Source organism: Zingiber officinale, chromosome 7A (assembly GCF_018446385.1).
Source record: "Zingiber officinale cultivar Zhangliang chromosome 7A, Zo_v1.1, whole genome shotgun sequence".
NCBI classification, from domain to species: domain Eukaryota; kingdom Viridiplantae; phylum Streptophyta; class Magnoliopsida; order Zingiberales; family Zingiberaceae; genus Zingiber; species Zingiber officinale.
Genome location: NC_055998.1, coordinates 130,332,468 through 130,476,646, shown reverse-complemented (window position 1 = coordinate 130,476,646; position 144,179 = coordinate 130,332,468). Strand labels below are relative to the sequence as shown.

The 144,179-nt window shown below is 40.4% G+C and overlaps 8 protein-coding genes and 1 long non-coding RNA gene across 15 annotated transcripts; 5 read left to right on the top strand and 4 right to left on the bottom strand.

The window, feature by feature from the left end:
* Positions 1–29,952: 29,952 nt before the first annotated feature.
* LOC122002570 lies at positions 29,953–37,391 on the bottom strand. The gene is made up of 6 exons (XR_006117675.1): positions 37,291–37,391; positions 36,334–36,437; positions 34,247–34,398; positions 31,041–31,076; positions 30,854–30,958; positions 29,953–30,264 (listed from the first exon to the last, which is right to left on the bottom strand). It is a non-coding gene; the product is annotated as an uncharacterized LOC122002570 (long non-coding RNA).
* A 16,935-nt stretch (positions 37,392–54,326) lies between these two features.
* On the top strand, positions 54,327–57,460 carry LOC122002569 (protein ABIL1-like). Its single transcript, XM_042557784.1, has 9 exons — positions 54,327–54,496; positions 54,939–55,021; positions 55,465–55,615; positions 55,700–55,799; positions 55,883–55,975; positions 56,075–56,159; positions 56,233–56,285; positions 56,379–56,485; positions 57,172–57,460. The coding sequence occupies exons 1-9, from the start codon at positions 54,410–54,412 to the stop codon at positions 57,331–57,333; spliced, it is 921 nt and encodes a 306-aa protein (XP_042413718.1). The 5' UTR covers positions 54,327–54,409; the 3' UTR covers positions 57,334–57,460.
* A 1,582-nt stretch (positions 57,461–59,042) lies between these two features.
* On the bottom strand, positions 59,043–69,731 carry LOC122002568 (protein SCO1 homolog 1, mitochondrial-like). 2 transcript variants are annotated; one of them, XM_042557783.1, is made up of 9 exons: positions 69,447–69,731; positions 68,984–69,061; positions 68,060–68,245; positions 66,017–66,107; positions 61,511–61,723; positions 60,802–60,891; positions 60,561–60,693; positions 60,299–60,371; positions 59,215–59,350 (listed from the first exon to the last, which is right to left on the bottom strand). In XM_042557783.1, exons 2-8 carry the CDS (start codon positions 69,044–69,046, stop codon positions 60,362–60,364), a joined length of 786 nt encoding a protein of 261 aa, XP_042413717.1. In that variant the 5' UTR covers positions 69,047–69,061; positions 69,447–69,731; the 3' UTR covers positions 59,215–59,350; positions 60,299–60,361. The 2 variants fall into 2 exon arrangements, with proteins under 2 accessions (XP_042413716.1, XP_042413717.1); XM_042557782.1 differs by lacking the exon at positions 60,299–60,371 and having other exon boundaries at positions 59,043–59,350.
* A 13,187-nt stretch (positions 69,732–82,918) lies between these two features.
* On the top strand, positions 82,919–86,270 carry LOC122002567 (ubiquitin-conjugating enzyme E2-17 kDa-like). Its single transcript, XM_042557781.1, has 5 exons — positions 82,919–83,050; positions 83,157–83,236; positions 83,757–83,884; positions 85,644–85,748; positions 85,955–86,270. Exons 2-5 carry the CDS (start codon positions 83,167–83,169, stop codon positions 86,096–86,098), a joined length of 447 nt encoding a protein of 148 aa, XP_042413715.1. The 5' UTR covers positions 82,919–83,050; positions 83,157–83,166; the 3' UTR covers positions 86,099–86,270.
* A 2,090-nt stretch (positions 86,271–88,360) lies between these two features.
* LOC122002566 (UDP-rhamnose/UDP-galactose transporter 6-like) lies at positions 88,361–91,945 on the top strand. Of its 5 annotated transcripts, none has more exons than XM_042557776.1 (6): positions 88,361–88,640; positions 89,832–90,040; positions 90,350–90,534; positions 90,605–90,805; positions 91,037–91,198; positions 91,303–91,945. In XM_042557776.1, the coding sequence occupies exons 2-6, from the start codon at positions 89,911–89,913 to the stop codon at positions 91,633–91,635; spliced, it is 1,011 nt and encodes a 336-aa protein (XP_042413710.1). In that variant the 5' UTR covers positions 88,361–88,640; positions 89,832–89,910; the 3' UTR covers positions 91,636–91,945. The 5 variants fall into 5 exon arrangements, with proteins under 5 accessions (XP_042413710.1, XP_042413714.1, XP_042413713.1 ...); XM_042557780.1 differs by having other exon boundaries at positions 88,361–88,782; XM_042557779.1 differs by having other exon boundaries at positions 88,361–88,820.
* A 12,828-nt stretch (positions 91,946–104,773) lies between these two features.
* Positions 104,774–105,268, bottom strand: LOC121999724 (calmodulin-binding protein 25-like). The gene has a single exon (XM_042554366.1). It carries the CDS (start codon positions 105,266–105,268, stop codon positions 104,774–104,776), a length of 495 nt encoding a protein of 164 aa, XP_042410300.1.
* Positions 105,269–108,591: 3,323 nt separating this feature from the next.
* LOC122002565 (protein ROLLING AND ERECT LEAF 2-like) lies at positions 108,592–116,397 on the bottom strand. The gene is made up of 6 exons (XM_042557774.1): positions 116,153–116,397; positions 111,167–112,315; positions 110,790–110,861; positions 110,427–110,641; positions 109,610–109,833; positions 108,592–109,486 (listed from the first exon to the last, which is right to left on the bottom strand). Exons 2-6 carry the CDS (start codon positions 112,287–112,289, stop codon positions 108,805–108,807), a joined length of 2,316 nt encoding a protein of 771 aa, XP_042413708.1. The 5' UTR covers positions 112,290–112,315; positions 116,153–116,397; the 3' UTR covers positions 108,592–108,804.
* A 10,927-nt stretch (positions 116,398–127,324) lies between these two features.
* Positions 127,325–130,508, top strand: LOC122002563 (GDP-mannose transporter GONST3-like). Of its 2 annotated transcripts, none has more exons than XM_042557773.1 (2): positions 127,325–127,492; positions 129,093–130,508. In XM_042557773.1, exon 2 carries the CDS (start codon positions 129,093–129,095, stop codon positions 130,209–130,211), a length of 1,119 nt encoding a protein of 372 aa, XP_042413707.1. In that variant the 5' UTR covers positions 127,325–127,492; the 3' UTR covers positions 130,212–130,508. The 2 variants fall into 2 exon arrangements, with proteins under 2 accessions (XP_042413707.1, XP_042413706.1); XM_042557772.1 differs by having other exon boundaries at positions 129,079–130,508.
* A 911-nt stretch (positions 130,509–131,419) lies between these two features.
* LOC122002562 (protein ETHYLENE-INSENSITIVE 3-like 1a) lies at positions 131,420–135,259 on the top strand. Its single transcript, XM_042557771.1, has 2 exons — positions 131,420–131,679; positions 133,052–135,259. Exon 2 carries the CDS (start codon positions 133,116–133,118, stop codon positions 135,012–135,014), a length of 1,899 nt encoding a protein of 632 aa, XP_042413705.1. The 5' UTR covers positions 131,420–131,679; positions 133,052–133,115; the 3' UTR covers positions 135,015–135,259.
* The last annotated feature ends 8,920 nt before the right edge of the window (positions 135,260–144,179 follow it).

The following is a 144,179-nucleotide window of genomic DNA, read 5'->3' as shown; positions in this document are numbered from 1 at the left end:
GATTATTTTTTAGAGATTCATGGCTTTTAACATCACACAATTCTTTGGAAATGCTATGAAATTTCATGCCTTCACAATCACATCTACTCATACACATCGCTTTCCGTAACAAAATCAATGTTTATATAGTTGCTCCCAACATGATCTTAACTTGGAATCAATTCATCATGTATCTCTGTAGAACTAATCTTAAAGCTTCTACATTAATATTTTAATTAAGTTAAAAATTTACACTTCTTGGTTGGTTCTTCAATCAACTGTTGTATTTGGAGACTTAAACATATTTGATCCTGTCCGAACGCTGAATCAATGGACGCTGGGCACGTGGCGATCTCCGAACTGATGACGTGGATCTCCGGCCGGTCGTAGGGATCTCCGGCGAACCTGCAAGGAAGTCGGGCCGGGAAGGGGTTCCCGGCGACGACCCTCCAACGCTCAAGTCAGGCAAGAGGAAACTAGGAAGTGGCTTCGAATATCAGAGAATGCGTACCTCCGGCGAAGTGTGAGGACCCTTATATAGAGCTGTGAAGAGGCTTATGCACACATACCGAGGCAAATACGTGTCCTCTTACCATACCTCAGTATGGGCTTGTCAGAGGAGCTTGCCTGACACCATACTGCTACAGTCTAAGCACCTCTCTGATGGGACGGCAGAACCTTCTGTCGTAAGGTCCAGCGTATGACTTGGTCGTTGGACATGCCTGTTGTCAGAAGATGTTTCCCGATGTTTTCCTTGTCCTTTTGTCTCTTCTCTTCCTGCGCCGAGCATCCGGCTGCTCGGCGGGCACGTCATCACCGACAGGACGTAGGTGATGGTTTGACCGGGAAGATTCCCGGTCATGTGCTCGGCTAACTGTTCACAGCATTGTCGCTCTAGGCCTTGGTCCGAGCAGGCTGCCCACTCGGCCTAGCTACCTTGTTCCCTATGAGCGTCGGAAACCCGAGTCCCCGTCGGGTTGTCTTTGATTCCGCTTAGACCCCGTTCAGCCAGTCGGTCTCTCTTTTCCGGTCGGTCGTTTGACCTTTGACCTCCACGTGGCGTTGACTTCCCTCAAAGGGGGTCCCGCGTCCGTACCGCCGGATCACTTGCCTCCCCTTCAAGTCTAGTCGAAGGAGGCGATTAGTCCGACTGACTAGACCATCAGTCTCGCCGAGCGGCGTCTATATGCAACTATCCTCCACTCGGCCCCCACGGGGGTAGCTATAACGCCAGTCAACGCCAACATTCCTCGGATCTCTTCGAAGTTTGCACCAATCTCCATCATTAAGGCCGAGCACGCGCTCATTAAATGCGCTCCAGTAGCTGCATGCCACGTGGCGATGCTGCCATCATCGTACGGCGGCGGCGTGGTGTCCGATGGGATCGAGGTGGTTTGAAATGGATGGCCCGATGCGTGCTTCGGTTCCCGTGACCTGCATCCGACGGTGGAGGCCGCTCGGGCCCAACCCTATAAAGCCTTCGCTTTCTCCCCCAGCCGCATCTTTGCTTTCGCGTGCTCCCCAGTTTTTCTATCGAAGCTCTCCGGCGATCCTGCTCTTCTGTTTTCAGACGATCTCCGGCGTTCTTCCCTCGATCTTCCGTTTCATTGTAAGGTTCTCCTACTTTCTCTCTTTGTTAGCCTTGTGTTTCTTGTCGAGTTCTCGTCCTTTGCGCACTGTTTCGTCTATCATCTTCTTCCTTCTACCATCTACTTTTCTTCGCCTTTTGTGATTTCGTCCGCTCGGACAATGGCTAGCTCCTCTCAGCCTCAAGACCAAGCCCTCGACCCATGGTATACTACCATGGAGTCGCGCTTCGATCGGCGCGACGCCGACATTCTGATGGACTCTTTTGAAATCCCTTCTGATTTTGAACTTATCTTACCCTCCCCCTCCGCTCGGCCGCACAAACCGCCGCGCAGAGCTTTCTGTGTCTTCCGCGACCAGTTCGTTGCCGGTCTGCACTTTCCAATCCATCACTTCATCATAGAAGTTTGTAATTTTTTCGGCATTCCGCTCCGAAGCCTAGTCCCTAACACTTTCCGCCTTCTATGCGGCGTCGTCGTCTTGTTCAAAATCCACAACATCTCCCTCTGACTGGAGGTTTTCTATTATTTTTATTACCCTAAACAGTCTGAGCTAGGCACATACATGTTCCAGGCTCGGCCTGGTTTAGTTTTCTTCAATAAACTGTCCTCTTCCAATAAACATTGGAAAGAGTTCTACTTCTACCTTCGTCTCCCCCGAGCGGGCCGCTTTCCGAACCCAGTGGCAGATCGGACCGCCAATCTCCCCAGAGCTCAAAAGGTTCAAGACCCGACCGGACTATCTGCACGCTGCCAACATGCTAGCCGGTTTGAAGTTTGACATCAATAAGTTCCTGCCTGAAGGGGTGATGTACATTTTTGGCCTGAGTCCGATCAGGACCCCCCTTCCGAGCGGCTTCGGTAAGAATTTTACTTGTGCATTTGCTTTGATTGCTAACTGATTTTCTCCTTTTTCCTTTGCAGCGGACATCGTCATGGAGTCCGTGATGGCTGACATTTTGAAAAGGAAAGCAGCGGCGCTCGAGGCCGCGGCTGCCAAAGAGATGGAGTTGCTTGGCATTCAGTCGGTCGGCTCTAATGAAGGGGAGAGCGACAAGAACGCGGGGGAGTCGGCCGCTCAGGCTTCTCTCCCGGAACAGACGGTTGGCATAACTTCCAGCCGAGGGCCTTCCGCCCGGGAGGAAGGCTCCGCTCAGGAGGAGGAGCGCCCTCTTCGACAAAAGAGGCGCCGAGCGGAGACACCCCTTCGATCGGCCACTTCCGTCGTCCAGCCACCGGAGCGGACCACCGCCGATTCTCGCAGCAAAGCCCCAGCGGTAGAGGCGATCTCATCCGATCGGACCCCCTCGCAATTGGACGCGCCCGCGGACCCTCTAGAGGCCATTCCAGTCAGCACTCTTCCGCCTTCTCCCCGCCGAGTCCAACGCTCGGCCATTTTGTCCCAGATGTCTGCACCGGCCTCCGATCCTTCCCCGGCCTCCGCCCAGACGACCCCCGGTCGGCACCGTACCATCAGGGTATCCCTGCATCTTCCTACTGAAGAGCTGATGCCCGAGTCCGCTCGGCCAACCGCGCCCGAGCACATGATCACAATGAAGGGGCCCTTAGCCGAGATGTGGGCCGACGCTCGGGCGCGCGTCGCTATGATCCCTCTCAGCAATTTGGCCAATAGCCACATGCAGCAGGCCACAGGGGTAAGAGTATTTTCTCAAGTCCTTTACGCATTCTTTCCGATCGGCCATTAACAATCTTTTTTATGCCAGAGATGGGTGGAGGAGATAGTCGTCTGCAACCGCCTAGCCATGGTGGACGAGGAGCTAAAGCGGCTAAGGAGTTCGGGCGGTCCGCCCGGCTCCCAAGGCCCCTCCTACGTCGAGCTGCAGAAAGAGCTCAAAAAGACCCAAGCTTTGCTGGCGGCGGAGCAAAAGAAAACGGCCGACCAGGCGCATACTCTGTCCGAGCTCGATCGACAGGTCAAATCACTTGACCTAAAAATAAGCCTGGCGACCGAGCGGAAGAAAACAGCTATCTCCGATCTGGAGAAGAAGAATGTCGAGACTCGGGGCCTGGAGCAACGGGTTAAGGAGCTGATGGATCAGCTGGACGGCGAGAAGGTGAGCCGCTCGGCCGAGGCAATTAAGCATAAGGATGAACTGAAAACTCTGCAGGAGTCCCTCGCAGCCTCCCAAGCGGCCTTCAAGGAATATCAAGAGGTTGAGCCTGGCCGAGTCGCAGCCCTGAGGCTAAATTACATCCGTTCGGACGAATTCTCGGAGATAAGTCTGCGAACGGATGTACACTGCCTTCGAGCTTGCTATGACTGCCACCACAACTTATTTGAAGTCCAAGGGTCATCTTGCCAACTCCGTCCTCATCCCGGCCCAAGACCAAGCAACGCTCCTCGGCACCATCCCCCAGGACATTTATGATTTCCTTGAGTATAAGTTTTCATGTAATTCGGCCGCTCGGCCAAAAACTATCCTTGTTTTGTAATTCGGCCGCTCGGCCTTATTTTCTCTAATGATATGCTATCCTTTCGCCTGCTTTTTCTTTTGCTAATCAATACGCGTGTTGTCCGCTCGGCTGTCCAACCACCATTGTTCATGTTCCCGTACTTCTCCTCGTTATTTGCCTCTCATCCCACTTCTCTTGTGTTCGAAAGGGATTTTTGACGAAGTATCTTGCATAGCTAGTCCGCTCGGCTGAATATATCCTGTTTCGCAAATGGACTTTTCGCTATATGTTCATGAAGTACTTTTGGTTACTTGGCCGATTGGCCAAACGACTCACAAGTCGACTTCTTTATTGTCTTCTTCCGACCGGAGGGTTTATAGTCGCCGGCGCGACTCTCGATTTTTAACGTCGGAGCTCGACGGTATTCGAGGACGTGGTGCTCCGGTCCAATTTTTAACGTCGGCGCGACTTTCAATAGTTGTAATACTATCACTGATCCTGTCCGATAGTTGAGGTGACGAAAGTTGGGGACGTGGTGCTCCGGTTGACCGTGTGTTGACTCCTTGCGACCCTGCAACCACAACCGCGTCAATGTCGAACCAGGAAAGGGGTCTCCGACGATGACCCTCCGATGCTCAAGTCAGTCACCAGCAATGTGTGGGAGCAAAGCAAAATAGCGAATAGTAGCAGAATAGTAAATTATCGCATACCTCCGCTGAAACTTGGACCCCCTTATATAGGGCTCTTGTAGCACGCGTGCACGCTTCCCAAGATGTGCATGCTTCTCGAAGCTTTTCCTGAAAAGATGTATCAGTAAAGTGTCTTTGGCACAATACCTTAACGAACCGAGCATATCTCGGAAGTGACAGTGGAAGCCTCTACCGTACGATCTTCTGTCTGAACCAGCCGTCGACCATACCACCTGTCAATAGCGCATGCTCCCAAAAAGATAATATCCAGTTAGCGGTCTCTTTTACTGGGCGGAGCGGGATAGCCGCTCAGCTCGGGTTCTTACTTTCTGCTCGGATGAGTGTATTATCTGGCCGAGCAGGGAAGGTTGCTCGACGTACCCTTGCAGATACCTAACAGTCTTTCTGAGCGTCGGAAGCTCGTAACCCCGCCGAGCTGTTATGATGTCGGATCGGGTCTTCATTATCTCGATCGGGCGAGCGTGCTCCCCGATCGGGTAGTGGTATAGGGGCGTTTGACCACCTTGACTCTGACCTCCACCATGGCCCTGACCTCAACCATGGCAGCGGGGTGGGGCCTCCCCCCTTATCACCGCATCACAAGCCTCCCCTTCAAGTCTAGTCGAAGGAGGCTGTAGTCCGACTAAATGGACCAATGTGCGCCGATTTCCTGTCCGATCGACCCTCATCATTGTATGGACTCCGGTCATGATGTACCTGATCCTCGTCGATCGGCCTTCTAAAAGTAGTTGCTCAGTTAAGTATACTCCTTTGATCTGATCGGGAAAGCAAAGGCTTACACTTAGAAGACTTCTTCCTCCATATATCCTGGGCGAACACAGATAGGACTGACATCACCTTGATTTCTCGGGAAGCATGCAAATCCTTTTTCATTAAGGCATAGTGGGTTCCCATGCCAATCTTAATCTCTGACCAGTAATAGCGCACCACGTGTCATGCCCGCAGCCGTCACATGCCTGACGTGACAGGCATTGATGGTGACGTTTGGCAGTTTGAATTCAAAGGTTGGATCGTCGCCTAGGTTTTCATGACCTGGATCGGATGGCTCCGGTCAGCCAAGCTCGGGGTATATGAGCTCGCTGCCTCGCCGCATTCTCCACTCCTGCTGCTGCGTTCCCGACTCTCATGCTCTCCGGCGACCTCTCGTTCACCTCCTCCGGCGGCCTTCTGCGCGTCTCTTTCGACCATTTCTCTCCCGACGATCTACATCTTCATAAGATTCCTTCCTCACTTGCTTTCGATCTCCGGCTTCTTCCTGTTCTCGGTGACCTTCTAGCGGTCTTTTCGCTCTTTCGGTCGTGTTTTCTTCCACCGTTTTTGCTTCTTTTGCAATGGCTAGCTCTTCTCAGCCGTCGGACCCCCCTCCTGGACTCTGGTACACCACTATACAGACCAGTTTCGATGAGGACGACGCTGAGAGCCTCAAGAACGCTTTTGATATTCCCCCTGAACACGAGATCATTTTAGCTTCCTCATCCGATCGGCCAAATACATCGCCGACCGGCACCATCTATCTGTTCAGGGACCAATTTGTGACCGGTCTCCGCTTCCCTATCCATCCCTTCATTATTGAAGTCTGTAATTATTTCCGTGTTCTTCTTCCACAACTTGTACCGAATTCCTTTCGTCTTCTGTGCGTCGTCATTGTGTTGTTTCGGCTGCACGGCATCCCTCTGACTCCTCGAGCTTTCCACTACTTCTATTACCCCAAACAGTCCGAACTGGGTACCTTTCTGTTTCAGTCTCAGATCAGGCTGGTATTTTTTTGACAAAATACCGACTTCCAATAAACATTGGAAGGAATACTTCTTTTTTATATGCCTCCTCGAACGGTCGAGCTTCCGGACCCGCTGGCAGGTCGGCTTACCACCTCAACCCGATCTGAAGAAATACAAGAGCTACTCGGACTACCTTCATGCTGCATCCATGTTGGCCGGCTAGAAGTATGACATCCATAAGTTGCTTCTTGAGGGTGTGTTGTACATCTTTGGCCTAAGTCCAATCTGCACTATGTTGGTCAGCTAGAAGTATGACATCCATAAATTGCTGCTTGAGGGTGTGTTGTACATCTTTGGCCTAAGTCCAATTTGCACTGGGCTCCCGACCAGCTTAGGTAAGAGGTTCCATGTACATTTTTCCTTTGATTCTAACTAATTTTTCTGCTTCTTTTGCAACTGAAGTCATGCTGCATGCTCGGATATCTGCCCTTGCAAAGCTTCAGAACACCGAGATCGAGGCGGTTGCTATCGAAGAATTGGCAAACCGTGGCCCATAGTCGGTCGGCTCTCAGGATGAGAGCGCAGCGACTCTCGCCTGGCGAGTGGAGGGGCAGCTAGCCGAGCCCCCAGAATTGAGGTTGCTAGTGGCTCGAAGCAACCATCTGAGCAAGTGCCTGTCATCTGGGCGGAGAGTTCAAGCTCCTCTGGCGAGCCGTTGTTAAGGCACAAGAGGCGTCAAATAGAGCCTTCGCGCTCTATTGCTTCGGTGGTGGGATATGCCGAAAGGGTCGAGGTCAGCACCTCGAATCCCTCCGCAGTTCCTGAGACCACGCCCGAGATATCCTTCGACCAGACACCTTCTGTGGTCGAGCTGTCGTAGGAGCCTATTGCGGCAATGCCCCAGGCCTCCATGCCGCCATCCTCGCAGCCGAGGGTTCTGCGATCAGTCATCCTCGCGGCGTCTGCATCCTGTCCGACCGACCCAACAACCTCGTCCCACTCGGCTCCGAGCGGATGATTATCAGTCACGACGATCCTTCATTTGCCAACGGAGGAGTACAGAGAGCCGAGGACCCAGTCGCTCACTCCTAAGCATCAAATCATCATCCGGGGCCCGCTCGCCCAAGTCTGGGAAGAAGCCCGAGCCCGAGCGGCGGTGATGCCCCCAGGCGCGCTCGTCAACAGTCATACCCAAATGACCACTGCGGTAAGCTCCTTGTAATTATTTTTTCTCCGACCGGCTCTAATCCGTTTACCTGTTTGTAGTATTGGGTGGAGAGTCTGGCCATGTGCCATAGGTTGGCTTATCTGGAGGATGAGTTCAAGAAGCTTAGAGTCTCAGGCAGCCAACCCGCCACTGATCCGAAGGAGATGGCCAAGTTGAAAGTCGACCTGGAGAAGGCGACAAGCTTCTTGAGGCCGAATAGGCTAAAACCTCTAGCCAGGAGGAGATGATGGGGCGACTCAAGAAGCAGGTCAGCACCTTTGACAAAAAGATCGGGTCGACCATTGCTAGGAAGAACCGGGCCATCGAGGACTTGGAGCTGAAGAACAAGGAGGCTCGAGATCTTGCCAACAAGCTCAAGGAGACTGAAGACTTCCTAGTGATCGAGCGAGCTAGCCGGTCAGTGCGGGAAACCGAGCTCCAGGGACAGCTCTGCGATAAGGAGACAACACTGAAGTTGGCCCAGGATGAGCTAGGGAGGGTGGAAGACCGAGCTAGAGGGCTCCCGAGCGATGATGAAGATTTATCAGGACGCCGAGCCGAGTTGATTTGCAGCAATGAAACAAAACTAAATCCACTAGGACGCCTTCAATGATAAAGTCGTCGCCCGTTATCTTCGACTCTGCGACATCGCAATAGACGAGATGATCAACCAGCTCAAGGCGGGCGACCACCTTCCCGAGACCTTGAAGGACAGCGTTATCAACCGGGATAAGATGACCGAGTCACTACCTAACGACGCTCTGGATTACCTTGAGTGAGGTTGAGCGCTGAGAAATTTTGAAGTCTTAATGTAAGTTCGTCCATTCAGCGAAGCGCTTATCTTTATCTTGCAACTGTAATCTTGAAATGTAATCCTAAAAATTTTGGTTTTAATATATGTGCGCCTATTCAGCGAAGCATTTCCTTTCACAACGTTTCTTGTCTTTGACTGTAAATGCCCATGATCTCGTATCTACGATTAACCGCTTGACCGTAAGTGCAGGCTCGGGTTTAAGGTCACCGCTTGACCGTTAGTGAGGACACGCGTTTAACGTACTGCTTGACGATTCGGTGAAGACTCGGGTTTAAGGTCGCCGCTCGATCGTTGGTGGAGACACGCGTTTAACGTTGTCGCTTGATGATTTGCAGTGAAGATGAGAGTTTAAGATCGCCGCTCGACCGTTGGTGGAGGCACGCGTTTAATGTCGCCGCTCGACGATTTGATGAACATGAGAGTTTAAGGTCGTCGCTCGACCGTTGACGGAGACTAGAGTATAAGGTCACCGCTCGACCATTGACGAAGACTAGAGTTTAAGGTTGCCGCTCGACCATTGGTGTAGATGAGAGTTTAAAGTCGTCGCTCGACCGTTGGTATAGACAAGAGTTTAAGGTCGCCGCTCGACCGTTGGTGTAGACGAGAGTTTAAGGTCGCCGCTCGACCGTTGGTGTAGACTAGGGTTTAAAGTCGTCTCTCGATCATTGATGGAGACACGCGTTTAATGTCGACGCTCGATGATTTGATGTGTCATTCGGCATATAGCTTAGAAATCTTTTATTTTGACCCTTCATTCAGAGAGGACGTGCAAATATGTATAAATACACTTCTACACTTGCGCACCTCTCATCCGGCCCGATAGGGTTGGAGATGGTTTGCGCTCCATGGTCGTTTGAGCCGCCTTCCCGTCTCGTCCTCTAGATAATAAGTACCCGAGTGGAGCTCTTCCACGACCTTGAAAGGCCCTACCCATGTAGCTTCGAGCTTGGTGGCATCCCCGGCTGGCTTGACTTTCTTCCAAACGAGGTTGCCGACCTGGAAGGACCTCGGGATCACCCTCCGATTATAGGTTTGCTTCATCCCCTGCCGATACACTATCAGTCAGACGGCTGCTTTGGCGCGCGCTTCGTCCACCAAGTCCAGCTCCAAAAGCCTCCGCTCGGCGTTGCCCTCATCATAATGCCTCACCCGATCGGACTCTAATCCGACCTTGAAAGGGACGACCGCTTCTCCGCCATACACCAGGTGGTATGGGGTCAGACCGGTCCCTTCCTTCGGCGTCGTGCGGACGGTCCACACCACACTCGGGAGCTCATCGACCCAACTACCTCCCATATGGTCGAGCCGAGCGCGCAAGACTCGGAGGATTTCTCGATTGGTGACTTCTGCTTGCCCATTGCTCTGCGGATAGCCCACAAAAGTGAAGGACTGCTGGATGTCATATCCTTCGCACCACTCCCTGAGCCTCTGACCGGCGAATTGTCTTCCATTATCCGAGACAAGTCGGCGAGGGATGCCGAATCGGCAGATGATGTTCTACCATACGAAATTCATGACCATCTGCTCGGTTATCTTGGCTAGGGGCTTGGCTTCGACCCATTTGGAGAAGTAGCTCACCGCGACGAGCAGGAACTTCCGCTGACCGGTTGCCATAGGGAAAGGCCCCATGATATCCATGTCCCATTGGTCGAACGGGCATGCTACCGTGGACGCTTTCATTTCCTCCATCGGTTAGTGTGGCATGTTGTGGTACTTCTGACAAGATAAGCAGGTGGCCACCATCCGAGCGGCGCTCTCCTAGAGGGTCGACCAGAAGTATCCAGCCAGAAGTATTTTCCAAGCCAACGCGCGGTCGCACGGGTGACCCCCGCAAGGGCCTTAGTGTACCTCATTCAGGATGTAATTGATGTCTTCTGGTTCAACGCATTTGAGTGGGAGTCAGGCGAAAGCCTTCTTATAAAGCTGGTCGCCGATCAGGGTGAACCGACCGACTCTCTTCTTTATCTGGCGAGCATCCTCCCGATCGGTAGGCATACTTCCCGAACGCAAGAATTCTGTTAAGCTCGTCCTCCAGTCGTTTGAAAAGGTGATTCCCTCCATACTATCGATGTGGGCCACAAGCGATACTTGCTCGATCGGCTGACCTATGACGGTCGACGACGGCGAACTAGCTAACTTGGCCAATTCATCTGCAACTTGATTTTTCGCTTGGGGGATCTTTTGTATCACAACCTCTTGAAAGTTGGACTTCAATTTTTCAAAGGCCTCTGCGTAGAGCTTGAGTCGGATGTTGCTTATCTCGAACGCTTTGGACAGCTGCTGAGCGGCCAACTGAGAATCCGAGTGGATCAAGACTTTGACTGCTCCGACGTGCTGAGCGGCTTGTAAGCTAGCTATTAGCGCCTTGTACTCGACTTCGTTGTTGGTGGCCCTGTAGTCTAGCCGAACGACCAACTGCATCCGATCTTCTTGCGGAGAGATGAGTAGTATGCCGATGCTGCTCCCCTGTCGAGTGGACGAACCATCCACATATATCCTCCACACGACATCTGGCTCCGAGCTCTGTACCTCAGTGACAAAATCCGCCAAGGATTGTGCTTTGATGGTAGTTCGGGATTGATACTGGATGTCGAACACGCTGAGCTCCGTCGTCCATTTGATCATATGTCCAGATGCCTCGGGATTGAGAAGTACTCTCCCCAAGGGATTGTTGGTCACCACGATTATAGAGTGGGTGAGGAAGTACGGGCGAAGCCTCCAAGCGATGAGCACTAAAGCATAAGCCAATTCCTCAAGACCGGTGTAGCGAGACTCAGCATCTTTTAATATGTGACTTAAAAATTACACTGGTTGTTCCTAGCCACTCTGCCTAACTAATGTCGAACCGATCGCATGATCTATAGACGACAAGTAGATCCGGAGCGGCTCGCCAACACATGGCTTGGCGAGGACAGGCAGGGAGTTGAGGTATTCTTTGAGCTCCTTGAATGCCTTGTCGCACTCCTCATCCTATTGAAATTTTGTCGCCCGACGCAGTATTTTGAAGAATGGCAAGCTCCAATCGAATGACTTGGAGATGAATCTGGATAGCGCTGTGATCCGATCGATCAATCGCTGAGCCTCCTTCAGGTTACGAGGCGGAGGCATATTTTGCAATGCTTTTACTTTGACTGGGTTTAGGGATGTAAATGAACCAAACAGTTCGCGAGTTATTCGGAGCTCGGTTCGATAAGAAGCTCGTTCGAGTTCGTTCGTTTATCTTATCGAACCGAGCTCGAGCTCGACAGTTTATCGAGCCAAGCTCGAGCTTAAGGATATTCGGCTCGTGAGCTCGCGAACATGTTCATTTGTAGGCTCATGAGCCAAAAAACGAGCCTTAAATCGAGCCAAAAAACAAGTTCTAAACGAGCCAAAAAATGAGTTCTAAAACGAACCTTAAAACGAGCTTTAAAACAAGCCAAAAAAATGAGCTCTAAAATGAACCCGAAAATGAGCCCGAGCTCGCTTAACGAATTAGGCTCGTTAACTATGATAATCGAGCTAATAACGAGCCGAGCTCGAACTGTTCGCGAGCTAGATAATTCCAAAACAAGTCGAGCTCGAGCTCGAGCCTTGTAATAAAAGTTCGATTCGAGCTCAAGCCCGAATATAACTTAAATGAGCTGAGTTCGAACCTAATACTATTCGGCTCGATTCGGCTCATTTACATCCCTAACTAGGTTCACCTCGATGCCCCGCTCGATTATGATGTAGCCGAGGAAGTGCCCACCCTTTGCGCCGAATAGACACTTACTTGGGTTCAGCTTTATCCCATAAGTCCTGAGTGTTTGGCAGGTCTCCTCAATATCTGCACATAAGTCAGCCGCTCGGAGGGATTTTATCAAGATATCATCTACGTATACCTCCATATTACGGCCAATCTGCCGTCAGAAAACTTTATTCATCAATCTTTGATAAGTAGCTCCGACATTCTTGAGTCTGAACGGCATGACGTTGTAGTAGTACGTTCCGTCGACCGTAATGAAACTGACCTTTTCTTGATCTTCGCGGGCAAGCGACACCTGATGATAACACTGGTAGGCATCTAGTATGCAGATCAGCTCGCATCAGGCAGTGGAGTCCACCATCTGGTCAATCCGAGGTAACGGGTAGAAGTCCTTCGGGCATGCCTTGTTCAAGTCACGGAAGTCGATGCAGACTCGCCACTTGTTGCTCGAGTTGGAGACGAGGACAACATTGGCGAGCCAGCTCGGAAATTGAACTTCCCTCACGTGTCCTGCTTGCAACAGCTTTTCTACCTCCGCCCGTATGATCAGGTTCTACTAGGCGTTGAAATCCCTTTTGCGCTGCTTTACCGAGCGAGCGTTCGATCGGACATGTACCTCATGTTGAGCTATGTTTGGAGAGATGTCGGGCAGCTCATGTGTTGACCATGCAAACACATCATGATTTTGTTGGAGACAAACGATCAACTCCTCCTTCTGCTTGGCTCCCAGATCCGCAGTTGTGAAAGTAGTTGCCTCCACTTAGCAAGGATGGATTTGGACTTCCTCTTTCTCTTCATAGACTAGGGCAGGAGGATTTTTAGTAACAGTATTTACCTCTAGCCGTGGAGTCTTCCGGACGGACCTAGCCTCGGTTTTGACTATCTCAACGTAGCAGCACCGAGCGGCTAGTTGATCGCCCTTGACCTCCCATACCCAGTCGTCTACCGGGAACTTGATCTTTTGGTAGTAGGTAGAGGCTACTGCCCGTAACTCATTGAGGGTCAGTCGGCCCAAAATGGCGTTGTAGGCTGAGGGGGCATCTACCACGATAAAGTTCGTGGTCCTGGTCCTCCTGAGCGGCTCCTCTCCGAGCAAAATGGCCAATCTTGTTTGGTCGATCGGCAAAACTTCATTGTCGATGAATCCGTACAGCGAGGTCGTCATAGGTAGCAACTCGCCCCGGTCGATCTACAGCTGATCGAAGGCCTTCTTAAAAATTATATTCACCGAGCTTCCTGTGTCAACAAAGATACAATGAATAGTATAATTAGCAATCACCACTCGGATGATCATGGCGTCATCTTGAGGAATCTCGATTCCCTCCAAGTCTTGGGGTCCGAAGCTGATCTCGAGCCCGCTTGACTTCTCCCGGCTACATCCTACTGCATGGATCTCCAGTCATCGCGCGTACGACTTCCGGGCTCGATTAGAGTCGCCGTTGGTCGGGCCTTCGACGATGATGTTTATTTCTCCCCGGGCGGCATTACTTCGATTCTCTTCCTCCGGAGTGGAGGGCCTGCTTCGGTCGTCCAGACCCTGGGAGGGCTCAACGTGCTCTCTCCATGGGTGCTGCCGCTCGGGCGATCTTCATGCATCTCGCTGCCTAGCGGATTGATGTCCTGGCTGCCGATCGCGAGAGGGAGACCGACGACAATAGTTTCACTAAGCCGGTCGACTGATGATAGGCGTCAATCCTCGATAGTCATGTACGTTGTGCGATGCGAACTGGAGGAAAGAGCAAAACATAGACTTCCTAACCTTGCCCTTTGATGCTTTCGATCGGCTGGAAGCGACATGCTGCACAACATGCGTCCTTGTCTCCTTATGTGGTTGCCCTCCTTCGACTCTTGGCCCCCTGGGAGGTTGGTGGTTTCTCATCGGTCAGCGTTCAGTCAACGCCGAGGGCTCAGCTAGCGTCTCCTTCTTTCTAGCCACTTGGGCCTCCTCCACGTTGATGTACTCATTGGCCATTTTGAGTTTGTGATCATAATCCCTGGGCGGTTTCCTTATGAGCGATCGGAAGAAGTCTCCTTCGACGAGCCCTTGAGTGAATGCATTCATCATGGTCTCGGATGAGACCGAAGGGATATCCATGGCAACCTGATTGAAGCGCTGAATATAGGCTCGTAGAGCTTCTCTCGGTCCTTGCCTTAAGGAAAATAGGCTGACGCTCGTCTTTTGGTAGCGTCTGGTGCTCGTGAAATGGTATAAAAAGGCCATTTGAAAATCTTTGAAGTTTCGTATTGACCCGTCCGGCAACCTTCTGAACCAGCGTTAAGCTGATCCGGAGAGTGTGGTGAGGAAGACTCGGCACTTCACCCCGTCCGTGTATTGATGAAGCGTGGCCGCATTGTCGAACTTACCTATATGGTCATCTGGGTCGGTCGGCCCATTGTATTCCCCAATCATCAGCGTAGCATAGTGCCTTGGCAAGGCATCTTGCAATATTGCTTCGGAGAACTGACAGTTGATCCGTTCGAGAGACGTATCTCCTCGGGGTGCCTTGCCTTTCCGTGCATCCCGAACGAGCGCTTCGCCCGAAGAAGATCCCCGCCCTTGGTTGGCTTGGGCTATCTCTGAGGGTGTTTGGAACAATGCCCGATGAAAAGGTATGGGCGCAGGTGGTGCCTCTCCATTCGTGTCGGTTGGCAATCTATTCTGTCCCCAGATAGAGAGCTACTCCGGGCGATCCTCCTGGGCTACTCGGCCTCCTGCTGCGGACGTTGCTTACTACGCTTACCGATCAGCTAGCGCCTTCTATTGTTGCTGCTTGACTATTTTCTACGCTCGTGCTTGCACAAGCAGGCCGAGTTCTTCTTGGGTGAGCGTCACTATGTGAAGTCGTCCAGCGTCTTCCATCCTCTCGGCTCGGATGCAAGTTACGGTCCCACAGACGGCACCAAATTTGATCCTGTCCGATAGTCGAGGTGATGGAAGCTAGGGACGTGGCGCTCCAGTTGACCATGTGTTGACTCCTCGCGACCCTTCAACTATAGCCACATCAATGCCGAGCCAGGGAAGGGGTCCCCGCGATGGCCCTCCGACGCTCAAGTCAGTCACCGACGGTGTGTGAGAGCAAAGCAAAGTAGTGAACAATAGTAGAATAGTAAATTATCGCATACCTCCACTAAAGCTTGGAGCCCTCTTTATATAGGACTTCTGTAGCGCATGTGCATGCTTCCCAAGGTGTGTATGCTTCTCGAAGCTTTCCCTGAAAAGATGTATCAGTAAAGTGTTCCTGACACAAAATCTTAACGAGCGGAGCATATCTCGAAAGTGACAGTGGAAGCATTTACCGTACGATCTTCGGTCTGAACCAGCCGCCAACCATGGCTCCTATCAATGGTGCATGCTCCCAAAAAGATAATATCCATCTAGCAGTGTCTTTTACTAGGCCGAGAGGGAAAGCCGCTCGGCTCGGGTTCTTACTTTCTGCACGGATGAGTGTATTATCTAGAGCTGTCAAACGGGTCAACCCGTGACGAGACGGGCTAACCCACTAAAAACCCAATATCTGGCGGGTCGGGTCAGGGCGGGTCGACCCACCATTTCGACGGACTACGATATCACCAACCCAACTCAAGGCGGGTTGCGGGTTTGGCGGACCAACCCACGAGCTTATAAAAAATAAAACAAATAAAAAAAATACATCTAAACAGAACAAGATAGAAAATAATGATAGGATTGCTGATAATGATTCTTGTTCATTACAAAAACTTACAAAAATAAATAAATAAGATATTCCAATGAAGACTCCATTCTCCAGGTTCTACACCACTACACCAGTGCACCACCACAGTCCACAGACCACTCATTATATAGAAGGTTGAACTTGGGATGCATTGCATCCGTCTCCGCTCAGGAGCAAGTGGAGAGGAGGTGACAAAGACTGCCCACGAGTTGGTGATCAAGGGATCGCAACTTCGCAAGCTTGGTCTCTTCTCCCTCAACTTCTTTGGTGATCAAGGGTCCATTCTCCAGGTTCTACACCAATGAGTTAGTGACCAGTGTTGCAGTGCACCACCACAGACCACATATTCTGCACCAGTCACGTGTTTCCAATGAAGATTCCAGATGATCAAATTCTACACCACACAGTAATTAAGAGATTCCACAAGAAATCATAATAATCAAACACACCAAACACCACACTGTCTAGTGTCCACACAGTAATTAAAAACACACAATAATTAAGACATTCCACAACAAATCACAATAATCAAACACACCATAGTGTCCAATGTCCACACAGTAATTAAAAACACACAATAATTAAGAGATTTCACAACAAATCACAATAACCAAACACACCACAAATTCCACAACAAATCACAATAACCAAACACACCACACTGTCCTGTCCACATAGTAATTAAAAACATAAAATAGTTCATAAAACCAAAACAGAAAGTTTAATAACTCTATGAACCCAAAGTCTTAAACCGCAATAGAAAGTTCCATAATACAATGTTTTTTAAATTTCATCAATGATATCATTCACATCAAGTTCTCCTGATCCTCCTCCATCTCCTTTCTCTTCATCGATATCCTCTTCTAAAGTATTTGATTCTTTCTTAGATAATGTTGTTTTGATACTTGCATTATCTTCATTATCTTTATCTACATATAAAATACATAAAGATGAAGATAGTTAAAAATAAAATAACAACAAACTAATATATCAACTAAGTCAAGTACATAACTAAAATAAACAAATTACCAATAGCATAATTATGTAACCAATTGCAAGTACAAATAAGAGCTTGCACTTTTTCATGAAGGGTACAACTTCTATACTTGGTAAGCATACGAGCACCAATAGAAAAAGCTGATTTTGATGCAACAGTAGTTATAGGAATAGCTAAAATATCACATGTCATTAGTGCAAGGGTTGGGTACCGATGCTTTTGATTCTTCCAATGCTCCAAAATATCCAAATCTTGATCATGTCCGAACGCTGAATCAACGGACGCTGGGCACGTGGCGCTCTCTGAGCTGATGATGTAGATATCCGGCCGGTCGTAGGGGTCTCCGGCGAACCTGCAAGGAAGTCGGGCAGGGAAGGGGTTCTCGGCGACGACCCTCCGACGCTCAAGTCAGGCAAGAGGAAACTATGAAGTGGCTTCCGATATCAGAGAATGCGTACCTCCGGCGAAGTGTGAGGACCCTTATATAGGGCTGTGAAGAAGCTTATGCACACATACCGAAGCGAATACGTGTCCTCTTACCATACCTCATTATGGGCTTGTCAGAAGAGCTTGCCTGACAACATACTGCTACAATCCGAGCACCTCTCTGATGGGACAGTAGAACCTTCCGTCATAGACTTCTGCATATGGGTTAGTCGTCGAACACGCTTGTTGTCAGAAGATGTCCCCCGATGTGTCCTTTTGTCTCTTCTGTTCCCGCGCCAAGCGTCTGGCCGCTCGGCAGTCCCATCACGTCCGACCGGACGTAGGTACTGATCCGCTCGGGAGATTCCAAGTCGTGTGCTCGGATGAAACTGTTCACAGCATTACGGCTTTATGCCTCGGCCAAGCGGGCTACCCGCTCGGCCCGGCGACCCTGTTTACCATGAGCGTCGGAGACCCGACCCGTCGGGTTCTTTGCTTCCACTTAGTCCCCGTTCGGCCGGTCGGCCCCCCTTTTCCGGTCGGCCGTTTGACCTTTGACCTCCACGTGGCGTTGACTTCCCTCAAAGGGGGTCCCCCGTCCTTACTGCCGGATCACTCTTCATCGATATCCTCTTCTAAAGTATTTGATTCTTTCTTAGATAATGTTGTTTTGATACTTGCATTATCTTCATTATCTTTATCTACATATAAAATACATAAAGATGAAGATAGTTAAAAATAAAATAACAACAAACTAATATATCAACTAAGTCAAGTACATAACTAAAATAAACAAATTACCAATAGCATAATCATGTAACCAATTGCGAGTACAAATAAGAGCTTGCACTTTTTCATGAAAGGTACAACTTCTATACTTGGTATGCATACGAGCACCAATAGAAAAAGCTTATTCTGATGCAACAGTAATTATAGGAATAGCTAAAACATCACATGTCATTAGTGCAAGGGTTGGGTACCGATGCTTTTGATTCTTCCAATGCTCCAAAATATCCAAATCTTGATAATATGCAAATTCAAGTTTTGGCTCCTCTAAATAGAGATCCAATTGAGATTTTCCAGCACTTGTAATTGTTTGGCTCTCATATGCCATCATTTCCTACAATAATTAGAATATCAGTGACAAACAAAATATAAACAATTAGAGAATACAACAAAAAAATTATTAGAGTACTTACCTCAAAGATTCTTTTATTCTTTCCTTTAACTCCTCCTACACTTTGCGAAAGTGTATGTGTGGTAAAAGAAGATTGTGATTGTGAAGAACTTGTCTTGTTAGTATTAGAATACTGATCAAAAAATTTATACAATTTTGTCTTCACAAGATCCATCTTCTCTTGGCATTTAGGAGAATCAGTTTCAACCTTTGAATAAAAAAACTCCAACATCGAAAGCTTTATTCGTGGGTCAAGAATAGCTCCAAATGCAAGCACCATACTATATTGAGTCCAATACTTGTCAAACTTCTCCATCAATCTTTTACACATATAGCTTATCACCTCATCTTCATTCGATAAATTTTCCTTTAACAAAACTTCAATCTTCCATTCTTGCATAAAATATTTGATGTAGGATAAGAAAAACCATAAATCAAATTAGTAGTGTCATAAAATGGCTCAAGGAACTCACATATTTTCTCTCCTCTTTTCCACTCTTCACTTGAAGGACGATATTTATAATTCTTGTCATTGAATTGAAGAGAAGAAAAAGCTTTTTTATATTTGATGGCACTATCCAACATTAAATATGTTGAGTTCCAATGAGTAGACACATCCAATCGCAAGCCAATACTAGTATCAACGTTACCAACTACTTGTACACATTCTCCAAACTTCTTCATTCTAATCTCTAAACCTTTAACATACTTGACCGACTCTCTAATTTTATTCAAAGCTGTAATAGCCACTTTCAAACCTTCTTGGACAATGAGATTCAATATATGAGCAGAACAACGAACATGAAAAAATTCACCGTCACACAACAAGCTATCATGCAAAGAGAGTTGCTCTTTCAAATGAACTTGCATATTATCATTACTAGATGCATTATCCAATGTTAAAGAGAAAACCTTTTTCTCAATCTCCCATTCCTTCAAATATTCAAACAATTTTGCAGTTAATTCAACTCCTGAGTGTGGAGGAGGCATATGAGAAAAACTAAGGGTGCGTTTAGTACGCGCGTTTTTCATTTTCATTTTTTGAAAAATGCGCGTTTTCTAGAAAACAAAAAATGACTTTTTGTTATTCTTTGTTTTTCTAAAAAAACGCTATCTATTTTTTTAGAAAACAAACATGAAAAACGCAAATCAAACACCATTTTTCAGAAAACGTACGTTTTTCAGAAAATGAAAATGAAAAACGCGCGTACCAAACGCACCCTAAGTATTTTACTATTCAATTTCCAGTCATTATCAACAAAATGGGCGGTTAAGCAAATATAACCGTCACTAGTGCACGCCGTCCATAAATTTGAAATTAAACACACTCTATTCTGAATAGTAGCCAAAGCATACTTAAATTTCTCTTTCTCCTTCAAGTAGATTCGGTTAATATCAAAAATAAGAATATTTCTAGAAATATAAGCAACATCAGGATTTATGTACTTCATCCAAGCTCTAATACCATCATACTCAACAAATGAAAATGGTAAATCATGTCTGATGATTGCACAAGCCAGTAAGTCATGTGAAATCTTATGGTTTATTTTCTTAGACCTCATCTTACCATCTTGATCAAGAAACATTTGTCCTACATCTCCATTTCAAAATCAATTTGAAATAAAATAAATGCATAAAAAGTTTTAGTTTATGATAAAATCAATCAAACACAAAATGTCAATAACAAAATAGCATGAATTGATTTTTTGTATTAGCCCTCTAGATCTCAACAAAAAAAAAAATAAGAAACTGATCTCTTCTAAATTCATGTCTTCTTACAGTTATGTTGAGCATCAAAATTCAAAAGAGAGAAATGGTAATATGGTATTGCAGAATAAATGCTAAAATATTAGAGAGTACTGGAGTAGGGAGTGGACTGCAGTAGGACTAGGGGGAAATAGAAGGAAAATAGAAAATGAAGTAAAAAAAAATCTCACCTAAAATAGGAGCTTGAGACCGCAGAACTTTCGTACGTTAACGAACGAAAAGGAAGCATGCGACGATTCCGAGGTACGAGAAGCCGGAGCGGAAGCTTGCTCGAGGAGAAGGTCGGAAGTTGGGTTCGAGTGAGTCATATTCCGGATGACCGAAATCACCCAAGCAAACGGAACCGGAGCGGAAGACCCGGATCAAGGCGAGCAGAACGGAAGCAAAGGGCCTAGACCGAAAAAGTCAATCATGTTGACTTTGTGGGTCCGGGCGCTCGGAATCCAAATTGTATCATCATCGACGTGGACTTTGATCGACGCCTGGAACCCTTCCAGGCGCCTCGACCAAGGCTATAAATACAGCTTTAGTCCCAGAAGCTAAAAACTAACAAGAATTACTGAGCAACACTTGTACACGCTTTCCTCTTTGTTTAACTTCTTCATTTTCTATGCTTACACTACTGTAAAGAGAATTCTCCACCTGAAGGAGAAAGTAATGCGATTCTATTCCTTGGATTAACAACCTCCCCAATTGTAACCAAGTAAACCTCTGAGCCTCTGCTTTTCAGTATATTTATTTTCTTATGCAAGTGTTTGTTTAAGTTATAAGCCGACGAAGGTATTTTTTTTTTTGTTTAAATTGTGCAGAGCTATTCAACCCCCCTTCTAGTCGACCAACGGTCCTAACAAGATAGTCTTTCCTCATCACATTCAGACTGTGCGCCAAATATCACGTCACTTAAATTTTGTTCTTATAATTTGAATGTTATCATTCATCTAAATTCTAAAAACGAGCTTTATTTGTCTTCAGGAAGCAAGACAAAGAGTTTATGAGCAATGCATCCAAGCAATTATTGAAACAGCAAAAGCAAAAAAGTTATAAAACTAAATTTTAAAATAGTTCATTGAAATCCTTTTACATGTATGAGTTTTTTATTTACACCAGTTCAACTCTTTGCATAGGAAGCTACCCATCACCTTCCAAAAATTTTAGGATTTACTTCTTCCATTATAACTTCTATAGTAACAATATCCTAGCAAGTTTTTCATAGCTATATTCCAAACCCATGGAGCAAAACTGGTAACATTTTTGTATTTGTCATAGTGTTGTTGGTAATATGCTAAAAATTCCTTCAATTGTAGGTGTATAGACTACCAATATTAGACCAACTCCTCCTCGCGATGGAAGGATCTCCGAGAATTAGTGGATTATCAGAGTTAGAAAGGATGGCCGGTGGAATGCCAGACCCATCCTTTGTCAATCAACTTCTGCAAAACCTAGCCATTATGCGGATAATGCAGTCTCCTCTCCAATCCTCAGTTTATGAATCAGGCATTTTTTAGAAAAAAAAAATTAAAAACTTATTATTAGAGAGAAGGAATTGTTGTTGCCATCAATTTTTTATATTTTATCCGATTGCTTACCATCAGGCTCTGAGTCAACAACTACATAACTTATTAGGTTCCAATGCTCAGCTTAGCAGTATGTTGCAGAATCCAGAATTGATTCGGCAGCTTACTTCTTCTGAGACACTACAGGTAGATGCATTTGCAACGCTTTGATATATTACTTGTGATCTGTTATCAAATCTTTATTTGTTTGGTTTACAACAACTTCTATCATTTCAGCAGACACTTTTATCCTCAGGTGGTCAGCGGCAAATAAACCAGTGAGTTATGAGATTGTTTTCATTTGAATCAATACTAGTCCTCTCCCTGATAGCTACCATGTAATCACTTATCTAAAAATGTTGGTTCTAGGCTGATACTCGATCATTTGTCTCTTGTATCTCCATGGTCTGGCATTGCTTTCAAATAACAAAATCTGCTACAGAACTAAGATGGAATTGTTAAGTTTGATGTGTCTTTACAAACAGATAATTGTTGCTTCTTTCTCATTCAAAAACGGAATGAGAATTTTGACACAATGGTAAAGTTGTTGTCTTGTGACATTGAGATCATGAGTTCAATTTGTGGAAATAACTTCTTACAATGCAGGGTGATCTTGTTGGTTGCTACTCGGAAAACCTATAGGTTCCACTGTACAAAAATTTTGTACAAAGGTCTGAACCTTTTCCTAGCTACCATGTGTTCTTTTAAATTAAATTTTGGATCGCCTGCGGAACTTAACACGTTTGATCCAAAACTTAATCTATTTGTTCTTTTAGGTTTTGACTTGGATCTCCTGCGGAACTTAACACGTTCGACCCAAGTCTCCTTAAGTTATTAATTTCATTAAATATTAATTTCCATAAAAGATTCCCAGTACTGACGTGGCGAGGCACATGGCCTTCTTGGATATGGGAGCAACCACCACCGACTAGACAAAACCTTTAATAGAAAGCTAATATTTAATTTCCTAAAATAACTTTAGGTTAACCAAAGAGAACAATCAAATCACAAGGAAAAGAAAAACAAAAGAACACAACTTCGAAAAACATATTCGAAATTCTAGAACGTAAGCCTCTTGTATTTGGTATTATTTCCATAAATAACTAGCATGATGCGGAAATAGAAATTACTAGTTATACCTTGTAGAAAAACCTCTTGATCTTCTCCGATTCCTCTTCTAACCTCGGACGTTGTGTGGGCAACGATCTACCGAGATGAGAAACCACCAACCACCTTCTTCTCCTCCAAGCAAGGTTCGCCACAAAGGAAGAACTTCACCAAAGAAGAAAATCAAAATACTAACCAAGCTCCAAGAGATGCTAGCTTTCTCTTCTTCTTCTTCTTCTCCAAGTAGTATCCGCCACCACAAGAACTCCAAGAGAGATGAAGTATTCGCCACCACAAGAGGAAGAGAGGGAGAGGGTAATGGCCGCCACAACACCAAGGAAAAGGAGAGAAAACAATAGAGGTTGTGTCTCATGAAGGCACCCTACCCTTCTTTTATATTCCTTGGCCTAGCAAATTAGGAAATTTAATTACAATAAAATTTCCTTAATTTTTCTTGACATGAATTAATTGAGAAAAATAAAATAAAATTTCCCAATTAACTTGAGATGGTCGGCCACATCATTGGAAAACAAAAGAGGACAAGTTTTAATCAACAATTAAAACTTCCTAATTTGTTTCCGAAATTTTAAAAATAAAATTTCTCTTTAAAATCTCTTCATGGTTGATAAAAGGAAATTTCTATAATTTTAATTTTATCAACATGTGAATAATTTTAAAGAAAAATAAAACATCTCTCCAATCTACAAATAAGGAAAGAGATCTAATCTCTTTCTTTAATCTTTGTAGATCTTTTACAAGAGAGATATTTTAATTTTAATTCTCTTTAAAATATATCTTCCACATAATAATAAAATTTAAAATTAAATTTCTTTTTAATTTATTTTGGCCGGCCCTACTAGCTTGGGTTCAAGCTAGGGCCGCCACCCAATTATATACCTAGGCCGGCCCTAGCTTGTTCCCAAGCTAGCTTGGCCGGCACCTATTGGGTGGGTATAGGTGGGTATAGAACTCATAAATAAGAGGCTACGATAGGGACCGAGAGGAGGAATTGGTTTTGGTCTCCGATAAAATTAAGCATCTCGTGTTCGCCCAACACACAACTTAATTTTATCAATGATAATTCATTCCACTAGAGAACTATCATTGAACTACCGCACCAATCCCAAATTACATTTTGGGCTCCTTCTTATTATGAGTGTGTTAGTCTCCGTGTTTAAGATATCGAATGTCCACTAATTAAGTGAGTTACCGACAACTCATTTAATTAATATCTAAGTCCAAGAGTAGTACCACTCAACCTTATTGTCATGTCGGACTAAGTCCACCTCAGGGTTTAACATGACAATCTTTATGAGCTCCTCTTGAGGACATTATCAACCTAGTATCTCTAGGACACGGTTTCCTTCTATAATTAACAACACACACTATAAGTAATACCATTTCCCAACTTATCGAGTTTATTGATTCAACGAACTAAATCTCACCCATTGATAAATTAAAGAAATAAATATCAAATATATGTGCTTGTTATTATATTAGGATTAAGAGCACACACTTCCATAATAACTGAGGTCTTTGTTCCTTTATAAAGTCAGTATAAAAGAAACGACCTCAAATGGTCCTACTCAATACACTCTGAGTGTACTAGTGTAATTATATAGTCAAGATAAACTAATACCTAATTACACTACGACCTTCTAATGGTTTGTTCCTTTTCCATTTTGGTCGTGAGCTACTGTTTATAATTTATAAGGTACTGATAACATCATCTTCTGTATGTGACACCACATACTATGTTATCTACAATATAAATTAAATGAACAACTACAAACAAATGTAGACAATTAGACCAAATGTGATTCTTTATTCTTAATAAATGTTTACAAAGCTTAGGCTTTCAGTATACATTCCAACAGATCTGACCTTTCCCCATGTTACCATACCATATCATCTCGTTTGATGTCTATCAAACTGCACCACAAAAACTATTTTGCCAAATACATGGTAAGAAACCTAAATGGAAGTCATTTTTTTCTTTCTTTTTTAACACAAGTCATTCATTGTACTTCAAACTCCCATATATTTATTTTGATGGCATAGCTCGAGCAAATTTCTAAAGCTTGCTTAAGTTTCATCTTTTAGTTCAGATCTTCATTGAAAGCTCAATGTTACTGATCTGACAGTGATCAATGTAAAATACAGTTTGCATCAGATTTTATCTGATGATTGTAGTGACTGGATGTGGATGTATTGCACATTGATGCCAAAAATTGTTATAAATAAAGATTAATAATAGTTAGGGTACAGCTTAAGTTTATAATGAGTAGGATCAAATAATTCATTTGAAGGTCAATGAAATGAACAAAGAATTGCTTTAGTTCTGTTTTAAACTTTGGCATTTTATCAAGCAGAGCTCTTGCCTTATCGTTCAAGGAACAAAATCAGATTGGTGCCACTGCAACAGGTACAAGAAATTCCAATGACTCGTCCTCGATCGTCATATCTGAGAATTAGCCAGACGGTCATAAGCTTGAGTCTTGAATTTGTAGTACTTTGCATTTGAATAAGAAACTGCATTGATCATCTCCTTTCGCTGCAGGAGCAATCAACACCAATCGGTTGGAATTTTTTATGAATATATTAAGTGGACTTGGGTCAAAAACGGGAGTTCCTAACTCTGATGGTTGCATTTCTATCCTGTCTTAACAAAATACTATAATTTATAATTACATATTTCTTCATATCAAGCAATTTGTACTTTATACATTATTGTCTTTATGTTGCAGTGCCTCCAGAGGAATGATATGCAACACAGCTTTCTTAGCTATAGGAAATGGGCTTCTTTGACACTATCTCCGCTCGGATGACCAAGTTATGTTCCGTGCTGAAGTCCCTTTTCTTTTGTTCTACTAGCTGAGCGCCCAGTCGGATGTGTAGCTCATACTGAGCCACACTCGGTGAAATATCGGAAAGCTCGTGTGTCGTCTAAACGAACACATCATGATTCTGTCTGAGGCAAGCTACCAATTCCGTCTTTTTCTCGTCCTCTAGATTGGCAATAATGAAAGTAGTTGCTTTCGACGACACACGAGCTTTCCAATATTTCGTCGAGTGTGGCTCAACATGAGCTACATGTCCGATCGGACGCTCAGCCAGTAAAACAAAAGAAAAGAGACTTCAGCACGGAGCAAAACTTGGTCATCCGAGCGGAGATAGAGAAATTGCTCGGTTGCTTGTAAAGCGCGAATATTTTCTTAAGTGTCAAAGAAGCTCATTTCCTATAGCTGAGAAAGTTGTGTTGCATATCATTTCTCTAGAGGCACTGCAACAAAAAAACAATATTGTATTAAGTACAAATTACTTGATATGAAGAAATATGTAATTATACATTATAGTATTTTGTTAAGACAGGATAGAAATGCAACCATCAGAGTTAGGAACCCCCGTTTCTGACCCAAGTCCACTAAGCATATTCATCAAAAATTCCAACCGATTGGTGTTGATTGCTCCTGCAGCAAAAGGAGATGATAAATGCAGTTTCTTATTCAAATGCATAGTACTACAAACTCAGGACTCAAGTTTATGACCGGCTGGCCAATTCTCAGATATGACGATCGAGGACGGGTCATTAGAATTTCTTGTACCTGTTGTAGTGGCACTAGTCTGATTTTGTTCCCTGAATGAGAAGGCAAGAGCTCTGCTTGGTAAAATGCCAAAGTTTAAAACAGAACAAAAGCAATTCTGTGTTCATTTCATTGAACTTCAAATGAATTACTTGATCCTACTCATTATAAACTTAAGTTGTACTCTAACTATTATTAATCCTTATTTATAACAATTTTTGGCATCAATGTGCAATACATCCACATCCAGTCACTACAATCATCAGATAAAATCTGATGCAAACTGTATTTTACATCGATCACTGTCAGTTAAGTAACATTGAGCCTTCAATGAAGATCTGAACTAAAAGATGCAACTTAAGCAGGCTTTAGAAATTTGCTAGAGCTATGCCATCAGAATAAATATATGGGAGTTTGAAGTACAATGAATGACTTGTGTCAAAAAAGAAAGAAAAACTACCATGTATTTGGCAAAATAGTTTTTGTGGTGCAGTTTTATAGACATCAAACGAGACGATATGGTATGGTAAAATAAACACTGTTGCCATCACTCTAACAAAAATAGCTTACAGATTTTTGAATAAAAAAAGGACAACAAGATACATGAAGCTCCTGTCAATACAAAGTTTTGGGGAAAGGTTAGATCACCCTGCATTGTAAGAAGTTATTTCCATAAATTGAACTCATGATCTCAATGACACAAGGCAACAACTTTACCATTGCGTCAAAATTCTCATTCCATTTTTGAATGAGAAAGAAACAACAATTATCTATTTGTAAAGACACGTCAAACTTAACAATTCCATCTTAGTTCTTTAGCATATTTTGTTATTTGAAAGCAATGCAAGGCCATGGAGATACAAGAGAGAAATAATCAAGTATCAACCTAGAACCAACATTTTTAGATAAGTGATTACATGGTAATTATCAGGAGAGGACTAATATTGATTCAAATGAAAACAATCTCATAACTCACTGGTTTATTTGTCGTTGACCACCTGAGGATAAAAGTGTCTACTGAAATGATAGAAGTTGCTGCAAACCAGACAAATAAAGATTTGATAACAGATCACAAGTAATGTATCAAAGCGTTGCAAATGCATCTACCTGCAATGTCTCAGAAGAAGTAAGTTGTCGAATCAATTCTGGATTCTGCAACATACTGCTAAGCTGAGCGTTGGAATCCAATAAGTTATGTAGTTGTTGACTCAGAGCCTGATGGTAAGCAATCGGATAAAATATAAAAAATTGATGGCAACAACAATTCCTTCTCTCTAATAATAAGATTTTTTTAAAAAAAATATCTGATTCATAAACTGAGGATTGGAGAGGAGACTCTGCATTATCCGCATAATGGCTAGGTTCTGCAGAAGTTGATTGACAAAGGATGGGTCTGGCATTCCACCAGCCATCCTTTCTAACTCTGATAATCCACTAATGCTTAGAGATCTTCCATCGTGAGGAGGAGTTGGTCTGGTATTGGTAGTCTATACACCTACAATTGAAGGAATTTTTAGCATATTACCAACAACACTATGACAAATACAAAAATGTTACCAGTTCTGCTCCATGGGTTTGGAATATAGCTATGGAAGATTTGTTGGGATATTGTTACTATAGAAGTTATAATGGAAGAAGTAAATCCTAAAATTTTTGGAAGGTTCTTCCTATGCAAAGAGTTGAACTGATGTAAATAAAAAACTCATACATGTAAAAGGATTTCAATGAACTATTATAAAATTTAGTTTTATACCTCTTTTGCTTTTGCTTTTGTTGTTTCAGCAATTGCTTGAATGCATTGCTCATAAATGTTAGGATCCTTCGTACTCGGCTAGAGAGGGGGGTGTGAATAGCCGCCCCAAATCGCTCGTTTCTTCCTACAATTCGTTAGCGCAGCGGAAAAATAAACTAGAAACGAAAGGAAGAATATCAAACCTTAACACAGCGATGTACGAGGTTCGGAGATGATGCTCCTACTCCTCGGCATGTCCGTAAGGTGGACGAACCCAATCAATCCGTCGGTGGATGAGTCCCCGGAAAATCGGCTAATAAAAACTCCTTCTGGGTGGAGAAACCTCGCCACACTTGTTTGCAACAGCAAACAGGAGTACAAGTACAAAGAATAAGCAAGAAATACAATAAGAATACACAAGCACTCTACCAAACTTGCTTTCTCGTCGACTGGAGTCCGGATGAAGCAGCAGCTTCAAAAACCCTAACAGCAGCAGCTGTTCCAGTCGGGGAAGCTCACGCGAAGCTTTCGGAAGGAACTGTACGTTTTCTCAAACATCTTTAGGAAAAGAAAGAGGAAAAAGGCACCAACTTTCTCCTTAAGCGAACATGCAAATAGTGATGTGACAGGCTAGAAGATTCTAAAATATGATTTGTAGGCTGGACATGCTTTGATGTTAGTGACGATAAACTTTCAACCGAGTCCCGAAAGACATGTATGGGTCTCGCTATAGTTCGATCGGTCGTGGACCGATCGGAGGATGCCTGATCGGTCCATGGGGTCCAACACCTCATTCGGTGCTCGATCGGCCGATCGACCGATCGATTATCGATCGGTCGATCGATCGATCAGATGCCTCACAGAACCCTTCTGTTTGTTATCCGATCGGTCACCGATCGATCGATACACAACGATCACGGATCGGTCTCGCAGATCGATCCGAGCTTGGTTTTGCCCAAACCAAGTCTCAAACCTTCCAAACCAATATCCGTCAACCTTGACCTATTGGTACATCATGCTTAGCATCCGGCCACCCTTGACTGCTAAGACTCCTCACAAGTGTCCGGTCAATCCTTTGACCCACTTGGCCTTTTCTCTTCGTGTCAAGTATCCGGTCACTCCCTCGACCTACTTGACCTTCTCAACACCGGATGTCCGATCATCCTCGATCCATCTGATTTTCCTCGCCCGGCTTCACTCACCGTGACTTTCACCTAGCTTCACTCACTAGGTTTTCACACCGCCTAACATCCCGCTAGGACTTTCTCACCGCCTGACTTTACTCACCAGACTTTCCAACCGCCTAACATCCCAGCTAGGACTTTCCCACCGCCTGGCACCAGGACTTTCCACACTGCCTAACATCCCAGTTAGGACTTTCTCACTGCCTGACTTTACTCACCAGGACTTTCCAACTGCCTAACATCCCAGTTAGGACTTTCTCACTGCCTGGCTTCACTCACCAGGACTTTCCACACTGCCTAACATCCCAGTTAGGACTTTCCCCGTGCCAAGTCTCCATACTTGGACTTTCCGCGTGCCAAGCTACCTGCTTGGACTTTTCCCCGTGTCAAGTCTCCGTACTTGGACTTTTCACGAATCAGGTCAACCAGGTCAACCTTGACCTAAGGTTGCACCTACAATCTCCCAAGCACCTATTCTTCTCAAACATCAAGAATACAACTCTCTTCTCGTCAAACATCGACATGCAACTCAACTAGGTCAACCTTGACCTAAGGTTGCACCGACAATCTTCCCAAGTCAAACATCAAAATACAACTCGAGTCAAGTCACCTCGAGTCGGGTCAACCAGGTCAACCTTGACCTAAGGTTGCACCAACAATAAACTCTCTGTCTTGCTTCCTGAAGACAAATAAAGCTCGTTTTTAGAATTTAGATGAATGATAAAATTCAAATTATAAGAATAAAATTTAAGTGATGTTTGGCACAATCTGAATGTGATGAGGAAAGACCATCTTACCTCTGCACCACCTTGAGCATTGATGGTTTGTGAAACTATCTTGAGACTTTGAGTAATTGCCTTAGACCTATTAAGGATTGTTTCAGCTTCTCCTGATAAGAGGAGAATGAGGTAAATCCTTTAGAAGCTTAATAACATCAAATCTCAAATGTTATAAAAAGGAGTGAATCCTTACAGCAACAACAGTTGAATAAAATTGTGATAGTGTTACAATTATTGAAAGTGTGACACCAAAAGCTCTTTTATTATAAGTTTACGACAATAATAGAACACAAAGAATCTCTCTTTTCAGAAAAAGGTAATAAAACCATAAAACAACTGCTTACAATAATGCGTATGGCAACTTAGTTCATATGAGAAAATAGGTTAAAATTAACTTATTAAAAGTACCTTTTGCCATGTTAATCTAGTCCAACATTACTGCTTCTGATTGTAATTATAGTATCACTAAATTTTTCTTTCCATCCGCAATATTTATATGATATTGCCTTTCTCCCGTTAAGTATAAGTTTTCAGTATTTTACATGAAATTGAATAGATAGCAGACAAAATAATTCAAAGATCTAATAGAGTTGATACTTTGACAATATGAACTTTAAATGTCCATAAACCTATCTATAATGGCATGCTACGAACAACATTTTGCGATGAAGGACATTATTTAGCACAGTCCAGAAGTACCTTCAGATTCAAGAACTCGAGCATGTTTTCTTCTTTCTAGTTCAGCTTACATCTTCAGAGTGGTAGCTTGCATCTTCAGAACTTTAGGTGGTAGAGATATATTCCCTACAGAAAGAAAGAAATACATATTTACAATAGAAACTAATAGCAGCAGAAATATAAATGACAAATAAATCTTTCAACTTACGGATATTAAAACGCAGACATTCTCATTGATTGTTCTCTGTGGAAGGGAAAAGCATGGATAAAAATGAAGCAAAAAAAAAACATTGATTAAAGTTTTGCAATTGTGAGCATAGCTGCACAGCTAGTAATCCTAGGCCTATCATAAGGACTTAGTAATATAATCTTAGACCTATGGACTTATTATCAGTTTACACTGGCACAATTACTTCAGTTCAAAAAAAGATGCTACCCAAATATCTTTATAATATGTTTTAAGTCTCCAAATACAGTAGTTGATTAAAGAACCAACCAAGTGTAAATTTCTAACTTAATTAAAATATTAATGTAGAAGCTTTAAGATTAGTTCTATAGAGATACATGATGAATTAATTCAAAGTTAAGATCATGTTGGGAGCAACTATATAAACATTGATTTTGTTACGGAAAGCGATGTGTATGAGTAGATGTGATTGTGAAGGCATGAAATTGTTAGTGTATACTAAAAATCTAGCTTTTTGTATAAACAATCATTTTGAAATAAAAATCACATTGGTCAAATGTCTATATTCATACTAAATGTAGTTGTCCATTTAATTTATATTGTAGATAACATGGTGTGAGGAGACACACAGAAAATCATGTTATCAGTTCCTTATAAATTATAAATAGTTGATCACAACCAAGATGGAATGGGAGAAACCATTGGAATGGTTGTAGTATAATTTTGGTATGAGTTTATCTTGACTATAAAATTACACTAGTACACTCTGAGTGTATTGAGCAGGACCATTTGAGGTTGTTCTTTTTTTACTGACTGCTAAAAAGAACAAGACCTCTGTTATTATGAAAGTGTGTACTCTTAATCATGATATAATAACAAGCACGTATACTTAATATTTATTTCTTTAATTTATCAAAGGGTGTGATTTAGTTCGTTAAATCAATAGGCCGATAAGTTGGGAAATGATATTATTTATATGGTGTGTTGTTGATTATAGAATGAAATTGTGTCCTAGTAATCTAGATTGATAATGTCCCCTTGAGGAGCTCATAAGGATTGTCATGTAAACCTTGCAGGTGGACTTAGCCCGACATGACAATAAGATTGAGTGGTACTACTCTTGGAGCTAGATATTAATTGAGTTGTCAGTAACTCATTTAATTGGTGGGCATTCGATATCTTAAATACAGAGAGACTGACACACTCATGATAAGAAGGAACCCACATTGTAATATGGGATTGGTACGATATTGCAATAATAACTCTTTAGTAGAATGAGATATTATTGATAAACTTGAGCTGGGTGTTCGGGGCGAACATGGGAAGCTCAAGCTCATCGGGAGACCAAAATCAATTTCTCCTCTCGGTCCCTATTGTAACCTCTTATTTGTAAAGCCTTATATCCACTTAGAGTCAAGCCTCTTACCCATCTTATGGTGGTCGGTCAAGCCAAGCTTGGAGCCCAAGCTAGGGTCGGCCATGTCAAGAATTGGAGCCATGTTATATGGTCGGCCAAGCTTGGAGCCCAAGCTAGGTGGCCGGCCACATCACATTAAAAGGGTATTTTAATTTTTTAAAATCTTTCTTTTTGTGGAAGTCATGGTTTTAAAAGAGAATTTTAAATTTTAAATCTTTCATTATATAGTTTTCTACAAAGTATTAAGAGAAAGGTTTAATATCTTTCCTTATTTGTAGTTAAAAGAAAGATTTTAATTTTTGATAAAACTTTCCTTTTTGGTAATCATCCACATGTTTTAAAAGAGAAATTTTAATTTATAAAATTTTCCTTTTATAACTAACAAGGGATTTAAAAAGAGAAATTTTTTAATTAAAATTTCTTACCGGAAACAAATAAGGAAGTTTTAATTTTGTATTTAAAATTTTCCTTGTTTGAAGCACAAGGAGGTGGTCGATCATGACAAAAAGAAAAGGAAGTTTTAATTTTTTGTTTTAAAACTTTCCTTTTTAGTCATTGACAAGGAATATAAGAAAGTTTTAATTATGTTTAAAACTTTCCTTTTTTGCCAAGACCAAGGATTATAAAAGAGATGGAGGGGTGCCTCATGAAATAAGACATCTTCTATTCCTCTCTTCCAATCCTTGGTGGTCGGCCCTTGTCCTTCTCTCTTCTCCTTTTGTTTTCCCTCGTGGTGGTCGACGGCATCTTGTGTGGAGATCTCTTGGTGGTCGGTTGTTTGAAGGAGAAGAAGAAGAGAAGGAAGCTCTCGTGTCTAGCATCCCTTGGAGATTAGTTGGTGGCCGGATCTTGGAAGCCTTGGAAGAAGCTTGAGTGGATTTCATCTTGAAAGATCGTCGCCCACACGACATCCAAGAGAAGGAGAGGAATACAATAGAAGATCAAGAGGTCTATAAGCTACAAAAGGCATAACTATTTATTAGTTTCCGCATCATGACTAGTTCATCTTTTGTATAGATCTTGAAAAACCAAACACAAGATGTTATCAGTTTTAAGTTATCGTTTTTGTTATTGATTTTATTGTTCAATTTCATATTTCGATATTGTGTTTCTATTGAGGTCTCTATAGTTACTTAAACCTAGTTTACTGTAAGAAATTAAATATCCAATTTCTTTATGAGACTTTGTCTAGGAAGTGGTGGATGATCTCATACCCAAAAAGGCCTAGTGTCTCGCCATGTTTAACCTGGAAGTCGATCTTTGAAATAGATATTTGATAACTTCTGTAATATGATTTAACTTAGGAAGATCACATCAGTTAAACTTGGAGTAAAAATGTTAAGTATCGTTTTCAATTCAAGTTTAACTTCTGAAGAACAATTCGGATTAATAATGTTAAGCATCGTTTGCAATCCAAATTAACTTTAGTAGAGCACATAGGTAGCTAGAATAGTTCTATGCTTGTACAAATTTTTGTACAAGGAAACTAGGACGGTATTCCGAGTAGCAACCAACAAAAATTTCATAGCATTTCCAAAGAATAGTGTGATGTTAAAAGCCATGAATCTCCAAAAAAAAAAAAAAATAATCTTCCCTTGCTTTGGGGAGCATGCAACGAATTGTAAAATATCACAAGTACAGAGGAAGCAAAAAAACATTCATCCAAATATCCAAAGTACAACAAAGAAAAATTATAGTCTGAGTCTAGAAAGTAATGTTAGTTTCTTCTCTCCATACAAAAATTATTAAATATTTTTTTTGTCACGTGAGAGATAAAATTGCATAGGAAGAAAAAGAAACACATATATACCACAATGTTCTCATCTAGAGCCTCCTTTTCTTTGAAAGTTTCATCGAGAGTGATCTTCCCAACTCATTGTTCATCGTCGTCTCTATGAGGTGGATTATTGTAAATATTGAGTTATCCACCACCCCATAGGAAGCTAGGATGGGATCAACTGTCTACATGAATTCATTTACAAGTTATAGAATATCCAAATAGAATGCACATAATAGAAACAAAATGCATAAAAATTAAATAAAATTATAAATGACCTTAACATACAGAACCCCATTGACTTAGATGGGGACATAGTCCTTCGTGATGGCGGATTGGTAAATGAGGATGGTCTTATCCTCGAGGGAGTGCACGTCCACGATTCGGTCGACGAATGGGACAAGAATATGAATCTCAGAGTCTAGGATTCGATGGTATTTTCCGAACCTCTCCACGACATAGGCCTTCTTTTCCAGCACGATACGAACACCCCAATTGATAGGACGAGACTGTTGCTCATACCTAAGAGAAATCCAAACTATCCGTCTTAAGTAATGGTAAAACGTGCACATCAAGAGTATTTAAGAGGGAGAGAGTTTTGTCGCTTCGGTACTTGTGAATGGCAACTTCTACAACGGAAGCAACACGACGGAGCAAAAGGCTGGGGTTGGTCGAGATGGCCAACTATGGTGCCAAGGGACGGCTATCATACGACGAGAGGAAGAGACGCTCAGAAAAGGGAAAGACGCGTCAGCATGGAGATAACGAGAGAGGCGACACTGAGGAGGAAGAGGACTGCTGCTTGTGTAAGGGAAGACAGCGACGAGGTGCGTCCTGGTGATCAGATGCCATGGCAGCCGTTGGCGATGGCCGTCAAGGAGAGAGGAAGAGGAGAGCGTGGGTGTTGGCTCCGGCGACGCTGGTGGCGACCTGAGAAGGCGACATGCGCAGAGCTACAAACGGAGGCAACGGTCGAGGTGGAGAAAAGGGATGGTCGGCCTTGGAGGCAGCCGACTTTGGAGGAGAGCCGAGGCGTCGATGTCAGCAGTCTACAAGGAGAAGAAGACCTTCCCTTTCTTGCGTGCACTTTTGTGGCGACGAAGACCTTCCCTTTCTTGCGTGCACTTTTGTGGCGACGAAGACCTTCCCTTTCTTGCGTGCACTTTTGCGGCGACGACAGGAGGAAGAGAGGGAGGGAAGCGACGGCCGACGTTGGCAAGGAGAGGAGTGCAAGAGGGAGAGTCGTTGATGACTTTGGCCACGGTCACGTCTACCAACAACGAGGGAGAAAGCGAGCGGAGAAGGAGGCTCCCTTCCAGTGGCAGCGGAAAAACCCCAACAACCTCTCCCCCTTGTTCGTGGTGAACAATGCCCAAAAGGCACCCCTCAAATGATCAAAATGCCTTTGTCTCTTGTCATAATTCCTCCTCTGTCCTTTATCTATATCCGTATCAAGTGGTAAGTTAGTAGGCTCCTACTTTATATTTAGGTCGAAGAATGTGCAAAAGGACGGGACACCTTTCTAGAATCGAAAATAAAAAACAGAACTAAAGAGAGGAGGAGCTCTCTCCGTTTTGTTGATGGGGACCATTAAAAATTCAAAAAACCTATAAACGAGATGCTAAATGAAGAACCTGGTCTACTATAGGGTTCGAGCTCACCAAGGCATAAGCACCGACTGGGTCACGCATGAGTATCGCCTCAACGACAAAGAATGTGAGGACACAGTGGACCTTCAGGTGCGGAAGTAGTCATTTCTCTTTTATACCTAAATCATCAATTAATCTAGCTAGATTACATGTATTAATTAATTTTCTAGCTAGTTCCAAATTTACTAAATATTTTATTAAGAAATTTGTTTCCCCAGCTTCTAAACGACTAACTCTTCATCCCTGGCCTAAATGCCATTTGATTATCTAGGAGTGGCACATAATATTACATTATTTAATACGAAATACAAAATTGAGAGGGTACGTAGCTAGCTAGGTTATGCATGAAGTTGCATGCAAAATTAAAATAGTGGCGGTTGCTCGCTTTTTTAATGCTCAATTTAAGGTTGGTAATCTTATGATCATGTCAAAATAAAATTGTATGAAAAATAAAAGATATATTTTACTTACAAAATCTTTCCAATACCTCCCATGCCAAATGCGAAAGGCCCAAAATAATTTTTTCCTTTTTCCTGAAGTTCCATGGGTAAGCTAAATCATACTCAATTTGATACCTATCAAAAATCAACCATTCACTGTTTAGCTTCCAGTTTTCCAACAGATGTCATAGATCACCACAACATATGAGTCAAAGCGAAAGAGACAGAACAAATATCAGATTTCTTTTGGATATCTCTTAAATTTACATCGATGGTCACTCAAATTTAATATAATCAAATATCAACCTTATTTGATAATGTCTAAACTAATATCTTTTCTCTTTAATTTCCTAAATAAAAAAGAAAGAAATCCTAGTGATCATGACAAGTACCTGCATAAATTTCCTTATCAATAATGCGTTATGCTATGATCAATCGTTATCGGATTGTTTTCTCCCTTTTTTTTAATATATGCAATTAGTCAAAAGTCACGTGAGCTAAATCATATAAATAAATAAACAAGCTTTATTTATATTCATTTACTAACCTATTTCTTCATTGTTTTTCTTGAATCACTATGTTTCCAAGTATTCATTGACGATGCTTGAACAAGCAAGTTTAAAGACTAAATGTTCACAAATTTCATTTAAAAGACTACAACCAGTGACTAAGTTCAGGCTTAGAAATCTGATTAACTAAGTTCAAAGGCTATGCAAGTTCAAAGGCCAAATGTTCACAGATTACATAAAGCTTAACAACTAAAATTGGAGTCAAAGTTTTTGTTCATATTAGAAATACCCTTAGATACCCTCATCTAAGTTTAGAGACAAAAAAAAAAAATCAAGAAATCATCAACCATATAACAGACATTTCATAAAGCAAAGATGTCAAATACTACACATTTCATACAGATACAAAAACAAAAAACAAAAAAACTTGAAACAAAAGAGAAAGGATTTAACAAAACTAAAGCGGCGCAGCGCCAAACCAGAGCAGCGGCGGAGCACCAAACCAGAGCAGCGGAGACGGCAAAGACAATGGCGGCGTGAAGGTGAGAAAAGATAGATTTTTGGGAGGGTTAGGGTTAAGAGGATCCAAAGAAAAGGAGGGGGAAAGTCACGTGAACGGGTGGAAACGTTTGATTTTAAGAAAAAGTTCATCGAGTTTTAGCAATTATAATTTGGCCCTTTTTAATTTTTTTTAATATTTCATTTAGTTCAATTACTCAGCAAAACTAAGAAACCTAGCCTAGCTATTTTCTTTATGAAGGGGATGATTCCTTTCTATCAAATACCCATGATACATTGGTTAATACAATAGATCTTCAATAAAAAGCGTAACCAATCAGTAGATCAAGACCTTTTCAGTGGGAACTGAAAATTAACATATATATGGAGAACAACGAATATTTGGTTGAATTATTATATCTATGTTAGTCGCTAGAGTATTAAGAAATAATATAATTTTTATCTATAATTATTATATTCTTAGTAAAAAAATTCGGTAAAGTGGAGAAAAATCCCCAATCTCATTCTTAATTTTGCATGTAGTCCCTATATCCAAAAAACTTTGTTTCCACTTCCTACATACAAAGTTTCCTTTGCTTCAACTTCCCTCATGTAAATATCATGACTTAATTGTCCTCAGATTTTTTAGGTATAAAAAGTCCAAGAATAAGTATAAGTCTTCTTAAAGTCAACATTTTATATTAGAATTAAGTATATTTTCTATCAAAATTATCTCTCATATTTTTTAGGTATAAAAAATCTAAAAACGAGTATAATTCCTGTTAAATTCAGTATTTTACATTAGAATCAAGTATATTTTCTATTAAATTGAGCATGATTTTTTCCCTGCTTAATATAATTTCTCCTAAATTCAGTACCATTTAAACAAAATTTAGTATATTTTCATCCAATTGAGTATCATTTAAAGAAAATCGTATATATTTTCTATCAAAATTAACTCTCATATTTTTTTAGGTACAAATAGTCTAAAAACGAGTATAATTCCTATTAAATTCAGCACTTTAAACTAGAATCGAGTATATTTTCTATTAAATTGAGCACAACTTTTTTCTTAATATAATTCCTCCTAAATTCAGCACTATTTATCATTTAAAGAAAATCTAGTATATTTTTCATCCAATTGAGTATCATTTAAAGAAAATCTAATATATTTTCCATCCAATTAAGATGAAAAAAGAATCGTACTCAATTCGATAAAAAATATACTAGATTCTAAATTTAATGTACTAAATTTAAGATGAATTATACTGATTTTTGAACTTTTTATACCTAAAAATATCATGGGTAATTAGGTAAATTTGTTTGACTAGGAAGTGAAAACAAAGAATTTGAGAAGTAAGGACTGCATGCAAAGTTATGTTTGTCAATGGGGACTGCATGCAAATTTTTCCAAATTATAGACTACTCAATTTTGTTTCCCACTGACACATCCTACAAATCGTCACTTTCCGATCCATGAGACCATGCTTGATCTTTAGTCTTTTTTTTTCATTTTATAACAATTTTATATGCTTAAACGATAAGATCCATGGTCAATACATGATAAGTGAGCTAAAAAAATATTTGTCTGTACAAGGGAAACTAAGGGCATCCACGGCGGTTAGAACCCATTGAGAGCTCCTTCGTTGACATATCTGCGCCACATCAAAAGTTAAAAATCTCATACCTCTTTTCACTATCAAAAAACCTCTCAACAACTCCTTCATGGGTGTCACACTTTTTACTATATATAATTCTCATTTCTCCTTCATATTTTACATTATACACCATTAAATTTTTATAGAATTTAAATTTATAAATTGCTAACATGAAACTTCATGATCCCATATTTTTTAAACCTCCAAATCATATATATTTTTTTCCTAATTAAAAAACATCTCTAATATTATATTTAAATTTTAAAAAAACTTTTTTTATTAAAAATTTTTTAAAAAAAAGGTGAAGGAGCGGCTCCATCTGTATGGAGCCGCTCCTTGCCAAATGGGAAAGAAGCTCCCTCCCACTATGGGAGGGAGCTTCTTCCGTACTGTCACATCCGCAGTGGGAGCTCCGAAGGAGCTCCCACTCTGGATGCTCTAAGCGAAACCAATCTTGATGTCGAAAGTACAATGTTACACCAACAATTTGTGGATATTGCCACTGATAATTTCATTTCCACTCCTACAATCTATATAATGCTAAGTGTTATAAAAACATCCTTTGAATTTCCACTCCTACAATTTGTATAATGTTATAAACTCCTCCTTATTTCTAGACACTGATATTTTATTGGATCGTCTCCTTATGTACAGGATCGGAGGAGAAGCTTCTCTTGGGAGAGAAAGGTCCCTTCGTGATCAATCATTCATCATGCCTAGTACGTCATCTCCAGATGTCTCAGGGAGGATCGCCCACCATTTACTAGAAGTTGATTTTGAATAAAATTTATGTAAATTTCATTTTGCCACCAATTTTTTTTATTTTTTGTTTTGCTTCTAATTAGAGCATTCACAATGCATCGCCATTATAACACTTACTACCTCATAAAAAACATTGGGTTCACTGCAACATACTTATTATAACAATATATTTCTTTCACTCACATCCCTTTTAACATTAACACTCATTATTTATAAGTCTCACCGTCCACTCATTCATCTTAAAATTATATCATATTAAATAAATATATTTTAAAATATTTAAATTATTATTATTATTATTATTATTATTATTATTATTAATCTTACTTGTAAAAAAATAATTTTACTATTTTTAAAAATAATATTAAAAATTTTACAATTAAAAAAAAAGTAAATAAAAAAAATGAGAGAGAGAGTGTTCAAAGGTTCAAACCTTTGAACACTCTCTCTCCTCTCTCCTCTCTCCTCTCTTTTGAGTGAACATTATAATATCTATTCATAATATAGAGAGAGAGGAAGTTAAATGAAAATTATAATACTCATTTAACAGTACTCCATTAGAGATGCTTTTATAGTTTATATATATTTTCCCTCATAGTTTATAATCTTAGTGCATATATCGCAGCTCTTACTTATGCAAATCTTTACGAGAGTAGATGGAGTCAATAGTACTAACAGAGAATATAATACTCAAGATTTTCAGCTAGACAACTCTATTTTAGATTTAGAGTTTGCTTTTAAACTTTCACAGCTTCACGTATTTTTTTTCAATACGAATCCTTTCATCCTTTTGATCGCAAGATAATTTTTCAACATAGTTGATGGCAAATTTACAGATGATTTTCGAGGGTTTTAATTGTTCTGACATCAAACCACTCTAAAATCAAAGGACTTCTTTCCTTCTCTTATAAAAGTGATCAACAAATTAAATGGAAGAAAAAGCAATAGTTCCCTAGTCATTTTTTTATTATGGGCAACTCACAAATATTCAACTGACTGAAATCAGTGCTTCCTAAGCTTTCTATGAGCCTTTACACAAATCTGATATGAAACTATAGGATTAGACTAAAGAATACGTAGCCAACACTGAGAGAGAATTCTTAAAATTCACAAACAAGCAAGTCGGTTAAACCACCCTCTTATAAACTTACACTAATTTGTTGTTGATGTTTGTGTAGGCAGGTGTTAACTCATAGGGACTCAAACAATCTTCTAGGTATGGGATTGATTCTCTTGGAATAAAAAAAAACAAAGTTAACAGAAGGATGAATTAAGTAGACATATTTAATGAATCTAGAAAGTAACATCTTTTACTACAAAACCATAAGTATAGAACAAATGTTTTGTGATTAAGGTTCAGGAAAATAATTTTTCAAATATCAAAACTTTTGACTCAGAGTCAGAATTGTTTGAACTCACACACATAATTCAAAGATCTATGTTTGTTATTTGAGAATAGGTAACTATCAAATTTCAGACCCAAAAAATACCGTTTAGGTCATTTCCGAAGTTCCTGAACACTTTTTTTTTTTGCTATTTTTTAAAAAATATATTTTTATTATATTAGGATATTTTTGTTGAATATACTTAGTGATATATGTTTAGTCCTACATTGGAAAGAATGAAGATGTTTAATATGCTTATTAAAGGATGTGCATCAAATATATTATATTTGATTGGTGACCTTGGTGACCAAGTAGAACATATTTATATATATATCAAAGATGAGCACTTGGGCACAGAGATAAAAAATTAATTAAAATTCAACTTAATTCCGAATTTTTCATTATTTTTTTTTTTGGGTGAACATATGTGACAGTTAACATGCTCATTCATGAATAGGTGTCTCCACAACCTTTCCCAAAGGTTGTATTGTTCACTATATATACATCTTTTAACATCTTCTCTATTATCATCTTTTTTTTTTCTAAATTGTCTTAGGAGAATTTATAGATTTACTGTCTATAGATTCTATTTTTGTTTTGAGTATCCTAGAGGAAATTTGTCACTAAATCTAGCAGCAACATAGTGGGGACAAATTTCCTTAAGGAAAATAATTCACGCTCAAAATGAAGTGCTATCTTCCAACTACTTCTAACAATTTTTTGTCTTTCTGCTATATATGGATTTGTATTTGTCTATTTAAGTATCTTGTTTTTATAATTTTTTTTATAAATATATTGATCCGGTGATAAGGGTCCACCCCTCAGAGGATCGTTGCCACGGTGGAAGTCAAAATCTAGGTGGTCAACGCCCCTGTATCGCTGGCTGGTCAGACAACCCACTTGCCTAACCGGGGTGAAGGATAGCCAAGCCGATATCAACTCGATGTTACAACAGCTCAGTCGCATATTGAGCTTCCGACGCTCAGAAAATCGTGTGCCGACGAGGCACACGCCGAGCGGCCAGCTCGTTCGGACTTACATCGAACCTCGGAACCGGCGAAACGGGAGTGTGGCCGAGCAGTCACACTCACGACAGTGATACAACGACGGAGCTCGGACAGTGGAATGTTGGTCAAGCGTAGAGCCGTCAATTTGGGTTGGGCTCGTCGGGTTGGCCCACCTCGCCAAAAAAATTAAATGGATTGGATTGAGAATTTTTTAACCCATCATCTGGAGGGCCTAAATGGGTCAGCCCACGTGGGTTGTGGGTCTAGGCGGGCCAACCCGTGGCAGGCTCGGGTTGGCCCGCAGGCTTACAAAAAAAAAATCAATGAAAATTCTAAAATAAAAAACAACTTATAAATGAAATATTAAATTTCAATTCAACGGCTGTCGTCTGAGATAGAAGCTAACTCTCATCTATGGTAAAGTAAAATGGTAAAAGTAAAAACCCTATGTCCCTATCCTTTTCCATCCGCTTCGCCGACCTCACGCTTTTGTAGGTTCGCCGCTCAACATTGCACGCTCCTGGCTTTACGACCATCACCTACACCTCTCCCTATTTTTCCATCCGCTTTGTCGAATCGCTGCCTACCTTGCACTCTTGTAGGCTCGCACAAAGCATACTGCGTTGTGCCCATGAAGTTGTTAGAAAAACTAAAAGAACAGCAATCCACCTCACCACTTGCCTCGCGCGCGCCTACCGGCTGTCTCAGTGCCACCCCGTGGTCGTGTGAAGCCGGTTGACAAACTGAAAGAAGGTAGTCTAATAGACGTCAAGCTCGAATCCACTAGTTCGACAATCCCCAATCTCCCAACCGGATCCCATAAGTTCTGCGGTCTCAAGCTCCTATTTTAGGTAAGATTTTTTTTTACTTCCTTTCCTATTTTCCTTCTATTTCCCACTAGGCCTACTGTAGTCCACTCCCTACTCCGGTACTCCCTAATGCCTTAGCATTTATTCTGCAATACCATATTATTATTACCATTTCTCTCTTTTGAATTTTGATGCTCAACATAACTGTAAGAAGACATGGATTTAGAAGAGATCAATTTCTTCTTCTTTTTTTTTTTTTTTGTTGAGATCTAGAGGGCTAATACAAAAAAATCAATTCATGCTATTTTGTTATTGACATTTTGTGTGTTTGATTAATTTTATCATAAACTAAAACTTTTTATGTATTTATTTTATTTCAAATTGATTTTGAAATAGACTCTACTTCTAAAAAACAAACTATTATTTTAGATGGTGAATCGGAAAGTGCTAAGCATGATAAGGGGTCAACTAAAATATCTAAAGAAACTTATGATATTTGGGTATATTTTAATAAAATCAAAGGGATTGATAGTGATCCGGCAGTAAGGACGGGGGACCCCTTTTGTAGGGAGACAATGACACGTGAAGGTCAGAAGTCAAAAGGGTCAGCATGAGGCTCATCCGATCGGAGAAGGGTCAGGTCAACCGGCCGAACGGGTCCGGGCGGAATCAAAGACAACCCGACGGGGAGTCGGGTTTCTGACGCTCATGGTGAACAGGGTCGCTGGGCCGAGCGGGTAGCCCGCTCGGCCGAGGCGTAAAGCATCAATGCTGTGAAGGAACAGTCTCAGCCGAGCACCCGATCGGACCGATGCCTGCCGAGCGGATGGACGCTCGGCTCAGGGAAAAAGGAGACAAGAACAAGGGGACATTGGGGAACATCTTCTGACAACAGGCATGTTCGACGACCAAGCCATACGCAGAATCTTACGACGGAAGGTTCTGCTGTCCCATCAGAGAGGTGCTTGGACTGTAGCAGTATGGTGTCAGGCATGCTCCTCTGGTAAGCCCATACTAAGGTATAGTAAAGGACACGTGTACGCCTCGGTAGGTGTGCATAAGCCTCCCCACAGCTCTATATAAGAGCCCTCATATTTCACCGGAGGTACGCGATCTCTCATCTTTGGAGCCACTTCATCATTTTCCTCTTGCCTGACTTGAGCGTCGGAGGGTCGTCGCCGGGAACCCCTTCCCGGCTCGACTTCCTTGCAGGTTCGTCGAAGATCCATATGTCCGGTCAGAGATCCACATCATCAGCTGGGAGAGCGCCACGTGCCCAGTGTCCGTCGACTCAGCGCTCGGACAGGATCAGATAGTATAGATAAAACTAAATGTATTGGATGTAAAAAACAGTATAAGTGTGGGGGTAAACAATATGGAACTTCGACATTGTGGTGGCATCTTAAAATTTACGACAAATTAAAATTCCATGATGTAGGACAAATGGTTCTTGATCAAGATGGCAAGATGAGGTCTAAGAAAATAAATCAAAAGATTTCACGTGAGCTAGCTTGTTCAATCATCAGACATGATTTACCATTTTCATTTGTTAAGTATGATGGTATTAGAGCTTGGGTGAAGTATATAAATCTTGATGTTGCTTGTATTTCTAGAAATACTTTTATTTCTAATATTTACCGAATCTACTTGAAGGAGAAAGAGAAACTTAAGCATGTTTTGGCTACTATTCAGAATAGATTGTGTTTAACTTCAGATTTATGGACGGCGTGCACTAATGACGGTTATATTTGCTTAACCGTCCATTTTGTTGATAATGACTGGAAATTGAATAGTAAAATATTTAGTTTTTCTCATATGCCCCCTCCACACTGAAGAGTTGAATTAGCTGCAAAATTGTTTGAATATTTGAAGGAATGGGAGATTGAGAAAAAGGTTTTCTCTTTAACATTGGATAATGGACCTAGTAATGATAATATGCAAGTTCATTTGAAAGAGCAACTCTCTTTGCATGATAGCTTATTGTGTGACGGTGAATTTTTTTATGTTCATTATTCTGCTCATATATTGAATCTCATTGTCCAAGAAGGTTTGAAAGTGGCTACTACAGTTTTGAATAAAATTAGAGAGTCAACCAAGTATGTTAAAGGTTCAGAGACTAGAATGAAGAAGTTTGGAGAATGTGTGCAAGCAGTTGGTAACATTGATACTAGTATTGGCTTGCGATTGGATGTGTCTACTCGTTGGAACTCAACGTATTTAATGTTGGATGGTGCCATCAAATATAAAAAAGTTTTTGCTTCTCTTCAATTCAATGACAAGAATTATAAATATTGTCCTTCAAGTGAAGAGTGGAAAAGAGGAGCGAAAATATGTGAGTTCCTTGAGCCATTTTATGACACTACTAATTTGATTTCTGGTTCTTCTTACCCTACATCAAATTTATATTTTATACAAGTATGGAAGATTGAAGTTTTGTTAAAGGAAAATTTATCGAATGAAGATGAGGTGATAAGCTATATGTGTAAAAGAATGATGAAGAAGTTTGACAAGTATTGGACTCAATATAGTATGGTGCTTGCATTTGGAGCTATTCTTGACCCACGAATAAACCTTTCGATGTTGGAGTTTTTTTATTCAAAGGTTGAAAGTGATTCTCTTAAATGCCAAGAGAAGATGGATCTTGTGAAGACAAAATTGTATAAGCTTTTTGATCAGTATTCTAATACTAACAAGACAAGTTCTTCACAAACACAATCTTCTTTTACCACACATATACTTTCGCAAAGTGTAGGAGGAGTTAAAGGAAAGAATAAAAGAATCTTTGAGGTAAGTACTCTAATATTTTTTTTTGTTGTATTCTCTAATTGTTTATATTTTGTTTGTCACTACTATTCTAATTAATGTAAGAAATGATGGCATATAAGAGCCAAACAATTACAAGTGCTGGAAAATCTCAATTGGATCTCTATTTGGAGGAGCCAAAATTTGAATTTGGATATTATCAAGATTTGGATATTTTGGAGCATTGGAAGAATCAAAAGCATCGATACCCAACCCTTGCACTAATGACATGTAATGTTTTAGCTATTCCTATAACTACTGTTACATCAGAATCAACTTTTTCTATTGGTGCTCGTGTGCTTACCAAGTATAGAAGTTGCATCTTCATGAAAAAGTGCAAGCTCTAATTTGTACTCGTAATTGGTTACATGTTTATGCTATCGGTAATTTGTTTATTTTAGTTATGTACTTGACTTAGTTGATATATTAGTTTGTTGTTATTTTATTTTTAACTATCTTCATCTTTATGTATTTTATATGTAGATAAAGATAATGAAGATAATGCAAGTATCAAAACAACATTATCTAAGCAAAAATCAAATACTTTAGAAGAGGATATCGATGAAGAGAAAGGAGATGGAGAAGAATCAGGAGAACTTGATGTGAATGATGTCATTGATGAAATTTAAAAAACATTGTATTATGGAACTTTCTATTTCGGTTTAAGACTTTAGGTTCATAAAGTTATTAAACTTTCTATTTTGGGTTTATGAACTCTTTTATGTTTTTAATTACTGTGTGGACAGGATAGTGTGGTGTGTTTGGTTATTGTGATTTGTTGTGGAATCTGTGGTGTGTTTGGTTATTGTGATTTGTTGTGAAATCTCTTAATTATTGTGTATTTTTAATTACTGTGTGGACACTGGACAGTGTGGTGTGTTTGATTATTGTGATTTGTTGTGGAATGTCTTAATTATTGTGTGGACACTAGACAGTGTGGTGTCTGGTGTGTTTGATTATTATGATTTGTTGTGAAATCTCTTAATTATTGTGTGATGTAGAATCTGATCATCTGGAATCTTCATTGGAAACACGTGACTGGTGCAGAATATGTGGTCTGTGGTGGTGTACTGCATCACTGGTCATTGACTCACTAGTGTAGAACTTGGAGAATAGACCCTTGATCACCAAAGAAGATGAGGGAGAAGAGACTAAGTTTACGAAGTTGCGATCCCTTGATCACCAACTTGTGGGCAGTCTTTGTCACCTCCTCTCCACTTGCTCTTGAGCAGAGACGGATGCAATGCATCCTAAGTTCAACCTTTTATATAATGAGTGGTCTGTGGACTGTGATAGTACACTGGTGTAGTGGTGTAGAACCCAGTGAATGAAGTTTTCATTGAAATATCTTATTTATTTATTTTTGTAAGTTTTATAATGAACAAGAATCATTATATGTAATCCTATCATTATTTTCTATCTTGTTTTGTTTGGATGTATTTGTTTTATTTTTTATAGGCCCATGGATTGACCCGTTAAACCCGCAACCTGTTTTGAGTTGGATTGGATTGGCGATATCGTAGTCCGCCGGGATGGTGGGTCGACCCACCCCGTCCCGCCAGATGTTGGATTTTTAGTGGGTTAACCCATCCCATCACAAGTTGATCCGTTTGACCGCTCTAACTTTATTCTAATTTATCACAATTAACTAATTAATTACACAATATTCAATGTACATAGAAATGCATTAAAGGAAGCCAAATAATTGCGGTGCATGGTGGATTTCCCCTTTATTCCTCGCTGCATGCATTCTGAGAGAGCTTCCTTCCTCTTCCCATAATTAAAGCACTTCCATATATTTTAATTTCTTTAAATGTAGTAAAATTTCTCGTAAATAATTAATCGACTTAATTAGGAGATCTTTACTAATTTACTTTTAAAATATTGATTTTTTTCTCACTTATTCTTCTTAGGATTCACTTATTCTTAAGAAGGATTCATTTTAAATAAAAAAAATGTAACTAACATTTACTTTTAATTATTCTCCCTGGAACTACTAATTTTTCCCTTTATCATATCAAAAGAATAGGGGTAATTACTGAAAATAATCTGAAAAATTTTCTAAGATGAATGTGCCAGTGAACAAGTTTGAATATTTTTTAAAGAATTATTTTTTAAATATTTAAATTTTGAAAATTTAAAATTATATTTCACTTTGACGGCTATATCAATTGACTCTTTGGACTATGATTTGTCTCGGAGGACTCACCTTAACTGTCGTATCAATCATTAATGAAATGGAGCAGGGAATCTCAAAAATGAGAACAAAATTTAGAAATTAGGATACTCTGGCTTGGCTTCTGTTTGCTACAACAAAAAAATTAGCAATTTAATGACTTGATTTGTCTTCTTAAATGTCAATTTGAATTGCACATTGATACTTTCTACTACTCACTTGCATCAGTTATAATAAGTGCATCAATTTGTCGTGACTCTTGTCATAATCTTCTGGTATATTTTGCATGTCAATTTGAGAAAAAAATTCTTGATGCACTTGTTAGGATGTTCTAAATGATTGTTTCACCATCTCTGTGGTAAAGTATAATGATTCATAATTTTCTGTAATATAGTTTCTTGTTCTGGACAGATGGATAAGATCATAAAAGGATGGATAAGAATTAAAATAACATAGAAATATGAATATCTCCTTGATCTGCTTGATTTGGGTGGATAATAAATTAGCTACTGGAACCCATTTGATCTGATCAATTTTTCATCTACTTCTAGTCCATCCGCCCAAGTAAACAACAAGAGGGAGCAAATTTTTTAAGCATCTGTTCTATCATCTGTACACTCACTTATCCGTCCAAAGAATCATATTCTTAGATAAAATTACAATCTTTAGGTGATCCTGTTCGAATGAAGGAAGTTAGAAAGTCAGAGATTGGATGACCACTGGCGGGATGAAGGCTTCAATCTTGCAAAACAAAACCAAACCAAGAAAGGGGTTCCTGGCGTTGGTCCTTCGACGCTCAAGTCAAAATTAGGCAGAGAATGAATAATCGAGAAAATGATCAATCTTGCCTTTCCTCATACCTAACGTATCATTTTATACCTTTCTCCATGATCGTTCATCTTCCCTTATTTAATGATATTAATTGTCAAAAAAAAGCTTCTTTGTCTTGACTTCCGTGCATTAATGATAAATGTAATGTCCTTCTTTGTCTTGCCTTCTTCATATTTAATGATAAACGGTGTGTTCTCTTTTGTTTTCTTATCTCCTCCTATATAATGTCATTCCTTTCGTCGGACGGGCGGTCAGAGCGGCTCGTTTTCTTGCCGATCGAGACAACCGGCTACGTGTATATTCGCTCGACCGACCCATGATGCTCATTCGTCCGACAGGTCGGGTCATGTCCGCTCGACCACTCATTGTCCGATCGGGATAATCGTAAGCCCAGTGTTGACCGCCTTAACTTTGATCGACACCGTGTCAATTGACCCGTGACAGGTGGGCTCTCCCTTATCACCGCATCACAAGCCTCCCCCTCAAGTCTAGTCGTAAGAGGCTACAGGTCCAACTGACTGGACAACTGGTACTTGGCGATTTCTTCATTCGATCGGAATGTTCGGTTCCTAATATCTGATTGGTGCATCAACCAACGTCACTCGGTCATTGTCTAACCATGGCAAATGGACGATCATTCGGTAACCCATATGCAGAGCGGGCGATGAATGGTGATACTTGTCTATTCTCCAAATGCGCTTCGAGTGAGCGCGATCGTCGCCGACGTCATCCATATTTCTCGAAGCCCGTGCAATCCTTGACAATTATGTCTGAACACGCAGCTATACCTTTTTAATTAAGCTCATTAAATGCTCTCGATGACCGAATGACACATGTTGCTACTGTCGACGCATGCCCGATGTGACAGACGAATATCCACCGGTCCCGAGACATGTGCCGTTTCGAAATTAACGGTTGGATCTACTTCTAGGTTTTCGTATCGCCTGATCGAACGATTGAGGTTGATCAGTCGCGAGGTTTATAAACTCACGTGCTTCTCCAATTTCCCCACTTGTCGTCTTCATCTTCGTTAGTGAGCATCGCGGCGTCACCGTGCTCTGCGTCTTCTCCGGCAATCTTTAGCAATCTCCTAGTAAGCTTTCACTTCCCTTCAATCGAATCTATTCAGTGTTCGTAGTGTCGTTTCTCAATCGAACTTCTTGATTTCCCGTCGACTTTTATTTCTCATGGCAAGCTCCTCACAGCCTCCTACCTTTGTCCCTGGGCTCTGGTATACATCCTTTGAGTCCAAGTTTGATGGAGACGATGCTGAGAGTTTGAGAGATGCTTTTGAAATTCCTTCTAATTACCAAATTGGTCTCCCCTTTGCCTTTGACCGTCGGGACAAATCGTCGCCCAGTTTCGTAACATTTTTTAGGGACCAATTTACCGTCGGTATGTGGTTCCCGATCCACCCTTTCTTTTCTATTGTTTGTAAATATTTCCGTATTTCTCTCCACCAACTAGTGTCGAACTCCTTTCGGTTGTTGTGCGGGGTCGTCATTTTTTCTGCCTGCACGACATTTCCCTTACTCCTCGGCTCTTCCATTATTTTTATTATCCCAAATTGTCTGAGTCGGAGACCTTCTTATTCCAAGCCCGAGTGGGCTTGGTCTTTTTCGATAAGATGTCGTCCTCCAATAAACATTGAAAGGAATACTATTTTTTTTGTCAAATTCTCCGTTCGGCCTGATTTTCCGACCAAGTGGCAATTAGAGGTGCCGAACCCTCTAGAGTTCAAGAAATACAAGAGTCGATCGGACTACCTCCACCCAGCTTCACAATTGGCCGGGCAAAAATACCATATCCACAAATTGCTGCATGAGGGATTCCTCTACGTGTTCGGCTTGAGCTTGATCCGCGCGAAGCTCTCGTCCAGCCTAGGTATGCTCCTTCTTGATTGATCTTTTGAATCTAACTAATTTTTCCTTTTCTTTTGCAGCCAAAGTTATGTTGTGTGCACATCTGACCGACAAAACCAAGCTTGCGGACGTTGAGATCAATGCGACGGTCATGGCTGAGTTGGAGAGCCGCGGTTTGCGGCGATCGACTCACAAGAAGACCCGCTTGGAGAGAGCGAGGGAGCGCCAACCTTAGTGAGGAAAGGGATAGCCAGCCGGACGCCCAACGGTGGAGCGGTTGGTGAATCGAATCCTCTCTCCTCACAGCTGCCGGTGATTCCAGTTGAGGGGGCATCGGATTCAGCCTCATCTGGGGAACCACTGATAAGCCACAAGAGGCACCGAGCGAAGGCGACATCACAATCGGCTTCCTCCGTGGTGTGGACCCCCACCAGAACTAGTCCGCGCCTTCCTTTTGCTGAGCGGGTTGAAACCTCGACGCCAACTCCCGTCATGGCAACCGTTCTCCCTACATCATATGATCGAGCATCATCCCTATCTAGTCTGCTCGAGGGAACCATTTGTGCCCCGCCAGTTGCCTTCATGCCGCCACCGCCAAAGATTCAAAAATCTAGCATCCGGCCGGCGTCAGCGTCTCGACCATCCGGCAGAGCGACCTCGGCTCAATCAGCTCCGAGCGGCGACGCCACATAACGGTGGTTATCCATCTTCCGATGGAGGAATGGCGTGAGTCGGACAGCGCTGAATCTTGAGCCCCTGAGCACCAAATAATCATTCAAGGGCCGCTCACACAGATATGGGCGGGCGCCCGAGCCCATGCACCGGTCATGCCTCCGGGGGCGCTTGCGGAGAGTCACACCCAGATGTCCACTGGGGTAAGTTTTTTGTATGTTCTTTAATTTATCTCCGATCGACTCTTATATTTTTTTGGTTCTTCACGGTATTGGGTGAAGAGTCTGGCCATGTGCTAGAGGCTCGCATTTTTGGAACAGGAAGTCAAGCAACTGAAGGCGTCAAGCAGTCAATCATCTGCTTATCAGATGCAACTGGAGCAAATGAATACTGAGATGGCTCATGTAAGAGTCGATCTAGAAGAAAATGTCGACTGAACGACAGCAACTCGCGACCGGGCGACCGAAAAATATCGACCGGGTGATAATAAACCGTGACTGGGTGATCGAACAAATGTCGACCGGTTGATCAGAGCATGCAACCAAGTGACCCAAAAATACCGACCAGGCAATAGGGAGAATGTTGAGCGGATCGAAAGACGATGGGCGAGCGATGTCAAGCGTGTGACCGCGAAAATATCGACCGAGCGACAGTAACTCACGATCGGACAATAGCAATGAGCAAAACGCGAATGGTGAACGCCGAGCGAAGCAAGTATGATGAGTGTTAGACAGAGCGATCAGTGAGCAATGAGTGTCAATCGAACAACAACGGTAAGCGAAAACACATTATGAGATTATGAGGATTAAATGGTTTAATAAGGTTGTTCGGTATCAAAATCTCTTTTTATCTCTCATTGTTATGGCAATCATAATGAGAGGTGTTTGGGTAAAACGAAATAACCTTTTACTTAATGGTTTCAAACTATTGAAATTGTTTGGTGGTGAACGAAATAATCTTTTACTGGATGGCTTTCAAGCTATTGAAATTGTTTGGAACACTTGTGAGTAGATTAAACAATAAATTTCGTAGAGAATTCTTTTAAATCAAAAAGTTGAGTTTGATGTTTCTAGTCAATTGGATAAAGTGCTAGGCGTTCAAAATTTGAATGCGACTCATCGAGGAGCTATGGCCCCTTACTCTATTAAAATGTTAATTTAATACCATAATGGATCACTGATCTGGTACATTGATAAGAACAGCTAAAAAGATTAAGAAAGGTATGAATTTTTATTCATTTATATTTTTTTAGTTAATATTAAATATACTATTTTATTTTAAGTTGATTAATTTTAGAAATGATCAATCCATTTTAGGAAAGTTTTTTTCGATTATATTTCAACATTCTTAGATATCTAAAAACTGATCAGAATTAAAACTGATTCTTAAATATCTAAAAAAAATAAAATTTAAAAAAAACAGCTACCGTTATCACGGGCGACTATTCTTTGCCAAATGAAAGAATCGTCTATGACTCAATATGATTGAATATAATTTAGCTCGTGATAGAAGTAGGTCTCTATTGGACACAAGGCTTGCGACCCTAACTAAGGATCAGCGAAGACTTTGACTCATCATTTTATTTTATAAAATATTAATATTAAATATAAATTCTATATGTTTTTAATAATATTAACAAAACATTAATTTAATGATATTTTTTACTTTTATTTTAATAATTTTAATATATATATATATATATAATTGGGACAGCTTTAGACATACACACGAAACTAACAAATATTGCATGCACAAAATTTAGTTTATGAAGTAATGGACTATATTAAAAAAGATAAAGTTATTAAAAAGGTATCCCAAACTTATTAATATTATCATTATCAGGGGCATAGTCCAGATTGAAAATTACATGAGATTGATGATCGACATTGGTATTTTGATGATGGTGGTCATAGTTGAGTAGTGATGATAGAACGGAGTCGACGTGGTTTATGACAGGGAGAGCAATGATAATAAAAATATTAACGGGGATAGCAATAAATGTGATGGCACAGTAGTCAGAGAGGAAGGTAGCGATTGCAGGACTGAGAGTCGTAACTATAACTATCGCAATATCCTATAGATATAACACGATAATAGGGAGAAGGTTTATCATGGTTATGCTAGTCAAGTAGCGGCTAGACACCTGCGAGAAGGGACAAGGAAGGCGACGATGCCGACTGCTCGTACGATAGATAAAGCAGTATGCATAGGGAGGTGAAGCCGTAAATAAAAAGAAATTTAAGTTTAATTAAAATTTTTAATAATTCAATAGGAAAAAATAATGATTAAAATAAAATTACTATGAGCGATATGCACTAAAATAAAATGATGATGGAATTAAAATAAAATTTTAATTATAATTTTTAAGAAATAGGTGAAACTGTTGCCTACCGTAACCTAAGGATGGCTTCCGCTTATCATTGTGTAGAACAACTAAGAAGATGGCACAGGCTCTTTTTATATAATATTCAAAAAAAAAACTTGTTGCATTAGTTATCTTTAAATGCAAGGAATTTGAAGAGGAAAAAACAAAAGATGAATAAGAAAAGGATGGATTAAGTTGCTTGTTTGATGAGCAACATTGAATGAGGTTGGTGGTGGCCAAACTCCCATTTACTTCCTCACCTAACTCCTCATCATCCATCGTTCTTTTCTTTCCTTTTCTTTCCAATGACATCGTTTTGGAAGTATAATTCGCTAATTAGGATGCCTTGAAACTCTAATTATAATTCACCATCAAAGGGAGACTACTGCTAGATATCTAACTATTACAATAAGTTTGTTTACAATGACAAAGACCTTGAAACTCTAACATGATGGAGAGAAAGCAAGAGACTATCTCCCTTTTTTTTATTCAATTTTGGATTAGATTTATCCACCCTTTTTAGTGATTAGTGATTTTCATAAAGTTAAGGGGCAAAATATAGTTTGTCAAACTATGGAAGCCGAAATGAAAAATTACAGTCTGAAGGGGCAAAATGATGCAACTCCAGCGCCAGTGACCGAATAGAGCGTGCAAACATTAAAATCTCAACTGCTCGGTTTTTTTTCACTCTTGTCGCAAGGGAGCGCTGAGAGATTGCAAGGTCGGTGGAGGAGGAGGAAGAGGAGGAGGTGGTGGTGGTGGTGGTGGACGATGCAGCCACCGCGGCCGGAGGGCCGCGCTATGACGTTCGACGAAGTCTCCATGGAGAGGAGCAAGAGCTTTGTCAAGGCTTTACAGGTATTCTTTCCCCGTCGCCTGCCCCTTCACATCTGCCCCCGATAATCTTGACGCCTTTCCTTTTTCCTCTCTCTCGGTGTCGGTTTTCTTGAGCTTCTGTTTTGGCTGTTTTTATTAGTCCATCAAATCGATTTGTCTGCAATGTGGAATTTCACTGAGCTAGGTTTTCTGGGCTTTGAGCAAAGTGATACGTTTGTTAGATCCGGCACCCAAATTTCTCATTTTATTTGTTTTGTAAATCGTAAAAAAAACCTCCTTGTGTTGAAGTAATAGGCCAATTTTATTCTGCTTAATGCGAAATAGATCTGCAACTCGATCAATTAATGCAGATGATTCAAGGAAGTGGATCCGGCTGAAAAAATGCACCTTTAGTTCGTTTCTGCTTTTGGGTGTTGCTTTTTATTCTAGTGAATTAGATCTGCAACTCGTACAATTAATGCAGGAACTCAAGAACTTGAGACCTCAACTTTATTCTGCTGCTGAGTATTGCGAAAGGTCTTATCTTAACAGCGAGCAGAAACAGATGTAAGTTCCTTGGAATGTAGTATTCCAATATTTTAATTTTATCGACTGTTTGTAACTGTAAAAATTTAGTTCCTTTTGAGGTTTTCGATTTTGAGCTAATCTTATTTAAGGATTACTCTCAGACAATAGTTGAATATGTATTTAGACTGGTAATCTTAGTGCCATCAGTAAATCAATGGTTAAATTCGCAGGATACTCGCTTTGACTCATGTGCCACTTGTATCGTTTCATCAACCCTGAGGTGTTTCTTAGATATTGTATAATTTACACTCCTATTTGGTTTGACCTAAATTTAACCAGGAATAGAGGTAAAAGTAATATAATTAGTCATCATAGAACAATGGCGCTAAGATTAATGATTCTTGTGGAAGTTGTATATATATATCCTGTTTCGGTATGCATATATGTTGTATTTCTTGATTTAAATTTAAACTGTCATGTAGGGTATTGGATAACCTAAAAGACTATGCTGTTCGCGCCCTTGTCAATGCAGTTGATCACCTTGGCACTGTTGCATTTAAACTGACAGACCTGTTTGAACAACAAATGTTTGACGCATCAACCGTGGAGACGAGAATTTCATGTTTGAGCCAGGTGCATATTCATTGGTGAAATGGTGATAATTTTCAACGACTGTAACAGGTTGTCTGGAGTTTGTTGATGCTGTTATCCTTTCAGCAATCGTTGACGTGCCATGCTTATGTGGATAAAGAAGGTTGTAGCCAGCATCAGTTGTCTGCAAGAACTTTGAGGCATTATAAGCATTACACTTTGCCAAGTATGTTCTAGAGAAGTAATGTTTACTTGTTTACTTTGAACTTTATCATGGATATTGTTTTTTTTTTTCAATGGCCAAGTCAGGTCTTCCGGATAAAAATGTGAAAAGCAGTATGCAATTGCCACCGAAAAGCGAAGTAAATGCTTTTCAAGCAAAAACCAGTGTTCGGTCCTCAAGTATGTCATCATGCATTTGGAACCTTTGCGGTTTTCAATCATATTGGTTATTCTTTGGATGTTGTTGCCTAATGATCATTACTGAATTTGTTGATTAAGGAAAATCTGCATCCAAAACTCTTTCCTGGCATTTAGCTACAGAAGTTAATTCTACATCAAGTGGAATCTCTAGCTCATCGTCATGGCAAGTTTACAGTAAGTTTCAAGTACTATCATGCATGATATTGTCTAAACATTACGGCGTCCCATTCTTGCAGCATTGGAGATCCCAGGACTTCTAAAATAAATCCTGAAGTTTTCCATCTTTTAGGTATGCTTATTTTTTCGCATTTTGTTTTGTTGATAAGACGACTTATGTGGCTTACCGCTTATTGATTGATTGCAAATTTTATGTAAATTTTAGTCCCTGAAGAACCCACTGCATCACTCACCTTGCCAAGTACGAACCATCTCCTGGCAGCTAATGGCAGGGCAACTTCAGATAAAACCTCTAACAAATTTGGCTTGGTGGTAAGTCTCCTATCTACTATAATCTTCCATACCCTTAGAAGAACTTATGATAGATACATCAATCCATCCAAACTTGAATAGTATGAGGAAAAATAACTAATGTAGTTCAAGTCAACTAGTTGGTCTGGCGGAAATAATCCTTATTTCCACACTCTTCTCCTCCCTCTGGGGAGGAGTCAGAAGTGGAAGGGAGCTTGGCACTAAGCCTAGCAAATGAGGGGATTCATAGATCTCTACAAGGGCAAGTTAAGGACCTCCGGAGTTGGAATTCCGACTGAAGGGGATGATTTCTCTTCCACACAGGTCTCCAATCACGACCTGTTTACAGCCAGTCTACAATTAGTAGGAATGTGCGTGATGGAAGAATGATGAATGAGTCCCAAGGTGATTTGGGGGAAATAATTCTTATTCTCCACTGTGGAAAGGAATCAGGCACTAGTGCAAGGATGACACACGGTTCGAGTCGTATTCCATCAATAAAAGACTCCCATCTCCTTCGCAGCAATTCATCCCACTTACGGGGTCCTACATGCCCCTCTAGAGCGTTCAAAGTCTCGGAAACTTTGTCTTTCTGTCCTTACACAACTTGTTGATCACACAAATCAAGTTGTTCACTGAATCAGGCATGAAGCTTGATGTTATAATCTATGGTTACATCTCACAAGTGATCGACTATTTCTTTGCAGAGTTCTAATGAGGCATCGAAACCTGCCCCAGTCATGAAACCCCTTCACGGTCCTGGCACACTTCAGATTTATAGGCATCGAACAACTCGCGGCCAAAGCTTGCTCTCAGTAATTTTCTCCAAACCAAAAATATTGAAATCAAGAAACATTTCAGTCTCTTGATGTTGTTATTGCTCCAACGTTATCTTTTGTTCAAGCTCTTTATCTTGATGAAGCACTCAGTAAATTACTAATTGATGTGTCCGTTATTGTTGTTTATCTCAAGTCGATTGTATAATCTTTCCTTCTCCTTTGTATCTGGTTCAATAAGAATAAAGCATGTGTTCCATAATAAATTTTTAATTCTCAAAAATAACTTCATAGCTAGTAATATTGAGAACAAAAAAAAATACAAATCTTTATTTATGTCTGTACAAAATATTAAATATATTATATTTTTTAATATTAGATATTTACATATTACAACCTGACTCCACTTATTCTAGGATAGACGGTTGACTAAACACCTTAGGTCCTTAGAGCTTGTTATTGTGGTAAGAAGTAAAGTACATTTTTCAAATAATTAGGGTTTAATTTCTATACAGGGCACCCAATTGATGTGTCTATTATTATTGTTGACGACCTCATGTTTTTAAAAAGAGGTAAATCATAAGGAGATATTTATATTAGTACAATAACTTTTAACATGAAAGAAGTCAGATATCTAATAAAATATTTTATATCCATGAAAGAAGTCAGATATCTAATAAAATATTTTATATCTGTCAGAAATGAAGGATGCTACAATGGTTATACAAACTCAAGCAATTGATTCGATTGTAATATAAAAAATGGTTTTCTACCTGAGATTTTGAATCCAATAGATCTAGTCCAATCCCAACTTGTCCTTAACTTGTCTGTTCAATAAGCATCTATATATCATATAATATTCACTAATGAGTTAACTTTTCCCAAATTCATATAATTAACCCGGAAAGTGAAAAGACAAAGCAGAGCCTGTTGGTTGACGGTCCATCAAATAATTTGAATGAAATGGATATAAATTTTATTAACTCATTTTAAAATGATGCCGATGATGCCGATCTACTCGAGCCGCCCATCAAACAAGAATTAGATATAAATTTTATCAACTCATTTTTATTTTAAAATGATACCGATCCACTTAGGCCGTGACCTACTTGGACCGGCTTGTGATGATGGACTTAAAAAAGTTAGGGGACGTTTGGTTTGTGTTTTCTATACTGTTTTCTATTTTCATTTTCTGAGAAAATAAAAAACACGTTTGGTTTACGTTTTCCATATTCATTTTTAAGAAAATGAGAAAGTGTTTTCTAAGAAAACGAAAAATACGAAAAAATCATTTTCTGAAAAACGAAAAATATACATTTTTCAAAAAATAAAAATGAGACAAACCAAACACACCCTTAAAATTCAAATGAATTTGATCTACTTAACTCATAATTGTCTTAGATTGAGTTGAAAAATTTCCAACCCCTTAAAATTCAAATGGACTTGATCTACTTAACTCATAATTGTCTTAGATTGAGTTGAAAAATTCCCAACCGACACCATATAATGAATTTTGGAAGGATCCCCTTTGACTGCATAAAGACAAGTATAAAGTTCTAATCGCCCCCAAAACTACGATGCAACAGTTATATCCTCCAAACGATTAACTAAACAACTAAAATTCTAGTATACGGCGCACTATAAGAATTTTCTTTCAATGGAATGACACTCAACAAACACTCCAATGAAAATTTTCTATAGAATCAAATTGATTATGTTCAGAATTAATCCGTTCGAATAACTAAATATCTGAATTACTTCAAAAAAAAAAGTTCTAATCAACTATTCCATGTTTTCCAAGATCATGTATGACGAAATTGATTTTTGGGGGACAATAATAAATATTACATCAAAACTGCAAGAATTTGTCCACAGGCAGGCCAGGTTCCTTCTCCGAGCATCAGCTTGGTGTTATGCAGATAAATTAAAGTAAATTAAATTTGTAGTTGCAAAACTGTTATTTGTTCGAGAAGACATGTAGAGAAAAGGTGGTCAGATTTCCGACTGCTTGTGTTCTTTGATAGCGTTGATTACGCCTTCTGAAAGGGTATCTTCGTTATAATTCTTGCCGAAAAATTTCACAAACTCCATCTTTGGGTTCATCAAATACCTGCAAGCAACATGTTAGCTTAGATTCGTGCGGTGAGATTTCAGAAACAAGAGGAAGAAGAGACTCGTTTGCATACATTTACCAAAATATACAAACTTTTACCAACAGAAAGAGCTCAAAGATGCATATTACTTCTAGCTGATAACTAATGGATTAAATACTTTTGTCACACTGAGATAAGGCCACTAACTTCCATTAAGAATATCAGATAAGATCTAATTTCAAATTAATATCCAGATCTGTGGTATAACAGTTTGTTGCATGACTGATCAATATACTAAAAACTTCATGCCACATGCAGGGGAAAGGTTTACAAACTAGGTGGTGAATCTTGATTCCAGCAAGACCCGTGAAAAAAGCCACTAACAAAAAGGCAATCATGGCTTCAGACTATCATCAGTTACACATAATTACAAGGTGTTCCTTAGTTAATATCCGAATAACCATGTGTACTTTTAACCAGAACTTTTCATTTATTACCCAAAGGAAAGCAATGACAGTTGACACGACGCAAATAATCAACCATAAAAGTTTCAGAGTATTTAATTTCAATAAAAAAATCTTCTTGAATAAGCTTAGAAATCAAGGCATCCAGATCAACACGAGCATGGGCCTGTAATGCTCGTGCCCATGCTAGCCCAAGCCTACAAGCTCAGTTTGATTAAAAAATAAGAAAAATAAATTCTATTAGAATTTATTTTTTATTTAATTTTATTAAAATTATTTATATTATTAATAATAATTTATATATCTGAAAATAGTGGGCAGAACTTGGCTCACGAGCCATCTTGAGTACAATCCCATGTTGGGCCCAAGTTGGCCTTGATGCACAAACCACGACCCACGCATGGACACAGTCATGTGTTAAGGCTGAGTCCAACACGGAACAGCCCATATGCTTATGGGCTATGGCAGACATGACCTGTAATGTGTCGAGCCAGGACGTACCAAACACAAGTGTAGTAGGTCAGGGCAGGCTGTGCCATAGGCAGTACAGTCCATTTGATACCTCTAAGTAATCCTGTTCAAGTTGAGGAAATGCAGGTTATTGAAATAAATTGCAGTGTTTTTATGGAAGACAATGTACTTTGCTGGTAGATGTTAAATGATTAGCACAAGAGCTGATAAATGTTGCCATGTTGGCAGTGTAGCATTTGCACTTAAAAGGGAAAAACTATATAATAGACTAGAGTCTGTCAGGAATACATACATAACAATGGAGTGATCAACTAGGTAGTCAGAACCTTCATCCTCCGTCTTCATGTAGTATACACGATAAGCACGAGCAACTTGTCTTACATCATCTGAAGTACCAGTCAGGCCTACTAAATTTGGGTGAAATTCTGAAATCCAGATCAAATAATATGTAGGTAGTAAGAACATGAAAAATTATGTACAAAGGTATGGAATGACATTCTCTCACTGAATGGCAAACAAAAAGAGTTGCAAACCTTTTACATATTCAGAGACTTGCTCAACATTATCTCTTTCAGGATCAACTGAAATGAAAACAGGTACTATTTCCAGCCCTGCCTTTGCTTCTGAAAATATATTATTAATTATTTTTATGATTAAACAAAGCTGAGGAACCCAAGTCACAAAAAAGGCTTCATTAGCTAAAGGTGCAAGTATCATATCCCCGTATAATGAATAAAAAAATAATTCTCAATATCAGATAAAATAATTTGTGATCATAAAATTTTATCTGATTCTTAAAGGTTTGAAATATTTTAGTTAATTGAAACAATATCAAGGCCTACAGACCACATATAGTGAGAAAGTATCAAGCTTTACTAAAAACTTATTAGAAGGATGAAATGCAATAATATGATAGTTTGCTTAAAAGCCTCTCTAGAAAAAGATGCACCTATTATCAAGACATCCTGGTCCAACAATGTTAGGGTATATGGTATGTAGGTGCAATGCACAGATCATTCAGTTAATGATGACACATTTACATATTTTAATTGATTTAAATGGTGGTACATGATAACCGGAGAAGCTTATGGAATAGGAACTTGAAAAAAAATGGTAATGGCCCTACATCCAACAATGACTGCCAAGGAAAACGTCTTTGTTCAATTATCTATATTAGTACTAGGCACACCATTATGTTATCAAATAACTTGCATGCTCAATTAACATCCATAGTTGCATTACTTATTTTATCAATTGCAGCAGCCATCTTTTGGAGTTCATCAGGACAAATATCTGGGCAATAAGTGAATCCAAAATATATTAGTGTCCACTTCCCCAGAAAATCCTTCTCAGTAACTGTTTTGCCATGATGATTCACAAGCTTGAATGGACCACCAATAGCAGCAGTTCCTACAGATGGTCCCTGTTTGACAGTTGTTGAAGCAGACCTAAGTCCTGCGAGAAATACACATCATCAGTTGTAGATAAAATGGTGTGCACCTGATAAACAATTCATGGATAAATCAAACAATTTCCAAGCCAATATTAGTATTTGATTTATTTCCTGTGTTAATTTTAGAAAAAATAAAGAGAGAGCATAAGCTCAAAAACAGTAGCATCCAAAAGATTCAAGTGATCTGAGACCAATACTTGCCCCCTTACCCAGTAGAGAAGGGAAAGAATGAAGAATATGAAAATTCAGCATAAAGGAAACAAATTTAGGGAAGATTTCTGGCATTCTGTCTCTGAACATACAACAACAACAACCAAGCCTTTTCCGACTAGGTGGGGTCGGCTGTATGAATCCTTTTACGCTATTGAGCTCTATCTCCTATTATATCATCATCTATATTTAAATAAATTTTATCTTGTTTTATTTTTGCTAACCAAGTCTTTTTTGGTCTTCCTCTTCCTCGTTTGATATGCATGTTTATCATAGTTTCACATCGCCTAACTGGAGCCTTTATTGGTCGTCTAAGTACATGTCCGTACCATCTTAAGCGTGTCTCTCGGAGTTTGTCCTCAATAGATGCAACTCCGACTTTCTCTCTAATGCTCTCATTCCTTATTTTGTCCATCTTCGTATGTCCACACATCCACCTTAACATCCTCATCTCTGCAACTCTCATCTTATGCTCATGTGCTCGAGTCATAGCCCAACATTCAGCTCCATATAACATAGCAGGTCTAACAGCGATTTTATAGAACTTACCTTTAAGTTTAAGAGGTACTTTACGATCACATAAAACACCCGACACTCCCCTTTATTTCACCCATCCTGCTTGTATTATATGTAAGACGTCTCTCTCAATCCCTCCATCATTTTGTAAAAATGATCCTAACTATTTAAATCTCTCGGTTCCGGATAACTCGTCCTCTCCTATCTTAACAATTGTTTCATTACTTCTAATATTGCTAAACTTAAATTCCATATATTCTGTCTTTAATCTACTAAGCTTAAAACATTTCCCTTCTAGTGTTTCCCTCCAAGATTCTAGCTTAGCATTTACTCCTTCACGTGTCTCATCTACCAAAATAATATCATTTGCAAACAACACGCACCACGGTACTGTGTCTTGAATGTGCGCAGTGAGTTCGTCCATAATTAGTGTAAAAAGATAGGGACTTAGGGCTGATCCTTGATGCAACCCTATCTTTATTGGAAATGCTTCAGTTACTCCGCCTGAAGTCTTTACTCTGGTCGTTACATCCTCATACATATCCTTAATTAGTTCAATATATGTTACGCTAACACCTCACTTTTCTAAAATTCTCCATATAATTTCTCTTGGGACTCTATCATAAGTTTTTTCTAAGTCAATGAATACCATGTGTAGATTTTGTTTTTGCTCCCGATATTTTTCAATTAATTGTCTAAGGAGATGTATAGCTTCTATTGTCGACCTTCCAAGCATGAACCCAAATTGATTTTCTGTCACTGTAGTCTCCTTCCTTAATATTTTTTCTATTACTTTTTCCCAAAGTTTCATAGTATGACTCATTAGTTTAATACCCCTATAGTTTGCACAATTTTGTATGTCTCCCTTGTTCTTATATAAGGGAACTAGAGTACTTATCCTCCATTGATCAAGCATTCTTTTCGTTTTCAATATCATGTTAAATAATTTTGTAAGTCATTCAATACCTTGTTTCCCTAAGCACTTCCATACCTCTATCGGAATATCATCTGGTCCAACGGCTTTTCCATTGTGCATCTCATTTAAAGTTTGTTTTACTTCTGAAGTTTGAATTCTACGATAAAAATTAAAATTTTTATGCTCATTTGACCTCATTAAATTACCTAAGTTAAGTTGGTCACCTAAACCTTCATTAAAAAATTGATGACAATACCTCTTCCACCGCTCTTTTATTTCTCCATCATTTACTAATACCCTATTACATTCATCTTTAATACATTTTATTTGGCTAAGATCTCTTGTTTTCCTTTCTCTTATTTTAGCTATTCTATAAATGTCTCTTTCCCCTTCTTTTGTATCCAATTTTCAATATAACCATTCAAAAGTTTCATTTTTTGCTTTACTCACTACTTTCTTAGCTTCTTTCTTGGCTATTGTATATTTTTTAAAATTTTCCTCGTTCTTACAAATATATAATTCCTTATAAGCTATTCGTTGTTCCTTCACTTTCTCTTGTACTTTCTCATTCCACAACCAAGATTCTTTACTTAGTGGTGCATGTCCCTTTGACTCACCGAGTACACTCTTAGCTACTATTTTCAACTTTGATACCATCTTATCCCATGTTGTATTAGAGTCATCGTATATTTCACCTAATGCTTGTACTTCTACCTTCTCCTTAAATATATTTTGTTTCTCATCCTTTAACTTCCACCACTTAATTCTAGGAATTGTATATATTTTTTTTCTATTGATACTATGTTTGAGGCGTATATCCAACACTACTACCCTATGTTGGGTAGTTAAGTTTTCTCCAGGATGACTTTGCAATCTTTACAAATCTTTTTATCCTTCTTCCTAACCATAAGAAAGTCAATTTGCGATTTATTATTCCCACTTTTGAATGTGACTAAGTGTTCTTCTCTTTTCTTAAAAAACGTATTAGCTAATATAAGGTCATATGCTATCGCAAAATCTAATATAGTTTTCCCTTCCTCATTCCTCGTTCCAAACCAATAACTCCCATGTACTCTCTCATATTCCTCATTTTTCACTCCGACATGCTCATTTAGATCACCTCCTATTAAAATCATTTCATTTGGTGGAATATTTTGTAATATTTCATCTAAGTCCTCCCAAAACCTTGATTTGGTAGCTTCATCTAATCCTACTTATGGTGCATATACGTTAATTATATTCATAGTTTCTTACGCCACTATTATCTTAAGGGCTATAATTCTATCCCCTTTTCTAACTACTCCTACAACTTCATCCTTTAACAAATTATCTACAATGATACCCACTCCATTTCTTGCTTTACTCTTTCCAGTGTACCATAACTTAAAACCCGAGTTCTCTATCATCTTTGTCTTCTCGCCTATCCATTTTGTCTCTTGTACACACAAAATATTAATTTTTCTCCTAATCATCATATCTACTACCTCCATTGATTTATCAGTGAGAGTTCATATATTCCATGTTCCAAATCTTAGATTATTAGTTTTCCTATCATATTTGTTTTTATCTAACCTATGGTGTGAGAACTTTTGCCTATTTAACACTACATCCAAGTTCTCATGGAGATGTAGCGGTCCTTGCTGAGACGTTACAGTCGGATGTAACGTGAACTCTTGCATATTTATCACTACACCCGAGTTCTGAAGATGTAGCGGTCCTTGCCGAGACGTTACAGTCGGACCCTGCAACGCGTTCCTTCCGGGAAACAACCTAGCATTAGCACAATAGTTTAATAGATTCATTCATTGAATATTTATCATAGTTTGACGCTGGCTGGCAACCTAACGCCTAAAATTTTGTCCCTGAACATAGTCTAAATAAAACCATGCCTAAAATTCTAGGGTGTTCTAACTATGCAAAGTCCTGACAAAATCTTAAGGACATTTACAAAATTTTCCTCCAATTTGATTCAGCTAGTCATCCATTCAAATTTTTTGAACATTTGAGCTAAAGTGTTATTTCGAGTATCAGTATAAATTATATTAAAAAAAACTAAATTCCACAATCTGCTACTTTTCACAGTAAGCACACTATCACTTTAGCCCAATTCTGAGTACTATGGAAATTTATTTTTGTTTCACGTGGTTCAATCTCAACTTGGAAACAAGCTCCAAGCTTCCTAGAGGAAGAAAGTATTTTTCACATTTTTATTTCATGTACCCACTAAAATGAGGAAGCATTTGCTTGTGGATTTTGCAAACTGTAATACTTAGATGCAAGAAACCAGAAACTAACTGGAGAACATTCTTCATTAAGCATGGGCTTTTGCAGGAGAATCTGATATTCATGGTGATTTTACGAGCATAATAAAAAATTCGAGTGGGAAATAGCAGCTATGCATTCTTAGATGACTAAGGGAATAAGCATGTAAAAGGGAAGATACAACAATATAGGGAACCGATCAGTAGCAGAAATTACTTAGAAAAAGTTCAGGCATATGCATACAACCAATCTATTGGAAGAATTCAACAGAAACAAAATGTATATTTCCTTCAATCTTTTTCTTGTACATAATTTAAAATAGCAACTCATGTGAAATATATTCTGTTATTGACATATTGTGAGTTGCATGCGTTCTCATTGCTGTATCTACCTTCAATGTGCTGCTTCTTCTCTTTGTCATAGTAAACTATCAGCCCTCCGCCAGTTAGCAAAAGTAAACCAAGGCCCAGCCATGAGACGGGCTAGCACATTAAAACCACAGCAAGTACATTAGGCACATAACATTAAGAAAAGTTAATAATTCTCATATAAAAGATATCTAGAAAAAACAACAGTTAATTATCCAAAATTTGAATATCAGAAACAAGGTCTTCAAACAAGCAAAATAAGGTGCATCTAGCACTCGGAAAAAACAGTAGTAAAAAAAAGTTACAATTGTGCTTCTCAAGAAAGGGTACCAAGAATAGGATAAAACAAAAAGACACAACATGAACATTATTACCAAGATTTCATCTCAGTCAAAGCACCTGCAAATAATGCTCAAGTATGGCATGTACTGGAAGTTCTTCATATAAGACTAAATATAAAAGGTGATTACCTATTTCGTTCTTCCATAATCATAACCTGGGCCATATCATACAAATTAGCTGGTAAGTCTCGTGGTGATCCCCATTTCATGATCAACAAAGCTAAGGAAAGTGAATGGTACAAAACACTGACCAGATCACACTACATGAACTTAAATAGGTAAACAATTGTAATCAATTTAATCTTAATAACAAGCTTGAGAATTAAGAATAGGGGAAGCTATATTTTTTGATGAGATAAAACATGAGTAACCTTTTGGATATTGTCATCGGTCATACTTGTTCCAACTATTTAGGGTCAGCTATACAAAGTTTATTCCTCCTATGAGCTCTATCCAACGCTACAACACTAGTAATATTTAAAATAAGTAAATTATTCTTTTATCACATTAGTCAAATAGAATCGCCTCTTCTTGCATATGAAATATACAAGACTACTTTTTAAACGCCAAAGGCATATCCTAACTAGTAAAATGATTCATGATGCAAAAATTTGGTAAAAGTGATAATTATTCATGTTGATTAAATGTAGGCTAGGAGTTGGTAAAGAGATTTCCATAACAGTCTCTCATGTCCTCATATACACTTGATAAAAAAAAGAAATGCAAAAATAACTTTATACACATTATGGTATTATATATTATATACATTCAATAGAAATTGAAGTGTTGAATGACATATTGCACACAAGCAACAACCCAAAAAATGGCAGCACCTTAAGAGAATGCTGCTGATTAATGCTCAATATACCAACCCACATTCGACATGACTTTTTTTAACAAGTTTACAATATAACCTTGAAAATGATCAGATGCAAATTCAGAATAAATTCAAATTTTGAATTTGTAACTCAATTTTGGTTATTTGGAAATAATTTGAATTGTTTGGTAGTGAGCCTCTTTTTGGTTTGTTATCTTTTATTTAGGGTAATAAATTAATTCAAATTATATTTTTCCTGATTTGCTTTTTATGTCCTACTTTCTCATAGAGTGAAGTGTATGAAAATGGCACAATATCAATGTAATTTTCCTCTAGTAATTAATAATAGTTTCCACTTCTCTTCTCTATGTGAGAATGTTTTTACTCTATGCAAGCTTCTTTGTCAACTGTGCTGTCATAATCATTACTTGCTTCCAATCAATCAACTCAATTAGATGGTTATGTAAACCCTCAATATGCAAAAAACACAAAATATCATAAGAGAGAGAGAATTAATAGATAGATGCTCTATTACGTACTTTATATTTAGTTACATCACTCACACTATTTTTGTAAATGCAACAGTTCATTCCTCAAAAATTCAAAACAAACACTTGTACTTTATATTCAAGACTGAAAGCGAAAAAAGAAAAAGAAAATAAGACACCAATTTATGCAAGATAGGCGACCATTGCTATGTTGGTGGATTTTTTTTTGTACTTGATATGAAGAAAAGGATCTACAAATTGTAGACATGTTTTTAATTCAAAAGTGTGTTCAACATTCTAGGCTTGTAACTAATAAGGATACAAATTAAAGAAAAACTGGAGAAACTCAAAGCTGATATCTTGACATTCTAACTGAATCTCCTATTCCACTAGCAAAGAGACTGGCTAAAGGTTGCTTACCCCTCCTCTGACACGCTTTTGAAAAGCAGTTTGAACTGAATCCCATTTGCCATTTTTTTCCACTGAAGCAACTGCCGCTGCTCCTGCTAATGTCTTGCCATCTGCACGCTCTGATGTTGTAAGAGAACGAACCAGACCTCGACAAGAGAAAATTGAAATCTTGTTGGCATTGAACAAAGGCACAGTCTGAAGGATGAAATCATCAGTATTATGGATTGTATTATTATAACATATATACCAAAGGATCACACTGAAGTTTAGATGCCCAAAAGGACAATAAAATTAGCAATAGTGATTTGTCATGTATAAAAAAAAAGGGAAGCATGGTGCACGAAGCTCCCACCATGCGGGGTCCCGGAGAAGGATCCATTGTACGTAGTCTTACCCTATTTTTTGTAAGAGACTGTTTCCAGGATTCGAACCCATGACCTTTTGGTCACAAAGCAACAACTTTACCGTTGCGCCAAGGCTCCCCTTCAGTGATTTGTCATGTATAATTATCCAAGATGGAATAACCACAGAGCTAGTAGATATAGAGAAAAATGTAACTTATAAAGATGTAAATCAGATCTCTTGTTGAGATAGTGGCACTAAAGGGAGGTCTTCTGGCTTTCACTAGGATAAAGGGTTGTCAAGTATTAGTGTATTGGTATCAAATAGATGTAAAAGATGCTCTACTATAGAGATCAAATGAGTTTACAATCCAGTATGACCTACAACCGAAAGGATATATGAAGAGGATACTGAGGCACAATTCTTATGATCACAATAAAGCATACATAACATAATTATATGATGTATCCTCCAATCAAGATCAAAGTGCAAGTACCTCAACTCGTTGTCAGTGCACAAATATTATTCAAGATCAAATGTCAATTTCAACAAAATATGGAGCTGAGATTGGAGCCACAAATTGATAGTCACCTGATCATATCCACCATGTTTAAGTGAACTGACAATAGTTTGAAACCGTTTAATCCTACTCATTTCTTTTACAAAAACCTGAAAGTAGAATCACATCCATTATAATTTGGTGAGATATTATACAAATCTAGAAACAAAATAGTAGTTGCAGATTATTGAAGGAAGTTACCTACCTAAGTTATCAACCCATGCATGAATTCGTTAAATAAAGCTACAATTTCAACTATTTCTATTACGTGTATATTCTAATACAATTTTATGTTTATAACTATGAATCCGTGATTCGAAGTTTCTAGGCATAAAAGATAAATAAATCTGTCACAACATGACAACATCCCACTGGTGAATACATGCGTATGTATTAAAAATATTCAACCTGTAGAGCAAGCTAAATGGATACAAATACGAAAATCCCCCCTTACAAACAGTCAAATCCTGACACTGGCCAGTGCAGTGAACTTACTATACAAAGTGCACCAATCGAAAGGGAGAGGAGGAAGATGAATATGACTGCCGGCGGTGTCAGCGGAGGTCGCACCGCAGGTCGCCTGATGCGACTGGTTTAGCGGCGCGCACGAATCCCAGGCGAAAGCAAGCGCCGGATCGCAAGGGAGAATAAGGAAGCAATCGGCGTTCGCGAGAGAATGGAGGGGCTCGAGATGGGCAGGCTTCTAGCGATCGAGAGATCGGAGAAAGGGTTTCGCGTGCTTGTTTGCAACGAACACAGGGACGGGGCTCGTGATCGGAATCCGACGGCGGACGGGTTTTAAACTATACATATAAATAGAAGTTCTTAAAAATAATATGTAAGATTAAATATCTTAATTCATCGGCAAACAAAAATATAATAAATATTACAAAATTAAAAGAGCATTTTTTTTTACTTCTTCCTTATTTTTCATAATAATTTTACTTTTTGTATTAATATAATAATTATAACTATCAATTTATATTAAAATAGCTTAGTAGCTACTATAATAAAAATGATAAAGTACCTTCCGGTATTATAATAATACTAAAATAAAATTATTTTTTATAAAAATATAAAAATATTGGTCGATCAAAAATATGACATCTACAAGTTGCTACTGGAGGGTGTCCTCTAAATTTTCGTCTTAAGTCCGATCCGCACTCGGCTTTCATCGAGCCCAGTTATGCAACCTCTTCACTCCTTTTGATTCTAACTGATTTTTCTTCTTCTTTTGCAGCTGAAGTAATGCTACGTGCGCGTCTGACCGAAAAGGCTAAGCTTGCGGATAACGCTATCAATGCAACGCCCGTGGATGAGTTGGAGAGTCACAGTGTATAGCCAGTCGGCTTTTAAGAAGATACGCAAGGCTAGAGCGAAACGGTTCCAACCTTGGTGAGCAAAGGAGCAGACAACTGGACGCCTAGCGATAGAGCGGTTGGTGGATCACAACCTCCCTCCGAACGGCCTCCGATTGTTCGGATTGAGAGGGTGACGGACTATACCTCCTCCGGAGAACCCATGATAAGGCGTAAGAGGCATCGGGTGGAGACTTCATCACGATCTACCTCCTCGGTGGTGCGGACCCCTACTAGCACTAGCCCGCGCCTTCCACCGAGCAGGTTGAAACCTCAACCCTCATTCCAGTTCAAGAGACTGCGGCCCCTACGTCGTTTGACCGGACACCATCATTATTCGGTCTGCCGCAAGGAACTCTTTGTGCGCCACCAGTGACCTTCATGCCACCTCCATCGAAGGTCAAAAAGTCTGGTCTCCGTCCGGTGTCCTCGTCTCGGCCATCCGGCCGAGCGACCTCAGCCCAATTAGCTCTGAGCGGCCAACACCACATAACGGTGATTCTTCATATGTCGATTGAGGAATGGCGCGAGTCAGCTAACACTGAATCCCGAGCCCCCGAGCACCAAATAATTATTCAAGGGTTGTTCGCACAAATATGGGCTGGCGCCCGAGCCCACGCAGCACTTATGTTGTCTCCGGGGGTGCTCGCGGATAGCCGCACCCAAATATCCACTAGGGTAAGTGTTGTATTCTTTTTTATTTATCTCAAATCGGCGCTTATATTTTTCTGGTTCCTTGCAGTATTTGGTAGAGAATCTGACCATGTATCAAAGGCTTGCCTTCCTGGAGCAGGAGGTCAAGCAGTTGAAGGCGTCAAGCGGCCAATCATCCGTCTCTCAACAGCAAATGAATGCTGAGGTGGCTCAGCTAAGGGCCGATCTAGCGAAGAGCACCGAGATGCTAGAGGCCGGGCGAGGAAAGAGCGCAGAGCAAGCCTCTCTGTTGGCTCAACTTAATAAGCAAGTCAGCACTTTTGATGCCAAGATCGAATAGGCTAATGCGAGGAAACTCTGGGCCATCGAAGACCAGGACCTGAAGAATAAAGAGGCCCAGGATCTCGCTAAGAAACTCAAAGAAGCTAAAGATTTTCTGATTGCCGAATGGAAAAGTCAGTCGGCCGAAGAAGCTGTCCTTCGAGGCCAACTCTCCGTAAAAAATGATGAGCTGGTCATCGCGAAGGACGAGCTGGGGGCCTCCCGAGCGACTTTGAAAACTTATCAAGATGTCGAGCCTAGCCGGTTTGAAACTATGAAGAAAAACTACATCCGCTCGGACATTTTCAATGACAAGGTCGCTGACAGGGCATTGCAGATGTTCAACCTGGCGATCAAAGGGACGTTCGGCCAACTCTAAGCAGGCGGCTACCTCCCTACTGCTCTATCGAGCAAGATCATCAGTCGGGACAAGTTGACTGCCTCGCTGCCCGATGATACCTTGGACTATCTGAGTGATCTATACTTGAGTGATTTTCTGTTCACCCCTCTGTTTTTAATCCTTATGTAAGATGTTTGTAATCATTCGTAGTGGTAATGAATGATCTCCCGTTCGGCGGTTTTTTCTTATTCGTTCGTCCATTTGCCGCCATTCGGCTTCTTGATTTGACTCGCACTTTAGTTCGTGCACCGCGGGAAATCTCGAGTGAGATCGCGAGTTGCTTATTGCGACTTGGTGGCCTTCCGATCGATGATGAGAAGTCATAGCAGAATAATCTCGAGCGATCATCGTAGCTTGAAGACTTAGGGCTTTTTGAGTTGCACGCATCCATAGTCAGCTGTTCATCGTTCTTGCTTGATCGCTTATCGGGACCAGGGTTTAAGGTCACCGCTCGACCGTTGATGATGACAGGGCTTTAAGGTCACCGCTCGACCATTGGTGTATACGAGGGTTTAAGGTCATCACTCGACCGTTGGTGAAGACGAGGGTTTAAGGTCGTCGCTCAACCGTTGACGAAAACTGGGTGAAGACTAGGGTTTAAGGTCGCCACTCGACCGCTGATGAAGACGAGGTTTTAAGGTCGTTGTTGACCATTGGGGAAGATGAGGGTTTAAAGTTGCCGCTCGACCATTGACGAAGACTAGGGTTTAAGGTCGTCATTCAACCATTGGGGAAGACGAGGGTTTAAGGTCGCCGCTCGACCGTTGGGAAAGATGAGGGTTTAAGGTCGTCGCTCAACAGTTGGGGAAGATGAGGGTTTAAGGTCGCCGCTCGACCGTTGGGAAAGACGAAGGTTTAAGGTCGCCGCTCGACCGTTCGGGAAGACGAGAGTTTAAGGTCGTCGCTCGACCGTTGATGAAGATGAGGTTTTAAGGTCGTCGCTCGACTGTTGGGGAAGATGAGAGTTTAAGGTTGTCGCTCGACCATTGGGGGAAGACGAGGGTTTAAGGTTGCCACTCGACCATTGGGGAAGACGAGAGTTTAAGGTCGCCGCTAGACTATTGGGGAAGACGAGGGTTTAAGGTCGCCGCTCGACCATTGATGAAGATGAGGTTTTAAGGTCACTGCTCGACCGTTGGGGAAGACAAGAGTTTAAGGTCGCCGCTCTACCATTGGGGAAGACGAGGGTTTAAGGTCGCCGCTCGACCGTTGATGAAGATGAGGTTTTAAGGTCACTGCTCGACCACTGGGGAAGATGAGGGTTTTGTTGGGACCTTGACGTCCGCTAGAGGGGGATGAATAGCGCCTCACCCAAAACATTACTTCCTATAATGGTTAGTACGCACAGTGGAAAACAAAAACAAATACTAACAATAAAAAGCAAACCTAACATGTTGATTTAATGTGGTTCGAATATAAAGCTCCTACTCCACGGCTATTCGTAAGGTGGACGATCCCGATCCGTCGGTGGATGATTCCCTGGAGAACTTCTGGCTAGCTCGCGTAGCTCTTTGTGGGTGAAGAAATCTGGCCACAACCTCGTACAAGCACGTTAGATCACTTGGGCACTTGGAGACTCTAATTAGGATTAACCACCACTAATTTCGTCAACATTGGCCAAACACCCCGAGCTCTATTAAATAGATCTTGGGAGGAAAACACCTACTATTTTCTCCGCCACCAGTCGACTGGTACAACCACCAGTCGATTGGTCCTAAGTGAAATTCGACCGTTACAAGCCATCGGTCGACTACCATACTGCTATAGTAACTCTACAGTAACACTACAGTAAAACCCTAATCCTAGGATTTAACCCCCAAGTACATTCACTCAGCACTCGTCCTCGCCCGACCTACCTAGACCTAGCCTTCTAGTCTCCTCCATCAGCCTTGCGTCCCTCAGATGTCTCCCCATCCTTCACATCTTGCCTTTTGGAGCTTTCATCGACATTGTCATTGTTGTCAGAACTTCATCCATTGCCAAGTCACACTTGGACTTACGTTGCTAAGACTACATGTTTGGACTTACACCGCCAAGACTCATCCTTGGACTTTCCTCCTTTGCTAAGATCATCCTTGGACTTTCCTTGTTGTACCTGTATCTTGCATACTCACAATGCATATTGATCCGGCAGTAAGGACGGGGGACCCCCTTTGTGGGGAGCCAATGACACGTAGAGGTCAAAAGTCAAAAGGGTCAACATGAAGTCCAGCCGATCGGAGAAGGGTTGGGTCGACTGGCCGAACGGGTCCGAGCGGAATCAAAGACAACCCGACGGGGAGTCGGGTTTCCGACGCTAGTGGTGAAAAGGGTCGCCGGGCCGAGCGGGTAGCCCGCTCGGCCGAGGCATAAAGCAGCAATGCTGTGAAGGAACAGTCTCAGCAGAGCACGCGACCGGGAATCTTCCCGATCGGACTAATACCTGTGTCCGGTCGGAAGGGATGTGCTTGCCGAGCGGATGGACGCTCGGCGTGGGGAGAAAAGGGACAAAAGGATAAGGGGACATTGGGGGACATCTTCCGACAACAAGCATGTTCAACGACTAAGCCATGCGTAGAATCTTACGACAGAAGGTTCTGCCGTCCCATCAGAGAGGTGCTCGGATTGTAGCAGTATGGTGTCAGACATGCTCCTCTGGCAAGCCCATACTAAGATATGGTAAAGGACACGTGTACGCCTTGGTAGGTGTGCATAAGCCTCCTCATAGCTCTATATAAGAGCCCGCAGACTTCGTCGGAAGTATACAATCTCTCATCTGTGGAGCCATTTCTTCGTTTTCCTCTTACCTGACTTGAGCGTCGAAGGGTTGTCGCCGGGAACCCCTTCCCGACCCGACTTCTTTACAGGTTCGCTGGAGATCCATATGGCCGGTCAGAGATCCACGTCACCAGTTCGAAGAGCGCCACGTGCCCAGCGTCCATCGACTCAGCATTCGGACATGATCAAATTAGCTAGCCCCGTGGGGGTCGAGCGGAGGACAGTTTCACAGAGATACCGCTCAGCGTGACTGGCGGTCCAGTCAGTCGGACTAATCGCCTCCTTCAACTAGACTTGAAGGGGAGGCAAGTGATCCGGCAGTAAGGACGGGGGACCCCCTTTGTGGGGAGCCAATGACACGTAGAGGTCAAAAGTCAAAAGGGTTAACATGAGGTCTAGCCGATCGGAGAAGGGTTGGGTCGACCGATCGAACGAGTCCGAGCGGAATCAAAGACAACCCGACGGGGAGTCGGGTTTCTGACGCTCGTGGTGAAAAGAGTCGCCGGGCCGAGCGGGTAGCCCGCTCGGCCGAGGCATAAAGCAGCAATGATGTGAAGGAACAGTCTCAGCCGAGCACGCGACCGGGAATCTTCCCGATCGGACCAATACCTGTGTCCGGTCGGAAGGGATGTGCCTGCCGAGCGGATGGACGCTCGACGTGGGGAGAAAAGGGACAAAAGGATAAGGGGACATTGGGGGACATCTTCTGACAACAAGCATGTTCAACGACCAAGCCATGTACAGAATCTTACGACAGAAGGTTCTGTCGTCTCATTAAAGAGGTGCTCGAACTGTAGTAGTATGGTGTCAGGCATGTTCCTCTGGCAAGCCCATACTAAGGTATGGTAAAGGATACGTGTACGCCTCGGTAGGTGTGCATAAGCCTCCTCATAGCTCTATATAAGAGCCCGCAGACTTCGTCAGAGGTATACAATCTCTCATCTGTGGAGCCATTTCTTCGTTTTACTCTTGCCTTACTTGAGCGTCGGAGGGTCGTCGTCGGGAACCCCTTCCCGGCCCGACTTCTTTGCAGGTTCGCCGGAGATCCTTCCGGTCGGTCAAAGATCCATGTCACCAGTTCGAAAAGCGCCACGTGCCCAGCGTCCATCGACTCAGTGTTCGAACAGGATCACATATCAAATACAACAATAAACTTAACTTAAACCTTTGCCTAAACATCAAAACCTAGGGTACCTAGATTGCTCCAACAGGTTTAAGGTCGCCGCTCGACCGTTGGCGAAGACGAGGGTTTAAAGTCGTCGCTCGACCGTTGACGAAGACGAGGGTTTAAGGTTGCCGCTCAACCATTAGAGAAGATGAGGGTTTAAGGTCGCCGCTCGACCGCTGGGGAAGACGAGGGTTTAAGGTCGTCGTTCGACCGTTGATGAAGACGAGGATTTAAGGTCGTCACTCGCCCGTTGACTCAACTCAAAAGTAGCGTACTTCACTTTTATTCATATTTGTCATGCATCTAGAAAACACCATACAAGTACGTCTGTATTCACTTACGGACCTCTCATCCAGCCCAGTAGGGTTGGAGATGATTCACGCTCCACACCCGCTCGAGCTGTCTTCTTCTCTCGTCCTCCCAGTAGTAGGCGTCTGAGCAGAGCTTTTGAACGACCTTAAAAGGTCCCCGCCCATGGGGTTTTGAGTTTGGTGACATCGCCGACCGACTTCACCTTCTTCCATACGAGATCGCCAACCTAGAAGGATCTCGGGATCACCTCCGATTGTAGTTCTGCTTCATCCGTTGTTGGTACGCCGTTAACCGAACAACTACTTTAGCCCGCATTTCGTCCACCAAGTCGAGCTCCATGAGCCTTCGTTCAGCGTTTCCTTCATCGTAGTACTGCACCCGATTAAATTCTACTTCGACCTCTACGGGGACGACTGCTTCGTCGCCGTATACCAAGTGGAAGGGGGTTACATCGGTCTCCTCCCTTGTGGTCGTGTGAAGGGCCCACAACACACTGGGACTCTGAGGATTTTCTGATTGGAGACTTCGGCTTGTCCGTTGCCCTAGGGGTAGGTCACAGAGGTGAAGGCCTGTTGGATGTCATAGCTCTCGCACCACTCTCTGAGTCTCTGACCTACGAATTGTCTCTCAATATTTGATATGAGTCGGCATAGGATGTCGAACCGACATATGATGTTCTGCCAAACAAACTTAATGACCATATGCTCAGTTATTCTTGCAAGCTGCTTGGCTTCCACCCACTTCGAGAAAAAATCTACCGTGATGAGCAAAAATCTCCGTTGACCTGTTGCCATAGGGAATGGTCCAACGATGTCATACCCCATTGCTCGAACAGGCAAGATACTGTGGACGCATTCATTTCCTCGATCGGCTGATGTAGAAGGTTGTGATACTTTTGGTAGGACAAGCAGGTGGCTACCGTCCGAGCGACATCTTATAAGAGGGTTGGCCAAAAATATCCAGCTAAGAGTATCTTTCGAGCTAACGCACGACCGCTCGGATGGCCTCCGCAGGAACCTTAGTACACTTCCCGCAGAATATATTCGGCATCTTCTGATCCGACGCATTTGAGTAGGGGCCTGGAGAAGGGTCTCTTATAAAGCTGGTCCCATACCAAGGTGACCCATCTGGCCCTTTTCTTCAGCAAGCAGGCTTCTTCCTGATTGACAGGTGTAACTCTCGATCGCAAGAACTCTATCAGAGTCATCCTCCAATCGTTCGAGAAGGTTATTCCTTCCATTCGGTCAATATGTGCTACAAGCGAGACCTGTTCGATCGGCTGTCCTATGATGATCGGTGATAACGAACTGGCTAATTTTGCCAGCTCATCTGCCACTTGGTTCTCCGATCTTGGGATCTTTTGTATAATAACCTCTTGAAAGTTGGTCTTCAGCTTCTCGATGGCTTCCGCATAGAGCCTGAGGCGGCATTGCTTATCTCGAACGTCCCGGATAGCTGCTGAGCAGTCAATTGAGAGTCCGAGTGGATGAGGACTTTAACGATTCCCACATACTGGGTTGCCTGTAGGCCGACTATCAATGCTTCATATTCAGCTTCATTATTGATGGTGCGATAGTCCAGCCGCACGGATAGCTGCATCCGGTCTTCCCGTGGTGAAATGAGCAAGATGCTGATTCTGCTACCTTACCGAGTGGACGAGCCATTGACATATATCTTCCATATTGCCTTCGGCTCGACATTCTGGACTTCTATGATGAAATTCACTAGGGCCTATGCCTTGATTGTCGTTCGAAGTTGATGTTGTATGTCGAATTCGCTTAGCTCCGTAGTCCATTTAATTAGCCTCCCAGATGCCTTGGGGTTGAGAAGGACCCGCCCCAAGGCGTTGTTAATCAGCACGATGATTGAGTGTGCTAGAAAATATGGACGAAGCCTCCGAGCGACGAGTATTAACGCATAAGGTAATTTTTTCAGACCGGTGTAGCGAGACTCAACATCCTTCAATATATGACTCAAAAAGTATACAGGATGTTGTTCTCGACTGTTCTGCCTAACTAGAGTTGATCCAACTGCATGTCCGTTAGATGATAGATAGATCCAGAGTGGCTCACCAATGATTGTCTTGGCCAATACAGGCAAGGAGTTAAGATATTCTTTAAGCTCTTCCAACGCTCGATCACACTCAGCATCCCACTGAAATTTTGTAGCTTGGCGAAGCACTTTGAAAAATGACAGGCTCTGATCAGATGACTTGGATATGAACCTAGACAAGGTCGTGATCCGACCGATCAGACGCTGAGCTTCCTTTAAGCTCTGAGGCGGCGGCATGTCTTGTAGCGCCTTCACCTTGCTTGGATTGACTTCGATGCCCTGCTCGGTGATGATGTAATTTAGGAAGCGGTCGCTCTTTGCACCAAACAAACACTTACTAGGGTTCAACTTTATTCCACAAACCCTCAGAGTCTGGCAAGTCTCCTCAATGTCTGTGCACGGGTCAATAACTCGGAGGGATTTTATTAATATGTCGTCGACGTATACCTCCATGTTACGGCCGATCTGCCGTCGGAACACCTTATTCATCAGCTTCTGGTATATGGCGCCAACGTTCTTCAGTCGGAACGACATCACGTTATAACAGTACGTCTCATCAGCCATAATGAAGCTGACCTTCTCCTGGTCTTCTCAGGCGAGCAACACTTGATGATACCCTTGGTATGTGTCGAGCATGCAAATCTGCTCACAACCCGTCGTTGAGTCCACCATCTGGTCTATCCTGGGTAACGGATATAAGTCTATTGGGCACACCTTGTTCAAGTCACGGAAATCGATGCAAACCCGTCATTTATTGCCCGACTTGGAGACTAACACGATGTTAGCGAGCCAACTCAGGAATTAGACTTCTCTTATATGGCCAGCCTCCAGCAACTTCTCTATCTCCGCCCGGATGATCAAATTTTGCTCCGCGCTGAAGTCCCTCTTTCTTTACTTCACCAGCTGAGCGTTCAGTCGGACATGAAGCTCGTGCTGAGCCACACTCGGGGAGATACCGGGAAACTCGTGTGTCGACCAGGCGAACACATCGTAATTATTTCTAAGACATGCGACCAGCTCTGCCTTCTTCCTGCTTTCCAAATCGACGGTGATGAAGGTGGTTGCCTCCGTCCGACTTGGGGTGAATCTGAACCTCCTTTTCTTCATATACTAATGCAGGAGGCCTCTCGGTGACAGCGTTCACCTCCAAGCATGGATTCTTTCGAGCGCTTCTCGCTTCAGACTTTACCATCTTGACGTAGCATTGCCGAGCGGCCAGCTGCTCCCCTTTGATTTCGCCCACTCGATCGTCTACTGGGAGCTTTATCTTTTAGCAGTAGGTAGACACCACCGCCTGGAATTCGTTGAGGGTCGGTCGACCCAATATGACATTGTAGGTCAACGGTGCTTCCACCACTATGAAGTTTGTCGTCCTGGTTCTCCTCAGCAGCTCTTCCCTGAGCGAGATGGCCAGTCGGGACTGTTCGTTCAATATACATAAGATTAATTAAATAAACAAACTTGAACAACTCGTTAAGTTAAACAAACAAGCTTTAACACATATATGTTCAGCTCGTTAACGTTCGTGAACAACATTCATGAACAATGTTCATGAACTATATTCATTAATAAAACTCTTTTTAATATGCTAAATAAATAATAAAATAAAATAAAATAAATAAATAAATAAATTTTAATTATCAAGCTCAATAACCAATCAAAGAACTAAAAGAAACAAACTTGAATTGAGAGCTTGATAACATCTAAACGAACCAAGCTTGAACCAAGCTCAAGCCAAGCTTGAATTGAGAGTTTGATAACATCTAAACGAGTCCAGCTTAAGCCAAGCTTCAAACAAGCTCAAGCTCATAAAAAATTAAACCAAGCCAAGTTTGAACACTCATTTCAAAAGCTTGGTTCATTTTAAGCTCGGTTCGGTTCAGCTTGGCTTGGTTACCTTATCAAACAAGCTTGAATACCCCAAAGCTCATATCGGCTCGGCTTGTTTACATCCCTACCTGATAGATTGATGTCTATGTCACCGATCAGGAGATGGAGATCGGTGGCAGTATCCTCTTGGGGTTGATCGACTGACGATCGGTGTCAGATCGTAACAGTCACGCGCGTTGTGTATCGCCGACTAATGAAAAGAGCATAACATTGGCGCCCATACCTTACCTCTTGTCATTTTCTATCGACTGGAGGCCACATGCTGCACGTCATGTGTCTTGGCCTCTAGGTGTGGCCTTGCTCCCTCTGCCCTTGGCCTCTTGAGCGGCTGGTGGTTGTTCGACGGTTGCTGCTCGGGCATCGGCGCGGGCTCGGTCATCATTTCCTTCTTTCTCGCTGCCTGGGCTTCTTCCACATTTATGTATTCATTGGTCTTCCTGAGCAAGTGGTCGAAGTCCTTGGGCAGCTTCCTAATGAGCGATCGGAAGAACTCTCCTTCGACGAGCCCCTAGATGAAAGCGTTCATCAACATCTCAGAAGAGGCCGATGAATGTCTATGGCTACTTGGTTAAAGCGCCTGATGTATGCTCTGAGCGCTTCCTTGGGTCCCTGCTTTAAGGCAAAGAGACTGACACTCGTCTTCTGATAGCATCGACTGTTGGCAAAATGGTGCTGGAATGCAGCTCAGAAGTCCTTGAAGCTATGTATTGATCCGTCCGGTAGTCTTCGGAACCAGCGTTGCGCCAAGCCGGAGAGAGTAGTGAGAAAGAGTCGGTAGTTCACCCCATCTGTGTACTGGTGCAGCGTGGTCGCGTTATCAAACTTATCTAGATGATCATCTGGATCGGTCATTCCGTTGTATTCCCCGATCGCCAGTGGGGTATAGTGCCTGGGTAGAAGGTCACACAAGATCTCCTGAGAGAACCACAAGTTGATCCGTTTGGGCGAAGCGTGGCTTCTGAGCACCTTTCCTTTTCGCACATCCCAAACGGGAGCGTCATCCAAGGATGATCCTCGTTCCTGGTTCACCTGGGCTATTTCTGAGGGGGTTTGGAACACGGAGAGGTGAAAGGGGATGGGTGCGGGCGACACTTCCCCTTGCGTGTCAGTCGGGCCTTTGTTCTGCCCCCATATTGAAACTTGTTATGGTCGGTCTTCTAATACCGCTCGCCCTCCTGCTGCCGACGTTGCCGGTTGTTGCACTTGCTGATCGGCTAGTGCCTGCTGTTGTTGCTGCTCGAACATCTTCGCCGCTCGGGCTTACACGAGCATGTCGAGCTCCTCTTTGGTGAGCATCACGGTGGCGAATCGTCCAACGTCCTCCATCTTCTCAACTCGGATGCAGGTTAAGTTCCCATAGATGACGCTAATATGATCCTGTCTGAAAGTCGATGAGATGGAAAGCTGGGGATGTGGACGTTCCGCTGACCACTTGTAGACTCCGCTCCACCCTGCAATATAGATGGAGTTAATGTCGAGCTAGGGAAGGGGTCCCCGGCATTGACCCTCCGATGCTCAAGTCAGTCACCGGCGATGAAGCAAAAGGTGGAGCAACAAGAACGAATACTGTAGCGCAAATAGTGTATCGCGTACCTCCGCCGATACTTGGACCCCCCTTTATATAGAGCTCTTATAGTGTGCATGCCCACTTCCCAAGTGGGCACGCTTCCTAAAGTTTCCCCTGAAAAGACTTGTCAGTAAAGTGTCCCTGACACAATACCTTAATAAGCCGAGCATATCTCTGATGTGATAGTGGAAGCTTCTGTCGTACGATCTTCTGGTTGATCATGCCTGATGTCAGCGACACTAACTCCCAAAAGGTTGACGATGGATAACACAGGGGGTCTGCTGCTAAGCCGAGTAGAATAGCCGCTCGGCCAGAGTTTCGCTGCGTTCGTACTATGCCCGCTCGGTCGTAACTCCGCTGGGGCTACCGAATCCTGTTGTCGGGCCGAGCGGGGTAGCTGCTCGGCCAGGATACTATATCCTCCTGGCGTCCAACACCTCCTTAAGCGTCGACTGTTCGGATCATCCCCCCGAGTCAAAAGGTAGGGTCGGATTTGGCACCTTCTCCTCCCGGTCGGGAACCTAATCGCCTGACCGTCTGATATACTTATCGTTCGTCCGACTATATAATACCCGGACATTGACCGCCTTGACTTTGACCTCCATCGTGACAACTATCTCTTGCAGAGTGTGCCCCTCCTTATCACAACATTAGAAATAATCAGGAGAGGTAGATGAACATATAAGAACTTGCTTCATGTCAATCCGAGATCATTTGGTCCATCGATCGGTTTTGAGTAAAAATGACTGATGGATCAAACGATCTTGGATTGACATGAAATTAGTTTATATGTATTCGTCTACCTCTTCTGATTATATCCATGCCCTCAAACTTCAATTTGACCTAATATATTGAGAGCAATAATTTTGTGAACACAGATTAAAATTTTCAAATATATTCGTGTTTAAAAATTCATTGCTCTCAATATATTAAGTCAAATTGATTTTTGATGGCATGAATATAATCAGGAGTAGACGAACATATAAGAGTTTGTTTCAAGTCAATCTAAAATTATTTGATCCATCAGTCGATTTTGGATAAAAATGACTAATATATCAAACATCAAATTGGCATTTTAAGAATATAGATATAATCAAGAGAAATAAATGAATACAGATCATTTAATCTATCAATCAATTTAATTTAAAATTAATTTTCATTAAAAAAATCAATTTAATCTAAAATTGATTTTAATTTAAAAATAATAATTTGACTGATTAAAAAATTCAGTTGATTAATTTAATTAAACGTTTTGAATTATTTCAAAATATCAATGATAAAAATAAAACCAGAAATAGGTACCTGATTTAATTATTTTAAAATTTTTCTCCGTCAAATAGGTATTTTATAAACTTAATACGTGATTAAGTTAATAAAATTTAAAGGAAATTTGAAAAAACCTTTAAACTCCAGAAAATTAGCCTTATTTTCTGGCCTTTTTTATTTTTGTTAATTTTAAAATAATTACTCTAAGATGGTTCCAGAAAGTGGCGGACGATTTAATACGTCGGGGCACTCGCGTTAAAAGCACGCAGCTCCGCTTGCTTTTTCCTTCTTCGCCGTTTCAACGTCGCAGCAAGGCGAGGGAAGAGCAATCGGAGAAGGAACGTAGAGACTCGGGTGAGATATCCTTTCATATCCTTATTCGCGTGTAGTTTTATGTCGATGGACATGTTTTCACGTTCTTCAATCTAAGTTTTTTTTGGTGTGATTTTGGAATGATTAGGTCAACATCCATGGCTTCGAGGCGGATCATCAAGGAATTGAAGGATCTGCAGAAGGATCCCCCTACTTCTTGCAGCGCAGGTGATTCCAATCGCTGCTGTCGCCTTTTCTTCGTTCTTTTTAAGCTTTTGATGATGTTTTTTTTAATACTTTAGATCTGCTTAGGATTACGTTTTCTTTCGGGAAAAAAGTAGGGATAGCTAAAATCTTCAACGTCTTGTAAATCATGTCAATGATTTAAGTCTGCTATTTTCTGTTTGCCCCTGTTTTCTAGTGATTCTTTCGTTAGTTCCTTTGGTTGCATAGTTGAGTATTTCAAGGAAATATTGTTGTTTCTCTTGTGGTTTATGTATTTGCAAGTGCTGCTAAGTCATAAAACCTTTGTTTTGGTAACTCTAGTTATCAGTAGTCAGTAGAGATAAGGCTAGAATGCATTATAATTCACTGTCCAGTAAAGTGATGCTGTCTTCTAAAGTTTTGACTTGCTTACTTGCAAGAACTTTTCAAACCTTTGTTGAATGTATTAGTTGTGGAGCTTTGGAATCGTTTGTCTCTTAAATCACAACTCAATTTGTGTATCAAATGGTAATGTTGACAACAGGCCCCGTGGCTGAAGACATGTTCCATTGGCAAGCAACGATAATGGGTCCACCAGACAGTCCATATGCAGGGGGTGTCTTTCTTATTACCATCCACTTCCCTCCAGATTATCCCTTTAAGCCGCCTAAGGTAATGTTTCTGAATAAAATCATAGAAAATTTTCACATATTCCATTCAGTGTATATTCTACAGCTAACATTCTAAAGAATTGCCCTTTTTCTACTGAAAATCATGCAAAGATAAACTCATCAAAAGTTATAGTTTGAATCTATGGATATTTAATAAGGAGAGATAATTGACAGAGTTTAGTTCTACGACAAGACTTTTCCAAAAAACCATAAAATTGCTCTTTCTCCTCATCTATTGTTACTTGAAATGTGCGTTTGAGTTGAGAAAGAACACAAGACAAGCTAAATATAAATTACTATTGTGTTCTTTTATGTATGACATATCTGTACTATGATTAGACTTCCATTATGCACCCTGTGCAAATGATCCCACAACTTTCTAAGCTATGTAACTGACATCCTTTCCTTGATTAACCATTGAAATTCATTCATTCATTCTCAACATCGTCAAGCATGTTTATCCCAACCATTTGGCGTTGGCTATCATGTTTATAATTTTTAGATAAATTTTGACTTCTTTGTCCTAGTCTAGTGCAGCCCTCAAGCCTTTTTATTTTATCTGGGGACCAACATTGGCTGTTTAAACAATGGAAATTTAGTGTTTAACTTAAATCAATTTCATATTCTGATCAAGGTTAACTACAAATTCTAATCAAGGTCAATGGTAAAGAATTAATGGCATCCTCAATGAGAATTTCATCCTTAAGTTGTATTGAGTTAATGATGGATGATTCAAGTTCCATTTAGAATACATGCATTGATCATAGATAATCCAATATCATCCAGTAGTTGAATGTTGTCCATGAATGGTCGATCGTTTGCACTAGTAGTTGAATTGGCTTGTTTTTTGCATCAAATGTATTGTATAGTAAGAAGATTGAATTTAGAAATTGATAGCAGGTACCTGTTAGGTTCTTCATATGGAATTGGGGTTTGTGTGTGACGTTAGTTCTACGTGATTTTAACAAAAGAATATTGTGGATGTAACATGAGTGGATACTATGGTTGTGTTAGTTGTGCTACCATAAATGATGTTGTTAGGTTGATTCAAAAGGACTTTGTAGTTGACAAATTAGGTACGTTTACTTTATGCAAAATTTTCTAATTTTTTATTTTCATTTTTCTGTTCAAGGAAAAAGGAATTTGAAAATTGAAAATAAGAAGAAATTTGTCGCCAACTTATTCAGACCATTGTAAAAATTATTTTTTGCACATAAACTTCTTGATACTTTCCAAAATTAGAAGAAAAAATTACAACAGATGTCAGAAAATTCGAAACAATTGGCTATTTCTATTCCATTATGTTTTTTTTTAAAAGATTAATTGAGCGTTCCAAAGTAGCAGTTATAGATTTTGACTTTTCTGGTGGAAGATTAGAAATACTTTTGACTTCACACGAATGACAGCATTGGAATTAAGAACAAATTTCTGTGAAGGAATAGACTGGCGTTAATTAAATATAAGATAAATAATATATGGCGTCGCTCAAACATAATGCATGGGAAAAAAGATATCCCTGGAACTACATGCATGGGAAACCAGGGTTGGGCTGGCTATATGTTGTGGCTTCACTTATCTGCCATTGCTATGGTCCTTCTAGTGTATCTTAGAAAGTTGTTTTCACTTTTTTTATGTTTATTCTTGATGTATTTTTCTTCATATAGATGTGTTCTTCACTTGTGCATAACAATTCTCCATTTGTTAATGAATCCATAAGCATCCTATATTTTCCCAAAATTTTGGGCGTGTGTTGCCTTCAGGTTGCTTTCAGGACAAAGGTTTTTCATCCAAATATTAACAGCAACGGAAGCATTTGCTTGGACATCTTAAAAGAGCAATGGAGTCCGGCATTAACTATCTCCAAGGTCACCTTTTTTTTTATGCAAACCGTTTTATCATAGCAGCTGCAATTTTTCTTAGCATCCCTGTTACGCCGTCAAATCTGTAAAAGAATTGATCCAATTAACAAGGCATGAGAATTTTTGCATCTCGACAACAAACATAGCAACACGAATGCTTTATTGGTCTTCCCAGTTAGTTAATGTGAACTATTTGGTTATCGACTTTACAGGTTCTGCTGTCCATTGGTTCCCTCTTAACTGATCCAAACCCAGACGACCCGCTGGTTCCTGAGATTGCTCATATGTACAAGACAGATAGGACCAAGTATGAAACCACAGCTAGGAGCTGGACCCAGAGGTACGCAATGGGATGAAACATTGCAGATGGCATGAGAGATGGAGGTGGCTTCGCGGTATCGTATATTTGTTTACAAGAACTAATTGTTTATAGTATTAAAATATCCTACATGTGTGTCATTCGGTCAACTAAACGACTGTCAAGCATCTGTTTCTGGTATAAGATTACTCTGTTTGCTACCTTGTTAACATTTGCTTGCCTTTCTTGTAATTTGTCTTGCAAGATTTCGAACATGAATTGCAAACCGACTTTCGAAGAGGCTTTTGAAATGAAAGGGTAAATCAGAAAGAAAGTTCTGAGATGTAATTTGCCAACAAAGAATTAATTGCTGTGATGTCTCAACGTTTATGCCCTAGTTGACCATTGACCCAGGGATGCCCCTGTACAATTTTAAGAATTCATTTTAAGGCAAAACATTTTGCATAAAGTCCATCTCTTCACTAACAATTTTCAAGAGTAAACCCAGAAAGATTATTCAAATAGGAGCCTCGCATCCCCTATCCTATCCCTAACGTAAACTGATTATCAAAAACTTGAAATCATATAATACGCGTGATATTTAATGGATAAATATTTAAATCCGACTTAAATGGATAAATATAATACGCTTGCTCCTTTACTTCACGATCATAAGATCCGGAAGTACTAATTAATCATGGATGATATAGAGTCGATTTTTTAATAGAATCTTAATAAAATTGGTAAAATTGAAATAAGATTGGTTGGATGATCGGAAATTTTAAGAAGTTATAATTTTTAATTTTAAGAGATTATAATTTTTAATTGAATTGAATCATAAAATCTATAATATATCAAATCGAATGTTCATAAATTTATAATTAATTTTAAAGTTTACTTTAACTACGTAGATTCAAATCCAAAAAAAAAATATTATTTAAAATGAAGATTTCACCTTTTTCTATTATTTTTTTAAATCTTTTTACCGATTTAGGATTAGTATATTGAGATTATTTAAATATATACTTAATTATTTTTAATTAATTTTATCAATAATATTTTATCATTTTTTTTAAATAATGATTTTTGGATGTCTATTATCTAGTATTCTTTAAAATCAATGAGTGTTTAGAAGATCAAAGAATTCAATAACTTCTGCTATACATTAGGTATTTTATTGGCATTTAAATTAGATGATCTTATAAATCAAATGAACATACTTTTGAATGTGATTATTAGATATTCAGATGACCGACCACAGGGAGTCTGTGACGGTGGTTAGACACAAGACGTAGATCCCTCGACCCTCATCCCGATCGAACGTCATGGCCGATCGATGAAAGGCAACCCTTCGACAACAGAGAGGCCAAACAAAGAAAGATAGCTCTGTTCAGTATGACCGAACGAGGACGTCTTGCCGAGCGGCCTCTAGTCGACGATCGGTCGGCCTACAGTAGAACCCAACTGTATATCTCATCGTACTCTTTGGAAATTGATGTCATTGATAAATCGTACTTTAGAAGGTTCCCGTATGTCATATCAGATATTTGCGTGTTCGCTTAAGGTAAGATGTCATAGACACTTTTTGACTTGTTTTTTCTTAGAACACTTTAGAAAATGTGCATATACTTTGGAATATATGCCTGGATATTATAGTGACACTATAAAAAAGATTTTCATCTATAGACGGAGGTATGTGTAAATTGATCAGCTTGTCATCTTCCCTATATATATATATATATACTAGTGTGATCATGCACACGTGTTGCGTGTGTAATATAATAATATATAAATTATTTGGGTTTTTAAAAATCCAAATGATTTGGATTTTCTAGTGTCATCCTTACGTTCAGAATCAAAAATTAATTATTTGGATAAGATTCGTTATACCCATGCAATAGTGCAATAATGCAAGGGTGATGTCGGGCTTCTCTATGTAAAAAATTATTTTAATTTAATATTATACTTATCTTAGTAAAAGAAATTAAGAAAAGTATATTTTTTAACATCGTCAGCCTAAAATATTTATAGAAGCTTCTTTGATCATAGTGTTATCAATTCTAAGATGTGGGACTAAAGAGAATTATATTTTTTTATACAAAACAACCAGATTGTTTCGCTTGTGGAATTACTAATAAACCTTGAAATTATTTTTAATGTGAATAGAAAAAAGGGCAGTAACGTAAATTCATTTTAGGCTTCATCAAAGTTAGTTAGTAAAGGGGAGAGATTTTTAATAAAATAGTAAGATAATAAGTATATAATATTATCATAAAATGTTAAGAGTTAATATAGAATTATACGATTCTATCATCCGATCGTGACCAAATCGTTTATGCGTGGGCTCGTCTACTCGTGTTCCACTTGCCCTGCTTGCTCGAACGTTTTCTTGCTTGCAACCAAATCGAGGAAGAAGAAAACAAAGCTAAAGTAGACCAGCATCTTCCTCTCATCTCAGGCCAGATCGAGGTCGGGACGACGGTGTCACTACCTTTCGTTCTCGATCTTCCCTTCTCCCGGTGTGGATCCAGCAGCCGCTCCAGCTAGCGCTGGATCTTCCCCCTGTCGTATCCTGTGACTTGGATCTACTTCTGTCTTCGGTCTGCTCGTCTGATGTTTTCTGGTGGTTTTGTTTGATTGCTATATCGTGTTCGAGGGCCAATCGCGTGGCTTATCTGAGCTAGGGTTTTCATGTTTCTTGGGCGGATCTAGTGATTTGGATCAATAACGTTCTTTGATCTGGTATCTAGTTTGTTGCATTGGCGCTATCGCATGGTCATGTATCCCTCCGACTAGATTCCGGTCTTTTCATTTATTTCTGCTTATACATGCTTGGCCAGTGGGCATTTGCTCCGGAGTTCAATGAGTTTGATTTGAAATGGGTTTTAGGTTTCCATTCATGAACAATCGATGAGATACACGGGACGTTCTGTTTAGATCTTGGGAAAAATGGTTTTGTTGAGATTGTGAAGACACCCTTGACCATCCATAGTATGTATCGGGATGGAATTTTCTAAATTTCATTGGCTTTGACTTCGTCGTCATGCATAGTTAAGCGAAATTTAGTTCCGTGGATTTCATGCATGGATTTGTTTTTTTATTTCGTTAAGCTAAGGAAAAAAAAAACAAGACGAGAATACATTTGGATTGTTAAATGACATCCTAAGGTTTGGGTTATAATTTGCTTGATAACTCAATAGAAAGATTATATTGCTGTGTTGTTGATATCTGAGGGCTAGAGGCTAGAATTCTTTCCTTGCAGTTGTGTTCTAATATCACTAAAATTACTCAATAAGAAAAAACTATAACTAGGTACTACATTCATCTTATCTGATGAATAAGTGTTTGTTGCTGATTAAGAGAATCTATTCCTTGATATATTTATCTGCACTTTTTTTAGAGGTTGTGATCAATATATAAAATACAGAAGGATAAAAGATTGGTAACCGTGGATTTCTTCCTACAATTGTGATCAGACTACATTCTATAGATTATAAGATCACTTATCAGAAGAAAATGAAAAAAAAAACAGTTTATTTTCTTTGGGATAAGAACTTAGAAGAAGAAAATAGCTTAATGAAGTGATCTATATCTGGTATACATGGGAATTTTCTGATATAGTTATTTTAGTCAATTGCTAACTTGTTACTGTGGTGGATGACACTTTTTAAAATTTGAGTTTAATGGGTGAAAGCCACTATTCACATATATTGTCTCTCTACTACTTTTTGAATTTTTGTTGAAGTTCATAAAGATAATTTATTTAGTTTTGCTGATGTTTTCTTATGTAGGACCTCTTGTTTGCTAATGTTAATTGTTATCTGGAGATTTCAAGACTAGTGCAGTAAGAAGTGTACACAAACATAAAGTATGGCCCCTACTAGTAAGGCTGATAGGAAGGCTGCATTGGATGCAGCTGCATGGATGTTTAATATAGTTACATCTGTCGGAATTATCATGGTCAATAAGGCCTTGATGGCAAAATATGGCTTCACATTTGGTACGCCCATAAGAGTTTCACTTTTATAATTCTGATTATGTTCTTTATATTAAATATCAGTAATGGTCCTTGCTACTTGTAAATGGATAAGTAATCTCAAACTTGTGAATATACAATTCTTTTTCCTCTATCTAATATTAAAGGTGAGTTGAGCTTCCTTGGAGAGAGTTAAATTTTCTCAGGGAGAAATTATACCAGAATTTATGTTTCCACATTGTAGTTATTTTACCATGGGAGTTTGATAAAATTTAGAGATTCCTTTATTTTTATTGTCAGTTCTTATATGGTGCAACATGTTTTCTGCTGCAGCCACAACATTGACGGGCCTACATTTTGCCACAACCACACTTCTTACTCTTGTTTTTAGGTGGCTCGGATACATTCAGCCTTCTCACTTACCTTTATCCAACCTCATGAAATTTGTCCTTTTTGGGAACCTATCTATTGTTGGAATGAATATCAGTCTGATGTGGAATTCAGTCGGTTTTTATCAGGTTTGTTCTGGTTTCATTAAGTAAATTATAGAATTTCATATGGCGATATAATTTTGGAATTAAATGACAGATTGCAAAGCTGTGCATGATTCCAGTATCATGTCTTCTAGAAGTTGTGTTTGACAAAATTCATTACTCAAGGGCCACAAAGCTTAGCATACTGGTGGTTCTATTAGGTGTTGGCATCTGTACAGTCACCGATGTCAGTGTCAATATGAAAGGGCTTATAGCTGCTATCGTAGCAGTTTGGAGCACTGCTTTGCAACAATACGTGAGTAAATATGGACGTATATCAATATATTTTCACCTAAACATAATTGACATCTGATATTTTGCTTATGCTAGCTCTTTCTTGGGTAATTGATCTCAAGTTATAACTTTTTATACTCGATGCATAGCCACTACACTTTTTTTACATCAAGCTGGTGGTTCTTTAGTGCTGATATTAAGTAGTAGGTACTTCATTTGAAGGTATAACTAAGTCTCAAATATCTGTCTTCAGTATGTTCATTTTCTTCAAAAGAAATATTCACTTGGATCATTCAACCTCCTCGGACATACTGCTCCATTTCAGGCAGCATCACTGTTGATATTAGGCCCGTTTGTTGATTATTGGTTGACAAACAAAAGGGTCGATGCCTTTGACTACAATATAACCTCTGTTGTGAGTATATGCTGCAGTTTCCCAACTTCATTTTGATATGTTACATTTGAACTGATTCTGTAGTGAACATGAATATAAGAACACTTGTTTTCTTCTTGTTGCAGTTCTTCATTGTCCTCTCATGCACCATTGCTGTAGGAACCAATCTCAGTCAGTTCATCTGCATAGGACGGTTCACTGCCGTCTCTTTCCAAGTTATTGGACACATGAAGACAATTCTAGTCCTAGTCTTGGGATTCTTCTTATTTGGAAGAGAAGGCCTCAATTTACACGTAATCTTCGGAATGATCTTAGCAGTTTTAGGAATGATTTGGTATGGAAATGCATCATCGAAGCCAGGTGGGAAAGAGCGACGACCTTCTTACACATCGCCTGCCGATAAATCTCAAAAGCTTGCTCTGCTAGCAGAATCTGGAGATCACAGTGACAAAGTTTAATCTTCAATATAGCTTGAGCACCACTCCTCAATCAATGGATTTCCCATTTGTGTCCCTTGTGATTGCAGTAGAACAGGGAAGAGCTGGTGGTTTCTTTCCCGCCATACGTTGACAAATTCAAGATTGGATGAGGCACTACAGTTTTTTACTTGTTTAAAGGTCTTTATTAATTTCCAACCAAAAAGAGGGATCTGCTATAATTTATTGACTGCTGCATTTCTGATCGTGAATTTGATGAATGTATCCTATTTAGCTACGAACAATTTTAAGTCTGTTAGAAATGTGTCGAATAGATTCTCATTCTTTCAAACACCTCGCGGTAGGGAATAGGCTTTGGCACTTGAAATCTCTTTCTTATTTGACATTTTCCATGATCGGTAAAGCCCTCGTATGCCTTTAGTTGACTCCTTTTCATATCTCTAATGTTAACATTTGTTAGCACCAAAATTCAAAATTTGCAATTGTTTCACTTGGTATCAATGATGATGAATCAGTTGGTACTAGGTTGATTAGGTAGGTATTTATTTTTTATTTTATTTTATTGCAAGAAGCTCAGCTAGTCAAGTTAAACTTATTAGTCGAGGATCATCTTGTGTGATTTGTAAGGTGATCAAAGACCTTGGCTTGCACTCATATGCATCTCTTGTTTTGAATTCTCATTCAAGGTTTCTAGTCTTGTTAAGCCGGCTATCTTGTGAAATAATATATCAATGTAATTTTGAGAGCAAGATCCTTCGGTTCACTTTTTTGAATTAGGAGATGGTTCATAATATAATTATGGTTGAATGGCAGTTATGATTAAGTCATAATTGGTTGTAATCCCTTTTTGAGTTTATTTTTTCATTCAGGTTATGGTTTAGGTCGGGGTGGATGGTCGGAAGTCACTCGGAGGCTGTTGGCGGTGGATGAGTGGTCGGACTATCGGGCGTCGAGCATGGGTGACCTTTGGGTGGGTGGGAAGGTGAATCCAAAGAGAGATTGTAATAAATTACGGTCGAATCATAGTCGTGATTCAGTCATGATTATATTGTGGATTATTTTTTGGTCCATAAAAAGTGAACATGAGGATCCGATTCCTAATTTTGATTATTAAATTTTGATCAATCTTGAACCCAATGTAATAAAAATTTCTAATGTCATTTTGAGTATTTTAGTTGATACGGTGTATAATGGTGGGGTCCGATGAAGTCGGACAGTCAGAAGTCAAGAGGATGTGGTAGTCAGAAGTCAAGGAGACATGACAGTTAGAAGTCAAGAGGGTGTGACAATCAGAAGTCAAGGGGGCGTGACAGTCAGCAGGTATGGAAAGAGGAAATAGGATCGTGTGACGACATCAGCAACATGATTCTCGATCGGGTTCTCACAGACCAAGACTCCAGATCTGAGACATCTTAGTCTAAGACCTAGGAGGCAATCGGGGTGATACCTGACTTGGATTTGATCGGTCAAGCTCTCACGACCTGGTTATATCTATGCCTAGTTCTTTCGGTAAGCTAACTCCCGGTCGGCTCTTAGACGATCTCTCCACAACTCTCAGGCCCCCAAGGTTTAGGCCAGGTGTTATACCCAACAGATCATCCCGAGCTGCCCTATTCATACCCGGTCGGGACAGAAGGCGCTACATGACAATGAGGTCAGGGAATTGTAACCGTCTGTCAGAGAATAACTATTGAGTGTCAGGGAATATTCCAACGGTCTGCGGTCATCTTCGAATGGAACCCTTCCTTCAGCCAACAAGAGGATGCCATGTGTCCTCCATCGCCCAATAGGACCTGACACTCGACATTATCTGACATCGGTCAGCTTCCAGAGGTACGCACTATCATATAAAAGAGGAGGTCCTCTCCCTTGCGCAGGTACGCTCTCTTGCACATTGACACTTGTCTTCTACTTTTCTTTCTCCTTCGTACACTGTTCTTCTGGGGAAAAAGTACCTAACTTGAGCGTTGGAGGGCCTGCTCCGGGGACTTTTTTCCTGGTTTCTCGCTTCTAACGTCCCGTGTGTTTGTCTGAGTGTGTGCAGAGTTCAAGTACCACTGGTGTAGTCATCGTCGTCCGTCAGCACCACGTGGGGGTCCATTCTTGTAGGCGCATACGAGAACGATGTCCCAGTCGCTCCTCTGTCAATGCCATCAACAGCTCATCCAACCTTCATTTGACTTAAATTCCAGACAGGATTATTAGTAATAAAAATTTTAGAGCCACGAACAATGAAACGGAGTACGAAACATTATTGGCAGGACTGCAAGCAGCTCGGCATGTCGGAACCGCTCGAGTAGTTGTTTATTTAGATTCTCAGCTTGTGGCTCAACAAGTAGCAGACAATTTCGAAGTTAACAACGACAAGCTGCAGTTATACTATGAAGCATATGAGAAGATGAAAGAGAGTTTCAAGGAAGTCACGGTGACCAAGATTCCCCGAGCAAATAACCAAAGGGTTGACGAACTAGCTAAAATGGCTAGCTCTTTGACCACGTTGGTGCTGGACAGGTTGATAGCACAGACCTTCCTAATAGCTTAGATAGACCTGCAGAACAATAGGGAGGAGCTGATTGACTGGAGGACCTCGATGATCATTTACCTTCAGCAAGACGTCTTGCATGCTAATACGGAAGAAGCCAGGTTGATCAGGAAAAAAGCTCATGTGTATATCCTGATCGGGGACCAACTGTACAAGCGGGCATTCTCCAGACCGCTACTCAAATGCTTAGGAATGGAGGAGGAGGAGTATGCTTTGCAAGTGGTACATCAAGGATGTTGCGGTAACCACGCAGGGGGGAGGACGTTGGCTCGAAAGGTATTACTGGCCGGGTATTTCTAGCCTACTTTGCAGAAATATGCTCAACGACTAGTGAATACTTACTTATCCTGCCAAAAGCATCAGAACCTGACCCACCGGTTGACCGACATCCTGAAAACCTCAATAGTCTCATGCCCCTTCGACCAATGGGACATGGATATTGTGGGACCATTCCCAGTGGCACCAGGTAAAAAATGATTTTTGCTCGTAGTAGTGGATGGGTGGAAGTAGAAGCCCTAGCCAAGATCACTGAGGGAGCCGTTATTCAATTCTTATAGAAGAACATCCTCTGTCGATTTGGAATACCGCACAAGTTGGTTTCAGATAACGAAAGACAGTTCCAAGGCCGCAAAATCCAAACCTGGTGTCGAGAATTTGGCATAACCCATGCCTTCACATCCGTAGCTTATCCATAAAGCAATGGGCAGATAGAGGTTACCAATAGGGAGATAGTCCGAGGGTTGAAAGTTAAGCTAGATCATGTTGGAGACGATTGGGTAGGAGCTGCCCAACATTCTCTGGACCTACCATATGACTCCGCAAGAAAGCACATGACTCACCCTATTTCACCTAGTCTACGACAATGAGGCTGTGGTGCCTATAGAGATCGAGGTACCCTCAGTCACAAGAATTCTATATGACGAAGGAAATGTCGAGCGACGACTCTTAGAGTTGGATTTTATCAATGAAATTCGCGAGCGAGCAGCTATTCGACTAACCGCATACCGACAAAGGATGCGTTAGAATTACGATAGAAAGGTGATTTCCTGGTTCTTTGGAGAAGGGGATTTAGTGTGGAAAATGACAAAGCCTGTAGGGGAGGTAACTAAATTGTCACCTCAGTGGAACGATCCATACAAAGTTGTTAAAAGGTTAGCGTCAGGCGCCTACTATTTGCAAGACGCTCAAGGTAAGAAGCTAGATCATCCTTAGAGCGCTAACTACCTCCAACCCTATCGTATTTAAGTTAGTACTTTGTAACACTTGAGATCAGGAAGATATGACCAGTCGGACATGAAATGTCAGGTCAGGATACCTGGGTCCAGAACACTCATGAATCTTTTTTAAGACCAAATCAGGCCCTCGCGCTCTGGTTAAAACAGCTCAGACTAAGGCTAAGAAAAAAGTATAAAATCTAGAAAGAAAGTAGCCACAACAGTAAGTGCACATTAATAGGGTACAACATAATATTCATACACAAGTTATTTGAATTTTGTGAATGCATCGTCGGACATCTCTCTGAGGATGCGATGATAATCCAGAAAATTTTCAGGAGGGGTAGAGGACAGATACTCTTTCTCTTCAAGTTGTTGAAGTACCCCCACCACACCATAGGCCAGGGACGTGATGAAGCGATCCCCCACCTGTGAGTCGAACTTTGAAGAGCGTAAATATTCTTCTCAGCTCACTTGCAGACGATCGCTCTCCTCAGCCTTATAGGTCTCCAAGGCAATAACGGAGCTCGATAAAGCAGATTGAGCCTGAGATAATTCTGTCTGCAAAGAACCCAGCTCTGTTGCCTGAGACTCCAGATCCCGTCTCTGATCCATAATAACCAAGTCCTAGGAATTCAGCTCCTGGGTCATATGATCCAGCTCTTGTTTATGTGTAAGCTTGAGGTCCTCTAGAGCTGCAAATTGCTGAGTTAGCTCTGATTGAGTCTCTTGACACTTAGCCTCAGATGTTTGCAAGAGAACTTCAAGACGACTCTTGTCATCTCTAAGATGGCTGATCTCTGATTGACCCTCTTCCAAGATCTATTTCTAGGAGGCGCTCGCTTTCTTCAAGATCGTCACCTCCGCCTTAAGTCCGGACACGACTATAGCCGAGTCGGAGATTTGAGACTCCAGGTCTGCAACTCGATCCTTTAAGATCTTATTAAACCGATATATGTGCAGGATTTCTGATTCAAGCGAAGCGACTGGGCAAACATCTATTCATAATCACGGAGGAGTGAGAACAGAAAGATAGAGTAGGAGGAGCACAGTAGCAAAAGAGAGCGGAAGCTTACCATAATGGCAGTTTTAGAGGCCAAGTCCACCAGGCTAGGCAAGGTGCAGGTGTCCATCGCCTGCATGGTTTGCTCCCATTGAGATGCTAATCGCAATAGGATATGTGAGCAGGAGCAGCAAGAGAGTGAAGCAATCCCCACTTTGTGGGCAGAGTGGCATGGTAGCGGAGATACTAAGGTCGGGAAAAGTCTGGAGCAGACCTGCTCGGGCTAGGCTGGGTGGAAGCAGATCTTGGTTGAGTAGATGGACCAGGCGGGGTAGGAACAGATCTTGGCTAAGCAGAAGGGCTAGATGAAGAAGGTGTCAGCCCAAGATGAGCGGAAGGATCAGGTTGAGAGGAAGCGATCGGTCGAGGAGAAGGTTTGATCGGGGTAGTAGATCTATATTGTCGCCCCGGGTCAATTTCCTCCTTGACAACTGGAGCCTTCCCTCGTTCAGATCCAACCCTGGTTCGAGGTAGCTTAATAGGATAATTGGGGGATTGTAGATCTGGAATGGAAATAGAAGCTGGTTGGGACGATGGAGTGGCAGTCGAGGCCTCGGACGCTAGGTCGGGTCCCACGGGTTGGCATCTGGTGCGTCGTGAAAGTGGCTGCTCATCTGAATCAGACTCCTTTGATGAAGTTTGGGGCCGACAAACAGGAGGCACAGGAGGAGCGCACCTTGAGGGCTCAGAATCGAAGTGAACGTGCAGGGTCGCTTGGACAGCCGACCAAGGAGCAGTTGAGGCAGTCACCCCTATGGGAAGGGGGGCAAGGTGCAAGAGACCCCTCCTATCCAGTATTATGCGCCCCCGACGGTTTATCTCCAAATCACTCAAGGGAAGAGGCCTGATTGGGGATGCCTGGGCCAGAGTGTCGGCTGCAAGAAGAGCATCAAAATCAGAATAGGGGGACGAAGGCCAGTCGAGGTAGGATAAGCCTTACCTAAGGAATGTGGTTGCTTAGAAGAGATGCGGCTAAGTCTTAACAGAAATAGTACGTTCTCTATCAGCAGTCTGGGTAGGTCCAAGCGCCAACATCCCAGTTGTGCGGAGGCCTCTGTAAAGTCAAGGTCCATCTAAAAATCCCCTAAAGGTGGTGCCGGAGGTAGAGCTGAGCGCCATTAGTAGGCCATTCCACGCCTCAGGGAAAGCTCAGGAAGAAATATTTTTATTTCCACTCCGAATCTGAGGATGGGAGGGGAACGAAAAAGATAGTTCGAGTGCGGACCTAGAGACGGAAAAGACTCTCATTGTGACGACGAGGGGTAAAGAAGCAATGGAATAAGCAGGGGGGCCAGGATATGTTGCACACTTCACAAAGGAGGACAAATTCGGACAAAATCCTCATGGAATTATGGGTAAGTTGACAAAGGGGGATGCAAAAATAACAACTCACGTCAGAAAAAAAGGTTAATAGGGAAGCGAAGGCCGGCAACAAACTGCTCCTTGAAGAAGGTCACGTACCCTGTTGGCGGGGAAGAGACCCTGTGGACCTCAGAGAGTATGATGATGTGCATGACCATAGGAATTTCATACGAGAAGCAAAGATCATCCAGATCCACGCCAGTGAAAGTTGAAACTTCGGGAGTGTAGGTAGGCACAGAGGAATTCATGGGATGATGCAAATGTAAAACACAAGCGGCAGAGCATAACCGACACTAGAAACAAGAGGAAGGCTTACGTTTGAAATGAAAAGTTCAGCAAAGCGGAAGGCGAAGGATATTTATAGCTATCACGGGGAGCATAAAGGGCCTCGTCTTCAGCGTCCATCAAGCGGTTTGTATTTAAAATAGCTGTCGTCAGCCATAAACTTAAAAGCAACGACAACCATAGGATATTTCTAGAAAACCGCATCAATGGGGAGTGTCAGAAAAGGCGGAGGTGAGAGACATGAGGGGAATAGGGGTCTGTTGTGGCTTCGGGAATAGACGATGCTATAGCGGCTCCCTCTTGAGACTCTCAAGTACCATGGTTCATGACCAGGCGAGTAGCTCGATCGCGCGAAACTCTGTCGGGCGCCCTAAGGCAGACTGGTCAGACAAAGCGACTGATCGGGTAGCCCAAACATCAAACCCGATCGGGACATTAGACAGGTTGGTCAGGATATATGGCCGATCAGGAAAAAGAACCTGACCGGTCGTGTGCCTTGACGCCCATTTAAATGCTAAGTCAACAAGACACCTGCAAGAGGGTAAGCACTTAGTAAACTACATGGACATATCCAGTAAGAAATAGCATGGACCATAGGATAACGTACTAAATGAACTATATAACGATACATTACAAAGATAGTCTGCCCAAGCGCAGGTCATTCACAATGCTCAAATCAAAGTCAGAAGAAAGGAAGTGCAAACTAGTCGTCGAAAGAAGGAAAGACGTCATCAGGAAACTCTCTGAGAAGGCGGCCCCTGTCCAAGAAATCTTCAGGAGGGGCTGACTAGAGGTAGTCTTTCTCACAAAGCTATAGGAAAGCTCCTACGCCATTGTAGTAGACCTTTCGGCCAATGAGACCGCCTATCTTCGCTCCAAATTCTTTGGAGACAAGGTAGGTGGCCTTATGAGCTTCCAGACGGACAGTCTCACCGACTTGATAATTCTTCAGCTCGCCCTGGGCCTTGTTTGAATTAGCTTGGACCAGGGCTAGCTCCTGATGTACGGTAGTAGCCTCGTCCTTGGCTTTAGAAAGGTCCGCCTGCAAAGACTGGAGGGTAGCCTTGACTACATCCCATTGCATCTGAAGAGAAGCTTCTCGGTCGGTGCTAATGGACAGGTCTGCCTTTTTTGCCTCTAGATCTCTCGCTAGAGCAGTGTGCGCTTCCTGCAACTCCCTCAACCGCAAAGAGAGGACAGCCACCTCAGCTTCCTTCTCTTCCAGATCGGCCACGATCTAGGCACGACGCAGACCCTCAGACTTAAGCTTTGATTCACTCGTCTTCAGAGTAGTCTGTAGGGTCTGCACTTTCTCGGACTCTGCCTTGGCCAGGTCCCTAGAAGTTTGGGCTTTTACCCTGACGGCTTGAAGATAAGACTACATCGGGTTATCAGAGGTGGTCAAATAAAAAACGTGGCTGATGGTCATAGGAGATTCCAGTTCTCGAAGGCGAGCCCTCAGGAACTCCTTCTCTTGCTGTAGGCCAACCACGTATTGTGATATGCTCATACCCAGGGCGCAGGTCTATCGAGAGAAGGGGAGGATTAACATTAGCATTATCTAAAAGATATGAAAATAAAGGAAAAATTCATCGATACTAGACGATTGGAGAATAGGTCGGCTAACTCCAGGGGTGGGCCTTCCAAAATTTGGTTGGCGGAAGTCTTCCATGACTCAGCCAGGGCCCCATGAAATTTCACCTAGCTACAGTGAGGGGTGACGCTGGCCTAAGGAATGAAGCCCAGCACCTGGAGAGATGACAGCTGGAAGGAGGAGGTGAAAGCATATTTGCTCTTGAGGTGCTCCTTGGGGCGTGAAGAAGAGGCAGGTGCCGAAGTAGGAGTAGGAGGTGGAAGAGATGGGGTTACGGAATCCCCGGGTTGGTCTCCCGCTCAGGAGATGGTCTGCTCCGGGACCAAAATGGGGACAGGAGAGGTCACAACCTCTGTTACTAGAGAAGGGGTTACCCGAGCTGGGGTTTTTGCCTTGGCCTTAGAGGAAGCTTGCGAAAGAGGAGGTCTCGATGGAGAAACTTGGACTGATGGGATGACTCGTTTCCTTTTGCGCTGGAGGCGCAAACGCTTCTTTGGAGGCGAAGAGGGGGCCCTCTCACCCGCAGTCGCTTCGCTAGGGAGTGATTTGGTTCCAAGGGTCTCGGGGTCCCCGGATGGTTTAGAGGAAGCCTCTGCTGAGACGCTGGCCTATGGGGCCTGAGGAACCTCATGGTCCTTCAAAATTTCTAGGCCTAGTTTCTTCAAAATATCGCTAAACTGCTTAGAAGAATCAAGGGCGTAAGCGCGAAACATGGCGACCTCTGCAAAACAGAAAGAAGATACCTCAGTTAGCGAAGACCGGGAAGCGGGGACATTGTATCTTACCAAAAGGAGTGCCCAAAGGCGTCCGAATGGGCCTAAGCCCAAAAGTGTGTAGCATGCTCTCTCGTAGCAGCAAGGAGAGTTGAAGTTGCATGCCCTCTAACTTTTCGGAAGCCGTGTGACATTGTGGTTGATGTTGGTGGTCGCGTAGCTCAAAGGGAGTTGGAAGAGTGTAGCGCCACTAAACAGGCCAGGAAGCTAGCTCGGGCAATTGGACATAGAAGAATCTAGACTTTCAACCCTTGGTGGAAGAAGACATCCCCTCAAAAACTTGTACCCGACCCTGGACTGCACCATAAAATACCCAGCTCTAAGCGTTTGAGGGTGTAAAAATGGTGGAAAAGCTGCGAGGTCAAAGGAATATGATATAGGCGACAAAGGATCACCATTCCACACATGACGCAGAAGGCGTTGGGGACGAACTGGGATAATGAAACGCCAAAGTATCGGCTCAGGGAAGAAAAAAATGGATGGATAGGGAAGCGAAGACCACCAAGAAGTTGATCCTTGAAAAAGGTTACAAAACCGACAGGAGGGGAGGAAGGATGGTCATCAGGCCCTAGAGGACGGAGCTTGTAGGCTTTAGAAAGTTGTAGACTCGACTGAATCACCTCAAGGTCACTCCTATCTATGTCAGAGTGGAAGTATGCATACCATGACACTTTCATCTTACTAACCATTATAGGATCGAAAGAAGAGGTGGCAGATGGAAAAGGAAGAATACTTACAGAGGACAAGGGAGGAGCACGAAGAAGAAGGCGAGCAAGCAAAAGCAAGAAGGAAAAGAGAAGTCGAAGCGATAGGGAACGACGACAGACAACCTTTAAGATTTTTAAATCAAAACCCTTAGGAAGCATCAGGAAGCGAGCCAGATAACTGAAATGATATAGCACACGTCAACCGTTAGATTGAAAAGTGGAAGCAATTTGGGGTCGCGTGCAAAAAGCGTACGTTATACATTATGACGAGTTAAATTTGTGGGGACACATGTCATCTCCTTATGAAAGGGCATTTATGATGGAAGTGACAGAAAAATCATAGAGAGGTATATGTGAACAGGAATGCCCTACCTTGTGAAGACCATGCCTCGGGGACTGAAAATTCCATGCGACGACCTCGGGAAACGAAGAGAAGAAGACAGTGGGAAGTGTCAATCCAAATTCAACGCCTTCACTCTTCCTCGAAATCAGAGTAAGCTTTAAATTTGACTAAAACCTTATATATTGAACTTTGTGGTCGAATGAGCATTAAGCTAAAGTCCCCGAGCACAATCCCTTCAAGCAATAAATATTGCTCATCTGAACCACTTTTTGGGTTGACCTCCAGATCAAGTCCTGGTCAGACCTCCAGATCGCTTACTGGTCAGGTCTCTAGATTGCTTCCTGGTCAGGTCTCCAAATCAAGTCTTGGTCAGACATCCAGATCAATTTCTGGTCAGATCTCAGATCAAGTCCTGGTCAGACCTCCAGATCAATTCCTGGTCAGGTCTCTAGATCAAGTCCTGGTCAGACCTCTAGATCGCTTACTGGTCAGGTCTTCAGATTGCTTCCTAGTCAGACCTCCAGATCAATTTCTGGTTAGGTCTCCAGATTAGGTCCTGGTCAGGTCTCCAGATTACTTTTTGGTCAGGCCTCCAGATCACCTCTCGGTCGAGCCTCCAAACTTTCGCCCCAGCACAAGTTATAATTGAGCATGCTCTCACGCCTCCAAACTCTCGTCCTAGTGCGAGTTATAAGCGAGCATGCTCTCGCGACCAACAACCTCTCGGTCAGGCTCTAGACTCTCGCCTCAGTGCGAATTATAAGTGAGCATGCTCCCACGCCTCCAAACTCTTGTCCCAGTGCGAGTTATAAGCGAGCATGCTCTCGCGACCAACGACCTCCTGATCGGGCTCTAGACTCTCGCCCCAGTGCGAGTTATAAGTGAGTTTGCTCTCACGACCAACACCCCTTCGGGCAAGATATCAAACTCTAGCCCTCGCATCTTAGCGTGAGCTATAACGAGCACACTCGTGCACTTAGTAGCTCATAGTAAAGAAGTGCCAGACAAGAAAGGAAAAAAGAAATAAAGGCTGAAGCGTGAGTCTAGTCAGTCGGACCTGAGCCTTCTTCGATTAGACTTGGAGGGAGACTTGTGATACGGTGCATAATGGTGGGGTCTGATGAAGTCGAGCAGTCAGAAGTTAAGAGGACGTGACAGTTAGAAGTCAAGGAGACGTGACAATCAGAAGTCAAGAGGATGTGACAATCAGAAGTTAAAGAGACATGACAATCAGAAGTCAAGGGGACGTGACAGTTAGTAGGTATGGAAAGAGGAAGTAGGACCGTGTGATGACGTCAGCAACATGATTCTCGATCGGATTCTCATAGATCAGGACTCTAGATCTGAGACACCTTAGTATAAGACCCGGGAGGTAGTCGGGGTGATACCTGACCTGGATATGATCGGTCAAGCTCTCACGACCTGGTTATATCTATGCCTAGTTCTCTCAGTAAGCTAACTCCCGATCAGTCAACTCCTGATCGGCTCTTGGACGATCTCTCCACAGTTCTCAGCCCCCCAAGGTTTAGTCTAGGTGTTATACTTGACAGATCATCCCGAGATGTCCTATTCATACCCGGTCGGAACAGAAGGCGTTATATGACAACGAGGTCAGGGAATCATAACCGTCTGTCAGAGAATAACTGTTGAGTGTCAAGGAATATTTAACCGGTCTGCGGTCATCTGCAAATGGAACTTTTCTTCAACCTACAAGAGGATGCCACATGTCCTCCATCACCCAACAAGACCTGACACCCGACATTCTTTGGCATCGGTCAGCCTCCAGAGGTACACACTGTCATATAAAAAGGGAGGGTCTCTCTCTTGCGCAGGTACGCTCTCTCGCACATTGACACTTGTCTTCTATTTTTCTTTCTCCTTCGTACACTGTTCTTCTGGGGAAAAAGTATCTGATTTGAACGTCAGAGGACTTGCTCTGAGGACTTTTTCCTTGATTTCTGACCTCTAACGTCTCATGTGCTTGTCTAAATGTGCGCAGAGTTCAAGTACCACCGGTGTAATCATCGTCGCCCGTCAGCACCACGTAGGGATCTATTCTTATAGGCGCATATGAGAATGGTATCCCAATCGCCCTTCTGTCAATGCCATCAACAGCTCATCCGATCTTCATCCGACTCATATTCCGAACAAGATCATTAGTAATAAAAATTTCCAATGTCATTTTCAGCATTTTAGTGAGCTTAGTATCATGCAGATTCTACCATTTCTTATTCATTAGAATCAAGAGTTTGCCCTTCGCTCAAATAATACATCATTTATTAGTCACTAAATTTCTAACTCACATGTTCGAGTCAACATCATTTATTAGTGGCCCAACGCATGTTTTAGTACAATCGAGAAAAATATAATACTTTATTTCGAATTGGTGAATCCCTATGATCATAAAACAAACCAAAAAATACGAGTAAAAAAGTATATAGCTACGAATAATCAAATTCTCCTACGGAGTCCACGTGTCATCCTATTATCTATGATTTTACTTGCGCTACAACGGATAAGGGGAATTGCTCAGTGGATAAGGGATTGATTTTTGACGAATGTGTATTCTCAAAGAAAAAAAAAATCCCTTTTATCTTCTAATTAATTTGACGGTCAAATAATAAGTTAATTCTATAATTTATTTTGTTCATCTGCTAATCAATTTGACAGACGGACATATATTCTCAAACAAAAAATTGAAATTTGACGATCTATTATAAGTTAATCTATAATTTATCCTTTTTTTTTCATCTTTTAATTAATTTAACGATTATAAATCAACTCTATAATTTATCTCTTTTTTTTCCAGAGTGTGAAGGACGGCTTAGGGGTGAACAACGTAAGTCTGATGTCACTCTTTCCTATTCACTTCAGCTCGAACCTCAATTCATATCTCATTGATTAATTATGATTAATACAATATTATTGTTTTTATCAGCATTGAAAATATTTCATTGATTTTTATTAATTATCTTTTATATTTTGCCCCTTAGAAAAGCATTAATAAATTTATTCTCTTTTTCCAACAGAAAAAATTAGCAGGAAATTTTGGTTGCGGTCTCATGAATTCACAAGGAAAAATATACCACAAGCCCCAAACAAGATTAGAAATTCAGAAAAAGTATTTATAATAAAACCACCACTTGAGCAAAAATAAAAAAAAAATTATAACTAAGGAAAAGAAAAATATGCAGCTCTCTGACATGAACTGACAGTCCCTAGATCCGTCCGATCTCCAACGGACGGCGGTTAACAGCCCACCTGCTTCATCGTCCCTCACATAACTTCCCACGAGTCCTGTGCAGGAAAACCCGACGCCGCCAAAAGCAACTGGTTGAGCTCCGCAAGAGCCGGATCCGACCCAAACGCCGCCGGCGCAAAAAAGCCGGCCGGCTCGTACGCCGACAACAAGTCGAGCTCCGGAAGAGCACGGCTCGCCGCTGATGCCGGCGGCGGCAGCGGCGAATCCATCTCTTCGGCGGACCTGTTTCCGGTGAAGCGCTGGACCAGCTCGCGGAAGTTGGCCGGGCTGGCGGCGATGTAGGTGGTGGGCGAGCGCTTGCAGGCCCGGGACTTGCGCTTCTTGGCGACCCGACCGCCGGTCGGTTCGCGGCCGGGAGGCGGGATCGAGGACAGAGACTCCGGCGAGCGGACGGCGGCGGATGCGGAGACGGCCGAGAAGGATTCGGAGAGGAAGTCGGCGCAGTCGCCGCCGCCGGAGATGCCGTGAGGGCGGTGCCCCAACGGATCGAAGACCCAACTGTTCTCCATCTTCGGCTTCTGTCCCTCTTGTTCTATAATTTTTCCACAGTTTGCTCTTTTAAACATTTGATCGAACACGCAGCGTGCGTAAGGGGAAGCAGGATATATAGAAACGGTGGCGGTGGGTGTTCGGCGAATTAAGAGCGAAATTTCACTTTGCCGCCCCCACTTCAAAACTTTCACTTAAACCTCCAGTTCTTTCAAAATTTTCATTTTACGACTTTATAAATTTCTTCCCAAAATATAAGCAAAAATTTTAAATAAAAATATATAATTTATTTGTTTCCTTGTTAACTAATCCTACAAATCACAATCATATTTTTTTTTTGAATAAAAATATACCTTGCGGTTCATTACAAATAATATATAATTTGCTCTATATAATTTTATAATTTATTATTAAAATTAAGAATTATGTAAGGCTCTAAATAACCCTAATGGAGCTAAGATTTATGTCTAATTAAATTTAATTTAATTTAAAATTAATTAATTGTTTATTTTAATATCCTTTTAAATTGTTTATATGGTTATGCTCGTTGATTACACTTACTAAAAGAGTATTTGATTAAAAAGCTAAGTATTCGGTTAAAATTGGATCAATCAAATTGAACAAATCGAAAATTGAATAAATTAATTTTTTTAAATCAACGATCGATTAATTTAATTTTTTTTGCTGAATTAATTAAAATTTTAAAACAAAATTAATTAAATTTAGATTTTGTTTACTTAATTATATTTTTAATAAAAAATAATTAAATTAATATTCAATTTAATGAAATGATAAATTTTTAAATCAAAATTGAATTGAATTAATCAAAAACTGAATCATTTTTTTTAAAAAAAATTGAAAACCTAATTAACCTAATTGAATTTCTAAATTCGATTGTCAAATAACTAAAGATATGATGAGATTTTCTTTGAAGGTACACGGTGGTCGGAATTTAATCTCAGCCACGTTATAGTAAATCTGTCAAAATTCAGTCATCAACATTTCATTTATTTCTTTAATATGGCATAATTAAAATTAAGAACAATTCTAAAAGAAATAGTTCAACTCAATGAAAATAGGATTGATTTATCAAATCTAAGGATATAAATTATATTTTGATACTACAGGGAGCAAAAATGAAATATTTGGATAAAATTTAGAAAGGCAACGAAGCGAAATCTTGTGGGGAGGACCGAAGGCGGTGGAAGCGAACCGGCAAAACACGTCGCCTCGGCCATGTGTAGCCTGCGTATTGTCGGGCCCGGGAGCGGCCGATTCAGTTCTCACTGGACCGTAACAGTCATCCGGTTTATTCGCATCCAGATGCGTGCAGATTAAAGATTCAACGGCGTGTAGTTGTTTCTCGTGAAAAATGTGGCGAATCTATTTTTAGGACGGTAAATGAATTAAGTGTTCGTGAATAAATTTTAACTTGGTAAGAGTTTATTTATATTCGTTCAATATACATAAGGTTAATTAAACAAATAAGCTTGAACAGCTCGTTAAACTAAATAAATAAACTTGAACACATATGTATTCAGCTCGTTAACGTTCGTGACCAATGTTCATGAATAATGTTCATGAACATTGTCCATGAACAATATTTACGAACCATATTTATTAATAAAATTCTTTTCAATATGCTTAATAAATAATAAAATAAAATAAATAAATAAATTTAAACTATCAACTCAATAACTATTCAAACAATTTAAAATTTTAAATAATCAAATAAATTTAAATTGAGAACTTAATAATATCTAAACGAACTAAGCTCAAACTAAGTTCAAGTCAAGCTTGAATTGAGAGTTTGATAATATCTAGATGAATCAAGCTCAAGCCAAACTTCAAACAAGCTCAAACTCATAAAAAATAAATCAAGCCAAGCTTAAACATTTATTTCAAAAACTTAATTCATTTTAAACTCAATTCGACTCGACTCAATTTAATTTAATTTAATTATTTTATCAAATAAATTTGAACACCTTGAAATTAGACTCGACTTAGTCTACAACTCTATCCATTCTACAGCGTCACGTGCGTGTAGGCGTTGCGGTTTGGGCGTCGATGAGGGCCGTGAGGGAGAGACTGACAGCGCGGACTGACGAATGGTTGGGCCCAGACTGGCCGACCGCGGTCGAAGGGAGCCGGCAGTTCGGGCGCCGCGTTCTGACACGCTTGTTGTATGACTGAGTGCTCATCTCATCTCGGGCCCACGCGCGTGATCGTGTTGAGGTCAGCTCAGAGATGTAGGTCCACGTGCCAGTTTTTTGTGGGACCCAATCGATAATAATTATAAATGTGAAATTAATAATATCATAGTTTAAAATAAAGTGAACAATAGTAAGTCCTTTACCCGGTTAATTGTAAGTTTTTCCTTATAATATAGCGGTAACTTTAAAACTATTGGCGACTTGAACAAGATCTTTGAAGAGTAACTATCCATTTTTCATATTTTAATCATTGGCATTAATAACGAATGTCATTCGTAATTTATCTTTTTTATATTAATTTAAAAATAAATATAAATATACTGAGACAAGCGAATTAATTTTTTTTTACCAAATTATAAAATAACTATCAAACAACAAATAAAGTTTAAGCAACCCTTTTGCATGAAGCTCACCTACAATTTTAAATTATGAAGTTTATTAATCCTAATAAGTAGCATAATTAACACTTAATTATATTTAATTGTACATGCTTCGAGGTAAGATAAAATATTATCTACTATATTTTTTTAATAGACGCAAGTCTAAATATAATAATGCAATTATAATATTTAAAGGGTCGAGTATGGTGGATATATTTTATAAGAGACCAATGAAAAAAAAAGCGAGCAATATTTATGGGAGAAAATAAAATAGGTTATCCACTTTTTTTATTGAAATGTATTTTATCTTCTATTTTTTATTATAAAGTATGTCATCAAGCTTTTACGGGCTTACATGCTCGAGCCATTACCATGAATGAATAAAATAACAACAACAAATTATTTGTCTCAAATATTTTAAATTTGATCATATAAATTTATCATTGGACTTTGATTTAGAGCACATCTTACTAAATATTTTAGTTATGTTGATAAACGATAAAAATGATAAATTTTTAATTCATCAAATTATTTTACTAACTTAAACAATATTCATAGGCATCCTTGTCTAGCCTAAGCCTATACACATGAACTCGAAGAGCGCATTCATATATTGTGTTGGGCTAGCTTATGAGTGAAGCCACCCTCGCCTCGCCTAGCACATACAAATGAACTCGGATAACACATTTATGTATTGTGTTGGGCTAGCTTATGGACCAAGCCATGGCTAACTCAGTTCTGTGTAAAATATTCATGAATATCACAAAACCCCTTTATTACCAAAAGATATACAGAGGGAACTAATCAGTAGCCTTCCAATCAGCACAATCTATACATACATATATACATACATACTTGAAGTACTTCAGACTACCAATTAACTTATTCAAGGAAACTTACTTGCCAATGACACTTCTAACATAGATTTGTACAGTTTGTTCCTTTTGACTTGATGAAGAAGCTTCATGATGCAAACTGACTACTTTCGTAATGATCTCGAGCCAAATTGACCGAAGTTTGTAGCTCTTCATACTTTGTGGCAGATATCTCGGCGAAAGTCCTCAGCCTATCTAGGAAGATTGTGAGAGCTGATTGCAACTGATCATAATTCAGACTCCAATCAACGGGGAAAGAAGGATTTGGGTGGTTGTTTTCTCCGAGTCTGCCTTTTACTGCCTCGCGTGGTAATGAGAAGGTCGACCTCGGAGTACCATGATCCTTTTCTTGGGTTGGCAAGAAATGGGAGAGTACGTTCACCATGTCTTTTATTGAAGAGACCACTTCCTTGGTTGGGAGATCATGTAGCAGGAGCAACCAAATTTTGCAAGTCATGAAGATCGGTGGAGCTATGTGTCGCATCGGAGAGAAGGGTTGGGGCTTCTTCCTAGATGACCTGCCATGTTTCTGCGACAAATCGATGCACTTGTGAAGCCAACCATTGATGGCCGTAAGGTATGATTTGTGTGCTGACATCCACTGCGAGAAATTTGAACTCAGAGAATTCAATTCATACAGAAGAGACATAACATGATGTTGTGGTGCGGATCGAACGGCAACTTTTGTTGTTCTGTTATTGCTAGCCAACAATATAATGTCATACTGACGGCTGTGATAGTCACGCATCATCCTCCACATTCTAATCAAACTGCATAAATAACAGAAAGGTCACAACCAAATGAACAAAGACCAACAACGGCGCGACACCAAGTGCTTTGATAAGAATGAGATTATACTAAAGGTAATGATAAGAGATGATAAGAAATCATACCCTCCAATTAACTCCTCTAGCTGTGGTTGGAGCTCCTTATCCCTTATTTCCTCTATTTTCTTTGATATCGAACCAATTCTCTGGATAGCGACACGAATTCTAGAGTGAAGGTCCTTGACAGAAGCACGGATTTTATCAATTTTTATTCGATTATCTTCTACGGACTCTTTATGCCTCAATAGCTTACACTTCAAGTCGTACTCCCTCCGTATGACACCGCTTGCCTGATGTAACATAATAGTAAACAGAAAGAATCAACATGTTGTATTCAACTAGCAATACATTCGACACAAGAAACACAAAGTTGAAAGAACGAGGTAGATGAACTTGTGGGCGACCTTGTAGGAAGGCAAAGTAGGGTAATTGGGTAAATAAACTAAAGAGCAAAATCACACAAATTACAGAAACAAGCAACCCGGGGACTTGCTTTCTGAAAGAGAAAGTGCTAGATGAAATCATGGACCTAGGAAAAATTAAGAAAAGTAACAATATATAGAGATGCAAATTAATCGGAGCACCGGATGGTGGATAGAAGCAGTAGTAGCAACACAGTCAGTATACCTTAGCAAGTGTAAGAACAAACTAAATGCACATGCTAACTAACAATGTGGTGTTGAGAACTAACTAGAAATAGTAGATGCATAAAAATGCAACTTTGCTATTCAAAGCTAACTACCATATAACTTTGTCATGAGTGATCAGGAGCAGAAAGTCAGCTACTAAAATTTCGAGTATTCTCAAATTTTAACTGCCTAGTAACCAATTAAGATAAACTAAAAACAGCTAAAATTAGAATATAGTTTGAGCGACAACCAACCTTAACTTCATCGTAAAGCTTTCTCTCCCATGCATATAACCTATCTAATGTTGACGCATGGCTACCTGAATTCATATATGAATGGAAAATATTACTGCTGCTCAGGTCATCAATATCACTGTTTGCTGCAGGGCCAACAAATCTCCTAGATGATGAGGAGAGAGATGACATTGACCTATGCCATGTTATGTACTTCATATCATTTTCAGCAGCAACTGCAGTATAAACTCAAGATATTAGAAACTCTTATCATTTGCAGAATTCCTTTATGCACTGAAAGGAAGAACTTCTACAGCTGGCATACTTATAGTACTAAACCCAAGTAAAGCAACACAAGAAAGTGATGTTGAGCCACAGACATACCTGGAGGATGAGGCGCATCTTCTATACAAGTGAAACAGGATGTGAGGAATACAGATGCCTTTGTTTTGTAAGCTGCATAAGAAACTTTAGTAAAAAGTTCTACTCATTCAATTAAAATGGAAAAGATGCTACATTTTAAAAACAAGTTGAATGACACAGGATTTAGATTTCTACAGTAAGTTTATACAAAGATAAAGAATAACTAACTAAAGGGTAACCAGGCTACAAAAATAATAGTAATGCGTACGGACTGACCTCAAAACCTGAATGTACAAGACAGAAACTTGCATGTCAATCAAAATTGTAGTATTGCTTCAAGTTTTGTTTCCATGTGCAGAAAAAAGTACAAGTTCCATAAAACTTATTAATTGTATTACCTTTTTCTTCAGGAAATGGAGGCTGAAACTGCACTTTGTTTGCCTCCAGCATCCTAGGAACTTCTATTCCAGATTCACAAGCGTTCAGAAATAGCTCTTGAATTTCTTTTATGCATGACACAAAATCTTTCGTCTCATGATTAGCTACTGATTCAGACTTTTGAGCCTTCCCATTAATAGGAAAGACAGCGACCTGAGGTGCTGCTTTTGTCCGTGCTGTTTCAGGAATTTTGTAAGTCTCAGAGATACCATTTGTGAGCTTCACATTGTCCTCATCCTTGTGATTACCTTCAGAAACAGTATCTTTTGCAGCTAGTATGGCTGGAGACTCACTTCTTAGTTGCTGTTCCAAAATGACATTTTTGTTCTTGAAAATTTGTACTAAGGGTTCTTTGGTTGTTTGATCAAAATCATCTTCTGACTCCAGGTCAATTTTTTCATTTGTGGAGTCTCTGTCTTCATCTTCTTCCAGGTTTGGTATGCCCTCCTCTTCCCTTAGACGTCCAATTTCATCAGCGTTATCAAAACCATGATCTAATCCTCTCCCACTTTCAAAGGAAAGTTGGTTGCCAATGGGATCAAAAAGGCCAAAATAATCCCATCGTTGTGCTGTAGGAGGTGTTGGTGAAGCTTCAAAGGATGAAATTTCATCAAGCTCTGAGACAACGTGCTTTGAAGTGTTGATTGAAGACTCCAGAGTGGCTGTTACTGAAGTAGGAAGTTTCTCCTTGACTGTCAAGTCAGAAGTTTTGCCTGATTTCATATGATTTAAATGAATGCGCCCAGATGAAAGAGGAGAAGGGATTGGGGGAAATGATTCAGTTGCATCCAATCGTTGTGAAATAGATGGAGATGAGTTAGAGAAGTGGGAAACAGCCTTCTCAGTTAAAGCGAGAGGCTCAGGTGTTGCATCTGTTGATGTATACATGGAAGATTCAGCAGGGAACTCAGGTTCTACAAAATTTCGGAGTGCAATTCCAGTATTTCGGAGGGACTGAACATAAGAAAAATGAGAATCGGCTAGTAAACACCTTTCATCGATAGCATGTCTGACAAATCGTTTCCTTTCTCTGCATAATACAAGGGCTTTCTCTTCTTCAATCTTTGAGTTGGTAACCCCCATTGGTTTGAGAAGCAGTGACTTAGTACCTATTCCCAATATGTAATGAATTAGCTACAAGTCCTTAAAATATGATCAAACTGTGTAAAAGAAGGGCATTATTCATTTAAAACAAAGAAGGATGATATAGTACAAGTTATAGAATTATTGTAGAACATCTTCCATTAAGCAGTAAGGAAGTCAGATGATTCCTATGCATCAAAAACAAAATACATCGAGTCATATGACATAAATTTATTGAACGAACAGCTCATTTCATGTCGATAGATTGCACAACGAGCGGAAACTTGAAGCAAATCAATGACGCAATGTAAACACGGTCGGTTTACTTAGTTCACAACCTCCCAAGGTTGCTATATCAAAGGCCTAATCCTAACGATCTACCACCACTAACCTTCTCCTTCTTGGATACCTTCCGGAGGTGGAGAAGTCTCTTACAACTTGTTTCTTACCGGCAATACAACAAGAAATCAAAATACAAATACAAATGAAAGTAAAACAACTTTACTAATGAAATCTTGACTTTGGAATTTTTTTAGTTGCTTTTGATTGCCTCTTGATGGTAGGAAATGCAAAAACATTTCATCCCCAAACTCTCAATAATTGGCATCTCCAAACTTCCTCAAAACCTTCTTTTATAGGATTGTTGTTGGGGTGATTTCCACCTTGCAGCTGATTGCTAGCCTTTAGCAATCAGCTGCTCCATCGAATCCGACCATTACATCTGCAGAATGGCTCTTTCCGACTTAGTTTGATCACCATCAGTTGATTGCTCAAACCCATCAAATGACTAACCAGTCAAGTTCCAATTGATTCCAAAACCTTCTCTTCACATGAATAGTGACATCAGTTGATTACTAACCTCTAGCATTTGATTGATCACAACCAGTCGAGTTGAACAATCAAGTTCAAAACCTCTTGTCCGCTACTATAGTGTCATTAGCCGATTACTCAAACCTAGCAATTGATTGATGTGATTAGCATTTGATTGATCAAGACCATGAATCGACTGATTGTTCAGTAAACCCCCTTTAATCCCTCAAACTTCAAATTCAGAGTTTAAGATTTATCAGTCGATTAATACTACCCAGCAATCGATTGATACCTTTGTTTAAGCCTTTTTAAACTAAAATCTCATATTGCCAGTATCCAATTGACCGCAACCTAGCAGGACTTTCTTTTCCTAGCATTTAGTCAACCTTAACCTGTCGAGATTTTTTTTTTTTTGCCCAACATTCAGTCAATCTTAACCCGTTGGATCTTCATGTGCCTTTGACCTGCCAAGACTTCTCCTATGCCAAACATCTGATTTTCCTTGACCTGTTTGGACTTCTGCTCTTACCTAACACTCGGTCTTTCACGATCTGTTAGGACTTTCCATACTTGCCTAACATCCAGTCCTCCCGACTTGTTAGGGCTTTCATCCACATGCTAAGTGTTTGATCTTCCATAATCCTCTTGGATTTCATCCATCTCATGCTATGTGTCCGGTTAACCTTATCTTGGATTTCGCTTCTCATGTCAAGTGTCTGGTCGTTCATGACCCACTTAGACTTTACTTCTCATACTTCCTACCACCAAAGTATTCGGTCAACCGTAACCCACTTGGAATTTTTTGTTGCCAACTTTGTATTGGACTTCTGACTGCCAAGTGTCTATCAACTGTGATCCACTTAGATTTCTTGCCTCATGCCAACTCCCCATTGGACTTCCGACCACCAAGCGTTCGGTAAACCATGACCCACTTGGATTTTCCTCTTGCCAACTCTGTGTTGGACTTCCGACTGTCAAGTATATGGTCAACCATTGACCCACTTGGACTTCTCCATCGTCAAGTATTCGATCAACCTTGACCTACTAAACGTCTCACTCAATCAACTACCATATTGCTCAAACATCGAAACTCAATACGAGTCAGCTCAAACTCGGCCAACCGAGCTTGATCAAGGTGGTCAACCTTGACCAAAGGTAGATTGCACCAACACAAACCTTCATGATCAACGTTGACCAAAGGTGGATTGCACCAACACAAACCTTCACTGAGAATGTCTTACCCAATAACTTTGTCTACCACATGACATTTATGACACTTCATGTGAGCCAAAAGAAGAAATTAAGGAGTTGGATCAAAATACATTAGAGCGAACTGGTATATCCATGCTTCATCATGAAAATTACAATAAGAAAATTCATCAAGCCATGTTAGCCATCAATTTGGGGGTGAGCAACATGGATTGAATCCCTCTATCAAACTCTAAGCAAGAATATATTATTAGTGATATTTAGAGATTTAAAATCGCTTTAAATGATGTTAATCTAAACCTTTCTTTGGTCTCTCTCTAGTCTCTACCCTTCATAATTTCAACTTTACTCAATTCAACTTATCTAATTATAGAATTTATTACATGTTGACACTATCTTAATCTATTTTCTCTGGTTTTATCATCTATTACAAATCTACAGCTACACCTGATGGGTCCCAAATAGTAGTATTTCTGATTCTGCCTTCTTTACGATACTCATCTCTGCTAGATTAATCATCTACAAGTTGTTTCCTAACTGCCCAACCATGATCCACAAAAATGGTAGTTGTTTTCCTTTTTGTTTAAGGAGCACAAACAAATCACACAAGACTTTTAAAGCTCCCTTGAATTCAAGCATCCTCCACTTTTCAAAGATATTTTTAACAATATTATCATCTTCTTGGTCAATAATAGATCTAAGATGTTGAAAACTCCTGCTTACGAGAATTTCATTATCCTATCTTCTTATATTGAAAGATCTTAAATATTCACTTTTAGAAAATTTTAGTTTCTGAAATTTAACTCCATAATCCAAGGGAAGAAAAAGAGGCTTAACAACAACAACAAAAAACTATATCTGTATTAAAACACATTAAAAATTTGTTTATTCAGATGTGGTTATTTTCTCAAGGAAAGGAGATAACAGAGTATCAATTATTCAATTCCACCAGTATCACTTACCCTTATTCGTAGAAAAAAATAAGATGCAAATCATTGCAATGGGAAGAAGAATAATGCATATGATGTAGTCAAAGATAAGTAGACAAAATGGATGCCATCTTGTAGGATAAATATGGGAACCACCTTGTTTGAAAAATGGCTGAAGTGCTGACCCAAATCTTGAGAAACCAATTGCATAAATTCCTCACCAACAAAAAGCTTCTCCCATTTGATAAATTTAGTCATCATTCTCAAAGAATGTGAACTGCATATATTTACTATTTGGATGGTCCTACGCTGAAAAAAAATACTAAAGGCCAAACACTAACTGAAACAGGACTTCATATAATTGATCATAAGCTGACTATCAGAATGAGGACTCAAATTCAGGGCAGGGAATTTTCTGACAAACTTGCAATTTTCTTAATCTGACAACAGATTGCTAAATCTATTGTGTGCCACAACAATAAAAAAAAATATTACACTAAAATATTAAATGAAGGGGAGCTTGGTGCAACAGTAAAATTGCTGCCGTATCCTGCAAAATAAGGTAAGACGGCATGCAATGGACCTTCTTGGATCCGCAGGAGCTTTGTATACAGGACTGCCTTTACTCTAAAATATTAAACGCGGCAGAACTATAAAACAAAGAATATTAGCTCTGTTGATGTATCGAGACAAAAGAAGGCACAGATTTCAACTTGAAATCCTAAACAAAACAGTCCTTACGATAAAAAAAAAAGTCAACAGAAGATGAATATCATCTCAAAAGGCAGAAGAGCACTCCTTTTTCCCTTTTCAAGCAAAAGAAAGATTGAGAAAGCCGTAACCGACTCACTCAAACACATCGAACAACATGTAACAAAAGGCCGTAATCAGAGAAATCATGAAAATTCTTTGCACCTGAGAAGGAGGAAGGGCTAAGCTAAAGGTTTGGCCAAAGAAGGAATCTTGTCCGGTAGCTCATCAAAGCGGAATCTTTTCAAATCGATGAGGACTCTTCCAGTTCGGAAGAACAGAAGCGAAATCCTCCCTTCGTTGGAGAGAGAGGATGCTAGCGAAGCAGAGCAAAAAGGCAAGGGCGGAGAAGGTGGCGCTCCCGCCCCACCTTCCTTGTTGTAAGAGAAGAAAGCAATTGGAATTGGAATTGGAATTGGAATGGGAAGAATAAACTAAAGCAGGAGAATGACTTTATTACCCCAATTGACAAATATGCCCCTTAAAACTTTCCAATGTTAAAACCATTATCGCATCAAATCAATTAATTAGTAGAGATTTAAATGGTAAAAATGAATATATGATAATAAAATATTAATTTCATTAATAATGAAGTCATATTGCACTAATCCAATTATATATAAGCATCAATAAATTATAATAAAATAAATAACAAGAGTAAGAAAAGAAAAAAAAACACTGCCAGCTGTTAGCCAACGGGTGGTCGGAGTCGTGCTCCGGCCATGTTTGGGCCGGCGCGGCGCCACCATGTTTTCCGGCGTATTGCCTACCGTAGTCGTGCCCTTGACCAGGCCCTATCTAGGCTGCCTTCCCTGTGATTCGAGTCTTCGCCGCGTTGCAGAAGGGCTTCGATTCTGCCGCCGCCGATGTCTCTGCAGCGCTCGGCTTGGAGGGGAGCGAGATCGTCGGCGGACTTCATCACGACGTCCTCACGGAGGACGTGCTGCTTCTCCGGCTTCGAGTGTGGTCGAAGAGTATCGTGGGAGTGCGTGACACGTCTGCATGCGTTGGATGACGTGGCCACGGTGGAATGATAATTGCTTTTCCCACCCCTGACGCACCCTTTCTCTCATGTTAAATGACCTTTTTTATTTTTTTTAATAACAAATTATTTTATTTTTTTTAATTTTATTTACTTCTTTAGTTTTGTTTTAAAATTTTATTTATTATTTTTTCATAATTTTTTTATTTTTTATCCATATTTTACTTTTAATTTTTTTATAAATAATAACCTATTATGAAAAAAAATACAAGTGATTGAATCCTCTCTCCCAATATCATCTATACTCGTGTTTCATTTATCGTCTCACCTATCGTCGGTGGCTTCTGGTCATCGTCCCGATTAAAACTATATCCTAGGAGAAGATGAACACAGTGAAGTCATCATCGACGCGATCGGCGTCGAAATCCGACCGAATCTGAGCAGACTTTCCTTCACTGTCGATTTGAGTCTTTTCTTAGATTCGGCCGAATTCCAATGTCGATCATGCCGATGATGATCCAACTGAATTCACCTTTCTCCTAGGATATAATTCTGGTCGGGGCGACGACCAAAAGATACCGATATTAAACTGAAGATGACGAATGAGACATGGAGATAGAAAATTAAGGACAAACGATCCGAACTCATATTACACATATAAAAAACAGCATAACATTCCTGTCAATAAAATATTTAATAAAAAAATAAAAAAATGAATAAGAAAAATAGTATAAAGATAAATAATACCAGAGGATGGGAAGAGTATGTGTCAGAAATACGAAAATCTACAATAAAAAAAATTAAATAAAAAATTATAAATATATAATAAAAAGATTATTGGAAAGAATAAAATTGATAAAAGGAAATTGATCAGGTGGTAAAAGCCCGGGACCCCCTAATGAGGGGTCAACGCCACATGGAGGTCAAAGGGCCAGGTGGTCCGTTGAAGAAGGGTGAGCCGACCGGACTCATGAGAAAAGGGCAGGCCGATCGGTCTGCCAGTAAACATCTGATAGTAAAAGGCGCCCTGACAGGGATCGGGATTCCGACGCTCAATGAAACAGTAAATAATGACCGAGCTGAAGGCCTAAGAGAAGGCAGGACATAATGGGCACGCCGCCCGGCCGGCGCAGGGAATTAGGGCCGTCCGGACGGCGCTCTTCGTCTAGCCGGCCGGATGGACGTCCTGGCCGGCGGTGGGTAAATAGGGACATGAACATCTGATGACAGCCGTCAAGTCATATGGCTAAGTCATACTCCTAGTCTGACAACGGGGTGTCCTGTTGTCCCATCGAAGGCGCGATGGGACTGTTGCAGTATGGCGTCAGGTAAGCTTTCTGACAAACACATACCGAGGTATGGGCTGCGGACACGTACGCGCCTCGGTGGACGTGTAGAGGCTCTTTCACCGCTCTATATAAGGAGTAGCAGACTTCGCCGGAGGTACGCGTTGAAGACCTTTGGAGCCACTCTTTTCACTGCTTGCTTGCCTGACTTGAGCGTCGGAGGGTCGCCGCCGGGAACCCCTTCCCGGCCCGACTTCTGTGCAGATTCGCCGGAGCTTCGTGAGACTAGCCGGAGATCTACATCGGCGACCCCGGAGAGCGCCACGTGCCCAGCGTCCGTTGATTCAGCATTCGGACAGGATCAATTTGGCGCCGTCTGTGGGAACGCTCCTGCATCCGATCGGAAGCAATGGACGAGGTTGGACGACAACACACGGTGACGCTTTCGAACGAGGAACTCGACGCTATGATCGAGATAAGGGCCGCCAAGCTCGTGGAGCAAAAACAGAAAGCCACAGTCGAGCGGCCGGAGCAGCAAGCAACATCAGCGTCTGGTGGTCGAGCGGAAGCACCACCGGCCACCGTTGCATTTCATCGAGCCCTATTCCGCACCCCTGAAGCCGTACCAGCTCTTAGAGATAGGGGATCTTCTTCGGATGAGATGCCTAGACGAGATGACAGAAAGGGGAAAGCCCCCCGAGCGGGCGCATCACCCGAGAGGATTAATCGCCAATTTTCAGAGGCTATTCTGAGAGATCCTCTGCCGAAGTACTATGTGCCTCCGACGATCGGCGAGTATAATGGGACAACTGACCCAGATGATCATCTGGGTAAGTTCGATAACACAGCTACTCTCCATCAATACACAGATGGAGTAAAGTGCCGAGTTTTTCTTACCACTCTCTCGGGATCGGCTCAACGATGGTTTCGGAGGTTGCCGGACGGATCCATCACAAGCTTCAAGGACTTCCGAGCGGCCTTCCTCCACCATTTTGCAAGCAGCCGACGCTACCAGAAAACGAGCGTGAGCCTGTTCGCCATCAAGCAAGAAGCCCGTGAATCGCTCCGAGCTTACATCCAGCGATTCAACAAAGTGGCGATGGATATTCCAACGACCACTTCGGAAACCATGATGAATGCCTTCACACAAGGCCTAGTGGATAGAGATTTTTTCCGATCACTCATCCGAAAGCCGCCCCGAGATTACGATCACATGCTACACCAGGCTAACGAATATATCAACGTGGAAGAAGCGCAAGCGGCCAGGAAAAAGGAAACTCCAGCCGAGCGGGCTCCTCCGGCCGAGCGGAAACAGCACGCCGCTCATCAGCCGCCTAGAGGACCAAGGGCCGAAGCAATCCGATCCCCCCACGCCAGGTCCCATGTGCAAGAGGTAGCTGCCGCCCGACCCAAGCCAAAGAAGAGATGGACCCCGATGTTCTGCTCCTTCCACCGGACGGATACGCACAACACAAGGGATTGTCGAAGTCTTCCCTTCGTGGCTCATCCTGTGCCCCGGAATGCCGGACGACGGTCTCCCTCAGTCGATAGGCAACAGAGAACTCATGAAGCCGATCGGACGCGAGCTGATAGGCCACGACAACAGACTCCCGATCGACATCGTTCTCAAAGGCAGGAGAATCGTCGAGCGTCCAGAGAACGGTCTCGACCGTCCGCTCGGGAAGAGGAAAAGAAGCAATACTTCCCGAGGCGAGATCAACGTTATTGCTGGCGGGCCGACCGGAGGAGACTCCAATCGAGCTAGAAAGGCGAGCGTCCGGCAGCTCCAGATTCATGCGGTCGGTTGTAGCCAAGAACGAGCGGAAGGACTCGAAATTAGTTTCTGGCCCGGGGACTTGGAAGGAGTTGAAGTACCCCACGACGATGCTCTGCTCATCAAAGCGGTAATAGCCAATTATACTATTCACTGCGTATTTGTTGACACAGGAAGCTCAGTCAACATCATATTCAAGAAGGCGTTCGATCAGCTGCAAATTGGTCGAGCCGAGCTGTTGCCCATGACAACTCCGCTCTATGGGTTTACTGGTAACGAAGTTCAGCCGGTCGGACAGCTCCGGCTGGCTACCTCACTGGGAGAAGAGCCGCTCAGGAGGACAAGGACAACAAACTTCGTGGTGGTCGACTCTCTCTCGTCGTACAACGTCATTTTGGGACGACCGGCGCTCAGCGAATTCCGAGCGGTCGTCTCAACCTTCCATCAGAAGATCAAGTTCCCCGTGGAGGACAAAGTGGAAGAAGTACGGGGAGATCAGCTAGCAGCTCGGCGATGCTACATCGAGATGGTCCGAGCGGAAGCCAATTCCGCTCGGAAGGTGCCCCGGATCGAGGTAAACGCCATCACCGAAAAGCCACCCTCTTTAATTTATGAAGAAAAAGAGGAAGTGCAGATTCACCCAACCCGATCGGAGGCCACGACTTTTATTGCGTCCGATCTGGAGGAGAAGCAGAAAAAGGAGCTGATCCAATGCCTCCGAAGAAATCATGATGTCTTCGTCTGGTCGACACATGAGCTGCCCGGAATTTCGCCGAGCATAGCGCAGCATGAGTTGCATGTCCGACCGGACGCTCGGCCAGTAAAGCAAAGAAAAAGGGACTTCAGTGCCGAGCAGAATTCCATCATCCGAGCAGAGGTGGAAAAACTTCTGGAGGCCGGCCATATACGCGAGGTGCAGTTCCCGAGCTGGTTGGCTAACATAGTATTAGTCTCCAAGCCAGACAACAAGTGGAGAGTGTGCATAGATTTTCGGGATCTCAACAAAACTTGCCCGAAAGATTTTTATCCTCTGCTCCGGATAGATCAGCTGGTGGACTCTACGGCCGGTTGCAAATTAATCTGTATGCTCGACGCCTACCAGGGCTATCACCAAGTGCCGCTCGCCCGTGAAGATCAAGAAAAAGTCAGCTTCGTGACGGCCGACGGCATATATTGCTATAATGTGATGCCGTTCGGATTAAAGAATGCTGGAACATTAGGTTAAGACTTTATATTGATTGACACTATGGATCTAACAATAGAGCCAATGTATGATTATAAAATTCTTCCATTTATATTATATGATTGACCTCCCATGTCATCATAATCAATCTTCACTTTTTTCCACTTCAAACACTAATACTAAATGCAGTACAAGCATAATTTTAAACATAAAAGAATAAGATGGCAAAATCACTATTACAGAAAGAGTCATTTACCATGAATAGACATATAAAAAAGATTTTAAATTTAACAATTCGTTCCAAGCCACTTCGGATATGTAAGATAATTAGAAGAAGTCCAACCAATTACCCAGTAGTAAATTCATGAGTAAAAAAAACTAAATTACTTAAGCTGGTAACAAAAAGAGTAGGTATGCCCATATTTTCAAAAAAGGAATAAAGACTAGAAAACAATATTATAATAAAATTTTAATTTGTAAAATCTGATAAAAAAGTAAGAAGAGATAGTTCAAATAGGTACATGCATTATTTTGTAAATTGTCAAAGACAATGCCATGCATAAATTAGTATAGTATTAACATTCTTAGGTGTGAAACAACCTCAAATAATTTAAATAAGATTTTTTTATCTAGTTGTTCATTCAAAAGTTGTCACCATAAAACAACATTAATTACTAGTTCCAAGTCAAAATCAATAATCAAAGAATTAATCAAACTTGGAGTTCTTGTTCAGTTTTATTTTTTTTTAAAAGAAAATAAAATGCACCTATTATTTGGAAAGCTCTAGTAATCATGGCTCTTGTCATCTTATATATGTTTCCAAAAATGACTGAAGTATAACCTCATCTTGTTTTCTTAATTAAGTAATTAAGATATATAAAAACTTGGAAGCTCAACCATTCTCAAAGAAAAGAAAATATATTCTAAGGTTTATAGACTTAGTATAATCAACTTCTGATGCTATCATTGTACCAATTTTAGTCATTTACTAAATATTGTAGCACTTTCTTTGATAAACCAAGCGTTAAAATAAAAAATAATACAAGTATTGAATTATAGGATGATTGTTGATGATATATTTTTTTCAAAGCTAATAGTAAAACATGTTGACAACCACAATAACAGTCCAGGTTATATGAAAGAAGAATTTATTAGCTAGGAACGTAAATGCAGCCAAGTAGAAATAGTCGTCCTAGAAATATTTCACCTAATGAAATAATAACTAAAAGGTTAGTACTAGATAAAGCCTCACAGTACATGAGCAATGAAGATCTTGACTAAACTTTCAACTAGAAACAATGATTAATCATATTTTAGTTCATATGTATAATTCTTGTCCTGCTCCACCAAGTTTTACTTCAAGATTCATGTCAAAAAAATAATACCAATAAACTAGAGAATAGCACTTACCTCTTAGGATCTGTTAGAGACAACACAACAAAGAGGAAAGGAAAAGAAATCTAACAGTAAAACAAAGAGGAAAGGAAAGAAGTGGTCAGAGAGGGAACCAACCCTAGTGTTGTAGAAAGGAAAGGATCTCCATGTGTCGGGGTAAAAACGCAAAGACCGCTTTTGCGGGGGGGGGGGGGGGGGGAAAACGAAGTCTGTCGGGTCTGCGTACGTCACCTCGGTGAAGTGGATTACTATGCCGGGGAAAAAGGGCGCAGGGTGAAGTGAATTACGGAATAAATAAATAAAAATACTTAGGGTTTTAGCATGGAAAAAGGTAAACTGGTTCTATAGAAAAAAAAATTTAATTGGTTCAAACTTATTACTTCAATATTTAGATATATCAGTTTAATTTTGTGACTTATTACTTCATCAAATATATATTATAAAATAAAATATTAGATAAAATTAGAAGTGAGGCAGGGTTTTTTAATCTACGAAGTCTAAAACAATATTTACTGCATTAAATTTATTACCAAAGTTGATTATCATATATTACTTCATAATTACTAATTGCTAAAGTAAATAGTGGAGAAGTCTATTGCAGATTTTCACATAGTGAATTAGATAAGTAGATTGAACAAGAAATAACTTTAGCATAACACTCCTTTGGCATATTTTTGGCTTTTATCATGCATCTTGCTATGATAAAAATGGTTCTATTTTTTCTTTCAGCTATTCCATTTTGCTGTAGTGATCTAGGAACTGTCAAAGGATGTTGGATTCCAAAAGTTTCACAAAAATCATAAGTCCTTGGAACTATATACACCTCCTCAATCATACCTCAAAGATTTGATATTATATCCACTCTCTTTTTATACTAGAGTCTTGAAATTTTTGAAAGCACCAAAGTTTCTAATTTTTACATAAGAAAATAAACCTAAATTTTTCTTCTAAAATCAACAATAAAAAGAAAAAAATATTTACTCTTACCAAGTGAAGGAGGATTTATCATCCATAGACATTTGTATGCATAAGTTCAAGTGACAATGTTGCTTCTTTTGGAAAACTCTTTCTAGCATGTTTTCCAAGAAGACATGCTTCAAATAAATGATGTAGATGGTTGATCAGAGGAATACTTTTTACTATATTTTTTTTTCTCCCATAGCCTTTAATGCTCTAAAGACTAAATGACCAAATCTCATGTGTCATTGTCATATTTCATCTTGCACATTAGCCTTCAAATACTTTGCTTCAATTGTCTTAATATTCAAAGTAAATATCATGTTCTTTGACATAGCAACCTCAGCAAGCAACTTACATTTTGATCTCTAAGCCAAAATAGTTATTCTTCATAAGAATCTCACAACCTCTTTCACATAGTTGACTTAAGCTTATAATGTTACTCTTTAATTTTTGCAAAAAGTAAACATCTGATATTATTTTATGACTACTATCTTTAAAAGAGATGAGAATTTTACCTTTCTCTTCAATATGATTTTTTTTAGGAGTTTCCAAAAGAAATAATGTCTTTCACTTTTCTCATTAAGTTATATAAATTTATCTTTATACCCACACATATGGTTGCTTGCACCATTATTCAAATTCCATAAATTGTTATCACCTTTTTCTTCTTCCTTGATTTGTAGTAATAAATTTGTTTATTCAATTTCTTGATTGTCGGCAACAAGATGAACTACTTCTTTAATATCATTAGTAACACTCTGACATTCCCCAGCATAGTGACCTATTTTATGGTAACTATAACATTCAACTATAGATTTGTCATACTTTCTTCCATTTGAAGTTGGATAATAGCCTTGTCCTTTTTCCTCTTCCTCTTCCATAGTATCTAGATGATAGTTGACTTCTTTCTTCTTAATTAAAATTGTCTCCTTTCCCCTCATTTGGTTTATTTTGACCTTCCTTGTTCACAACCTCTTGCTCGACCACGACTTCTAAAATAGTTGTGTCTTCTTTCATCATTCTTTAGTGTAGCTTTTGTTGGTGCAATCGACTTCTAGGGTTTTGATATTTGACAATGTAACCAAGTATGGTTAGGTTGACTAAGAGTTAATCTAAATATGATTTGATGTTTGGAAGCGAGAAGTCTAGTTAGGACTATATGAGAAGGGTAAGTCTTAACCGAAGGTTAGGAAGGTTTGAAGTTTGCTAAGTGACTAGTCCTAACTAGAGGGTAGGCAAAGAAAAATCCTAGTGAGTGAAGTCAGACCCTAGTGAGTGAAGTCAGACCCTAATAAAGCTAGGTAGTGGAAGTCCTGGTGAGTGAAACTAGGTGGTGAAAGTCCTGGTAAGTGAAATCAGATAATGAATGCCCTAGTGAGTGAAGCTGGGCACTAGTGAGTGAAGCTAGATGGTGGAAGTCCTGATGAGTGAAGTCATGCAATAAAAGTCCTAGTGAGTAAAGCTAGATAACTCTAGGGGTAACCCTAGGTAATGAGAAGTCTTGGAGGAGTAAACTCCAAGTATTTGTCACTGACTAGTTCCTATCGATCGCGCAAGGTTGATCAGACCGATAAATTATTAATACTGCTAACATTATTTTATCTTACTATTTTATATCTATTGTGCTAGCTTAGTATTGCAGGTAAGCCTTAGTAGATTAGGTTGACCAAACACTAAGCAAGACCAGAGAAAGTCCAAACAAGTCTGAAGGACTAGATGTTTAGTAGGTAAAGTCAAGTAAATAACTGGAGAAGAGACCAGTGAGGACGAGTTCTGATGGGGCTTTATGCATTGATCCAGTTTAGGTCCATTTTGGATGTCTAAACTGAGACCATTATTAAATCTTGGTCTTGGATAGACAAGATCTAATTAATAATACTATTTTATAAATGTGCTAACTTCATTTTGCAGGGTATATTTGTTGTTTGGACTAACAAATATTGCAGGAGTTAATTGCGCAAAATCAACCGGATGAACAGTATTTGAGTCGCCTCTTGTGTGATTGGAGGTGCCCTGGCATGGAGGACCGCTTCTGCGTGGTTAGAAGCGCCCTGGAGCAGGGCGAGGAGGCACCTCGAAGGCTTGGAGGCGCCCTTGAGTGGATAATGGCGAAGACTTTGTTGACGATAAGAGGTCGAACCTTCGAGGATAAAATTTAAGGTTGGAGGTGCCTCAAGTGGCATTTGAGGCGTCTCCAATGCTCTATATAAGGTAGATTCAGCCAGGGCTCAGAACACAAATTGAACACAACTTCTATATGTGATCTGTCTAGATTCTGGCTGCTCTAACTTCATCCTTCCATTGTGCCGCGACACTACTACACCCTACTACTACTGAGAAGACGTCCAACACTAAGCTCGATATGATGATTTTTACGCGTTTGGTAACAAAATTTTCAATTAAGTTTTTAATTATTGCATAAAGAAAAGTGTAAGTTGTTACACTTGTCCTTAGTTTGTTGTTGTATTTGATTTAATCTTCTGATGGTTTCAGAAAAGGATTTTAGTGAATTGTTCGTCGATACGGTCCGAGGGATCGTGGGTATTGAAGTAAGAGTCACCAAAAGCTCCAAACCAAGTAATCGATTGTGTCTTAATTTTCTTTTTCTCGTATTTTATTATCATTTATTCCGCTGTGTACTTAATTTCAAAACAAAAGAAAGTTTTTAAAATCACGTGATTCACCCCTCCCTCTCACCCTCTCACGTACTGTCGATCCTACAACCTTAACTTTGAGAACTTGCTCCAATGACTCTTCTTGCATGTCTTCCCTTCATCTTTTCTTCAAAAAAATCAGTTCTCTAATTCTTCAATAATCATTGAATATAGATATTCTGTTTCTTCAATAACACATACAATATAGTCAAATTTAGGAATTAAAAAACAAAACACTTTTTCCATAAGACATACATCTTTTATTTTATCTTTATATCTCTTCAATTGATTAACAATTGTCTTCACCCGTGAATAATAATCCATGATAGATTCATACTCTTTTATCTGCAATGCTTCAAAATCACACCTTAGTGATTGAAGTTTACCTTTTTTTTTTAACATTGTCAATACCTTGGAGAGCTTTTTACAATATCTCCCAAGTGTCATTTGAAGTAGTAGCATCGACCATCTTTTTGAACATGTAATCATTCAAATATTATATTGATGGATGAGGGTGAAAATTTATTAATATTTATTCTTTGTCTTTGATAAAGAATTCTTCTGTACTGGAGGTAAATTATGTTTATTCTGAGACTTCTTATAATCTTTCTTTACAATCTCCCATACATTAAGAACCAAGCAAGACTTTCATCCTTAGTTACCATGTTTCATAATTCTTTTTTACGAGATGTGGAAAATGAAACTTGGTCTTCACTTGAACACTTCAACTTTAACTCATACCACTTTATTGGATGATGATCTTTATAAAGAAAGAGACTCTAGGAGAACTCGATAACACTTATTTTTAATCTTCCGGATTGATTTAAAATGTCAAGTGGAAGAACGTATTTCTTTAAGAAACTCATTTACAGATTTTTTTTTAAACACGCTGTTTGTAACTAAAGTATTCTCTAAATACTACGAATATATTTTAGAAATATATTCTAGAATTAATAAATGAATAATATTATTCATATAAAAAATTAAATTTATTATTTTAACAAACTCGTCAATCGTCATCCATGTACACGTGCGCCGGCTGAGTACACGTGCTCTACGATGCAATTTTCTCTTCCCTAAATTTAGGGGCCCAAGACGCATACTTGATGGGCCGAATAGCGCTGCCAGTGCATCGCCTCTTCGAAGCTCGGCTCCCGTAGATCTACGCCTATGTTGGTCGCCGATCTCCATTTGTCGGTGCTTTACTCCCGTCCCCACCGAGCACTGACGACTCTATTTCTCCATTACGAAGCCACCCTCCTTCCTCCGAGGTTCTTTCTCTTGCATTCACTCTCTCACTCTGCTGTGTTCATTTTGGGGGTATTTTTTTTTTTGCCCCCTTGAGGTTGGGTTGCTGTGGAAATCCAAGTTTTTTTTTTTTGATATTCTGACTTTTTTTGTTTTTTTCGATTCTTGTCTACTGGATATGTTTTGCGATGCCGTTATCTGGGGATTTATCAATGGTAGGATCTCTCGTTAGCGAGATCGCTTTGATATCTGTAACGTGTACCCATTATAGCAGCCGTGATGCATAAATCTTGTATTGTTATAGTTCTTGTTCTTTAAAACTTGAATTAAAGCCCAAAGAGGCATCTTTCTAGTTTGTATTAGTTAACTCGAGCGCTCCTGCTTACATGGATCACTGGTACAAGTCGTTGTCATAGTTTTGGGTTCTTGAAGATCTTTGATTTCTCTGGGAGGGTCTAGATTCAAGATTGTGCTTAGTAAATCTCATTGTGGATTGTTAATGTGAAACTGTTGATAGGCGATCTTTAGCCTTTTTTAGCATAAAAGCCCAAAAATCTACCCTTCTTTCTAATCTGGCATAATTGTGCTGCTGGTCGTGGTTATGCAGTTCTTGAGTCTAACAAGCACTTGATTACCGATTATATTATTCCTTAACTAAAAACATTGCATCAATTTTCAATACAGTTTGTTTTTATTTGGATTTGCTGCTTTTACTAGTAAAAGGATACAGTAATTCTTTTTGGAACACGTTTTGCCATCTTTTTGCATCTGGGAATATTCTGTTTTGTTGTCTTTTTCCTTAAGACTTGTTTATGGAACAGCAGCTTTTATCTAAGTTCTGTGACATATGGATATTCCAATAAGCTGGCTGGTGTACATTTAGCATATTGCATCCTTATAACGAACACTATGGTAGATTTACAAGTTAAAGCAAAGATGAATTCTGATGTATTCTGGATAATTACATTATGAGTTTGATCTACAAGATCAATGGAATTGAAAATTTGTTTAAGCTACATAAATGTCAGATAACTCTACAATAGTGATGTTTCCTCTTTCTAATAGGCATACTAAAAGATTTTGATATGCAAATTAGGCAACTAGTAGCTACTTGCACTAGAGAGACACTTATTTTCAAGATAAGTCTTGAATTTTAATTGTGTGGTTAAAAAATCATGATGAAGCATCTTATCTAGCCCTTTTCTGCTATTACTTCGGTGATTTATTGTGATAAAAGATTCACATTATCACTGATAATGTTCTTGGAAATATAATGTTCTCACCACTGACACTTCATTTTCATTCCTTGGGAATATAATGAAGACGGAAAACCTCAAGAACAGGTGACAAAGAATCATCTGTCCTTGGGTTATTTGGATGTGAATTCCTTTTAATTATGTATGTTTCAAAACTATGCTTTGTTACTTAACTGAAACATTTTCCATTGGAGTCCTTAGCTAAAATTTATGTTTATTTCTTTAATTGATGTGACAATCTTTTCTTGAATGTCTAGACTGGATGCTGGGTGATTCATTTGAAGCCATATAGTTATTTTTTTACTCTCACTTTTCTTTTGCATTATCTTTATCAATTTCCTGCTATACAATAGGTTTTGATTTCCAGATGTCTGGCAATGCTGTGATTTTGAAAGTTAATGCTAGCCACGGCAATGAAAATTCTTCTTCAAGTGTTTCATCCTGGAAGGGTACTCTACTTGGTTTTGCACAGCAAGCATCCGTTTATGGTGTTGCTGCTGGCTATTGTGTATCTGCATCTCTGTTGTCCATAATCAATAAATGGGCAATCATGAAATTTCCATACCCAGGTGCTTTGACAGCTTTACAATACTTCACTAGTGCATTTGGGGTTATGCTCTGTGGTTGGTTAAAGCTTGTGGAACATGACCGTCTGAACCTCATTACTATGTGGAAGTTCTTACCTGCTGCATTCATCTTCTATCTGTCCCTTTTTACCAATAGTGAGCTCCTCCTCCATGCCAATGTGGATACCTTTATTGTGTTTCGCTCAGTGGTTCCCATGTTCGTAGCTGTTGGAGAGACTGTATTCCTTAAACAGCCCTGGCCATCTACCAAGACATGGCTTTCTCTCGCAACCATTTTTGCAGGCAGTGCTATCTATGTTCTCACTGACTACCAGTTCACCATCACGGCTTATATCTGGGCAGTGGCTTATCTAGCAAGCATGTCAATAGATTTTGTGTACATAAAGCATGTTGTGATGACCATAGGGCTCAACACATGGGGTCTGGTGTTGTACAACAACTTGGAGGCATTGATGCTTTTTCCCCTGGAGTTGCTCATAATGGGAGAGCTAAAAAAGATTGAGCATGATATATCGGATGAGTACAAGTGGTACACTTTAAGTGTGATTTTGCCAGTGGCATTGTCATGTTTGTTTGGCTTGGCGATATCCTTCTTTGGATTTTCTTGCAGAAGAGCAATCTCGGCGACAGGTTTCACTGTGCTGGGTATCGTGAACAAACTCCTTACTGTCGTGATAAATTTGGTCATATGGGATAAACATTCGACCTTGATCGGAACAATAGGCCTACTAATCTGCATGTCTGGGGGCGTTCTATACCAACAGTCGACCACAAAGCCCAGGAAACCGGAAGCTGAGACCGAGACACAAAGTAAAGACGAGGAGGAGCATAAACTGTTGGAGATGAAGGCAACTGAAGAGACTGACGATGTTGACGATACAACAGTAGATCCAAAGTAGAGTTATGTTGTGTGCAGAGGGAAGTAGTCGCTAATGATCTGTTGTATGTCGATTTTCCTCCAGAAAATTGATAGGATTAGTCACTAAATCACATTGTGTTCGCTGTGGACCTTGAAGTTGAATTATCATGCTATCAATCCAACTTCTTGGAAGTCAGTGAAATGATAGGATTAACTGTCAACTCAGATACAACAAGAGGATGCGTTCGATACAGTGATGGCAGATGATCTATTGTATTATGTCATCTGCATATTATTAAATTGGTACTAAAATAATGCATGATCGTTTGTCTTCTAATAATTTATTTATTAATTAATTTTTGGCTAGAGATGGTTGGCGCTGGACCACGTCACCATAATGTCGTGGTGGGCAGAATCTCGTACGAGACGTGATCTGAACCGAGTCCGGATCCTCTGCGCCCGCCTCCCGTGCGCCCTCTGCGTCCGTCGCTACGCGACAAAAAATCCACGCGTTAAGCACGTGCGTTTCTCCGATCAGCAAGAATGCTGATCGGTCAGCAGACCGATCAGCAGGAATGCTGATCGGTCTGCTGACCGATCAGCATTCTAAGTAAATTTTTTTTAATTTTTTTTTTAAAAATAAAATAATAAATAAAAACGTTTCTAATACATATAATAATTATACAAGTCCAATATACTTCGATCCATATTAATCCTAATAAAAAAAAGTAAATATATTTTTTTAAAAAAAATAATTAAAAAAAGTTTGCTTGGAATACTGATTCCTGCTAATCGGTCTGCTGACCGATCAGTATTCTTGCTGATCGGAGAAACGCACGTGTTTAGCGCGTGGGTTTTTTGTCGCGTAGCGACGGGCGCAGAGGGCGCACGGGAGGCGGACGCAGAGGATCCGGTCTCGATCTGAACCCTCACGTTTTAAACTTGCAACTTGGATTCTTGTGCTGACGTGGCACACAAAGGAGTCGAATCGGATGAACGGCTAGGTTATTTATTAGATCCGAGAGAAAAAAATCCATTTGAAATAAAAATTTAAAATGAAGAATTTTTAAGGAATAATTATCTAAAATTTAGCGAAAAGATGAGAGGAATAACTATCTTTTCTCCGAGAATATGCGTGAAATTTATTTAAAAAAACAAGAATTATCTAAAAATATCTGAAAAGATATATGAAAAACGGATTCATAGTCACGTGCCTGGTAGCATCCCATCCACACACCGCATAAAAACGAGATCTCGAGGAAATAACGAGAGTCAGAGAAAGAGAGCAGCAGCGGAAACCACCCACCTTCACCTTCGATTACCGTTTCTTTTCTGTTATTTTAATCTTCTATCTGACGATCGGGGTGAGATTCCAGCTCCATGATTTCCGTGCTCTTGCTTTACCTTCTTCGCCGTATAGTTGACGCTCCAGGTGAAAGCTGAGGGATCGTCTCTGCGTTGCGTGGATGCTGGGTTTAAGCTAGAGGCCTTGGGTGGAAGCTAAAAAAGTGAGTTTTTTGCTCGGATTTGTGGTTAAAGGCGCTCCCTTTTTTTGCTGATCTTCACTGCGCTTCTTCTCTGGTGGATCTCTGCGATTTTTTTATTCTTGTTTTCTGCGGTTTGGTTTATTGGTGTTTGTTGATTTGTGTTTTTGTTGGTTCGTTTCGATCCTTTGGCGGATCGGCAGCTGGGAGTTTAGATAGTCGGTTTGGTGAGCCCTAACGGCAGCTAAGTTCCTGTTTGCTAATGGGAAAGACAGAGTTCTTTTTGTTGATTGTACTCCATCTAGACTACGATTGGATTCGGAATTTCCTGGACAGTATAGTATGGATCTTTTCCTTGTAACCTGTTCATGTTATTGCCCGTAAAATTGTTTTTGTCTTTTGTTTTTTTAGGGTTTTGGTCTCCAATATGGTTGTAGCGAAGAAACCTCGTTCCACATATTTTGTCTATTTTTTTGCATCCTTCGCTATTGCTTCTGTGCGACTGAAGTGGAGGATGGCACGCGCTTCTATAGTTTTTGTTTGCCACTTCTGTTCGAAGATTTTTTTTCTTGATTAAGATGCAAGATTTATTTTTTATGTAAGGAAGTTCCTGTAGCTGCTAAGACCTGGGAAAGAAATTGTGGTGCTTTGTTTCATTCTTTTGTTGGTCGAGTTATATGATATCATATTTGGAATTATTAATGCTTCCATGGAGTTCTATTTACTCATCTGCCGTAGTCTGATTCTTCCCTTTGATAGATCTGTTTCTTTCTGCTTATTTCATTCCCTTTAATGAAGCACTCTTTGATCCTTTTTTTTTTTTTTGCCATAGCAATGAAGTGTTGCTTGTTTAGCATCTCAATTTAAACTACTTTAATATTGTCGAACAAGTTCGGAAACAAGTCATCAATTCTTCATTGGCTATTTTCCTTTTTTTTGTAGAGGATGTTACTTCTCAGTGGTTCATTCGACTAGTTAATGATTGACTGCACTGTATCTGTAAATCTATGGAGATTATTTCATTCTTTTCAAATTTCATAAAATATATATGAAGCATGCTTTTTTGGATTTTAGCTTCTTCAAGGTTCTGAGTTTTGTGATCAACATTTGTAAATGACTACTTATCTACTACTGCAAGTATAAATAATATGCTCAGCTTGCTGTTCTAGGAGAGTTAATTATTTTTGACATGTATGTTTGAATTGAGAAAATATCAGAATTCTGCTCTGAATGTTTGAATTGAGAAAATATCATCCCTCTTTGAGTAAAGTTTCCTGATTAGGATTGTTGAATGCAACAACTCACATATACTTCTCAGATTCATTATCGTGCCAAAGGGTTTCATGACTTTGACACAACAGTATAATATGTTCTGAAATTTCATTTTGTACTGCAGGAGGAAACAGCATCTATTCCATGTTCAGTGTATAAATGTTTGCTGCCTTGTGCATCTGACGATTATGGGGGACCTATTAATTGAAGGCATGGTACATCCTACTGTCTCAAATTATGCACAAATTTATCCCTCCAATAATGAGAGGAGTATTAGTTTCGGTAGCTTCCTTCAACCTTCAATGGGTGAATGCGCGATGGGAGGAGACCTGGTTTGCACACCATCTGAAAAATTTGCCGAGGCTGGTGATGTAGAGACTGATGAGGATATTGACATAGAAGAACTTGAGAGGCGTATGTGGAGGGACCATACTCTGTTGAAGCGGTTAAAGGAGCAGCAACAGAGCAAAAACAAGGATTTGAGTGACCCGGCTAAGCAAAGTCAATCCCAAGAACAAGCTTGCCGGAAGAAGATGTCGCGGGCACAGGATGGAATCCTCAAGTACATGCTGAAAATGATGGAGGATTGCAAAGCTCAAGGCTTTGTCTATGGTATTATTCCTGAAAAAGGCAAGCCTGTGACTGGTGCTTCTGATAATCTGAGGGGATGGTGGAAAGAAAAGGTCAGGTTTGATCGGAATGGGCCGACTGCCATAGATAAGTATCGAGCTGAGAATGCCGTCCCTGGGTCTGGTGATGGTTTCAACTCAGGAACTGCTAACTCTCATTCCTTGCAGGAGCTTCAAGACACAACACTGGGTTCTCTTCTGTCAGCACTTATGCAGCATTGTGATCCACCGCAGCGAAGGTTTCCTCTTGAAAAAGGAATTCCACCGCCATGGTGGCCTACCGGGAGAGAGGAGTGGTGGGCTCACCTAGGCATCCCGAATGAACATGGACCACCCCCTTACAAGAAGCCACATGACCTTAAGAAGGCTTGGAAGGTCAGCGTCTTGACGGCTGTAATCAAGCATATGTCTCCCAACATTGAGAAGATCCGCAGGCTTGTTAGGCAGTCCAAATGTTTGCAAGACAAGATGACCGCCAGGGAGAGCGCAACGTGGCTTGCGGTTCTTAAGCAGGAAGAAGAGATGTATATGAAGTTGCATCCAGATGCACGCCCACCCCCATCCTTAGGAGGTGGTGTAGTGTTCTCCTTTAACAGCAACAGCAGTGAGTATGATGTCGAAGGTTTTGAAGAAGGCTATATTGAGAATCTGGATTATAAGGTGGCTGTCGAGAGCAACACACTCAAACTAGATGCTAGTTCAGGTAATGGAAATTTTGTCAAGTCTAGTCCATTGAAGGAAGAAACTGACATGGAGTTCATTCAGAAGAGAACTTCTATGGAGCCTGAACCGGAGAGGAATCAGAGGACCTATACTTGCCAAAATGTGGTATGCCCACATAACGATGTCAGTCATGGATTTCTTGATAGGAATGCCAGAAACAGTCACCAGTACTTCTGCAATTATCAGAACACTGCCATTCCTCCTGGTATGGGAATGGTGAACAACCAGCTTCACTCGGCCGTGAACAAACCTTCAGTTTTTCCTTTGCCATCAAATACTCAGTCCAATCCATCTTCAATTGGATTAAATCACAATCCAATTAACATATCCGACTTAGGCATTCCTTCTGATGGGCAAAAATCAATTGACGAGTTAATGGACTTCTATGAAAACAATGTCAACAGTAGCAAGAATCTCAACTTGGAAGGTTTAACCATGTTTGATGAGTCAAATGATCTTCATGCTAGAAACCGGATGGAGTACAACTTATTTGTACACAGCCCAGGAATCGGTGGCGACCTCTTCGAACAATTTGACAGCTTGGTGGAGCAATCACAGTATGTGCAGGAAAGCATGATGCAGTTTCAGCAAAAACTTAGTGACCAGCCAATCGAAGTGAGTGGGGTTACCAGACTCGAACCCAGCCTCAACAAGCCGAAAATGGATTACGCAAATGCTGTGAACGGAGGTATTGTGGAAACTTTGCAAAAGCAAGATGGATTCAATTGGTTCTGAAGTCACAGAAGCTAGTTAGATGATGATGATGATGATGAGATCATCTCAGCTGAAGCAAAGTTTAAATAACCTATGAATTTTCTTTAGGCGATCTTGTTTTTAGTTGTATCTTATTTTTCCTTGTATCCTGAACATAATATTCCTATGTAGATTATGCTGCCAATGAGTTCTTAGATGCTCGATGGCGAAGCATTGTAAGACTTCATTAATTAGGACAATAAGTAATGGCTTGTGTTGGCTGTGTAGTGCTGTTTCAATATATATGGGGTTGCATGATGAATCTAGAACATGATACTGTCTCATTGATACAGTGGAGAAGATCTTGTGATCTATGTGGGATCACTAACCTCACAAACCATGTAAACACTAGTTAGGTCTCTTGTTTTGTCAATCCATTTCAAAGTTTCCAACCCTTCTCTTTTATCAGTGGGGTTTGCCTTATCTTCTTCCACTTTGTGATTCTTCACATGCATACTGGATCCAGAGTGATGAGTCAGTGCAAATACATTTCTTCAACAAATTCACTTCTTCACAAAAAAAACTGGCATATGTATGGAAAAAGGTAATGTTCTTCCATGTGACAAGAAGCTGTCATAACATTCAAGTTATAATCTTATGATCTGCGTGAGTGACCACCTAACTTATGATGTCAGAATCCATGATAGGCCAAATCTCCCTTCAAGTGAAGTTGAACACCATTGGAATTAATGATCGCTACTTTGTAAGGTTTCTCTTGTGGGTCAGATGTGTTTTGGAAATAACTAGGAGGATAGATACATGCAATGAATGATGAGATTTAAGAGTACCGTCCCGAGCTGGAGTTTTAGTCCGTGACTAGAATGATATTGTGTCGAGATTATGCCCGCATATTGATGCAGTGCGACTGAGAAAAGAGGAAGGGCTTGCCAAAGCAACAAGATAGAGTTTTTCTTCACAGCGATGCCGAGGAAGCATACGTCACATGTGCAAAGAAAGAAACGATGGAAAAATTTTGTTACGGTTTTCGTAATAAAATTTTATTAAGATTTTTTTATAACAGATTTTTCTTATGATTTTTTGAATTTGTTTTAATATGTTGAGATTTGGATATTATTTATAGGGATCATTATGAACCTATTGATAGTATTATCATTATAGTGTGGATTCTTTTATGTAAAGAGAATTCTAATAAATTGCTTCGGTGGTTTTGTGGAGTAGACATGCTGCCGAACCACGGTACCTCTTCTCCCTCTTCTTTTTCTTCGTGTTTGCTTTTTTTTGTGTGTGTCTTTGTCTCATTGCTCTGCACGATCTCTTTCTCTTCTTCCGCATTAGAGGTTGAGAGGTGTTGCCTCCTCTTTGTGTAACAATTGGTATCAAGACAATGTTTTGGTGAATTTCTTCAACATGTTGGGAACATCCTTCGCGGAGTTTGATATGATGAAATTTGAGAGAATTGAAAACTTCGGATTATGGTAGAGGAGGGTCAAGGACTTGTTGGTACAATAAGATATGGTAAAGGCACAAGGAGGAAGGAAAATAGGAAAGTATGAAGAGATCAAACTAGGAAGCATTTCAGGCGAAGGTGTTGGTGCAGTTTGCATTAACGGTCTAACTCAGATTTTGATGAATGACAAGTAAGTTAAGTTAGGTATAATTGTGATATAACCACTTTACCAAGGGTGCAAAAGTTAACCAGATAAGTCGACGGACCAACCAGATATCTGGTAAGAAGTTCAAATAGGTCAACAGACCGACTAGATATCTGGTGGTAAGTCCAGTTAGGTCAATGGGTCGATCGGATAGCTGGTGTGAAGTCCAGCTAGGTCAAGGGACCGATTGGATAGCTAGTGCGAAGTCTAGATAGATCAACGGGTCGATCGGATAGCTAGTGCGAAGTCCAGATAGATCAATGGGCAAACCGGATAGCTAGTGTGAAGTCCAGATAAGTCGACGGGCTGATCAGATATCTGGTAGGAAGTTCAGTTGGGTCTGTGGATCGAACAGCTGTTAAACTGGTAAGTAAATGTAAGTCGCTGGAGAAGAGTGACTAAGTGAGGACGCGTCCCGGTTGAGAGGACAGTAGACGTCAGTTCAGTTTAGGTCCATTTCGGATCCCTAATATGAGACCTTGACTAGTTCCTAGTTCTGGGAGGACAGGAACTAATTACTATTGCTTATTATTATTGTGCTAACATTTGTCTTGCAGGTTGTTATTTGATTTATAGGACTAATGTTGTTTTGTAGGACAAAGGAGCTAATTTACCTTTGGATGAATAGTATCCGAATGCGCCTTCATACTGTTCATCCAAGGCTCATTCCATGGATATGGAAGGCGCCTTCCGTAGGATAAAAATTGACCTCTTCGGTGATAAGCTCCAGAAAAACTCGGGATCAAATTTGACCCATTGGAGGCGCCTTCAATGCCTATAGAAGGCGTCTTCCATGCTCTATTTAAGGATGTTCGCCCAAGGCTTCTACAATAACTCACATACAAGCTTCTACGCATCCGATTGAGGTTCCGACTGCTCCGACCTACTACTGTGACTCTGCTACGACGCTGTTGCGCTCGACTACTGCCGACGAATTGACTGACACCGAGCCTAAGCTGACAATCTTCAAAGGTGTTGGGTAACGAGCTGTAATTTGTGTATTTAAGTATATAGGACAAGTGCAGGGTGTTGCACTTGTTCCATCTTTTTGTACTCGATTTCCTTTTTTGGAGGTACTGGAAAAGGTATTTTAGTGGATTGCCTATTAATAGATTTGCAGGACCTAGATCTTGGAGTAAGAGTCGTCAAATGCTCCGAACCAAGTAAAATCGAACACGTGTTATTTTACTTGCTTTTCTATTTCCGTCTTTTCTCGTAGTTTTCCACTGCGTACTGAGTTCTTAAAAATGAAAAAGACAAGTTTTCAAAAATCACGTGATTCACCCCTCCCCCCCCCCTCTCACGTGCGTATTGATCCAATAGAAGGTAGTGGTAACAATCAGACTTTGTCTTACATATAATATGATGTACCATATCATGGACTAGGAGTCACGGGTGATAGTTTGGCAAAAGCTAGAAAGTCAATACATGTCAAAGTCATTAATAAATAAACTGTATCTCAAGCAAAAGTTATACGGACTGAAGATGATAGAGAGAACCCATCTGAGCCAACACATTAACTTATTCAACCAGATTGTTAGGGATTTGAAGTGAGTTGATATAAAGATCGAGGACGAAGACAAAGCCCTGATGTTACTGAATTCTCTACCTTTATCTCCTATGTATGATAATTTGGTTACTATTTTGATATGGGGTGAGGAAGCTCTTAAATTGGAGGAGATTGTATGTGCATTGCTAAGTTTTCATCAAAGGAAGAAAAAAAGCGATGAACTTTCTCAAGGAGAAGGACTTATAGTAAATAGTAACCAATAGCATGGTAGGAGCAAATCTCGACATAGATCGGGCAACGACAACAAAGCTCGTTCTAAATCAAGAAGGAAGAAAGTGATCACTTGCTACAAATGTGAAGGAAAATGTCATATAAAGAGAGATTATCTAGAAATAAAGAAACATGTTGTAAAGAACAAAAGTAGTTCGACGAAGTATGCAAATATAGTTGAAGAGGAAAATTTAGATAGTAGTGATGAACATATGCTATCAGTTATGTAGAGTCTGGAGTAGCTGACGGATGCATGGATCTTAGACTCTACATGTTCATGTCACATGACTCTAAACAAGGAGTGGTTTGGACAGCCAATTCTGGTTTAGTGTTGATGGGAAATGATATGTCATGCAGAGCTATCAACATAGAGAATGCCAGAATCAAAATGTTTGATAGTGTAATCAAAATCCTATGTGATGCCAGACATATACCAGAGCTAAGAAAGAATTTGATTTCACTAGGCACACTAATAGTATTAGTTGCAATTACAAATCAGTGAGCGGAGTGATGAAGGTCAGTAAGAGAGCTCTTACGGTAATTAAAGGATAAAAATTAGTAATGAACATCTACAAGTCATTAGGGATTATAGTTGTTAGTGGAGTCACCTCAGTGGAGCCTATATCAAATAGTACTATCTTGTGGTATATGCAATTAGGTCATATGAGCGAAAGTAGAATGCTGGAACTTCACAAGAGAGATTTGTTAAAGGACATTAAGACGTGTAAGCTTGAATTCTGCAAATTCTATGTCCTTGGGAAATATAACAAAGTGTAATTTAAGATAGCAACACATAAGATGGAGACAATGTAGGATCGAAAGAGTGGATAGAAAGGGGGGGGGGGGGGGGAATATTGCACTTTTAAAATTTTTTCTTTTAATCATTTAAATCAAAGTCGTGTAGCGGAAAGTAAGGAACATGTTTGTTTACTTGATTCGAAGCCTAGGTCGACTCTTACTCCAAGGCCCGCGATCCTTGATCGCACCGTTAGGCAATCCACTAAAACTCTTCTTTCCTAAAACCTCGAAAAGAAACAGTGTGTACAATATGCAAGAATATAAGATAGTAACAACCTACTATCTTATGTGAGTTTAAGTACAATGCAAGATTTAAAATAAAAGTATATCGACACTTATATGGAAGATGAAACTCGGTCGACACTTGAACGAAGTAGTTGCTTACGTGAAGACGAGTTGTAGAGCAGTAGCACGAACAACAGCAACTAGCACAGAGATGAACTTCAAACCAAACAGATTTTGTTACACAGTCTCAGACCTCGAGCTCACTTTTATAAGAGTTGTCGACGTTCGGTCGACTGATCCCTAGGTTCGGTCAACCGAACCAGCTCTCTTCCATCTTCGCTAAGATCTTATGCTGATTCGATCTTCGACATTTAATGACATTAAAGTAGTCGGTCAGCCAATCACTTTTTTCGATCGATCGAATAGAGAATTTCCCTGTTCATCGAGATTCGCACTTAATGCTGCATTGATGAGGTGATTGTTTGGTCAACCGATCTCTTGGTTCGGTCGACCGATCAACTTAGTTTCCTTCTCTGCTTCTGACCAAACTGATCGGTACCACATCGTCAGGGTTTGGTCGATCGATCAAGCTTTGCTCGGATTTCACTCTGCTTTGATATGAACTAGTGTCTGTTCTGAGTTAACCTTGTTCGGTCAACCGATCACCGGGTTCGGTCGACCGATCAGGCTGAACTTACAAAATAGTGTCAGACAATAATCCTGCAAAACAGATATTAGTACAGTAATAATATATCTAATGCATGAGTAATAATAATAGACAGTTCAACTGTCTTAATCTCAACTTATAAACCTTTCCGATTTCTTCAGTTGGATCAGCAACCTTAGGTTGTTCCTTTCAGGAACACGACCTCATTGTCGCTCCTTCAGTTGCTTACCTCAACCTACCTGCCAAACGTTGATCCTCTAGTACTGTTTGGACTTTTCACTTAGCCTTGTTCGACTTCTGAGTTCCATGATCTGCTAAGACTTCTCCTGCCTAGCCTTTAACTAGGTCTTTTCCAGTTGAGTTAATAGCCTGCACACTTAGTCAGCTTGTTAGATTACAACAAGACTTAATTTTAACCTTTGACAACATCAAAACTTAGGTTTGATTCTGGTGCAACTTGCACCAACAATCTCCCTTTTTTTTGATGTTTGGAAACTAAGGTTTAAAGTTAAGTTAAAATATGCAAAAATAAATAAGCAAGCATTTTTAATTTTTAACTCTCCTCCTGAGTTAAATATCTCCCCCTGAATTCACTCTCTTTCCCCCTTTGACACACATCAAAAATAGAGGAAATAACCACACTTAAGTGAAGTTTAAATTTTGAAAATATATACAGATAAAATTCCGAGAATTTAAAAATAAAAAATTCAAATTTGTGTAAAGTAAGAGAATATTTTAAAAATTTGGTGAAGTAGAAAACATTTGAAAATTAAAGTTAAAATTTTGAAAAGATTTGGTAAAGTAAAATTCTAAAGAAATGCTTTAAAAATTGAAAATATTTGAAAACTTTTAGTAAAGTTTAAATTTTGAAATTTTTTAGCAAAGTTAAAATTCGAAAAAAAAAATCGTAAAGTAAAATTTTCATTAAGTGTTAGCAAGGTTAAAATTTTAAAAAAAATTCAAATTTGTAAAGTAAATAATATTAAAAATTTTGGTAAAGGAAAATTTTGAAAAATTACAAAGGAAAAATTTTGAAAAATTGTAAAGAAAATAATTTGAAGGTGTTTGAAAATTATAGATAAAATTTAGAAAAATTTCAAAAGTAAATAATTTTCAAAATATTTGTTAAAGGTTTAAAAAGAAAGGAAAGGATTTTGAAAATTGGTAAGATAGAAAATTTAGCTTGAAGCTCCCCCTAAAATTGATAATTTCCTAAAATTCTAAGTATGGTTGAAAGACTAAAAAAAATTATCCTTATGATGAAATGTCCAACCTTTGTACAAAACTAACTACCACAAGATAGTATCTATTGACTCGGGTTGGTCAATTTGAGTATTTTGGGACTAACTAGGTTGTTACTAGCTAGTAAACTCAAATTGATCAATATATGTTGTTTAAAACTTAGATTTATAGTGAACCCAGATTTATAGAGATGCACTGACATAAGTATCTAAAATCTTAGGCTAAGTCTTAAGCATTTCACACCGTTCTAAGTTTCATAAGCAAGGGACCCTACTGTGCTTGTGAGATGTTGGCTGCTAAATCTATAGGATCATGCAAATCTACAGTAAGATTAGGCTACTCCAAGACAAACTATTTTGAAAAGTTTTGAAAGTAAAATTTTGAAAGGGGAAATTTTACAAAAAAAAAAAAAATTAATTAAGTTTTGAAATAATTTTTAATTAAGTTTTTTTAAAAAATAATTTTTAATTTAGTTTTGAAACAATTTTTAATTAAGCTTTTTAAAATATTTTTTAATTAAGTTTAAAAATAATTTTTAATTAAGTTTTTTTTAAAATAATTTTTAATTAAGTTTAAGTTTTTAAAATAATTGAATCAAGTTTTAAAATAATTTTAATTAAGTTTTAAAATAATTTTTAATTAAGTTACAAAATATTTTAAATTAAGTTTTAAAATAATTTTTAAGTTAATCATGTTTTAGTTAAATTTGAAAAAGGTTATTGAATCCATGTTAGATTCAAACTTAGCTTTGGGTTAATTAAGCATACTTCCTAAGGATAAGTTTTCAGTTCAGTGACGAGGTATATGACCTTCTTGTGTATCAACAGTGGACCACTTGATAAATACTTTCCAAAATAGTTCTGTCCAAAAAACTTAATACTATATTTTTGTCTAACTAGCTCATGTTTGACTGGGGTAGCTTCGGTCAGATCCACTAAGTCTAGTGCACCAGGTAGAATACACAAGATTCAGCCTAGACATGCATTCGACAAAGCTTCCTTGACGTACTATCATCCCAATCCATTCCAATGCTATGTTATAGGGTTGGGTAAACCTTTTTAACTAACTGTTTTAAGCAAAAAGTAAACTTAATCCTAATTATGTAAAGTTGGTTAATTAAGTTGGTTGAATCATTTTTCTAATTGCTCCCCCTGAGTCATAGCTTAGATATGGTTTATCTAAGTAGTGAATTTGACTCTTAGGGATCAAATAGAGATGATTTAGTTGGTTTAGTTAAATGTTTTATTGGACCCTATGCTTGGACTTGACTTTTAACATTTTGACTAATTAAGGACAAATATGGTTTGTTTGTTTGATTTGATTTATAGCCAAACCCTGATTTATTGTACACGCCTCGTTGTGATCCAAGTACCATGTTTAGACTCTTGGATCCCAGTTCAAACTTTTCCAATATTTTCTTGAGTCGCTCGACTTAATCTTTCAAGTTAGAGTTTTCTTCCTCAAATTTTGCAACTTGAGTTGAAGTTCCGACTTGAACTTGGTTAGTCGAGTCACTTAAGTAACTTGCTTCTTAAAGTGGTTTATTTCCTTAAGTAGCGAGTTATTTTATTTTTTCAAATTTTGATAATTTTTTAAATAAACATTTAACTACTTTAAGCAAATTTGACTTTGAATAAATCGTTATCATATTTGGACCTTCAGAAACGGATGCGGATCTGTGGCTTTTCTCAGACTCAATGTCGATCTCAGATTCGTATTTTCCTCGGATTCGAAATCTTCGTTTCTTGCCATAAATGCAAGATGGCTCAAGTGCTTCGTTTGCTCTGTCTCAGATTCGTCAGAAGATGTCTCGTCCCATGTCGCTTGGAGGACTTTCTTTCTTCTTGCCGACTTAGACTTGGGGTCTTTCTTCCTTCTGATTTGGGCATTCATTTTTGAAATGCCCTTTCTTGTTGCATCCATAACAAATCATTCCTAATTTGTTTTGCATTTAGTTGATTGGTGTCCTTTTGATGCTTCTTTTGAATTTCTTCTTTGTTAGCAATCTCTGTATCATGTTGACCAGTTCTTCTTCATTTGTTGAATCAGAGTCTGGCTCACTTTCTGATTCGATCTTTGTTCTTGATTTGGTTTCCTTGCTTGGACTTGCATACAAAGCGACTTCTTTCTCGATTTGGCTCAAGTTAGATTATTCGTGTAATTCTAATTCGTAAAATAACTCATCTAGTTTAAGAATTGAAAGATCTTTAGAAACTTTGTAAGCATCTACTATTGATGCCCACAAAGCATTCCGCAGAAAAATATTTAGTGTGTACCTTATTGTGTCGCGATTCTCCAGATTGTGTCCGATCATATGGAGGTCATTGAGGATGTCCTTTAGTCGAGCGTGTAATTACGAAGCCATCTCTCCGAGAAGTATTTTAATATTAAATAAATTATTCAAAAGTAGGTCTCTTTTATTTACCTTAGACTCATCTGTCCCTTTGTGTAGCTTTACCAGACAACCCCGTAGTTCTTTAGCATTGTCGTATGGATTGACTCGGTTCAACTCCTCCATTGTGAGTCTGCATTGAATGATGTTGATCGCCTTATAGTTTAGTTGTGCCTTCTTGATCATTGGGTGAGTCCAGTCTTCTGGTTCTAGTGTCACTCCATCTTTTGTTGGAGATGTGTAGCCTTTTAGTATTGTAAACCACAGCTCAATATCAAATTTAAGATATCATTCCATTCTGTTCTTTCAATAGCTGAAGTTCTCTCCTTTGAATAGTGGAGGTTGGACGGTGTTGTACCCTTCTTGGTAGGAGTGTCATACTTGCAGTCAGAAAAATAATAAAAGAGATTTCCAAGACTTTCGTCTTGTG

Coding starts and splice junctions, on each gene's coding strand:
- LOC122002568 (XM_042557782.1), bottom strand. CDS start 69,046: ATGAGTAGGATTAAACGGTTTCAAACTATTGTCAGTTCACTTAAACAT. Junction 68,246..68,983: donor AACATGGTGGATATGATCAG/GTGACTATCAAT, acceptor TTCATCCTTCAG/ACTGTGCCTTTGTTCAATGC. Junction 60,694..60,801: donor AGTCTCTGAATATGTAAAAG/GTTTGCAACTCT, acceptor TCTGGATTTCAG/AATTTCACCCAAATTTAGTA.
- LOC122002565 (XM_042557774.1), bottom strand. CDS start 112,289: ATGGGGGTTACCAACTCAAAGATTGAAGAAGAGAAAGCCCTTGTATTA. Junction 110,862..111,166: donor TCCATTTCCTGAAGAAAAAG/GTAATACAATTA, acceptor TTTCTTATGCAG/CTTACAAAACAAAGGCATCT. Junction 109,834..110,426: donor AGCTTTACGATGAAGTTAAG/GTTGGTTGTCGC, acceptor ATGTTACATCAG/GCAAGCGGTGTCATACGGAG.
- LOC121999724 (XM_042554366.1), bottom strand. CDS start 105,268: ATGGAGAACAGTTGGGTCTTCGATCCGTTGGGGCACCGCCCTCACGGC.
- LOC122002562 (XM_042557771.1), top strand. CDS start 133,116: ATGGGGGACCTATTAATTGAAGGCATGGTACATCCTACTGTCTCAAAT.
- LOC122002563 (XM_042557773.1), top strand. CDS start 129,093: ATGTCTGGCAATGCTGTGATTTTGAAAGTTAATGCTAGCCACGGCAAT.
- LOC122002567 (XM_042557781.1), top strand. CDS start 83,167: ATGGCTTCGAGGCGGATCATCAAGGAATTGAAGGATCTGCAGAAGGAT. Junction 83,885..85,643: donor ATCCCTTTAAGCCGCCTAAG/GTAATGTTTCTG, acceptor TGTTGCCTTCAG/GTTGCTTTCAGGACAAAGGT. Junction 85,749..85,954: donor CGGCATTAACTATCTCCAAG/GTCACCTTTTTT, acceptor TCGACTTTACAG/GTTCTGCTGTCCATTGGTTC.
- LOC122002566 (XM_042557776.1), top strand. CDS start 89,911: ATGGCCCCTACTAGTAAGGCTGATAGGAAGGCTGCATTGGATGCAGCT. Junction 90,041..90,349: donor AAAATATGGCTTCACATTTG/GTACGCCCATAA, acceptor TTTCTGCTGCAG/CCACAACATTGACGGGCCTA. Junction 91,199..91,302: donor ACTACAATATAACCTCTGTT/GTGAGTATATGC, acceptor TTCTTGTTGCAG/TTCTTCATTGTCCTCTCATG.
- LOC122002569 (XM_042557784.1), top strand. CDS start 54,410: ATGCAGCCACCGCGGCCGGAGGGCCGCGCTATGACGTTCGACGAAGTC. Junction 55,800..55,882: donor TAAGCATTACACTTTGCCAA/GTATGTTCTAGA, acceptor TGGCCAAGTCAG/GTCTTCCGGATAAAAATGTG. Junction 56,286..56,378: donor TGAAGTTTTCCATCTTTTAG/GTATGCTTATTT, acceptor TGTAAATTTTAG/TCCCTGAAGAACCCACTGCA.